Genomic DNA, 144,179 nt, shown 5'->3' with positions numbered 1-144,179 from the left:
TTCCCTTTCTTGGACACCAATGAGTCTTATATTTGGACATTTTATTTTATCCATCATATCCCTGAGGTCCATTTCTATTTTTTCAATTTTTTCCCCATTCCTTCTTTTGTTCTTTCATTTTTCATTCTGTGGTCCTCAAGGTCACTAATTCATTCTTCAGCTTCCTCTAGTCTTGTACTATGAGTATCCAGAATCTTTTTAGTTTGGTCAACAGTTTCTTTTATTTCCATAAGATAATCTATTTTTTTTTATTTACTCTTGCTATTTCTTCTTTATATTCTTCTAGGGTCTTTTTCATGTCCTTTATATCCTGTGTCATGCTCTCATTGTTTGTCTTTAGTTCTTTGGTTGATTGCTCCAAGTACTGTGTCTCCTCTGATCTTTTGATTTGGGTGTTTGGGTTAGGGTTATCCAAATCATTTGGTTTTTTCATATACTTTAAAATTTTCTTTTGTTTTTGGCCTCTTGGCATTTGTTTTACTTGATAGGGTTCTTTTAGGATATGTAGGATTATTCAAAGACTAATCTCTGATTTGTCAGATCTACAACTTGGTGGAGTACACTTTCTCAACTAACTAGCAGGTGGCACCCGTGAGTCACCTATTCCCCTCAAGTCAGTTCTCCCCAACTTTGTCTTTGTGGTGTGTGGGGATCTGATTCTTGTGGGGTCCAATTGGTGCACCAAGTTTGGGTGTGTTGTTGGTGCTGTCTGCCATGAATGCGGGGTGTATGTCTGAGCAGTTAGGTAGGGAGCACAGCTTTAATAATCAAACCTCCCAGGTGTCTCTGGAGATTTAAGGCTGTTGCAAGAGTCTAAATCTCCATTTCATTCTTGCCACAAATTGTCTCTGCTGCTGACTCACAAGTCCTTTGTATGGCGTATGGTCCCTGGGATTTCCAAGTGGGTCCCTCTTCCAAGCTGTGCCCTTCTAGGGCCTCTGCTGAGGGAAGGTTGTGCTACATCACATGTGTGCGCCATCCCTCAGGGGAAGTTCTGGGCCACTGGGCCATGTAGGTGCATTCCCAGCCTGCTGTAAAGATGGGTGTATGGGGCATGTTAACTTCCCTCTTTTTGCACACCTCTGCCTTCCCAGCTCCAGGACAATTAGCTGTGGTGCACGAAGGGCTATTGTCCATGCCAATATTGTGGCATGTGTGCATGTTGCTGGAAACACTTCCTGTCACACTGGGTTTTTTGGCACAGCTCTGGGCTGTAGCACCAGCACCGGGCAGGAGCATTCCCAGCCCACCAGGAAGATGGCTGCAAGGGGCATGGTTATCTTCCCCTTTTGGTTCACCTCTGCCTTTCTTACTCCAAGACAATTAACAGTGGGTGTGCGAAAGACTGTCTTCCATGCCAGATATTGAGGAATTCACACAGCCCATTCCTGCCATGCTTTGCTGTGTGGTTCTCACTGCCTTATCTGCGGCCACTTTTGGGTGTTTTAAAAAAGAACTAGTCTGCCTCCAAACACCAACCCCTGGTTTCCCCACATCGCAGCATGGCTGCCAGATATTCAGCAGGCTTGCTCACTTGTTTCAGAACACAGACTCCCAGTTTCACCAAGTGCACAGTCCCTGTGGATTTAGCAGAACTTGTCTAGTTGGTGCATTGCTGGAACTGGTGTTCTGGGTCACTTTCTGGCTTTTATCTAGTATTTTTCTTGGAGGTGTTTTTTTTGCCCTGTCTTTCCTAGCCACCATCTTAGGTTCTCCCCCCAATCCGTTTTTGAACATTTTCCTTACATCAGAAAGAATCAGAATAAGAATAAAAAATAAAAGTAAAAAAGAACACCCAGATCATCACTCCCATCCCACCCTATTTTTCATTTAGTTTTTGACCCCATTCTTCCACTCATCCATCTATACACTAGACAAGTGGAGTGTGATCCACAAGGTTTTCACAATCACACTGTCACCCCATGTAATCCACATTGTTATACAATCATCTTCAGAAGTCCAGACTACTGGGTTGGAGTTTGATAGTTTCAGGTATTTACGTCTAGCTATTCCAATACATTAAAACCTAAAATGTGTTATCTATATAGTGCATAAGAATGTCCACCAGAGTGACCTCTTGACTCCGTTTGAAATCTCTCAGCCACTGAAACTTTATTTGCATCCCCCTTTTGGTCAAGAAGATATTCTCAATCCCACAATGCCAGGTCCAGATTCATCCCCAGGATATCCTGCATTGCCAGGGAGATTTACACCCCTGGGAGTTGGGTTCCATGTAGCGGGGAGGGCAGTGAGTTCACATGCTGAGGTGGCTTAGTTAGAGAGAGAGGGCCACATCTGAGCAACAAAGAGGTACTCAGGGGGAGACTTTTAGGCACAATTATATGCAGGTTTAGCCTCTCCTTTGGAGAAATAAGCTTCATAAGTTCAAGTCCCATGATAGATGTGACAACATCTGCATCAGTCCAGGTGAAGAAATCTGACACTTCTGCATTTTCCCCCAGCTCCTCAGGGGGGCCCTGTAAATATATTTGCATTCCCTGCCCAAATTACTTTGGGATGTTTCACCTATTTTTTAATTGGATTGTTTGTCTTTTTATTGTTGAGTTGTAGGATATCTTTGTATATTCTGTATATCAAATCCTTATCAGATATGTTTCCCAAATATTTTATCCCATTGATTCAGCTGCCTTTTCATCCTTTTAACAAAATTCTTTGAAGCACAAAAGCATTCAATTTTGAGGAGGTCCCTTTTATCTATTTTTTTTTCTTTTATTGCTTGTGCTTTGAGTATAAGGTCTAGGAAACTACCACCTATCACTAGATCTTGAAGATGTTTCCCTACATTTTCTTCTAGGAGTTTTATAGTACTGATTCACATTTAGGTCTTTGATCCATTTTGAGTTAATTTTTGTATAGGGAGTGAGATAGGGGTCCTCTTTCATTCTTGTATATCCATTTCTCCCAGCACCATTTATTGAAGAGATGTTCTATCCCAGTCAAGGGGACTTGAGAGCCTTGTCAAAAAATCCCAAATTACTTTTGGTTTATGTGTAGGGTAGGAGCCAAGGTTCTTCTTTTCTACATCAATATCCAGTTCTATTTGTTAAAAAGATTTGATATCTTTACTGAATTTCTTTGGAATGCTTGTTTAAAATCATTTGATTTCATATACCCAGGTTGATTTCCAGACTCTGTTCTGTTTCATTAATCTATGCCTTTTCACCAATAGCCCACTGCCTTTTTTATTGATATATACTAAATCTTGCGGTATGGGAGAATGGGTCCTCCAACTTTGTTCTCCTTTCCAAGATAATAATTGCTATCATACTTCTTTTGCATTTCAAAAAAAAAAAAAAAAAGTTTTCAGAGTCTTGAGAATCATTTCTACAAAAAAAAAACCTATTAAAATTTGATTCTATTGACTCTCTAGGTCAAGTTGTGGGGGGGGGGGGAATTGACATCTTAATAATATTAAGTGTTCCAATCCATGAACATGATTTTCTTTCCCATTTATTTTGGTGTTCTTTAATTACTTTCAGAAATAGTTCATGATTTTCATTCTAAAGTTCTCACAAATCTTTTGTAAATAGATCCATAATTATTTTAGTTTTTTTGAGGCTACTGTAAATGCTATTTCTATTAAGTTTCATTTTCCAAATGTTTGATGTTAGTATATGTTCTGGTTTGCTAATGCTGCCGGAACGCAAAATCCCAGAAACGGATTGGCTTTTATAAAAGGGGATTTATTTAGTTAACAGTTACAGTCGTAAGGACATAAAGTGTCCAAAGTAACACATCAACAATAGGGTAACTTCACTGGAGAATGGCCAATGGCATCCAGAAAACCTCTGTTAGCTGGGAAGGTACGTGGCTAGTGTCTGCTCCTGAGTTCTGGTTTCAAAATGGCTTTCTCCCAGAACATTCCCCTCTAGGTTTCAGCTCCTCAGAAATGCCACTCTTAGTTGCTCTTGGGACATTTGTCCTCTCTTAGCTTCTCCAGAGCAAAAGTCTGCTTTCAAAGGCCATCTCTAAAATGTCTCTGTAAGCTGAAGCTCCTCTCTCAGCTCCTGTGCATTTCTCAGTGTCCCTCTTGGCTGCAGCAACACACTCCTTCTGTCTGAGCTTATATAGTGCTCTAGTAAACTAATCAAGGCCCACGCTGAATGGGCAGGGCCACAACTCCATGGAAATTACCCAGAGTTATCACCCACAGTTGGGTGGGGCACATCTCCATGGAAACAATGTAATCCAAATGTTCCAACTTAATCAACACTAATATGTCTGCTCTCACAAGATTGCATCAAAGAGCATGACTTTTCCTGGGGGATATAATGTATACAAACTGATACAGTATATAAAAATATAATTGATTTCTGTATATTTACTTCATATCTTGAAAACTTGCTAAATTCATTTGTTTTCCCAAATATGCATCTAAAGCCATACATTTCCCTCTAAACATTGCTTTAGATGTTTCCCACAAATTTTGATATGTTGTAGTTTCCTTTAACTGACATTTTATAATTTTCTTCATTATCTTTTTTTCTTTAGCCCATGGGCTATTTGGAAGTAAAAGTTGCTTAATTTCTAATTGTTTGGGGATTTTCTGGATATCTTATTGTCATTGTTTTCAAATTTAATACCAGTGGTATTAGAGAAAATACTCTGCATGATTTCATGTTTAGAAATATCTTGAGTCTGTTTGAATGGGCCCAGCATATGTTCAATGTGCTCTTGAAAAGAATGTATAATTTTCTGTTGTCAGATATCGTACTCTACTGATTAGGGCAAGTTTGTTGTTCAAATCTTCTGTGTAATTACTGATTTATATTTGTCTACTTGCTTTATCAATTACTGAGAAAAGGATGTTAAAATCTTTCAGTATGATTGTGTATCTGTGTGTAATTTCTTTATTTTTCTCCCTTTTTTCCATATATTTGGGGGCTTGTCAATTCTTCTTAAGGGATTGACCCTCTTATCAGTTTGAAATCCTTCTCTTTATTTCCAGTAATATTCTTCATCTTGAAGTCTACTTTGTCTGATACTAGTATTGCTTAACATTTACATGGTATATTTTCCTTCGTCTTGTTCATGTCTTCATTTTCAAAGCATGTTTTTTTTTAATAACGTATAGTGTATGTTCCTTTTTTATCTAGTATGATAATTTATCCTTCATTGGGCTCCTTAATCCATTTACATTTAACATAATGATGGGTATGTTGAGATTTATCTTGGTGTTTGATAAGTATTTGTCATATCTGCTCTTTTCCCCCTGTTCCCCTTTTCCTGCCTTTTTGTGTAAATTGTTATTCAATATTCTATCTTACTTCTTCCATTAACTTTTGAATCATGCCTCTTTATGTTATATTCAGTGGTTGCCCTAGAGCAGTGGTTCATAACTGAGAGCAGGTTTTTTTTTTTTTTTTTTTTCACCTCTGTGGACAGTTGGCAATATCTGGAAATATTTTTGATTATAATAACTGGAAAGGTGATCATAATGGCATCAAGCAAGTAGAGGGTAGGGATGCTGCTAAACATCCTATGATGCACAGGATAGTCCCTGCAAACAAAGAATTATCCAGTGCAAAATGTCAATATAGCTAAGGTCGAGAAACCCTCCTCATTTTTAACTTTGCACATTCCACCTAAAATATATTCAATTTGTTTAGGTATAGTGTAAGAAACCTACAATGATATGCTTCCAATCAGAGATCTTGTAACATATTATACTTCTATATGTGCTATAAACCCACATTGCATTGATGTTATTTATTTAAATAGCAAATCATCTTCAGAGAGAGATATAACATATGTTTATATGCATTCATCAATGTATAATGCTGCCTATCATTTACTGACATGTACTCTTTCATGCATTATTCATTTTTTTACTGTAGAACTGTATTTCTATCTGATATCATTTCTCTTCAGGTGAAAGAACTTCTCAAGCAATTAGAGCTTCTGAAGATGAATATTTTCATCTTTTGATACCTATAAGCATCATTATTTCACTTTTGATTTTAAAGGAAATTTTTGCTGGTTACAGAATTCTAAGTTGACAGTTTTATTTTTCCCCTTTATTGTCCCCATATTAAAGATGTGAATACATAGTTTTCTGAGCTTCTGTGTTTCTGATAAGAAATCAGGCATAATTCTTACTGTTCTTCTGTATATAGTGTACTTCTTTCCCTCTGACTGCTTTCAAGGCTTGCTCTTTATGTTTGATTTTCAGCCATTTGTATATAATGTTTCCTGTAGTGTTTTGCTTTGTATTTATTCTGCTTGAGATGTTCAGAGCTCCTTGAATCTGTCATTTTCATCTTTCATCAATTTTGGAAAATTATAGCTATTATTTCTTCAAATACTTCTTCTGTCCAATTTTTTTGTCTTTTCCCATTCTGGGGCTCCAGTTGCACATATGTTTGAAAACTGTATTATTCCATAGATCATTTAGATCTCTTCCATTTTTTACTATTTCTTTCTATTTGTGTGTCATTTAGAAAAATTTTTGTGTTGACTTGCCTTCAAATTTACCGCACCATTCCTCTGCTGTGTGCAGTCTGCTTATAGGCCCATGGAAAAAAGTCTCCATCAATAAATACTATATTTTTAATTGTTAGCATTGCTATTTGACTCTTTTTTGAAAAAAAACATTCACATACCATACAATCATCCACACTGTACAATCAGTTATTCACAGTACCATCATATAGTTGTGCGTTCATCACCACAATCAATTTCTAAACATTTTCATTGCTCCAAAAAAAAGATAAAAATAAGAATAAAAATAAAAGTGTAATAAAAGTAAAAAAGTATAAAAGAACACCAAAACATTCAATCCCCTCCCCCATCTCACCCTATTTTTCATTTAGTTTTTGTCCCCATTTTTCTACTCATCTGTTCATACTTTGGATAAAGGGAATGTGATCCACAAGGTGTTTGCAATTGTAAAGTCACACCATGTAAGCAACATAGTTATACAATCATGTTCAAGAATCAGGGTTACTGCATTGCCGTTCAACAGTTTCAGGTATTTCCTTCTAGCTGTTCTAATACACTAAAGACTAAAAATGGATATCTATATAACACATAAGAATCCCTCCAGAGTGAACTCTCTACTCCATTTGAAGTCTCTCAGCCACTGAAACTTTATTTTGTTTCATTTTACTTCCCCATTTTAGTCGGGAAGATTTTCGCAATCCCACGATGCCAGATTCAGACTCATCCCTGGGAGTATTTGACTCTGTTTTATACTTTCCATCTGTCTGCTGATATTTTCCATCTATTCAAGTGTCCCATTCTCCTTTCTCCTAGATCCTTTAAAATATTAATCACAGTTAATTTAAAGTCTCTATCTAACAATTCTAACATGTGGGCCAACTCTTTATTTGATTCTGTTAATGATTTCCTCTCCAGATAATGGGTCATATTTTTGTCTTTTGTTGTATCCTGTAATTTTTGATTGAATGGCACACTCTGTGTAAAACAAAAGTAAAGATTGATGTAAATAATGTTTACACTAAGAAAAGGACAACTTCTGTCATATTGGCATGGGGAGTTAAGTCCATCTAGTTTGTAGCAGAGCTGCATCTGGGTTTTGTGACATTCAGTCCCAATAGGCTTCAAATTATTTGAGGTTAAGAGTAGACATTTTCCTTTAGCAGGACTGTGTTTTCAGTGCTGGGAAGGTTTGTTTTGGTTCCTCTGCTCTACTCTCAAACTTCAGCAGGCCCTGGGTGTCTTAATCTCAGGAGAATCCCTCTTAAATCTCCTTTTCTCTTGATTCCTTACCCTGAAGTTGTAGAAGGCTGCTGCCTGGGCTCCAGGGTCTGAAGTTCCTGTGGGGTTTTCTCTCAGTTCTCACACTTAGCCTCACCTCTGCACCTGTGTGTATGTGTATGTGTGTGTGTGCGCGTGTGCGCGTGTGTGTGTGTGTGTAGTAGTGGTGGCATTTCTCATATTTTAGTTCATGTTACTTTGAGACCTTAGCTCTTTGACAGGTTTAAAATAACTATGATTTTAAAAATATTATCTGTCTTGGTTTCATTGTATAATTGATCAGTTTCATCAAAATTAAAAATATAATGCAAAGATGGTCTTTTCCATGCATTTTTTTTAACACTAGGGGAAATGTCTACTGGTCCTATATTCTCAAAATATTTAACATAGTGGAAAGTGAAACATTTCTTATAGTCATGAAACCAGCCATTTCTTACCCTAAAAGAAGTTGTTTTTTAGGAGTTTTAGCAGTTTTGTAAGGTAGTTGTATATTGCTAAGCCTTTCTTTTAATTGTTAGGCCACTTATCCTTGATGGCCTCAAAGCATTAACATACTGTGAAAATATCATATGAACCAATATAACTTCTAAGCTGTACTGTCATCATTCCCCTGTTATCAGTGTTGTTTGATCTAATTCACATTAAAATAAACTATGTGCTTTAGCAGAATAGACTGCATTACATGGCTCATCAGTGAATGGTATTTACATAATCACAATAATTAAACCCTAAATATTAATTTACCCCAAAATTATGGTTTTACTATAATGGCATGAGGGAAAAGTGTATGGTGGAAACGAGTAAATGAGAATGCAAAGGTTGTATCTGCAAGAGAATAGTGTCAATAGACAATGTCTGGAATTGAAAAATTAAGAAGAGTAAAACTAAGTATTTAGAAATACAAGGTGAAAAATAGAAGAGTTGCTGTTATTGATAGTGACTGTCATCTGGGAGCAGGACGCTGGTTTTGTTTTAATCATAAGACTGTGTGCTGTACTATGTGACTTGTTAAAAGTTATGTATATGAACTATTTTGATAAAATGAGGTTTACAAGTATTGTGTTTGAGCATTCATGCATGCATAAGTATGTAAATAAATAATAATAAAATAAAAAACAGGGAGAGGACAGGAGGACACATTAATGGCACAAATCACTTTGCATGACAGAGACACAATTTAATAGAAAAGAGTAGTTTAATTTTGGGGTCCTGTAGATAAGTACAAAGTTACCTTTTCTTCATGGTACAATTTATGCCAAAACATAGTTTCTCAATTTTGAATATCAGTGAGATTTTAGTAATTACTTTTTTAAAGGTGGAGGAGGGACAATCTGTGGAAAATACTCCCAGGGATAGGCTGAAATATGCTTTTTATTTTTAATACCACCTCCTAAGTTTAGATAATTACAAACAACATATCTCTCCAAATAAGTGAACCCTCTTTTCTAATATTTTGCACAAGCAAAAACATCATTAAGGGCAACATTAGGGAGGAAAATAAGCCATGATATTAGCTGAAAAGACACATTGAAGACAAAGGGCAGTCCAACCCTCTTTAACTTAGTGAGGAAGAGAATGAAGTGGATTGGAGAGAATGAGAAAAGAAATGAGAAATATTATCCAGTTTGAGATTTTTCATATCCTTTGGTTCTGCCAGCTTGTTACAAACTCCTCTCTTCCTCTTCACTCCAAAGTTTAAGGCCAAAGGAATTCTACCGTGTCTTTGTTCGAATAGCAAATCTTAAAGAAAAAAACAAAATTAACTTTTATTGGATCACAGAGAAAAGTATTTGAGAGAAGACAAATTCCTTTCTGAGCCATTTCTTAGAACTAGATTATCTCAAGAGGAAAAGAAACAGATTTGCAATAAAATGTCCTTTTAGACTGTTTGGTTCAGTTCAGTTAAGTCAAGTCAAGACAAGAGTGAATATGGGATTCCTGTATAAGTGCTGCTAGCTCTGCTGAGAGAAAATCTATTTTAGAGTCATTGTGCTGCTTCTGTGCCTGCAGACCTGACTCTCACTAACACTGACATAAACAAGCTCACAAGAGGATGACAGTTAAAGAGTTACAAGATTTATGGCTGCCAAGGGACCAAATGCATGTATCTTCAGGTCAGCACCTTCTCTCCCTCTTTGCAAGCTAAATAGGATGAGAACAGTTTTATTCAGATATTTGGTTGTTGAGCAGCGAATCAGAGCAAAGGGGGCAAGTGAATTTCAAATGTTTAGTGCTGTACAGGCTCTGAGAGATTGGCACATGTGTCACTGGGATAGGCACATTGCCACCCCTGGTAATGAGCATGTCAAATATGGAGCTAGAATGAGCTTTCCCTGTGTTTGCCTGCCTCTCTGACTCTCCTTTATCTTTGCTCCATTTATGACCAAAGCTCCTTATCACTCCTTTCTAATTATATTAACTCTATCATTATGGCTATATCCCAGTCTTTGCCTCTTTTGAGACTTTGCAAAACATTAAATTCACCATTATGTGCAAGGTAAAACTTTTCTCTTCAAATTTCTTCCCTTCTAATCTTTAATGTTATTTTTCTATGTATTTATTTGTTAGCATTGCTAATGCCAGTAGTATGTGTTTTTTAAAAAAATTTGCTTTGTTTCATTTTTGGTAAATATTTTTCAAGGTTTTATTGCAAACCAAAATTGGTTTATCACACACATACAAAAAATTGGGTGGTGGGGAGGAGGGAAGGATTGTGTATATCACAACCATGTTGATTACAGTACATTAAAATGGTGATTTGCATTACAAATAAGTCTGCAAGTTTAAATATACTAGCATTATAGCCCAATGTACAGAATTTTCTTTATACAATCCGTCTAATTAACAGGAATGCAAAAAAAAATACATTATACCATTTTATAGATGACATTGTAAACAGTGAAAACAACAGTGGCTTTGACTGACAACTGGTATTGGTCCATGTGCCATTTTGGATGTATTATGTCCCCCAAAACCATATTCTTTAATGCAATCTTATAAGGGCAGACATTAATCTTTTGATTGTTTCCATGGAGATGTGACTCAATCAACTGTAGACAACACATTTGATTAAATTGTTTCCATGGAGATATGGATCCTGCCCATTCAGGGTGGGTCTTAATTAAGCTCACAGGCAGAAGAAACTGAGAGCAGCTGAGAGAAACTTTTGGAGAGACATTTGGGAGCTGACAGAGATGCTCTGAGATGCTGTTGTTGCAGACAGAAGGACATTTGGAGATGCAGTGTCGCTGAGAGAGGAGCTGAAACATAACCTGGGACCAGCAGACACTAGCCACATACCTTTCCAGCTGACAGAGGTGTTCCAGACTCCATCGGCCTTTCTTCAATGAAAGTATCCTCTTGTTGATGCCTTAGTTTGGACACTGTTATGGCCATAGAACTGTAAATTTGTAATTTAATAAATCCCCTTTATAAAAGCTAATCCATTTCTGATATTTTGCATAACGGAGGCATTAGCAACCTGGAAAAGTCCACAGAAGGCTTTTCTAAAAATAGAAATATTTGTAGCAGCAATGCTTTCTTTAAACATCTGGATACAAGTCACCAGTAGTATGTTTTTGTTCTGGTCAAATAACAAGACTAACAGGCAGATCAAGGTGGAAAAATAGAGTCCTGAAAGGGATATAAGTATATATGTGGGAAAAGAATCACTTAATAAAATGCAATTGGTTAACTTTTGGGGGAAATGCAATTTGGTTAACTGAGATCCTCTATTTCATACCTCAAGCCAATGTGAAGAGCCAAATTATTTAAAAAACAAAATGAAGCCCAAAATCCTACCTGGAGGAGAAAACACATAGATTTAAGTTTGGATGGAGGCAAACATTTCCAAACAAGATACCAAGGGCTGGAACCATAAAGGAAAAATTGAATAGATTTTCCCACAACTACATGGCCATTAAACATTTTTTCATGTCAGAAACATGACAAATATACTCGAGAATATGCTCTGAGTCCCTTTCATGCCCATAGCCCCTTTTGAAGGCACTAGCCATAGATTATTTTTCAATACTCACCCACCTCTACTATAGTATAGGTTTCACTGATAAGAGACTCCTCTCTTATCAAAAGAAATATCAGAGAAGTAAAGTGCTGGTCCATTTAAGCGTGGCCAGTGCTTAATCTCACCCCTGTGTCCAACCCCCCTTACATAAACACCCCTCATAGGAATAAGTTGAGAACACAGCTAAGGCCAGGAAGCTTAGGTAAGATTTCTTATTTCTACTCCCTTCCCTTTGAGCCTAAGAGTCCACTTACTCATACAACCACAAGACAAGAAGCTGGAGCCAAGAGAGAGAATAATGGCTCCAAACTCACCCACATTCTCAGTCATGATCAGAATAAAGCAAGCTAGGAGCATGCATGGCTGGGCCAAAGAAAGCCAGCCAGATGGCTAGCCTTCTGACGCAGGGCACATGGAAGTATAGGATGGTGGAAACATGAGGCAAGGCAGGAAGCCACAATACTTTTAACTTTTAATTAAATGACCCTAACCACTAAAAGAGAGAGCCCTGTAACTATGCCACCTGCCCAATTAGATTAGCCACTCTCTGCCGCTGTGATGAAGGTTGATAATGGGATGAAAAATGTCAGATGTATCTCTTCCAGCACTTCCCTAAATTATGTAGCTGGGGGCATGTTCCTTCTTTCCTAAGGGCAGAAGCAGAAATGTGAGACGGGGAAAAGGGGCCCACTCAACAGCAGTGTGTCTTTAAAAAGATCCATATCCTTCAAGAGGCATCAATCTCAAAGGAATAATTGTAAGTATGCATAAAGATTTATCTCAAGGATATTCACCAAAAAGATAGTTTGTAACAGTGAAAGAGTATAAATCAACCGATGTCCAGCAACAGAAAAAAAAATAAAGGCTTTTAGTAAGAAATAGACTGTTATATGACAGTAAAATGAAGTTCACAATAAATTATGTGAAAGTAACAATTTATCACATATGACATAATCACACTTTTATATTTAAGAAATGCCTGTACACAAGAATAGGAGGTTGTACCAAAAAAATAAAAAATAAATAAATAAAAATAACACCTTCACAATGATTATCTCTAAGTGGCAGTAATATGTGTGATTTAAATTTTCTTTATTAAAATCAGAATTATCTAATTTTCACAAGGCACGCACATAGGAGTTACATAATTTAACAACAAATTTAATTAAAGAAAAACAGTTGATTGGATCAATAATGATGACTGGCACTGCTATGACTGGAATCAGGGAACAATGTATCTGGTGCATGCAGGAACCACTTCTCAACAATGCAATAATGTGTTCAAAAAGCTTATTTGGGCGTCCTATTAGGAATTGTGGTGGGTCTTTCTAAAATGAATTTCTTCTGAAGTCAATTTTATCTGGTTTTACCTTTTCTTTTTTGAGTCTACATTATTCACTATCACCTTCAAATGAACTACTTTGGAATGTACAGGTCCATTCATCTATCCATCTAGTCACAAACATTTGCAAGTGGAATGAATGCATGATTTGCCAGGTGCCCTGGGAATGCAAAAATGCAAAGGATATTACTCTTGAGAGAAACTTCCTGCAAACTTTATGTCTATTTTGGGAAACAGATCATGCTTGTTTGAAATAACTTGATTATACTTACAAGGTAATATGATAATGTGGCATGATGCAGCAGAGATTTGTACTGAGGGACTGCAAAGAGTGGGACAAATCTGGGTGTTGTGGTAAAAGATTCTTGGAGAAGGTGGGGCGTACTCTGAGCCTAATCAGGTTTGTGAGATTTGGGTCTGCAGAATTAGGTATTCCGGGATGGACCAACTATTGGTGTTAGGAGAGAAGGAGGGAGCTTTAGGGAAACAAAGAGAGATGAGCTTGGAAAACTAAAATGGATTCATTTGATGGAAAGTTTCTGAATCCATATTGAGGAATTTTCATTTATTTCAGAGGCAATAAGAAACGTTTTTGAACTGGTCTCCATAATTCTCCCAGGGCTTCAGGGGAAGGTAATGCAGCTACTTTTCCATTTTACCTCTTCCAGGAAATATCAGGCCCAACCAGCAGGACCTCATGCAGGATCACTGCTGAAGGTTGTGCCAGTTAGGCTCTGATTCCCTCTCCCCAGTCGATGCATAATCATGCTCTGTAAGCTTCAAGACATAGCATGGTCAGGCTCAAAGGTGTTTTGTTTGACCATAGTGCTCCAAATGACTGGAAGGTTTATGTGAGGGAGACAGGATTCGAGGTCTGAGCCAGTGTGGGGCAGAGGGCGGGAAGGGGAGTTCTTTTTGATTCAGCTCTCCAGGAACTCTACTCTTCCGATGGACCTGGATATGACAGCAACCCTATGAGTTCTCGGGATGAGTAGACGGGCTAACTCTCCTCTAAGGATTGTTGGGCTGGTTTGACTCTATTATGTATCCCACAAAAACCATATTCTTTTAATCCAATCTTGTAGGTGCAGATTTACTGCAGGCAGGAACTTTTATTAGGTTGTTTCCATGGAGATGTGACCCACCCAACTGTGGTGGGAACTTTTGATTAGATTATTTCCATGGACATGCGACCCCACCCATTCAAGGTGGGTCTTAATTAGTTTACTGGTGTCTTCTATGAGAGGATAAAAAGCAGAGACATTTTCCAGAGAGGAAAGAGACACTTAGAAGGGATACTGCCGGAGACATCTTGGAGACAGCCGTTGAAACCAGAACCAGGAGATGCTAAGCTAAGAGATTAATCCAGAGTTTGCCCTGAAAAGCTAGGTGAGAATCCATAGATGCTTAAGGAGAAAGCCACTGAAATCAGAAGCTGAAAGCAATGCAACCTGGGAACCAAGAACCAACAGATACCAGCTACGTGGCCTTCCCAGTTGACCCTCGTGCCATCCCAGATGTTCCTGACACCATCGGCCTTTTCCTTAGAGAAGGTATCCACATCTTGATACCTTAATTTGGACATTTTCATGACCTTAGAACTGTAAATTTGTGAACTAATAAACCCCATTGTAAAACCCAATCCATTTCTGGTATTTTGCATTTTGGCAACTTTAGCAAACCAGAACAATTATGGAAATGTTCTGTCCTGAATTTGCTTCTCCTCACTGATGGATATTCTTAATTTCTGGCATGAATCTCAGAACATTGAGATTCAGAGAATGGGCTAACATGGTCAGAGGCAAGAAAATCCATTCTGCCGTCATCAACATAGCTCGCAAAGATTTCATACTGGGACTTAGGGGCCAAAATCAAGACTAGTAATAGCTGATAATATAGGTTCCTCAGTCTGCCTTTGTCTTGTGTACATACATGTTTCTCAGAGACCTCTCTGGGAGAGGTGGCACTGGCAGCTAGGATTGCATGTTCTGAACCCCAGGTTTCCAAGATGGCCCCATAATGCAATATGTAATTTGCATGGTCTTTCAGTGGTTGTTCAGTGAAATAACTACAGGAACCCAGGAGTTAGACAAATGTGAAAAACAGGCAGGTTTTCACATGATGAGAGTGCCTACGTCATCAATGTAAGAAGTACTGGACTAAGCTGAGTATTTTATATCAAGAGAAAGTGACCTGTAGTAGTTATCAAGATTTCTCAGAAATGACTGAAATGTCAAGGACATAAAGGAATTTAAGCCACTTTCAAATGATTACCAGAAAAGCCAGAAGTCTTCCCAGAATGTAACAGCCTCAATCCAAAATAAGCCAGCAGAATTCCCAGGCATACTGTTTAGGACCAATCTCTCTTGGGACCCTGCTTTTATTTCTTTTTTTTCCAAACACCAATCATCACTTTGTTTGATGAATTTGGCTGTGTGTTATTGCTAGGACATTAAAGCAAAATCATCCAGAGTAACAATCTTGTTCTTAAGTTATTTAGGGAAACAGCTGTGCAGAAAAGATCAAATTATTAGTCCTTGAGGAAAGTGATGGTGGGAAGAAAATGATAAATAATTTTGTCTTGTTGCTGAGAGTATACAATCCGTGCAGCACGTTAGGTAAAAAGACCATAAAACCTTTACTTCGACATGAGTCTTCAATGAGAGATGTATGCACTGACAAGGGTATTCCTTTTCTTCCACTCTTCTGTAAGAGAGCAGATAGTTGAGACAGTCACAGAAGTAGGGAGACAGAACTCAAGAGGTGAAAGTGATGAGGGCAAAATGGCAACAGCAACAAAAATTACAGAGGTCAGGGGAGAGGTATTAGGATGTCCTTTTCTGTCCCTTTTGTTGGTAAACTTATACTCATCCTTCAAAATTTTGATGTCATGTCCTTCAAGAGACTTTATTTAACCTTGATCAGACTCCTTTCAAGATTCTGAGCTCCCATAACACTCCCAGGAATATATCTAACAGTGTACTTTCATTTTGTATTCTACTGAGTTTAGAAAAGATCACTTTCTGACTATGCAACTTAGTAACAATTTGATTTTGGAGAATTTACTTAATCATCTTGCATCTCAGCTTCCTTGTCCATTAAGTGAGGATTTTAATAGAACACACCTCAAACAATTTTGTGAATAATAATTAAAACACTCATATGAAGTGGTTAATTGGCTGACACAAAGTAAGCATTCAATAAATATTCATGAATTAATTGGACTACATTGTTTTTCTGTGCCTTTAGTAGCCACATCATTGAAACAAACATCCTCTTAGAATTTACTCCCACTGATAGGATTGTATACCCAAGATTCCATTAAGAGTTATTTTCCAGTGAAGAGTATTACCATCTAGCCCTTCTCAACCTGGGTTCTGCAAGAGAATTAATTCCTACAGAAAATAGTTTGAGTGACTATTAAAAAATTATTTATCTGTTTTACTTGTGGTAGATATATATATAAAACATAAAAATCATTTTAAGTATTTCAAATGGATAATTCATTTCCATTAATTACATTGACAATACTGTGCAACACTATCCATTTCCAGACACTTTTCATCAACCCAAAACAAAACTCATACTCATTAGTAATAATGCCTCACTCCCTCCTCTCCCCACCTCTAGTAACCACTACTCTACTTTCAGTCTGTATGAATTTGCTTATTCGAAGCATTTCATGTAAGAAAAATCATACAATAGTTGTCCTTTTGTGTCTGACTTATTTCACTTAATATGATGTCTTCAAGATTCATCCATGTAGCATGTACCAGCACTTCATTTATTTTTATGGCTGAATAATATTTCATTTTATGGATATACTGCATTTTGTTTATCCATTCATCTGTTAATGGACATTTGGGTTGCTTCCACCTTTTGGCTACTGTGAATAAAGCTGTGATGAACATTTGTGTACAAATATCTGTTTGCATCTCTGCTTTCAGTTCTTTGGGGTGTATACTTAGGAGTGGAATTGCCAGCTCATGTGGTAATTCTATATTTAATTTTCTGAGGAACAGCCAAATATTTTCCCTAGTGAGCTAAATGCAGAAGTAAATCCTTCCTTCTCAGTTATTACCTTAAATGTCAATGGATTAAACTCTGCTATTAAAAGGCAGAGATTAGCAAATGGGATGAAAAGCCATGATCCATCTATATGTTGTCTAAAGGAGACTCACTTTAGGTACAAAGACACAAAGTAGTTGAAAACTGAAGGGCAGTGAAAGATATTCTATGCAAACTGTAATCAAAAGAGAGCTAGAGTGGCTATATTATTGTTAGACAAGGTAGACTTTAAGTCAAAAAAGATTACATCTGAGTCTACCATGTCCCCTCATCCAACAGATGCATCAACCAAGCTGCCCCTTCCTTTGTCTTGTCCCATTTGCTCCTTGTGTTCCCCTTATGGGCCTATGGATGGGTGCCTTCCAACTGCTGAGCCCCTGCCCCTCCCCACCTGCCTCAGTGCAGATGGCTGACTCGGTCCCACCATTTCTACCCCAGAGCAGGACTTTCTGCTGGAAATTTTCTGCTGCTTCCCCCACTGACATCCCAGGGGATAACAAAAGTTACAGGGAAGTCTTCCATTGTAGAAGCCTCTGTTTCATGAATGCCTCCAATGCTGTCAGAGCCCAGGGCTGTCTCATCCATATCCTGCTTCAGGGTGGGACTGTAAAGCCATGTGTCTGTCACCTTTACCCTCGGGGCCGTTATAGCCTCATGGACAGTTTTCCATGGAGTTTTACTTATTGAGATGTCTTCTGCAGTTGGGAATACCACTCTTGTACTCCCAGAAACCCAGACTAAAAGCAGCATGGGTTTGTCTCTATCCCCTATGCTGTTGGTTGTCCTGTTTGATGTGGGCAAAAATGCATTGTAGCAGAGGGTCAGTAGTTAACTTTTCCAGACTGGGTCTCTGAGCCCTAGACATGTGAGTCTGCAATGCCCCCTCATCCAACAGATGTATCAGCCAAGCTGCATGTCTCTCCCTTGACTTCTGCACATATCTATCTTTTAACTTCTGTATTTTGCTCTCAGAAAATGACCTCGTTTTAACAGTTTAGTTATCAGCAATGCCATCGGTAGTTGAGTTGAGTGACAACAGGTCTAACCTGGGGCCAGTAAACACCCCAGACTGGGTAGAGCTCTCTGCACATGGGCTTCAGAATCTCCTCTGGAGTCGTTTTGCAACCTGTGAGACACTGTGGGGTTGACAAGTAGTGGGGGAGTGCACAGGTGGCCAGGAGTCAGTGTATAGTTTCCCTACTCCACCTCCCTCATCTCGTCCTTTATCCATGGCACCAATTCATCCCTGTTAACAGGGAGACTGCTTACATTCCACTTGTCCCCATGTGGCCAGAGGGAGGCCAGTACCTCAGTCAACTCTGCAGCTCCTGGGGAGCCGGCACCACTTGGGATGAATGAACTTACAACATCTTAGCCTCTACCATGCCATGGCATGCTCTTTTGGCGATCCTGCTGACTACACCAAACTTTAGAGACCTAAAGAGAAGTCAACCCACTCCAATACAGGTGTCAAGATTGCCAGCAAAAGCACAACTCACACAGGCTCTCATGGAAAGATGTTTTACTCCCATAAAGAACAGACAGAGCAAGGTCAGCTTCATTAGTGGCTGTCTGTTCCCCATAGCCAGTAGGTCTCAATCCACGGCCAATGCACGGAGATATTCTACATGTGGCTCCCCTTTCTTGTGTTTGTGAGCTATAGTCTAGGGACCCCACTCCCTCTCCACCAGGGGTAGATACACCACTGGGGTATGAGTTGGATGTCATAAAACATGACCACCAGAACCAGAGTGTCTCTGTGAATATTTACATACACTCAGCACAATAGTGGAAGGAAGGTGCCTGCAGTTCCCTTACTTACTAGGTGGCTGTGTTTTATCCTGCCAGGCTGACATACTTGATCCTGAGCACTGGATGTACTTGTGGATCCCAGAGAAAGGTAGCAGGCTGCACTAAGGACTGTTCCCTACCACATAGTCCATTCCAGATGCATGGAAGAGAGCATCTTCAATAAATGCCTCAGGGCATTAGGACTTAACACTCCCTGGAATCCAGACTGGGAAGGCCTAAAGGAGCTATCCTTTCCACTCACTCCAATCTCATTAGACTTAATTAGAATATCCCATCCCTGATATCCAGAGACCATCTTAAAGAGATGTGGACTTCTTTTGATTTTACCCCCAATAAATATTTTTCTACCAATTAAAACTTATCAAAATAAACATCAAGAATATATTTGGAGAGAAAAGTGATTGGAAGAGTGTAATTCATTTATGAATATTTATTAAGAACCTACAAGGAGAACCACAAACAGGAAAAATTTGGTTCCTGTTGTCCTGGAAAAATGCTCCCAATGTCAAGTTGCCTATAAGAGGGTAAATTTACTCTGGGAGTTTGTTGGCCATTAAACAAATTCTATTAGCCATCCTAATAGTTTCCACAAACTTCATTTCCTTCTAGAATCAAAGAATATTCCACTATTCCACTGCCTCAATTTATAGCTAATAAGTAATCATCAAATTCATTCTTGTTATTGGATAGCATGGTCAACATTTATATCCGTTCTCTTTAAATTGTTTGTTTGAAGGTCTATGTGTTAGTTTCCCTGTTTCTAAAACAATGGATTGGCTTCAACAATAGGAATTTATTGGCTCATGATTTTGAGGCTATGGGAAGTCCAAAATCAAGGCATCATCAACGTGATGTTTTCTCCCAGAAGCCTGTGGCATTCTAGGACTGGCTGCCAGTGATCATTAGTCCTTGGCTTTTCTGTCACATGGCAATGCACATGGCAGCACCTTTTGGCTTCTCCCTTCTCTTTGGGTTCCAGTGAGATTCAACTTCTGCCACTCCCTTGATCCACCTCTCTCTCTATGAACTTCTCTGAAAGGCCTTCAATAAGATTAAGACTGACTCAGTTGGGCCATGCTTTAACTGAAGTAACTTCATCAAAATGTCCCATTTATGAGAGTTCATGCCCACAGGAGTGGACTAAGTCTAAGAACATATTTTTCTAGGGTACATAGCTCCATATCACCACAGTCCATCAACGACTTTTACTCTGTTGTACTTTTTTTTGTCTCTAGCTGCCAGTGACCAACCACACGTGCATATTAGGACCAGAAAAGTGTTACAATACTTCTGCAGATTTCTTCAACTACATCTGAGTCATCAAGAATTTGAGAATTTTTTCCACATGAGATAACACTGCTCACTGAAGGTGAGCCCCAGGCCCTGGAGAACATCAAAACAGATTGCAGAAATTGGGTAGATAAGCCAAATCCTCCCTTTTAAATCAGAAACCCTAAAATTGAACAATATTTCCAGCAACCGGAACCATTCTTTTTTTATTTTTCCTGGGTCAGCACCCAGAACCTCCTTCAGGAAGGAGAAGAGATGCACTCTGACAGATGTTTCAGAAGGGAGGCAGTCACCTTGTCTGGATGACATCCATCCAGTAATGGCTGTGGCTTTCAGGGAGAGCTCAGGAGCAATGTACACTTTCACAGATGTACTTGCTAGCTCAGTGGTCCCTGTGGAAAGGGTATTCATTTTATAGCTAATGTAAATTACAGGGCCCATCTTTGTGTTGCAAGGATTTGAAGTGACAGTCTATTAAAGGTGTTTGGGAGATAAACAAGATTAGGTATAGTGGGAGAATTAACAAGAATTATGCTTGACCGGTAACCTTGAGCCTAATACTTTCTAAGAATGGCACAATGGTCTTTCTTTTGCTACAGTTTTTGCATTGATCTATTCATATGAAATGCAACTTCAAGAACTGGAAAAGTAGATTAGTACCTTGGTTTTCCACGCTATTTGTTTACAATCATCTGCTCAAAGACTCGGTCAATGATGAGAATTTGATAGGTAAATTCTATTTTACCTCTAGAATGTAATTTCCATGTTAATCATGACCTTGCTACTTTGCTAATAAAACAAGTAGCCACCAAATTGTCCTGCCTTTGTAGCTTAATGACGAGAACATGAAATCATTCATTAGCAAGGGCGGTGAACTAAAACTTCAAGAAGAGGAAATAACTGTGGCATATTCCAAAGCATTTAAGTCCCCAGCTTCACCTGACACTTGAGAGTTGTAATGCAAGGCAACCTACATAATATTTGATTCTTGAAATCTGAGAAGGACAAAATGAGAAGATGAGTAACCAAGGTCATACACTGAACTAATGATTAATATAAGTAATGTAAACAATTACAATCAGCAAAACAGTATAGTTTTTGTTGAAGTGAGATAGGTGAAATCTAACAAATGGAATAGCTTGAAAATAAGTTGGGGAAAGGGGATAGGAGTTTGGGAGTATTGCTGTATTCACTGTATTTACTGTAAAAGGTGACATTTTACCAATACGACTGCTCCAAATAAGTGTTGGAGTAGGTGCGAGAGGGGAAGTGGTCAGGTTGGCTGAAAAAACAGCATCCCCTCAGGCAACCAGCTGCTAATCCAAAAAAGCACAGCAAATAGCCACTTTGTTTTAGAAGTTTGCAGGTGAAATTTGATGGTCAGGGAAGGCTAGAACTATAATTCTGCTTGAGACCAGGCAGTATAAAAAAAGTGGCAACTTTTCCAAGGGACTTCAGGATAGATATAATATTATACTTGTTTTCCACCTAAGGCTATCAGTTATATTTATTATAACTTCTAAGTGATCATCTCACTAGAATAAAAGCTGGCCAAAAAAGTGCCTCAGGGAGTGGGGTAGAGAAGAAAATTATTTAATACCTACTTGGAACAAAGAATTTATAATTGGTGTGCCAGTTTGGATGCATTATATCCCCCAAAAGGCCATTATCTTTGATGCACTCTTGTGGGGGCAGATGTATTGGTGTTGATTAGGTTGGAACCTTGAGATTGAATATATCCATGGAGATGTGACCCATCCAACTGTGAGTGACCCCTTTGATTAGGGTGTGACCTCTTGATTGTTTCCATGGAGGTGTGGCTCTACCCATTCAGCATGGATCATTACTGGATCACTGGAATACTTTAAAAAGTGCAATACAGGCCCAGACGCTGCTGCAGCCTAGAGAGGAACATCCTGGGAGAAAGCCATTTTGAATCCAGAACTTTGGAGCAGATGCCAGCCATGTGCCTTCCCAGCTAACAGAGGTTTTCCAGACACCATTGACCATCTTCCAGTGAAGGTAACTGATTGCTGATGTGTTACCCTGGACACTTTATGGCTTTAAGACTGTAACTGTATAATGAAACAAACCCCCTTTATAAAAGCCAATCCATTTCCTGGTATTTTGCAAATGACAGCATTAGCAAACTGAAACAGTCGGCATTTTGCATATTATCTAATTTAATTCACAGCAACCCCAGCAGTTAGATAAAATATTGCTGCCTTTTAGAGATAAGAAAATAAGTGGTTTAGCAGCTTGCCCTGGGTTAGATGCCTAAGACTGCCCATCTCAAGCCTCTATAAGTATATTCATTCAGTAATAACCGTGGGTTCCAGGAACAGCTCAGAGGCAAAAGTTCTCTGATGTTAAAATTCATGAGTTTTATACTCTTGTTGCTCAAAGTGTGAACAGTGGACTAGCAGCATCACATCTCCTTGGAATGACTGGGTCAGAATCTGTATCTTAACAAGATCCTGAGATGAATATTTAGTGTGTACAAGTTTTATAAGATAAAACACTGTGTGATACTTCGGCTTAATAGGGAGGATGAGATTCCTAGAAAAGTATTCTCAGGCCCCTTTTGTGATTCATGAATGCTCCAGAATCTGACAAAAACCATGGACCCTCTCCTGGAAAAAAGAAAACACAAAACACACTTATACACAAACTTAGACATACCTTCTGAGGGTTAGAGATGCTCTGAAACTCATGCACAGACCACCTAGTTATCTGTGGTCTCCACATTAAAACTGCCTTCAAGATGTGATTAAGATGACAAGGAGAAATCAAAAGCAGTGTAAAAAGTTTGTAAAGTGAAAAGTCATGTAAAAAAAAAAAAGTGAATTATTTCCCTTAGCATTACAATTATAAAAGTTATACCATAGAAATTGGCGGAATCTTTTCTTTAACTCACTTATATAAACACAATGGATTTTCCTAAAAATTTTCTTTTTCTCCATTTATTTCTCTTTTCAGCTGTTTCTTTCCAATGGAATTTATAAATTTTTTTTTTTTTTGAATTTCAGTCTCAATGTTAGGATCTTTCATATTTTTAAATACATTTTTCTCTAGGATGATGTTTGGGTAACTCATGGTTAGGAACTTTCAGATATAATTTCAGCTATGCTTTCAAGCTAGTTTTAAAGTTGAGCATTGCAGTTTTGTTTCATTATCTGCGAAGATTCTGGCAGAAAGAAAAATAGTAATTTTTTTATTTTGAATAAACTAAATTCTCAACTGTTTTTCACCATTTTGTATTCTAAAAGCATAAAGTCATCAAGTATTGTCTGCCTCTTTTGCCTTTTTCTCCCTTTCCTTGATCTTAAGAGAATGGTCCTTCTTTATTCTGGATAGGTTCACTGTCCTTCTGACAGGTTAACTTCCAAGTCATCTGTGCCGGTTTGAGTGTATTGTGTCCCCCAAATGCCATTATCTTTGTGTTCTTGTGTGGGGCAGAAGTTTTGGTGCTGGTTAGATTTGCTTGGAGTGTGCCCCACCCAGCTGTGAGCGATGATTTTGATGAGATGTTCCCATGGAGGTGTGGCCCCGCCCATTCAGGGTGGGCCTTGATCAGTGGAGCTATATAAATGAGCTGACTCAAACAGAGGGAACGGAGTGCAGCTGGGAGTGATGTTTTGAAGAGGAGCAAGCTTGCTAGAGAGGAATGTCCTGGGAGAAAGCCGTTTTGAGGCCGGAGCTTTGGAGCAGACGCCGGCTGCCTTCCCAGCTAGCAGAGGTTTTCCGGATGCCATTGGCCATCCTCCGGTGAAGGTACCCGATTGCTGAGGTGTTACCTTGGACGCTTTGTGGCCTTAAGACTGTAACTGTGTAGTGAAATAAACCCCCGTTTTATAAAAGCCTATCCATCTCTAGTGTTTTGCATTCTGCAGCATTAGCAAACTAGGACATCATCCAAAACTGATTTTGGATGAGTGGTGTTATCAAAATAGATTAAGGTATCCATCTATTGTCTTGTTTTCATTAAAAAGTCTTGGTCTTAAGACTTGGGAGTTCCTTGGTCTAGTCTTATTTGGTTTTTACTGGGACTTCTCTCTCCTCCATTGTTATATTTATTTTAATCTTGTTAATTTTGAATGTTGCTAATATTCCTTCTCTCTTCCTCTCTATCAGTGCCTATAAAAAATGTAGTTTCATGTTGGTCTGGGTTTCTCACTTAAATTTCTTTGAAATATTCAGAATAATTATGACCCAGTTGCTCCTTTCACTAAAATGCTAGAGATAACTATGAATTTCTCTAAATTCAAGCAGGACAAAAACTCAACATTTAATTGATTTATATCAATCTATATATAACAGTTTAAACTTTGGTCCTTTAGAAACAGTCTGATAAAATAATATTTTATAAAAACAATTGTTCAGTAAATTACATGTAAATTTTAATAAGTGAAACATCTGCAAAATACACAATTTAGACAACTACTAAATTATACCAGATGTAATATTTTTTCTCCATTTTTCTTTAGATATAGATCGAGCAATGAACAATTTTAAGAGAATAAATTTCAGTGTTGAAAATACTATTCAACATTCAGTAAACTATTTCATGAATGAACTAAAATTTGAGCTTACTCTTATACCTCATAGCTTGCTATTTTTTCACTACTTTAAACATAAAATCAAAATTTTCAGTGGCCACACAGAATGGCAAAATTGAAATAAATAAGATTCAGTTTCTTCATCTTCACAATCACTGTGCTATCATGTTCATTTCAATCTGTTTAAATGCAAAATATGCATGACCAGAGAGGTGAAAAAAAGAGCTGTGTGAAAAGACAGTGCAAAGAAGTCTGAACTCCTCAGAAATGATTCTCTACCAAATCCACTTGGTTTGAAGTTCAGCTGTGTAACTGAGGTCTCCAAATTAATTTCCATGTAGAATAGAATGTTTATTAAAGATAAGAAATAAATATGTGCTGATTTGAAGACTACATGTATGGGTATGTGTGTGTGTATTATTAGAACAACTGTAACTTGAGCAATTGTTTAGAACTTAGATCAAAAAAAAATTTTTGGTGTTTTTTTGTTCCAGGAGAAAGTATTTTATCACTGGCATTGTTTAGAATTGGTGGCACATAGCGATCATAAACGTAGACAGATTTTTGGTCAGTTTTTTATTGTTTTTAAATTCTCTAGAGACAATGTACCCCTTAAAGCCTGCACCTGGGCAGACGTCCCACCACCCAGTGCTTGCTTTACCACTGCTTGTAATTATTCACTCCTTTGAGCACATTTTATGTTTGTTGTTGGAAATAAAATAAAGATGACTATGCAATGAAATGAATCCTTCAGGACAAGGTGGCTCTGCTGAGAAACAGTGTGGTGTGGTGGGAGACCAGGCTCAGACAAACAGGGGATGTCTGAAGCCCCAGCCGACTCCTTGGAGCGTTATGAACTGATCCTGATGACAAGGGGCTATGCTTTGTTACCTTGTCTGGCTCAGAGTTTAGAAGGCCTCTCTGTGAGGGAAAAGGGTTCCTCTGCTTTGTGTACATACTCTCCCTTACCAAAGGAAAAATCCCTTCTACAATGGCCATATCATCTATCAAAAAGCCATTTGACTGAAAAGCAGGAAAGAGCAGAATTGTGGCCATTTAGATGAAGCCTGTCTGCCTGTTCACTTCCTGCTCCAGGGACAGCTGCTTTGTTGGGCTCCAGACCCTTAACCTGTGAAGCACTGAAGAGTTGGGGCCAAATGACCAGCAAAGACAATAACTATTTAAAAGAGCACTGCCTTACGTTTGCAATTTTGAATTGAGTGCCTTGTAGAAAGCCTGATTTTTCTTATGCTGCAGTGTGGATAATACATCTGTGGCTTTCACTCTTTAATAAACTGTGGGACACCAAGAGCTTACATTACACTGAAAAGAGTGGATTTATTTTCAGATGTGATGTTTAGAGCAATGCTATTAATAAATGCTGTGTATAACAGCTGCCTTTATTTATTCATAAATACAGCACAAACATCTTACTTGTCAAAAGGAGAGGATTTTCTTTTACTATAAAAAGATAATTAATTCAGGCTGGATAAAGTTAATGGCACATTTACATCTGGGCAAAGCAACAAAACACCAGAATAGATTGTGTGAAGAGAAAACAATCAAAATATGGAATAAAAATACATGCTTAAACTGTGTTTGGATGTTTTGAACAACAAATAATTTTCCACCCCAAGTAGTATGCTCATGCTTATTTGAAAGGAAATACAAAATGCAATAGGGCATAGAAAAAAACACAGCTGAGGGTGGAGAAAAAATTCAGGTGGCTGCTTTTTTTTTTTTTTAACACATTGGTGACATAAAATATTTCAGAGGCTCCGCATTTCTTCCTCTCTATACCTAAGGGGGATAGAAGCTATTACTAAATAACATAATCTAAATAAAAGTGCTCTGTGAACTTTAAAGAACCATGAAAGTATAAGTGAATTATTATTATTACTGTCAGTCTGTTGTGTCCTTAGAGGGCCAAATTCCTAGATATACTGGGGTCTTTTACTTCATTAAATGAACTCAGGAAACCGAAGTTGGCTGATGGTTGTGATCTTTAAAACCCCTGAAGAGATGGTTCTCATCATGGAGAACCATCACTCCACTGATATTCTAGTCTCACTTTCAGACTCGCAGCTAACGCTTACTCAGAAATGTTGCTTCTTTCTTATCGTTTCCTTGAGCGCAAAAGCTTTAGTCTCTTCTAAGCCAAGAAACACCTAACCCTGTGAACCTCAGATTACATGCAGCGTAATTGTGCCTTAAAGGCTTTCTCCACCCAGCGGCACCTACCTTTCCTCTTCCGTTTTCCCCTGTTTTGACTGTGACCTGCCATTCAGTCAGGAGCACACTGTCATCGTGACTTTATGCCTTCCTTATAATAAATATCCCCATTTTCCTTGATGAGAATGATTGGCCTTCCTTTATATCAAATGGTTCTCATTAGAAAGATGTATAGAAAGTTCTCTCAAGAAGCTTTCCCCATGCTAAGGTTTTTGACCATAGAATAATTCTGACTGTCCTCAGAACCCAATACTGGATTTACATGTTAATTGTCATGACTTTAGCCACTCAAATGATGCATAGTGAATATGCTTGTTGTTTTTGACAGACAGTGAATAAATACTTACTTGTGTGAGTTAATCTCCATTAGTGTAAGGAATTCTTTAAATGACTGCAATGTTATAAGGTCCATGTAAGACGATGCTATGATATAAGAAATAATTTTATTATCCTGTGATTTAGTGATAAAAAGATTTTTGACTTCAACTCTTCTCTTGTATTGATTTATACATGCAAGAATGTATAACTGTCAGAATAAGAGTCCCATCTTGGTGGGATACAAAGCAAAATCCTCACCAGAGTCTACAAAAGCATATGTGATCAAGTAGATGCTTATTTCACCAACTTCTTCTTTCAGCCCTTTCCCTCAATCTAGCCACATGGACCATCTATCTGCTCTGTGAACATGCCATGGTCCTTCCTAACTGAAGGTTTTTGCAGGCTGTTTCTCTGTTTGACTCTTCCCACTTCCCCCAAGATAATTTCTAATCATAATTCATAGCTGAGCTCAGATATCACTTTCTTAAAGAAGTTTTCTCTGATAACTTAAAATGAATCTGGTCCTCATTTTAAATTCTTTCATGGTGCCCTGTATTTGTCCTTCATAGAACTGATAACTAAATAAACACTTTAGTGATAAGTTTGATAATATGACTTTCCTGTTAGAATGCAAACTCCACGAGGGCTGAGACTTATTCCGGCTTTGTTATTCTCAGTTGTAATTGCAGCACCTAGCATCATGTTCACAAGCAGCAGGTTTTCAATGAATATGGTTGTGGTATGACTGAAGGAATGAATTGTTAATCAAGGAAAACAGCAATAGCAATGATGAAGATAAACAGCCTGTAGGGTGACATTGGCTTCTCTTCTAACAATATTCTGAATGTGCTGACATAGTTTGTGAAAACTAAATAGACACTAAATAGACACTAAATAGACACACACACACACACACGCACACACACACACATGCAAAAAGACTAAATCATAATTTTTGATTTTAAATCATAATTTTTGATTCTTCTTGCATGTAACAATTTCCTCTCCAAAAACAGTTAACTGATTTTGAAATTCAAGATTGAAGAAGTAAAATACAGGACAAAATCATGACTCCATTGTATTTTACGTCTTTTATGTCTTTTATGTAGCATTAGGTAAATTATAAAATTTGGAGACTTATCAATGAAGTTGAAGTTTACCTTGCATAATAAATTACTTAGTGAGGATAAAACTAAGTCATCAGATACATTCAGAGCCATCAAACAAAAATCTCTATGAAAATGTAGTTTTCTCTGGGCAAAATATTTTTATATGACATGCATATGTTAACAAAGACATGTGACTGCAGAGAGCTGATAACAAGCCTGATATAACACATATTAAGGAGCAAAAATACACTGTCTAATATTTCTGTGGTGGGGAGAGGAGGAAAGGAATGGTCACATTACTTTATATTCATATTGTATATTTTGGTCTACACTGAATTTGATGGCAATAGCAGTAACACATAAAAACATATAAACCCCTCCCACAACAGTAGGAAAACAAAATAAATCTACTGATTCTCTCTTCTAAGGTGAAGAGTGAGAGTATATAAAACTACATTTGTGACTGTTTTTAAAAATTCTCTGGGCTCACAAATTATGGATTAGTTTTGTTTGTATTTCCATGTCCTCTGCCTTCTAATCATTTTTGTTTATTGTCAGGGAGAGTAGAAAGAGAACATTCCTCATATATCGTTTTTCTTTCCTTGAATCTAAGAAAAGGTAAGAATAGAATTCATCAATATGGCTTTGCACTATACACCTGATTTTTATCAATCAGTCTTGGCATTACTATTTGAAGTACTAAGTAAGTATATGGATTTGTGCTCTCTTTATTGTATGTAATATGTGGCAACTACTTTCAGCATTTAAGATTCCCTCATTATCCAACTGGAGGAAAGGAACAATCAAGGCTGGAAACCATAAGAGAACACAGTCTCCTTATGTTCACCTTACAAAAAGAGTTGCAAAAATTGTTCTCCAAAAAGTCAAAGAAAATCAAAGAAGGTAAGACAGAAAGGCAGTGTCCTCGAGGCAAATGACATTGGGCTGATTAATTAAGGACAGATCAAAAAGTGTAGATTTTGAAACATGAACAAAAGAATAATTCTATTTAGAGTAAAAGAAAAATAAAATTTAGATTATTTTATGTGATTAATTTGGTTCTTAAGTTGACTAAAAGTGTTTTCAGATCAAGTTGCAGATTTATGCCTTGTGTTTCCTAAAATCATCTGAAGTGTGATCCATATTAAGTAGCTAACATGGGAAGACTTCGGGATTTTGAGCACTGGAAAATTCCAAAGTTTAATCTCACTCGTATGCTTAGTTAGCCAAAAGGGGTTATTGGTCACTATAAAGATTAGTGGTAATGTGTCTGACATGATGACCAAATAAGATACACATTTCTCTTTCTTGAAAGAAATGCGTAAGCATACTCTGACTAGAGTAATGAGATATATGAATATAGATGGGACCCTGGGTGATAAATGTTTCAACAGGGAACCAGTTGAGAGAGCAATAGTATTAGAAGATCACTTTTCCTACCGAATAGCCTCTCAGTGAAGACCGCTGGAAGTGAATCAGGGTGAAGGAGAAGAGAAAGCCATTGCCAGACTGCAACACTACCTGTAACTGAAATACTGTCTCTATGAGCCAACTGATCTTGAGAAGCCCGACAGTGAAAAGAGACAACAGCACAAAGAAAAGAAAAGAATGGAGTTGGTAAAATGATGCTCACTGTAACAAACCCATGAGTAGACTTTCCAAGCTTTGCTGTCTCTGCTCGTCCCTCATTACACAAGTGGAGAAAAGGAACAACGAAGGCTGGAAACTACAAGAGGATGAAGCCAAAGAAACAGAAAGAGTTGCAAAGATGATTCTCCACAAAGTCAAAGAAAGGGAACTGATTTCTTCTATAAAAAGGATTAACATATTCAATTATTGAAAAAAGATATAGGAGAATAGTGAAGATATAAAGCAGTTAGAGCAGTTAGAGGGAAGAGCTCAAAAAAGAAAGGGAAGAGAACAATCTATGTTAAAATCTGCCAAAATAGAATAGGCAACACTGAAATATGGTAGACTGGCTCAAGAAAATAAAACAAAATGGAATGTAAAAGAGCAGTCATATGAAAATGATTACAGAGAGGATGATTGATACGAAGATGAAAAAGAACATCCAAGAAGTATATACTTGGCATTCCTGAATTAATAACAACCATATAGTATCATTAATAATATAATTAAATCTAGTTATAAATTAAAGTTTAATTTATAATTTACAATGATTTTAAAAAGTTAATGCAAGCTTACTATGTATCAGAACTTCTACTAAGCACTTTGCATAATTAACATATCTGAATTTCATAGCAATGTTATGGGATAGGCACCATTATCATTTCCTTTTTTTACATTGCAGGAACTGTGGTAATAACACTGACAAACCTCACAGTGTCTAACTCACATCTTACAAAATATCATATTGCCAGTAAGAACCAGAAACTAAGATTTGAACCCAGGCAGCTCGCTCCAGAGTCTCTTAACAACTGCTGTACAACAATTAAAAAATAGAATGAGACAAATTCAAATATATATAGGGAGAAAAAGGCCTTCTTGGAATAAATGCTTCAATCTATAGATGTCAGGGTAAAACACATCCCAAGGAAAAAACAGACTAAAATTTAAACAAACATCAATGTTACAAGGATAAAGAAAGAATTGTGTAAGTACTTTTTAAAAGTCATAACAGGAAGAAAAAATTATAATGGCTGTAGACTCTCAATATTATACTCTATTCCAGAATATAATCTATATAATTCTGAGGGAAATAAAGCAAGAGACAAGAATTTTATATCCAGCCACATAGTCTTTTACACCAAAAGGCTAGAAGAATAATTAAAGCCATGAGGAATAGTTAAGTGACTGTGAGTATATGGGTTCCAGAGTCTGGGTTTGAATTTTTCGCTCTGTCCCTTCCAAAGTATGCAGTCTTGAGTAAATTAACTTAATCTCTCTAAATGTCAGTTTCCTTATTGTAAATAAGGAAGTTTAGCAAAACTTTCTTTTTGCTTTTCTTTCAAGTAAAATCAAGTTAAATTAAAATATTTTTATTTAAAAATGTATATAGCATTATCCCATTTTTCTAAAATTCTACCTAATATTTCTCTTTCATCTATCTCTCTATTATCATCTATCAATCTCTATATCTATCTGCCAATCAATCTTATTATAGAAAAATGGTTGGAAAGCAGTTCACCAATTAATGATGGTTATTTATGAACAGCAAGATTTTATTTCATTCTTTTTCTTTCTTCTTTACACTTTTCTATATTGCTTATAATTTTTAAAGACCTTATGTCATTTTTACAAAACACAATAAACCATTACTTGTTTAAAATGTTTCAACTGGACACTATCAAAGAATGTATTTTCCAACTGTCCACATTTACTTTGTAAAGGTAATTGAGTAGACATTAAAACGTGGAGTGTTTAGAAATTGATTCATTTCTTATCTCATTCCTGGCAAGTTGGAAAGGGTAAAATATACATTAAAAAAAAAAGGGGGGGAGTAGGCAGTTGTACAAGTAGACCTGGAAAGTTAGAAAGTAGGAAAAAAATTTCTTTCTTCCTTATACACCAGAAAACCTCAATCTCTGCGAAAGCCTGGTGCATAATATAAACTACCAAAGCAAATGAGGTATTAATGCCTCTACTCATCATTGTTTGAGTGGCAGGAACTTATATAACCTGGAGAGATCTCACTCTGTTACAAAGAGGTCCAAATGAATAAGGAACAGTATTCTCCAGTTTTTTTAATGTAAGGTCAGAAATTCAGATTTTATGTGAACCCTTTTGATTTGTAAATATTAGCTCTGATTTATAAAATGAGAAATAGGCAATTTGTGGGCCAAACTTAGTCAATGGGCCACCAGTATGCAACCTCTTGTTTATCCTGTCCTTCTTACAAATATTATGGTTTATCCTTGAGATCTGTGTAAACTTGTCTGATTCATAGTTTTCCATCAGACAATCCAAAGAACTGCAATTGAACTTGGTGTAAAGGCCTTGGAGGGGGCTGGAACTGCCAGTCTTGCAATGCTTCTGTCCCCACCTCCTCTCTTCCTTCTGGGACTCTTGTGAGGACTTGGAGTACCCAAGGCCACATCTATGCAGTTCTCATGCAAACCCCCAGGGCCTGTCATGGAATGAGTAAACCAGACCTGGAAAAGGCTACTGCTCCAGGAGGAGGCTGAGGAGCAATGGGAAGAGATCTATTACAAACAGACCAGAGAATAAGGAAATAAGGTGGAGAAAATAGGACATGCCTCAGATGGACCAACATGAAGGCTCTAATTTCTTGGTTTCTCTGCTCTTGGCTATTGGAAGAGTGATATTTATTAAAGAGTTTTAAACCTCTCCATCCCCACTCTACTGTAATTCCTTTTTGTTTCTCTGTTCTTTAAGTTTGTTATAAATGCACAGCCTTGTCAGGCAGGGTTGTGGAGACTGAAAAGGCAGGAAATCAGAGTAAGGTATGACAGACCCAGTTCTCTCCTTAGTTGGAGCTTATGAGAATGGAGCAGCATCCTACGAAAAGGCCTGAGTCAGGAGCACAGGCAGTGACACTAGTGAGAACACCAGTGACTGCAGTAGACTTGAAAGTGGCACCAGGCACTAAGCAGCATCTGCCAGGCAGAAAATGGAGGAGAACTGTAAGACAAATACCCTGCTTTTCCACATACACTATGTATCTATGTATATGCACATATACATGCTTGCTATGGAAAACAACTTGCATTTCCACATATACTTTACCTTTGGGTGGGCCAAGTGGGAAATGGGGGCAAAACTCAAGGCTGATAAAACAGAAGCATCACATTAGTTCTACTATCCTTAAAAACTACTCCTAAATTTGTTGCATTCGTGCATATATTATCCTATAGTCATGATGTTTATTATCCAAGAAAGGTATTTTTGGAAAAATCCATCACTGTGCCCAATTCTGGGGTAGACCAGATTATTATAAACTCAAAACTCTAGTATTTCTGCAGGAATGGAATTAAAATTGTGATGATACAAGGGTATTTCATTTTACTCATAGTTCCATTAAAAGAGATCTTGTTGATTTTAGACAGTATATTGTTAAAAACATTACAAAAATTATTTTCTGTTTGATGATGTTGGCTTCAACAAATTAGCGGTTTCCTTATTCTATAAACATGGAAAAAAGAATGTGAAAATAAAATGCCCGTACTTGGGAAAGCATGGAATATAAACATCATTGCAATCATTCATTTTCTACACATAGATCTATGCATCGATAAATGTTTATTATTGCCACCGCTACCCAATATTTACTGATGCACAGTGTTCTAGTTTGCTAATGCTGCTGGAGTGCAGAACACCAGAAATGGATTGGCTTTTATAAAGGGGGTTTATTTGGTTACACAGTTACAGTCTTAAGGCCATAAAGTGTCCACGGTAATGCATCAACAATTGGGTACCTTCACTGGAGGATGGCCAATGGTGTCTGGAAAACTTCTGTTAGCTGGGAAGGCACGTGGCTGGTTTCTGCTCCAAGTTCTGGTTTCAAAATGGCTTTCTTCCAGGACGTTCCTCTCTAGGCCGCAGCTCTTCAAAATATCACTCTTATTTGCTCTTGGGGCATTTTTCTTCTCTTAGCTTCTCCAGAGCAAAAATCTGCTTTCAAAAGCTGTCTCCAAAATGTCCCTCATCTGCAGCTCCTCTCTCAGTTCCTGTGCATTCTTCAAAGTGTCCCTCTTGGCTGTAGCAACTCACTCCTTCTGTCTGAGCTTATATAGTGCTCCAGTGAACTAATCAAGGCCCATGCTGAATGGGTGGGGCCACACCTTCATGGAAATTATCCAGTGAAATACCTCACCCACAGATGAGTGATCACATCTCCATGGAAACATCCAATCAGAAGTCTCCAACCCAATCAACACCAATACATTTCCTGCCCACACAAGACTGCATCAAAGATAATGGCATTTGGGGGGACAATACATCCAAACCAGCACACACAGTACATGCCAATACTTAAAATTTGGTATTTGCTTCATAGCAGGTGCTTTACATATCAATAACTAAATTATAGAGTAAAGCACAGTGTGCACTCATGGTTCTTCCTTTTCTTGTTGAGTCGGTTCTTCCTCCAGATACTACTGGAAAGGTAGATGAGGGCTGGCAGTCAGTGGTTAAACACTAACAGGAACAAACCAGCAAACTGTTTATCCCCAGGAGTGGTGCCGAGCCCCACCAGTTGTTAAATAATTTGGTTATTAACCCTGAACAAATGTCTCATTTTCCTTATAAGAAGTAAAAATCTCAGTGTAATTTAAAATGTTAAAACACGTACATAATTTTATTCAACATTTAATATTATATAACAATATGCACACTTTCAGTAATAAATTAAAAATAAAAGAGCAAAATAAGTCTGAGGACAGTTCATAGTCACCACCATACTCAATGACATTTTTCTGTCTTCTTATCTAAGAGTTCATCTGATCCAAGATCCTAATCATCTTCTTGCTAGAAAATCTTATTTTGGCAGCATGTTTGAAATGCAGAGTGTTTTGTCTCTAAGCAGCAGGAAGACATTTGTTAATAATAGAAATGCTGAAGAGGATCAGTTGTAATCAAGAAGGGTTGATGAACATTTGTACAATATGTACAAAACTCTTTAAAAATTCTTTAATATTTTTTTCCTCCAGTTCCTCACATTCTTTGCATCCAGATTCTGTTATATTCTGCCAAATAATAAGAAAACACGAAATTGATTAGTCTCATATACCTCTTTTCTGGGGATATCACCTCATCTGAACCATATGGAAAGATTTCGAGACATGAAAACTTGGGCTAATTAACATCATAGTAGGAAGAACTAGGGGAGAGGAGAACTGGGAGATTTGATGCAGATTGTTTGTCCTATTATGGATTAAGAACTTTGAAAAAACAATAAAGCCACGTTGATTGGGCCTTGAGCTTCCCTTTAATTGTTTCTCGTCATCTACTCCGAGGAGCAAGTCCACAGCACCAGCAGGGCACATGGGCTTGTTTCTTACTGTTTTTACCTGTCACCACAGCCTCAAACATTAGAAACACTGAGCTCATGCCTTTCCTTTCCATACACATCGTGCTATTAGATGACTCTTTGCTTTTGCTTTTCTCTCTGCCTGCTATAAACTTCCTATTCTAGCAGTTATTCCTGCACTTAGGATTACTCAAGTGCTGTCTCCTTTGGGAAGGCTGCCCTGCACTCCTGAGCTCCCAGGCCTGGGCTATTTAGACCTCTTTCATAGCACTTCAAGTATTATAATGATATTATGCAGTTTTATGCTTTTTATATCACTATTCTCTAAGCTCTTCCAGGAGGGCAGGAACAGATATTTCGATTGCCCAGCATTTAGCATGGGACCGGACACAGAGCAATCACTCCAATCATTATTGGTTGAGCTTAACTATTTAGGTGAATTCCTGAAACTGTATCCAGCTTCAGAGATATCTAGAATATTTTACATGTAGCAATCATAAATAAACCTTTTCATAGATCATGTGAACCACGAGAGCTGCCCCAGCAAAAATCAACATTAGATTTTATATCCATTATGCACTCGAAATTCAGATTCACCAGTGTTTATCAAGCATATACTCTCTTTCTGGCAGTGCTGAATTTCACATAATGCTATCCTGTTTGAGCCTCAAAATAATTATGGCAGAGATGTTAAATGACTCATCAAAGACTGTAAATGACTCATCAAAGACGGTAAATGACCCATCACTGAAATTCTTCACACCCAGATCCTCTGACTGTGAAGTCCTGCCCACCCATTCTACCATGTAGCCCACTCCATGTCATGATGGGGTGACTATGACAATGATCTTGAAAGAGTTTATCACTGCTACTGTCATGAGTTATCTGTTGCATAGCGCCATCTTCCCATTGATAAGATAGAGATAATATATCAAAAATATTTTAAACATTTATGTATACATTTCATAAATATATGGCATAACTAGTATACGCCAGGAACTGTTCTGGGAGTTGGGATATAGCCCCAAACAAAGCAGACAAAAATACCTGCCCCCTTGAAGCTGGCATTTTAGTAGGAAAAACAGATAACACCTGTTAAGTAACATATGTTGTATGTCAGGTGGTGGGTTCTTTGAAACTACAAATGGGTGACACAACTGAGAAGGTGACACAACTGAAACCTAAAGCAGCTTGATAGCCTACGTATTCAACCACACTAGCTCGGGATCTTTGAGCTTTCAATTACTTCTGCCTGGACATACTTCCCCAGGTATCAGCAAAGCACATTCCCTCACCTCTCTGTCAAAAGTCATCTTATTATTAAAATTTGACCATCAAGGTAAATGAGCACCCAGTCCCCCTTACCTGCCCAAGTTTACTCCACTGGACTTAAGAGATAACTAATTCATTATACTGTTGCTTGTTGATTGGTTTATTTATGTTTCCTCCCTCCTTTAGAGCAGGGACTCTGTGCATTTATCCACTAGTGTATATCCAGGGCATACAATGAGACCCAAAAGTTTCTGTGAAATTAACTAATTTAATTTAGTTAATTAAATGGAAGGTGGACTCTTTCCATCTTTCTTCCCATCTTTCATTGGCTGCTGGTGCTTTGCCATGAAAGCCCTAATCCTTTGTACCTCAGGGCCTTTGCACCATCTGATCCCCCATCTTCTGATGGGAATCCCTAGTGGGTGCCCTCCTGGGACCCTATACTGCTTTTGTTGCCTGGCACACAAGCACTCAAACTATTAATATAGTTATAATACCCTTCGATTCATTTGTCCTTTCAGTACATAAGATTACAGACTATGGAGTGAAACTGCTTGGGTATGAGTCGTGGCTCCCCATTTTACTAACTGTATGAGTTTGGGCAAGGTATTCAAACTCTCAGGGCCCCAATTTCTTCAACCCTCAAATAGAAACAAAGATATCTACCTCACAGTGTTGTTGTGGGGATTTAACAAATTATCACTTTAAAGCTTGAAGATCATCTGTCACACATTAAAAACCCTATAAATGTTAGTTACTATTAACTATCTTATAGTTAAATATGTAATTAGATTAATGTCTATCCACTACACCTGACTACAAACACCTTGAGGTTCGTGAACATGTTTGTCTGGCTCACTACTCTAAGTCTAGCAACCAAACACAGTGCCTGGTATTATTCAGCAAATTTTTGTTGAATGAGTAAGTCAATGAGCAGTTTGTGGTTTGTGCACACCAGAGACGTTCCCACTTGTAGATGCCACACTGCTGGAACTGAACTCCCTCTCATAAGTGCCTTTGCAGTAACTGCTTTTCCATTATATCCAGTTAATACTTCTCCCAATCAAGTAAAAAACATCAGATGTAGCTCTGTATGACTATTGGATAACCTACCCCATTAGAAGATAAACTGCTGTTTGCTAGGATGATAAGGTTTTCTACTGTTTCATCGATGTCCATATTTCTGGATTCATGTGAAATAACTCGCAATTCCAGAAGAAAGCATTTCATCGCTGTTACTTTGCAATTTGGCTAAAAGAGAATTCCAAAGAAACATTTTGAAGAAAACTTAAATTATTTTTCCATTATTCATTTTGACATGGATATAATTTTGATTTTTTAAATTAAATTCAAAAATATTATAAAGTAAACCAGTAACCTTACGGAGCTTTACATAGGAAGCAGTTTGACTTTTTTCTTCTGGCTTTGAAACGAAAACCAAAACAAACCATGAAAAAGCAATCAAAATCACAGTGATATTGTACAGAAGAATATAAAGCTAGAAAATGTGGAAATAATAGGCCACTTTTTTCCTCATTGAGTCCAACATTTCTCTCTGCGAAAATGGCCCAATACTCTCAAAACATGGATATGTGTGGTGTATATGTAGAAATTTTTAGAAACAGATTGTATCAGCAATGTTTTAAACAGTAGTTACTACTAATTATGCCATTCCTGTAAGTTCCAAAGTTCCAGAGGCAGAAGGGATTCCAATAAATTCATTAGAACAATTAAAGCATGAGTACTCTCTACTCATAGGCTGAGCAATTCAGAAAGAAGCCTCTTAGACACCATGGAAAACACCATGAAAATACATTTCCCACAACAATTACTTAAAAAGAAAACAAACAAACAAACCCTTCTATACATAAAAGGAAAAAAGAATAGTTAATAGACATTGGGGACTTGACCACGACTTGTTTGACTTTGCGCTCCCAATGCCTTGCACAGTGCCTGGGACCAGCAAAAATTAATAAATGCTTATTGAATGGATGAAGGAAGGAAGGAACACACCCAGGTGCCCGGCACTGATGATACTCCTTTTTCCCCACAGCGGCTGCCCAGGATTGAAAGAGTAAATACTGTCACCACGTTGGCAATAATGAAATTGGGATTCAGATATGTTAAATGACTTCCAAGGTATCACAGGTAGGAAGTGACTGAGTCAATGTTTAAATTTAAATTTCAATCTCAGTCAATTCTTGCAACTCAAGTGTTGCAAGGTAATGTTCTTTCAAAAGAGCAATCTCAGGATGATGACTGTTGGTGGTTAATTGTCTGCTTTCTGCTTTGAGAAAATGCAAAGAAAACTGGAAAGCGTGCTGAAATCAGAGGAGGGAGACAATCTATGTGCAGCAGCAATACCCAAGTATCTGATGAGTAGCACTTCCAGTTTCTAGCTATGGCTTCTTCTCAAAGCTTAGAGTCTTGGGGAAGAGGGGCACAAATCCTTATATTTCAAAGAAGTTCTAATTGAAGAATAATAAAGAGAGACCTGACTGTCCTGAATACACAAAATATAGAGTTTGTTTTCCATGAGGTAAAGAAGTCTGGGATTTGTGTCTTGGCTTTTAGTAACCAATACAGAGGGGGAAGTATTGGCAACATAACTGAAATCATACATGCTGTAAGCAGTGTCTGTATATTGAGGAAAGAAATTTAAGATCATTTTTGAATTCTGCTAAATTTTACGGGTTGTGTTTGTTTCTTTTCTCACACAGAGATTAACTGGTCAGTCATCCTTTTTGACAAATTTAGAGATTCATGAAGCATGTAGAACATGGATCATTTAAGCAATTTGTAGAAAATATGATTTGAGACAGTAATACACTACAAAATAAGTGATATATACTGGATACTTTTAAATTGAATCAGTTAACCCGATTCTTGCATCTTATTGCATAATGATCTAATTTAATCACATACAAAAAAAAGCATGATACATTTTTGATAGTGCTAGAAAAGGCTTTTTTATATTTTGATTTGGGGCCACTGCCAAAATAGATCTATGCCACGCTTTGTCTCCAAGTCCCACCCCCTCAGCATTTACTTATAAAATTAATTGATCACATATTCTAGAAACACATCAAAAGTAAGATATAAAAACTTTATCTATTTTAGTTAATTTGAGAAAATATAGTCTTTATACTTTTGGAAACTGGAAATACAACAATTTGGGAAAAAATTAAACTATACTCACATGAACATCACTTTCAGTGTATAAAGTTGCATCAATATGTATATACTGAAGGGAAACAAAATTAGATAATATGAAATATTATGCCCTGCTTTATATATAGTTAAAACAAATTACTGAAAACATTAAATTAAGTTTTAATTAAACTTTTTATTTTGAGATAATTTTCCATCCATATGCAATTATAAGAGAAACTATAGAGTGATTCTGTGTATCCTTCACCCATTTCCCCCCAGTGGTAATATCTACATAACCAGGGTACAAAATCACAACCAGGAAATTGATACTGATACAATACACTCACCTTATTCAGTTTTTGCATGCGTGCATGCATGCCTGTGAGCAGTTCTATGCAATTTTATCACATTGTAAATTCATGTAACCACAATGAAGTCAAGATACAGAACAGCTCCATCACCACAAGAATCCTCCTGCAACTCTTTTATTGCCACACCCACTTTCCTATCCACCCTATTTTTCTAACCTGAGAAAACCACTTCTTTATTCTCCCATTCTATAATTCTTTTATTTAAAGAAAGTCACTTAATGGATCTCATACGGTATTGTATGCAACCTTGCAAGACTGGTGTGTTTCACACAGCGTAATTCCCTGGCGATCAGAACTGTTGAGAGTATCCACAGATTGTCTGTTCCAAGATATGGATATAATATGGTTTGTTTAACTATTCACCTGTTGAAGAATATTTGAGTAGCTTCCAGTTTCGGGGAAATCATGAGTAAAGCTGCTATTCATCAGCATGTATTTTGTGCAAACATAAGTTTTCCTTTCTCTGGGGTAAATGCCCAAGAGTGCAATTGCTTAGATCATATGACAAACACGTTTTGTTTTATAGAAAACTGCCAAATGATTTTCCAGAGAGGCTGTAACATTTTACATTTTCACCAGCAATTTACAAGTGGTCCAGTTTCTCTGTATCATTCCAGATTTGGTATTACCACTATTTCTTTTTTTTAATTCAGTCATTATTATAGGTGGGTAGGGATAGCTCATTGTGGTTTTAATTTGCATTTCCCTGAATAACATATAACCATTTATTTGTACTTTCTCCCCCAAAGACTTGGGGTGATTCATACTTTTATCCTTTCTAATCTCTATGGCTTTTATTTCTTTTTCTTGCCTCACTGAGCTGGTTAGAACTTCTAGGACCATGTTGAATAAGAGGTTGACAAGGGACATCATTGCCTTGCATTCATTTTTAGGGGGAAAACATTCAGTGTTTCACCATTAAACAACATTAGCTCAAGGTTTTTTGTACATGCTCTGTATCAAGTTGAGAAAGTTCCTCTCTAATCTGAGTTGGCTGAGAGATTTTATCATGAATAGGTGTTGTATATTCTCAGATGCTTTTTCTGTATCAAGTGATATGATCACATGATTTTCTTTTTCAGCCCACTGACATGGTAGATTACATTGATTTTTGAATATCATACCAGTATGACATAACTGGAATAAATCCCACTTGGTCAAGGTCTATAGTTCTTGTTATTCATTGCTGGATTTGATTTGCTAATATTTTATTAAGGATTTTTACATTTAAGTTCATAAGAGAAATTGGTCTGTAGTGTATTTTTTTATACTCTCTTTGTGCAATTTTAGTATCAGGGCACTAATGTAACATCAAATGAGTTGGAAAGTATTCTATCATCTTCTATTTTCTGCAAGAAATTGTATAAAATTGGTGGTAAGTTTTTTTAAATGTTCAGTAGATTGCTCCAGTGAAATCAGCTGGGCCTGGAGATTTCTTTTGGGGGAACTCGTAAATGATGAATTTAAAACATTTAATGACTACAAGACCGTTCAGATTTTCTATTTCATCTTGGTTATGTTTTTGTACTGTGTGGTTTTTGAGGAATTGGTCCATTTCTTCTACGATGTCAAATTTATGAGCATAAAGATGTTCATAGTTTTCCCTTTAATGGTTTCAGGTTCTGCTGTAAAATCTCCAATTTCATTCCTGATATTGATGATTTATATCTGCTTTCCTTTTAATCTGTCTTTATTGCTAGAGGGTTTTCAATTTTATTGACTTTTTTTTCTAATAACCAGCTTTACATTTAAGTGTCTGTTTTCCTGATTTCAATTTCATTAATTTCTTCTCTTCTCTTTAATATTGACTTCTTTCTGCTTACTTTTCATTTATTTTGCTCTTCTTTTTCTCCTTTATGGAGGTAGGAACTTAATATTACTGATTTGAAACCTTTCCTCTTTTCTAATGAGATCATTTTGGGCTAAAATTTTCCCTCTCAGCATTACTTAGTCTGCATCCTATATATATCTTGGCATGTTGCATTTTCATTTTGGTTCAGTTCTATGTAACTTTATTTCCTTTGAGATTTCCTTTTTGACTCATGTATTATTTATAAGTCTACTATTTGCAGATTTTCCTGTTCTACGTTTGTTATTGATTTCTGGTTTGATTTCATTGTGGTCAAGACCATACTCTGCATGGTTTTAGCTCTGATAAATGCATAGAAGGTTGTTTTTGGCCCAGTGTATATGTCTAGCCTTGATGATTATTCCATGTGTGATTGAATAAAAAATGTGTATTCTGCTGTGTTCTGTGTATTTGCCAACTAGATCCTGTTGGTTGATTCTGTTGTCCAGTTCTTCTATGTCCTTTCTGATTTTCTGTCTAGCAGTTCTATCAGTTATTGAGAAGCAGGTGGTGGAATGTGCAACTATAAGTATAGATTTGTCTATTTCTCCTTTCAGCTCTGTTAGTTTTTGCTTCATGTATTTTGAGATTTTGTGTTTTTTTGGTGGTGGTGGTGGTGGTGGCAAATACACATTTAGGGTCATTCTCTCTTCATGGTGGATTGACCTTTTATCATTATATAATGTGCCTCTGTGATGTTAGTAATTTTCTTTTCTATGGAGTCTACTTTATCTGATATTAACATTTTTTAAAAATTAAAATGTACATGATATATCCTTATTCATCCTTTTACTTTCAACCTACCTACTTAAGTAATTGCATAAAGTGAGCTTCTTGTAGACAGCATATACAGTATTTGGGTTATGTTTTGTTATCCACTCTGATAATCTCTATCTTTTACTTGGTGCACCTAGAGCATTTACATATAATGGGAATATTAATATCTTAGGGCTTAAATCTGCCATTTTCTGTTTTTTTCCCTCTGTTTTCCTTTCCTCTGTTTCCCTTTTCTTGCCTTCCTCTGGGTTACATGTAATTTTTTTTAGATTCTATCTTGATTTATTTGTAGCATCTTTGACTATTTCACTTGGTATCATTTTCTTAGTGGTTGCTTTAGGTAGTACAATATATATGCACAAATTATCACAGTCTACTGGTATCAACATTTTACCAGTTTATGTGAAGTAAAGAAACTTTACCTCTCATTACCACTTCCATTTATAATATAATTACTTGCCTTAAATATTTCCTTGATGTACATCAGACAGTGATGGAATTTTAACTTCAATTATCAAATGTAATTTAGAAGGCTCAAGAGAAGGAAAGTCTTACATTTAACCATATTTTTACTCTTTCCATTGTTCTTTCTTCCCTCCTAATGTTTCAAGATTCCTTAGTTTATTATTTCCATTCTATTCAGAGAACTCCTTTTAGCCATTCTATTAGGGTAGATCTGTTAGCAACAAATTCTGTTAATTTTCCTTCATCTGAGAATGTCTTGATTTCCCCTTATTCCTGAAGAATATTTTCTCTGGAAGTAGAATTCTGGGTTGATTGTTCCTTCTTTTCAGCACTTGAAAAATGTGTGTCACTTACTCCCAGACTTCATGGTTTCTGATAAGAAACATGCTGACATTCTAATTGTTTTCACCTATATTAAGGGTCATTTCTTTCTCACTGCTTTCAATTTTTTTTTCTTTGTCTTTCGTTTTCAGGAAATTAATTATGATGTGTTTTAGTGTGCATTTCTGTGGGTTTTTCCTCTTTGGAATTTGCTCAGCTTCTTTAATTTTTAGATTTGTCTTTCACTATTATTTGGGGGGACTTTTAGCCATTATTTATTCAAATACTTTTCTGTCCCCACTCTCTCCTCTCTTTCTCAATTGCAGATGATATGAGCATTGGAACTTTGGTATTGTCACACAGATACCTGAAGTGTTGTTTATTTTTTTAAGGCTATTTTCTCTCTACTATTCTGTCTTCAAGTTCACTATCTTTCCTCTGTTATATTCATTCTGTTACTGGGCCTCTTTCAGTGAGTTTTGTATTTCAGTTATTTTATTTTTCAGTTCTGTGATTTCCATTTGGTTTCTTTTTATGTCTTCTATTTTTTTCTGAGACTTTCTATTTTTTCATTTGTTCCATGGATATTTGTAATTGCAATTGCATTTTTATCATGGCTGCTTTAAAATCCTTGTCAGAAAAGTCCAACATCTGCCCCTTCTTGGTTTTGGAGTCTGTTGTCTTTTCTCATTCAACTTGTGATATTCCTGCATCTTGGTTTAAGGAGCAATTTTCAGTTTTGTCCTGGATATTGTGGCTATTATGTTAGATAACTCTGATCCTGTTTAAATCTTCTATTTTAGCATGCAGTCACCCTGTTTAGGGTTAGCATTAAGGATCTAACCTACTTTTGTGTGCTGTGATTCCAATGACATTTTCATTTTCAGAACCTCTTTAATGCTACTTTCACATGCACGGTTTGTTGAGTGCCACGGGGGCTCCCGCTAATCCCAGTTGGTGTCACCTATAAGGGCAGAAGGCATTTCCCCACACTGGACCCCTTGGTTTCTCTATAGGAGATGGGAACTCTGCCCCCAGGGACAAAGAACCCCTTTCCAGGCCACTGTCCTTGAGGGGTTCCTGCTCTATCTCCCCTGCTGGTTCCACCAGGCCACCTGGAGTCTCTAAGTGGGGAAGGGAGTCTCCAGTCCCCAGGAGGGACAGCACCCCTGGGTCAGGCCACTGGTCACTGGTGAGATTTCTTGTGCAGGTGCCATTCAGCTGCCTGGTTTCTCTAGGTAGGTGTATTTGTTTTCCTAAGGCTACAGTAACAAAGTGCCACAATCATGTGGCTTAAAACAACAGAAATTCATCTTACAGTTCTGAAGGGTAGACATCTGATATCAAGGTGCCAGCAGTGCTATACCCCTCTGAAGCCTGTAGTAGAGAATCCTTCCTTGACTCTTCAGCTTGTGGTGTTTGCCTGCCATCCCTGGCATTCTTTGTTTTCTATCTGCATTACTGTAATTTCTGTTCTGTCTTCACATGGCCTTCTCCCCTGGGTGCCTGTGTCTCTGTCCCTTCTCCCCTTACCATAAGGACACCAGTCGTATTGGGTGAGGGCCACCCTCTTCCAGCACGACTTCACCTTAACCTGACTACACCTGCAAAGACCCTACTTTCAAATGGTCACACTCTCAGGTACCAGGGGTCAGGATTCAACGTATCTGTTTGAGGGACACAATTCAACCTATAATATCAGGAGATGGAAGTCTTCAGCCTGAGTGGGCAGATGGGCTGCTTGTAAATTAAGTTTTAAAGTAAATTGGAATTTGATAACTGTAAGAAACTTTTTCACTTGAAGCTTTATGAGGTTCACACATTTCTACAAAGCTATCATTGCTTAAAGTGAGATTTCATTAAGACTGACAGCAAAACACAGGGCAAGGAATTCTTTATAACAATTTTACCAGATATTTTATGAAAAAATGGGTACTTACTTGAATAAGATCTTCAATTCTTCTCAAATCACTTATTACATCCTGCCAGTTGGCCTCTGTTTTAGGAAGACCTGCACTAATACAGCTGAAAACAAAAACAAAGAGCAAAGCATTTTGAAAGAGCATGTCTGGATGGACACTAAAGGCAAAAGAGCAATCATTTTTTTTTTTATTCTGACTGATGAAAAGGTCAATGTTATCCCTGCCTTTGTACATTCAACAGCCTTGTAGATGAATATAATGGTCAACAAACAGTACAACCTTGACATTTTAGGTTAACCCGAGGACAAACCAATGTGATTAGAGAAAAGACTAATCAGATGATTAATTTACAAATAATGTGATGCAATTTATCACAATGAAATAGAAACAGAGCATTGTGTGTAAACATTCAATAATGTTTTTGCATGAATCACTAATTTTCTCTACATAAAGGTCCCACCAGAAGTTTAAATCGGATAAATAGGTGAAATTCTTAAAATGAGCGATAATCCTTTTCATGCAATGATTGTGGGAGTAATTGTTTTTTACAATGCCCCTTGCATGCTGCTCACACTATCATTATGCTTGAAGATCCTATCTTTGTAAGTTATCACAGACTTCAGCCCACTCTAGGCTGAATGCTCATATACTCATTTTAGTAAAATCTAAATTCAATATCTCGGAAAAAAAACATGAATGACCAAGTCACTATGGAATGATTCTAGAGTTTCTGGAAAAATATTCAGTTCCTGATGGATCCTATACAGAAGCATGACAGCTAACACTAATCTGTACTGCATGGAAGATTTACCTGCACAAATATATTGTTCCCCATACCATGAAGGCATTAGTAGAGTGAAACTGATTATGTAACTATAGGTTGTGTGCTTTGGGCCAGCTGGGTGCAGTGAGTTAGCTAAATTTAACAGAAGAAAAGAGTTAACAGGCAAGGAAAAATATGAAGATTTTCTAGGAGGAAGAACAAAAGGCCTAAAGAAAGAAAGAAATGTTTTAAACAGAACTAGGGCTCAAAGGATAGGAATGGTCAGTGCCAGGAATGAATAAAAAAGTAACATGAAGGAGCCCAAAACACCAACTTTCTATTGCTGTGAAGAGTATGCAGGATATTATATTAAGGGGTAAAATTCCAAGTTTAGTTAGATTACAAGAGGTTGAATTTATTTAGGGGATATAATACAAATTTGAAATATTTCCAGAATATAGACATTTTCACTTGCGTGTTAACTAAGCCTTCTCTAACTCTTCACAATCTGCCCTCTATCATACCCCAAATATTGCATATCAAAAATTTATGCAAACAATTAAGAATACAATTGAATAGAGCAGAAATTATTGAAGGACAGTGATCTTCAGTATTAACAATATGTAATTTATACTTAAAAATTAAATTACCCCAAAATGAAGACATGAATGCCAGCCTCATTTAAAAAATGACTATTAAGAAGTAAACACAAATAACACTGGATGGAAGTACTTCTCAAATATGGTTTCTGAAAAATATAATCAGAGACAAAATGGTTAAAAAATGTTTTCATTTAAAAAGTAAGATGTTAAAATAACACTTTATCTTATTTGAAGGTATAAAAAATGTCAGTTTATCAGTTTCAGAATTATTGCTCCTTATCAGACTTAATGGAACTAGAATTTGCCTTTTATACCTTAGGCCACCTCCAGCTCTCTGTCCCAAATGCAAAATTCTTTAATCCGTATTTCTCCAGATGTATTTTAATGACAAAAATTTAACAGAGTTTACACACTTACAAATTAATATATACACTAGTGTCTCTGCTTAATCTCATTTATCATTCTTAACCTCCCCTTCCTCCTCCTCTCCTTTTTAATAGGCCAACATATTTTATACAGAACAGATTAACAACATATATTACTAGCATTGGTATATTCATTATATATTAATTTTTATGTAACTACATTCAAGTTCAGTATATATTAATATTATTTAGAGAAAGACTGTATAGAAATGGAACCAACTAAAGATACTATATGCCATCCCAAGAGCCATTGTGCAATGATTTTCTTGGTGATTTAATAAAATATTTACCACAGAACTTCCCAGAGTTTTGATACTTTTTCTGCTACTTTCATATTATCAAAGCCTCTATGGGCCTCTTCACAGATTCAGAAAGCAGTGCTTGCTGCCACATTAACCTCTAAGAATCTGTGCTTCATAAGTCTACAAAGGATACACAGAGCTTACCCTCAATGACTACACAAACTTCTGAGTAGATATACATTTAAAGAACAAAATAGAGTGGCATAAGTGAAATATTGTATTTAAAATGACATGAAGAGTATAGTAGGGTTGTTAAAAAATCAATTTTGAGTTAAAAAATCAATTTTGGAGGGCAGAAGAAGATGGCAACATAGAGAGGAGTAGAAGCTAGTCAGTCCCCCTGGAACAGCTGATAAACAACCAGGAACAACTAGTAAATAATCTGGAATAACTACGGGGGGACAAATGTTACCGTTACCGTCCACTCATCATACACAAACCTGAATTGGGAGGAATGACCGAAATCACAGCATAAAATCTATAAGTAAAAACTGCGGATCCAAGCCGGGAGTCCCCTCCCCCCATGGCCCAAACTGCAAAGCCTTGCTGTGATAGAGAGCCACACTCTGAGCAAGTGAATATAGCTCAGCTGAGCTCCAACTGGGGTTTTAATTAGTAAGCATGGACTGCTCTGTATAAACTATGAATCCCCAACAAGCAGACAGAGACTTTTGGTGACGACTGACCTTGGAGAGCTGGAGGACCTCTCTGGGAGGGAAGGGAAGCCCAGAGGACCAGGTGCTGTCTCTAGCCAATGGGGAAAAGTGAGGGGGTCTGCAGACTAACCCTGAAGGGGGGCTTTTTGTCCCTTTTTTGGCTCAGTGGAGAAAGCCTCAGCCATTTCAATTCCCAGCGCTCAGACCCAGACAAGGGCAAAGATAGCAGAGTCAGAGACTATTCAAATGCTAATGACCTCTCCCTAGACCCTAAGAGGAAAGAGGTGGTGCCAAGCTCTACTACCCGCCTTCCATTCAGAACCAGACCCCAGAGCCTAGGGGAAAACAGCCACGCGCCACACCTCCTTTCACCAGTCTGGAGTGACAGGCTTACAGGTGCCACCTGCTGAGCATAAAAGCACAGTGATTTGAGGCCTCACAGGGTGTACTAATCTTCTAAGACATCCTCAGGGAGATGTGATACTATTGCCTCCTTCTAGATCTGAGCCCGTTCTGGTCTGGGAAAACCTGAGTGGGGTAACCAAGGAAACCAAATGCCTAGACAACAGAAAACTACAACCTACACTAACAAAAACAAAGTTATGGCCCAGTCAAAGGAACAAATTTACACTTCAACTGAGATACAGGAATTTAAACAACTAATACTGAATCAATTCAAAAAGTGTAGCGAAGATATGGCAAAAGAGATAAAGCATATAATGAAAACACTGGGCATACATAAGGTAGAAATCGAAAGTTCAAAAAAACAGCTGACAGAATCTATGGAAATGAAAGGTAAAACAAAAGAGATGAAAGACACTATGGAGACATACCACAGCAGATCTCAAGAGGCAGAAGAAAACACTCAGAAACTGGAGAACAAGGCACCTGAAAGCCTACACACAAAAGAACAGATAGAGAAAAGAATGGAAAAATATGAGCAATGTCTCCGGGAACTTAAGGACAAAACAAAATGCAGGAATATATGTGTCATGTTTGTCCCAGAAGGAGAAGAGAAGGAAAAAGGGTCAGAAGCAATAATGGAGGAAATAATCAATGAAAACTTCCCATCTCTATGAAAGACATGAAATAACAGATCTAAGAAGTGCAGCATACCCCAAACAGAATAGATCTGAATAGGCCTACGCCAAGACACTTAATAATTAGATTATCAAATGTCAAAGATAAAGAGAGAATCCTGAAAGCAGCAAGAGAAAAGCGATCTATCACATACAAAGGAAGCTTGATAAGACTATGTGTGGATTTCTCAATAGAAACCATGGAGGCAAGAAGGAAGTGGGGTGATATATTTAAAATACTTAAAGAGAAAAACCACCAACCAAGAATCCTATATCTGGCAAAACTGTCCTTCAAATACAAGGGAGAGTTTACAATATTCCCTGACAGACAATGACAGAGTTTGTGGAAAAGATACCTGGTCTACAGAAACACTAAAGGGAGCACTACAGACAGGAAGAAAAAGACAGGAGTGAGAAGTTTGGAACACAATTTTGGGAGACGTAGCACAGCAATGTAAGTACACTGAACAAAGATGACTGTGAGTACGGTTGAAAGAGGAAGGTTAGGAGCATGTGGGACACCAGAAGGAAAGAGGAAAGATAAAGACTGGGACTGTATAACTCAGTGAAACCTAGGGTGCTCAACAATTGTGATAAAAGGTACAAATATGTTTTTATGTGAGGGAGAACAAATGAATGTGAACATTGCAAGGTCTTAAAAATGGGGTGGGATTGGGGGAAAAATACAATCAATGCAAACTAGAGACTATAGTTAACAAAAAAAAAGATATTCATTTATAAAATTTTGGTTCAGTGGGTAAATTATGATGCCCCACAGAACATGCTATTTCTTCTATTTGTTAATTTATTTGGGTCAGCAGGACTAAATTTAATTTATGGAATATCAAATTGTCTCAAAAAATTAATTTTATTTATTTTCAAAAGAAGCACAATCTGTATGTGAACAAACATCTGTGACATCCCAAAATCTTTAGAGAATAATCGTATGGATTATTAAGAGGTATCTGAGATTCAAGTGACCATTTAAGAAGAGTCTATATCCTCTTTCAATCTAATTTTTCTTACCGAAATTCTCATTACTTAATGCCCGGGTAAATCCTTAAGTACTGAAGAAAAGCTGGCTATGGCAATGGGTTCCCAGCAGCCATCCATCCAGAATACCTCCTACAATGCAATGCAGGGTAAAAAATGATCCATTAAAAACAGAAGTGGACTAGTAAGGGCAAAATAAGGATAAGGAATTAATATTTATTGAGCACTTATATTTTATGGGTACTGCATTTTTCCATTTAATATATGTATCACATTTAATCCTTTGACAAACATATTCAGTAGGGTTAGTGGCATTTGCTAAGCTTCCTGGCCCCACAGCAAAGTACATGGCAGCCAGGATTTGAAATTGGGTATGTCTGATTACAAAGCTCAAACCCTTTGTGCTATATGATGTCACTGAAGCGGGAGATTTCAAAGCCACATAAGTGAAAAGTAGAAGCAAACTAATACCTAGTTTCACAGAAATTATTAATCTAAATTACAACAGCAGTAGCTATCTCTATAGACATGAAATAAATCATGGTTAGTTGAAACCTCATTTGAGAATTTCTTAAGGAACAAAATTCTGCTTTTTCTAATTCAAAGCAGCTGAAGAATGTGAAGATTACACAGTCCCGTATTCAATTCCAGCTCATTAAAGAAAACTTTATCACCAAAATATATAACATATAAAGAATTATTTGTTATCTTTTTTAAATAGTATGCATTTGTTGCTTAAAAAGTTAAAAATCTGCCACCTCTGTTGACATAAGTGTTCATTATAATTAAGTTCCATAAACTCAAATGATTTTATTATTTTACTCTTCAGATGTTTCTGAAATATAAAACTGACTGCTTAAAAATGTATGATATATAACTATTAAAAGGGAAAACTAGCATTATCTAGGGAGTAATCAAGAATAAGGCTATATCAAATAGGAATGCCTTTTTGTCCCACAAGAAAATATTAAATCTAATCTTGTTACGGAAGACCTTATTGGACCATTAACTGTTTAATTTAAAGCAAATTCTCCCTATTGCTTTCATTCCATAAACATTCTTTTCATTTATATTATTTCAGTGCTTCAAACATTTTAGAAAATTTCAGAATTATTTTTGTGGTCCATCTAGAGCCTCCTAAATTCTCTACATCCCTTTTAGTTGTAGTGATTTCAAACTCCAGATCATTCAAAATACAGTATTGACTAACTCAGGGAACTTTAGTAAACAATGAAGATTTCACTCCTAGACTTTTTTTTTTTAACGCAATTTTATTGAGATATATTAACATACCATACAATCATCCAAAGTGTACAATCGATTGTTCACAGTATCATATAGTTGTGCATTCATTGCAACAATCAATTTTTGAACATTTTTCAGTTCTCCAAAAAATAAAAATAAAAATAAAAAAGAATACCCCAAAAAATCTCATATTCCTCCCCCTCCCTATTATTCATTTACTTTTTGTCCCCATTTTTCTACTCATCTGTCCATACACCAGATAAAAGGAGTGTAAATCGCAAGGTTTTCACAATTACAACAGTCACACAGTAAAAGCTACATAGTTACACAATCATCTTCAAGAATCAAGGCTACTGGGTTACATACAGTTCAAGTTTCAGGTATTTCCTTCTAGCTATTCCAATACACTAAAAACTAAAAAGGGATATCTATATAATGCATAAGAATAACCTCCAGAGCGACCTCTTGACTCTATTTGAAATGTCTCAGCCACTAAAACCTTATTTTGTTTCATTTCTCATCCTCCTTTTGGTCAGGAAGGCCTTCCCAATCCCAGGATGCCGGGTCCGGGCTCATCCCCTGGAGTCACGTCCCACCTTGCCAGGGAGACCCACCCCCTTGGGTCACTCCTGAACTTTTGCAGCAGTGAGTTAACTCCTCTCCAAGCCAGAGGTATGTTAAATGCTTATCAGTGTCACAATTTACTTTCACTGCCCTGCCCGGCTACCCCCTGCTGATATAAGTAAAAGAAGACAAAGGACTTTAGTCAGAATTCTCCATAATAGAATATGTTCCCCAAATGTGGAGGAATGCATTCAAATGTCCTCAAAACTCTCTAACAAAATAATGAAATTTTTTAGCTTTGATTTTTTTTTTGGCAAAAGAACTTGCATGATTCTCTGAGCTGACAGCAAGGAATCTGGCTCTTCTTAGCAGGTTTCAATGCATCAAATCTGCCCTTTATTGTAGCTCTGTACACCAATAATTTCACCAGAAATATATATCTATATACATACATAGACACACACATATATATTTAATGCACAAATATATATAAAATATTAAATATATTTGTGTGTGTGTGTATGTGTATGTGTTTAAAATCCATAAGGACCAAAAAGGTCTGCAAAGTAAAATACACCATTCCTTTCTCTATGGCCAGAACTCAATGCTAACTATGGATATTATTAGTATTAATAGTTGTACTGTTAATTAAAATAATTAAGGATTATGTAATTGTTTCATGTACATTTTCACATTTAATCCTGACAATATCCTTACGTAAATAGAGATCTTATTCTTATTTTACCGATGGGAAGAAACTGAGGCCCTGAAAGCTAACTTGCCTCAAGTGCATGCCATATATACAGCTAATGAAATTTTTACTCACAATCGGGGCGGGGGGAGGGCGGGGGGAGGGGGTACAGGAAATTTCACAAACAGGAAGGCATCTAATCCACCTGAACTGAGTGATCAGCCACTGCATACTGATCACTTAAAAACAGGTCTCTCAAACTCTTCTGATGTGCAACAGAGCTTGAGAACTCTTGCATACATTCTCTCATTTGACTCTCACATAATCCCTTTTAGAGCAGAGTGGCTCAACCTAGGCTAATTACTTTCCGAGAAGGCAAATACAGAGATGAAATTAATTTTTCACTTCCTTTTATGCACATTTCTGGAGCACCACAGAGTGGCAAAGATTTTAACCCTGGGGTAGGAAATCCATGTTTGTGAAATGCTCTTGCCACCAGCACCTTTGGCCTGTCCTTCACTCACCTGGGTGTCTGGAACTGGGGACAAAAAAAGACTTACATCCTAGCCCTACCCTTAAGGAGCTCACAGAGGGTAAGCTGGCATTTGCTGGAATCTCATGATTGGGTCTCACTGCAGGATCACTTGACAGCACTGCCGTCCTAGCGGGACACCCGTTCTGTGGCAATAACAGCCTCAGAAGTGGAAATGCCAACACATCTGGGCAGTTATTACCTCTTTAATTCTGGAGTGGGGGAAAGTCTTGTGAAAATAATTGTAAGCATGTTACATTCTACTCAAATTTTGTAGTTATTCTCAATGAGGAAATATAATCCAAATACTTGATGTTGTTGGGTTTTTTTCCCAATTATTTACTTGCTAAATCTCACATTAAAATTTCATTTAATTACTTAACAACAAAAGAAGAATTGTAAGTAGTGGTTTATTTGGTAAACACATTCATCCATTCACTCAGGAAACTACATAAAAGGAAGGCAAACCAAAGTTGAGTGTTTCTGGGGAACATAAAGAATACAAAACAGCATCCATGCCTTTACTTCATTTAGTAAATATTTATTAAGCATCTACTATGTGGTAGGCATGGATAATTTTGAGATACATCAGTGAACACAGAAGACATAGAACTTTTATTTCACTGGAAAAGACAGACCATAAATAATATACATGAAAGTATTAGAGAGTGACAAAAGCTATAGAAAAAAAAAACACAGAACAAGATAAGGAAGATGGGATTGCAATTTAAAGGAGGGTGGTTAGGGTGGGGTTCAGAGAGAAAGCAATATCATATCAAAGATGAAAGGCAATGAGGCTGTTAACCCCACAAATAACTGAGCAAAGAGCATTCTAGGCCGAGAGAACAGGTGGAGCAAAAGCCCAAAGACAGATGCGTGCCTATGAGATTGAGAAACAGAAAAGAGCCCAGTGGAGTGAGCAGGGGAAAGGGTAGTCTGAGCTGAAGTCAGAAAGGCAGAGGGGAAGGCTAGATCAGTTAGGGCCTTTTAAGTCACTGTAAGAATGTGAAAACCACTGCAGCATTTTCAGCAAACAATGACATAATCTGAATAACCTTTTCAAGAATCCCTCTGGTTCTTGTGAGGATTGGGCACAGATGGAAGTAGAGTTCTGTTAGGGGAGACTACAGTGATCCAGGTGACAGATGGTGACAGCTGCAACCAGGGGGATGGGCTCTGGAAATATTCTGATGGAAGAACCAGTAGGATATCCTGACAGACTAGATGTGGAGTACAAGAGAAAGAGAAAGATCAAGAATTACTTCAATTTTTTTTTACCCTGAGTCACTGAGAGGATGAAACTGCCATCAACTGAGACAGGGGAGGCTATGGGTGGAGAAGGTTTTTTGAAGGGAGGGAGCAGATAAGGAGTTTGGTTTTGGACATATGAGTTTGAGAGGTCTACTTGATATCCATGTGGAAATGACAAATAGGCAGCTGGATACACAAATCTTGAGTTCAGGAAAGCAGCCTGAGCTGGAGACAGATATGGGTTTCATGAGACTGGTTGAGATCACTAACAGACTGGTGGAGGTAGAGAAGAGGACCAAAGACTAAGCCTTCGAGTAATTAGTTATGGAGCAAAAAGAAGAACCAATGAAGGAAAACCAAAAGGCATGACCAGTGAAGAAGGCAAAAGGAAGCCTGTGGTGTTCCAGAAGTCAAGTTAGGAAAGTATATCCAAGAAGAGGGATTGATGAACAGGCCAAAGGTGCTGACAGGTCAAGTAAGATGCAACTTGAGCAGTGACCACTTGCTTTAATAAAATAGAGGTCATTAGTGACTCTGACAAGGGCATATCAGGGGAGTGATGGAGGTTAAGGCCTGACTCAGATGGGTTTAGGAGAAAGTGGAAAGAAAGGATTTGTCAATTGCTAATTGTTAATGATTGAATCATGTCCCCTAAAAGACAATGTGCAAGACTTAACCTGGCCCTGTGCATGTGAACCCATTTGTAAACATGATCTTATAAGATGTTATTAGTGAAGACGAGGCCAAACCAAAGCAGGATAGGCCTTAACTTAGTATGACTAAAGTCTTTATAAGCAAAGGAAATTGGACACAGAAGTTGAAACCAGAGGATGAGAAGAAAGAGACAGATCACCACGTGATGGAGGCAGAGACTAAGCCACCATCAGAGTATAACAGACTTTGGAGGAAACATGGCCTACCAATACCTCAATGCTGAACTTTCAGTCTTGGAAACTGTGAGACAATAAATTCCTGTTGTTTAGGCCAATCCATTCTGTGCTATTTGTCATAGCAGCCCTGGCAAACTAAGACACGAGTGAAACAATGTTTTGAAGACTACTCTCCAACAAGGAGAAACCAAAGGAGGTGGTAACAGTTCTTAGAAGATGGAAAAAATAACAGGATGTTTTTATGTTGTTAAGACCAAAGGAATAGAGGGGAGGAAATGAAAGATAATAGAGAGCGGTGAAGAAAGGTCAGAGTTACGTTTTTGAATAGGTAAGAGATGATGAGGACAGCATCTCGTGCAAATGGGATGTTGGGGCTAAGTCATCTGTTGTCACAACAAGGAAGGCTGAGTACAAGGGTGCAAAAGCTGGTGGATAAGTAGATGTGACAGTATCAGTTCTCTAGTGTTACTGCAATTCTCTCAGTGTATTAGGACAGAAAGTCATTGGCAGAGGGTGAAGATGGAGGAGCGGTGTCAGGGATTTGATAACAGAAGAAAACACATGAAGTGCCCATCAAGGTAAGATGTGAGAGAATGAAGAGACATAACTACAGAGCTTGGCCTATTTGAAGTTTATGGTTATGAATGGTCATAGAGTGAAATCAGTTATTATGTTTTTGTGTTTTTTCTCTAGCCATATTAATATGCAGAGATACAGTCCTAGAAAAAGTGGAGAGCTGGAAATAAACATGGTTGTATGTACCAAGTAAGTACAAGCAAGAGAAGGGGAAGGAATTTTAGAATATATGTAAGACAGTGATCTTCCCTGAGAATTTAATTTAATTATTTTTATTTTTAATAGCTCTTCATGGAGGAAGTGTTATTTGAATCACGCCTTGAAGAATGGATAGATTTTGGACATGAGTAAAAGAAGAGAAACAGCATTCTAGGTGGAAGAAAGAGAATGAGCAAGGGCATATGCAGACAAGTATGTTGTGTATTCAGAGAACAGTGAGTCATTTTGATTAAAGTGGAAATAGTGGTAGGTAGAGGTAAATGAAAGAGAATAAAATTGTCACCATTGTATTAAGAGGAATTGTAAACTTTTTCCTGTAGAGGCCTAGATAGTAAATATTTTGGGATGTACAAGCCATGCAGTTTGTGTGGCAACCACTTAACTCTGCCATTAAAATTTGGAAGTAGCCACAGACAATACATAAATGAATGGATGTGACTGAGTCCCAATAAAACTTTGTTTATAAAAACAGGCAGTTGGCAGATTTGGACCACTGGCTATAGTTTGCTAACCCCTGGGCCCTATGGATCTCTTAATGAGTTCTAATTTGAGTATAGCTGAGAAAGTGATATTTTTAAATGTCTCAAATCTTCCTGTCATTAATGTTACTGTCATTTTTTCAATAGTTATTTTCAAGCTGTTTTCAATTGACTCAAATATAACAAATTTCCTTAAATACAATCTATGTTCAATAATAAGGCTAAAAATTCAATATGAACAATGTTACCATAGGTTACTATTATGCTTTTTTTAAAATTAACTTATATAAACATAAGGCCTACAGTTGACATTTCATTCTCTCATAAGGCTACACAAAATGCTAACAAAGCCCGTAAATTTCACACTTCAGCAAAACAACAAACATAAATGATTAAGATGTTTTTTTGTTTTAAAAATACTCTTTCATACAGAGGCTTATAAAATACCTTTTTAAATGAAACAAGTTTTATGTTCTTAGGAATACTTGAAACAAGATGAATTGCTTAATGATAAATTCTTCCAAAGTAAACCATAATCCATTTAAATATTATCTGAATTGCCAAAGATAAAGGCAGCTATATGATTTGCACACTTCAGTTATCATCAATATCCCCAAAGCATTAATTAAACAGATGATGTTATATAAAATGACTATAAGAAAACCTCAGGTATCTTACCATCTAAGAGAAAAAAGATACATATATACATACATATATGTATATATATATGTATGCATGTATCTAGAGATCATATAAGGTATATGCCCTTAACACTCTCTGATCATAGTTCTATGCAGGCTTTAGATGAAATGCTCTTACAAGATGTTTTGTGAAAATGTTCTTGAAAATGTTAGCTTGTACAATTCTCTAGGGTGGGTAGAATGGACAGATTCTCCAGAGCAACACAGCTAAAATACTTACCATACTACCCAACAATAATCTATGAGATCTGTTCCTCTTGCCCATTTCTAAAAACATTTCATTGAAAACCCTTAGAAGAGATTCTCCCAAACCATAGTACAAAAGGATAAAGAGTTGGAAATTATGAGATAGACCTAGACATTCCAACATAGTATCTAATAGGAGTTCCAGAAAGAATGATCAATGAGAATGGGGAGAAGGAAATAATCACAAAAAATGACAAAAGACAATTTTACAGAATAATAGAAAAACACAAGCTTTCATACTGAAGTGGCCTAAAAAAAAAAGGATAAATGAAATACACAGCAATTTTAAGTTAAATTTTCTAATTCCAAGGATAAAGAAAAACATGTCAATTTTGCCCATGGAGCAAAAACAGGTTGTTTAAGAAAGACAAGAATCAGACTGAATCTGATTCGGGTTCTTAGAAGACAATCTTCAAAAATGCTAAGAGAAAATGAGTTGGAACCTAGAAAGCTATTAGTAATTGAGAAAAAAGGCAAAGAACACTATTTTTAATTACAAACTTTATTTGTAAAGTAGTTCTATGTTTACAGAAAACTTGCACAGGAAGTACAGAGTTCCCATATTCTCCCACACATATAGTTTCCCCTTTTTAACATTTGACATCGATGTTGTATATTTGTTAGAATTGATGAACCAATATTGAAAGAATATTAGTTAACTATGGCCCCTTTACATTAGGGTTCACTATTTGTGTATACAGTTCTATGGGTTTTGGTAAATACATAATGTTAAATGTTACGTGTCAACCATTATCATATCATACAGAAGAGTTTCACTGTCCAAAAAATGTCCTGTGCTTTCATACCAAAACTTAGAAAACATAAGACTCACAATTTATGAAATAATTATGTGAAAATGTATTTCAAGAAAATAAGAAGGCTATCAAAAAATATGTGGGATATAAAAGAATGAAGCATCAAACAAGTAAAACTTATACTTGGATCCAAATAACTGATGGCAAATAATTGTTTTAAAGGTACTTGGTTTATCTCATTCATTCATTCATTTTATTAAAATATGAGATTCTTATGGCTATAAACCTTACCTTGTTCATTACTGTATCTCCAGCACCTAGAAACAGGATTAGTACATAATAAGCACACACTACATGTTTGTTGGATTTGATTTTTCATTTGGTTATAATTGCATTGTCCCATTTCTCATATCTATGTGCCTTTCAAGCTGCACTTGCCTCTCTACCCAGCAGGTGTCCCAGTCAGTCATTTTAATACTATCCTAAACAGCGTCTTTCTGCTACATTCATTTCGCCAGTTTCAAATTCTAAGCCAAGTATTGCCTGAAAACAATAGTGCCATTATAATTTCATGAGACGTAATCTGTAATGGACTTTCTCTGCATCCTGCTATGATTTCTTGCTCTCTGACATTCCCTTCACACTTTTAAAATCAATTGTTTTGAAGTATAAGTTCAAAGTAAGATGCACTCTTTTTAAGTATATAGTACAAGGAATTTTCACAAACATATATACCCATGAAATCACCACCACTAATACTAAAATTTCCCTCCTGCCCCTTTTCTGTTAGTCCGCCCCTCAACCCCAACCATGGGCAATCACTGATCAAAATGTGTACTTTTTCAAAAGAGAAATTTGGAAGAAGCTCACGGATAATCTCCATGTTGGGAAATGATGTGGGAAAAGAAAAGAGGAAGCAAACCCATGCTAAGATTTTTATTTTACTTGGGGGATTTGAACCATTACAAGTAATAAATAATAATAGTGATAAAGATACCAGAAAAGTCAGAATTTAGGTGAAAAGTATTAAACAATAAAAAAGATAATGGCTATGGATAAAAGTTATAATCTTCTAAGAAGATATAAAAATGATGATCCTTTAGGTACCTAACAATATAGATCCAAATTATAAGAAGGAAAATTAATAGAAATACAAAGAGTTAAGATTTTAACTTATTTTTCAGAAATTTACACATAGAACAAACAAAAATGGGTAGGGCTATGGTCATTGGTGTGCTGATAAACCACCCCTTCAAAAAAAGCCCTATTTGTGGCATTTGCTGATTTCCATGGTGTAAATACTCCCATTAAACTGATTTCAAGCCACCAGTGGTTTAACACTTGGCTAACAAATTTCCTGAATATTTAACCACTGGCTCTCCTGAGCTGGTTAGAGCAGTTCCAGCATACCACAGGTTATGGTAAATTTTAATAACACAATGAACAACTTTTGAGGTGGTACATATGTATATTAGGTTAAATAGTTATATAGATATATAAATAACATTTTATCCTACAGAGATAACACATTAAAAAGTAAATGCATAGAACATTTATAAAAGGTTGTCTATATATGTATTAGGCCTACAATAAAATTCCAAAATCATACAGGCCACTTTATGTGATCAAATAAGAAATACTGATTTACAATAATGAAAATAAGTCTTATCTACTTGTAAATGAAAAATTATCCTTTCAAATAATCCAAGAATAAAAGTGGAAGTCAATATGGAAATTAAACTTCACTTAGAATGTCCATGGGATATAGCAGAATCATAATCATAGGGAATTTTATAGCCTATCATCCAAATACATTAGATTGAAAATATTTTTATTATGCATTAATTTTGAGGAACTTTAAAAATAATTAAAATAAACACAAAAAGAAGGGAATGAAAAATCAATAAAGATAAAAACAGAAGATAATGAGATAGAAAAACAAATCTGAAAAGCAAATCTGAGCCAAATTAAAAAGGAAGGAAAGTATCAAAAATGCAGAAGAGGACTTTTTAAGTATAATTTTTATAAATTATATGTTAATGCAAATCAATTTGAATATCAACTCTCTAAGAAAATGTATATGATCAAAATGGACTCTAAGAAGATGAAGGAAACCTCCTTAAAATAAAACCACAGAAGAAATTAAAGGACTGGCCAAAATATATGTAATAAAAAAACTCAATGCATTTACGAAGGTTCTGTGGAATGAGGTGCTACAACTGTATGTCGTGGGAACACAGGATTAGTGCACAACAAAAACTTTCAGCAAATGATCTCTTTATTACTTGCAGAGTAAAAAGTGTCCAGAAAGGGCAAATAATCTCCTTGTCACTTACATGGCACAGAGTCCAAAAGATCAGGGAAAGAAGTCCCATCATGGCCAGTGTCCCGGGAGTGTGGTTTTTATCCACCTTGGGGGGCAGGGGGCTGTCACTGAGAATTCCTGATCTGATAAGCATCTGGGGCTGCTTGCTCCTGGTTTCCAGGTTTAAAGCCTGACTGGGTCTTTTCATTAGACTTGAAATCTCCCCCAGGTTATAGAATGCCACATAATAGAAAAGGAGGTGGGGAGAGCAGAAGGCCAGAAGACGGCCCTTTAGTGTGTGTGTCTTCTCCAGAGATGGAGGTGGGGGTAGGTGAGGTCTGGGTGATGGATGCTTAACAGGTGTCTGTGATTTCCCTAACAGGTTCTATAAAAGATTCAAAGAACTTATAAATCCCTCTTACAAAACCACACTCCCGGGACACTGGCCATGATGGGACTTCTTTCCCTGATCTTTTGGACTCTGTGCCATGAAAGTGACAAGGAGATTATTTGCCCTTTCTGGACACTTTTTACTGTGCAAGTATAAAAGATTATATTAATTCCTAGGCACCAAAATCTGATAGAAAAACTGCATAATGATAACCCAGAAAACTATAATGTATTGTCTTATATGAATACAAATGCAAAATTTCAAAATAAAATACTAGCACATTTCATCAAGCAGTGTGTTAAGAGAACAATACCAAATGACTAAATAGGTTTTATCCTAGGAACCAAAGACTGTGCAACATCAGGAAATCTATTAGTGTAATACAATAAATTAATAGACTAAAAGAGAAAAGCCATATAATGGCCTTTATAAATAAATATTTGACTAAATCCAGCTCAAATTCCTGATTGAAAAAAAAAAAAAACAAAAAACAGTGGGGATATTCTCCAACTGAGATTTCTACAGGAATCTTGTCTGGGGTCTTTTTCACTGACTACAGGCACAGAATGTGGAGGGCTGCCAATCAACATTTATATGAGGTTACAGCAACATGGGTTTAAATCTCGGATCTGTCATTTTACTATGGACATGAATTCAAGAAATGTGTATATGCTTTAGTTGGTTTAGTTTTGTTTTCAAATAAGTGAAATGGGTATGATCATAGAGCATATCTCATATGATTATTGTGATGAGTAAATGAACTTTTACATGCAAAGCACTTTATATAGCATATGAGGCATAGTAAGTCCTCATATTATCATTTATTAGTATCAGAACATTGGCACCTCATCACAAACCTTTGAGAAAACTATGGTAGGTAACATTATCATATGCCCCATTTTATAAACAAAGAAAGAATACTCAAAGACATTAAGTAATTTGTCCAACATACATACTAAGGAGAAACGTGATACAACTTTTGTTCTGGTTCATTGATTCAGTCACTCTTCTGCTCCTAGGGGCACAGCATTGAAAAAAACCAGGAAGAGAGAAAACAAACTAACGAGTATATAAATAAAAGTATGATCCATGATATTGTGCAGTACTGTGAAGAACAATAAAGTAACCAAGAAAGTAACGTTTATTTCACATAGAATGGGAAAGGAAAACCCCACTAATAGTGTGACATTGAATTTGAGTTGAGACCTGAAGGAAAATAGCAAGCAGTATCTGAAGAAACAGTTTTTCAGGAAGGAAAAATATGAAGACTTTGAAGGGAAAGGATGCTAGGAGAGCAAGGGGGCTAATTCAGCCTTAAGAATGGCAGGACAAGAGGTCAGGGTTAAGTAGGCTATCAGGTGAGGACTCCGAATTTAATTGGAAACCCATTTGAATAAATTTTGGGCACAGGAAAGACATGAACTGGCTTAGCTTTTAAAAGGCACACTGGTTAATGTCATGGGAAAGACTTTGGTAGACAAGCTTGGGTGTAGAGGGACCAAGGTGGTAGTAGTGGTGGAGATATAGAGAGGTGTATCTCTTGAAGACACAGGATTTGCTAATGAATTGGATGCCAGGTACAAGAGAAAAAGAGGTATCAAGGATGACTTTGAGGTTTTTGGCCTGAGAAACAGCAAGAGCAGGGTTTTCATTTATTAAAACCAGGGATATTTTGAGAAAGGCAGGTCTGAGGGGAAAAATCAGTTCAGTTTTGAAAATATTAGGTTTCATGCGTATTAGACATCCAATTATATTGAAATGTTGGGAAAGGAGCTGGATTTCAGGAGGGAGGTCCAGGCTGGAGAAGTAAATTTGGGAGGGAGGTGCATATTGTTGACACGTGAGGCGAGGAAGGCTGGATGAGCTCACCTAGGGAGGAAAGGAAGCGGGAGGGCAGGTCTGAGGGCTGAGCCCTGGGGAGCCGCAATTCTTCCAACTGCAGCCCTTCTGTCTTTAATCTCAAATCTTAAAGACGAGCTTCCCATTCTCCGACCATTACCTCCTGTCTCATCATCACACTCCTTCCAGTGGCCCTACATCAACTGTTTTTTGACCCCATTAAGAACTACAGCCCAGTGATGCTCCCACTTTTTCAGTTACTCTGCCCCTACATGTCCTCACTTCTTTCCACGCCTAGTTTCAGCTACAGTCTCCCTCATTTTGTTACCTCTCTTGCAAATATATAAAATAGCCCTGCCTCTTCTTCCCTTTATTAAAATTGTTTGATAAAATCGCAGTCCTGCCAAATCCATCTCTCTACCTGCTGTGACCCAACCCCTGCAGCAGAACATGGGTGCAGAAATACAACCTTACTGAATAGTGAAGCTCACTTTAAATTCATGACCTTCAACCTCAAAAGAACCAGCCCTTAGTGATACTGGGAAATTTTTATTACATTTTAGTAGTCTCTTAATTTTACGAGGTGGCCACTGTCCTTTTTCCTTTCCCCTCAAACCAGCACTTTCTCCATCCTCAGGCATACATGATTACTTGCTTCTTATTTCACTTAGAAAATAGGACCCATCAGAGGGCTATACCCATATGCTCTCCTTCCCTTTTTATAACCATAGATAAGTTGTGCACTTATCTAAGGTCAGGCCATCCGCCTATGCATTAGCTTTCTCACTTTCTTAAGGCCGTTACTCCAGCTATTGAACCCGTCCTCTCCCATATGAATTTTTTGGACTCAGCTGGGCCATTCACATCAGTCATACCTGCATGCTCTTATGGCTCTCATCTTTATATAAAAAACTCATGGCCTCACCTCTTCCTTCAGCTACTGCCTAAATGTTCTGTCCTCCTTTTATGAAAATACTGTGAAAAAATGGTCTGTATATGCTGCCTCCATTCCCTCTTCTCCCAGAATACTGCCTGGTACACAGTAGATGCTCACTACATTTTTGGTGAATGACTTCTGAAATCGTATTATTTTTCCTGCAGAGAAAACATGTATCTAAATAATTTAGTATTAATTTTGTATTCTCACTATTAAGAGTTATCTTTCACATAAATTGGTACTCAATAAAATTTAATGAATGAATTATAAATTCACTGATTTTTCCCAGAAAGCATCATGGAATGTTGGTAATATACAAAATAAGCAATGACACAGTAAATGCAAAGGTGATCCAGGAATCTATTGATCTTGATTACTCAGTTCTGCTCAGCAGACATTTACTGAGTATTCCCCATATGCTTGGCACTAGGGTTACAAAGGTGAATAAGCACAGTTCCCATTCTTTAGGAAATTATGGAAATACAACACATGCTTTTATTGTAATATCCTAAATGCTAAGGCAGTTTGGGTACCACAGATTTTTAGGTTGAAGAAAAACACCCTAATAGTGATTATAAACATAAATTACCTTAGAGGATGATTAAAGTTAGCCGATCTAAGAAAGAAGTAAAGGTCTTTCTAGTCAGAGGGGAAATAATGAGCAAAGACACAAAGTATGAAACAATATTAAGCATACAGGTAAACTTCATGTAGCTCAATTTTACTAACACGTAAATTTGGAGAAAGAGAGTGGTAGTAGTATGGTAACTGTTAAATGGGGCTAAATCATGGAGAGCCTTGCTTGAGTTCAAGAGTGCAATGGCTTGGCCAAATTTGCATTTGTTATACATCATCATGGCCACTGCACAAAGGGTGTATTTAAGGAAAGCAAGACTGAAGGTAGGGGAATGGCTCAATTATTATTGTAATAGTCCACAGAAGGACCTAAACTGGGAAATTAGGAACAGGAATTAAAGAAAGGAGACTGATAGAGTAATACTTCCCAGGGAAATTGGCAGTTCTTATTGACTTAAGGGATATGTTGGATGAAGGAGAAGGAAGACTCTAGGATGACTAACAGGCTTTATGGGTTGGGACATCAGGGTTCTGGGGTCACTGATTGAGACTGTAAACAAGACAGAGCTGGTTTGAGGAGAAGATGATTCACTCAGGGTTGAACATGTTAAGTTTGGATTGCCAGTGGAGCTGTCAACGAAAATGTTTCTGGCAGATGGATGAATATGCAAATCAGACACTCAAGCGATGGCAGGGCTGACGATATAATGCGTTGGCCGAAAACCATGAGTTCAGACGAGATCAAGTCAAGAGAGAATGTAAAGAGAAATTTGCAGTGAGAAAAGGAAAGAACAATAGCCTGAATCTTTAACCTTCCTTCAGATAATGGCTTCTGTGAGAAAAGCTTCTACTTGCTTCAATTTATTGGTCACAGCAATACATCAAGCAATTACAGCACCCCCATGATAGCACATTTCCTTGAGTGCATGAAGCACATTTTTTTTTGTTTGGTTTTCAATTTTAACATTTCTGAAATTGGGTCACAGCTTATAAATGATCCCCACCTTCTTCCCCAGAAAATCTGTTATTAAAAGATTGTGCTTCCTAAAAAATTGATGGTGTTTCAGGAAAGGTTCTCTGGAAAGGAGCCTCTGAAGCAGAGAAAAAAATGTGCAGGACATGCATTGAAATGTTTTGAGAATGAATACCTATGGAGGAAGGGAGCAAAGCTGGATTGGGCAGCGCTCAAGTAGAACCATGGTGCAGCCACTACAGCAGGCTTCAGTGGGACCTTGTGTTGCTCTGAAACTGGGATGGACCCTCTGAGTTGTACTGGGTTGACGGAAAGGAGCCAGAGTCTTGATAATGCAACAGGGAACACTGAATGCAACTGCCCTTGGGGAGTGAGCGTGAACTTGTGTAAGGAGGACTTTCAGCTGAGGACGGTGCTAGGATAACAAGTTCTTCATTCCTGAAGGGGAATCTGGCCACAGCACAATGTCCACTACAAATGGAACTTTAGGAATGAAGGAAGGAGGGTATTTGGATCTCAGTATGATTTGGTCTCAAAAGGATCATAAAATATTATATGTGAATTTTTTCTGGTACAGCTCATTTTGAAGTTAATTTTAGTAAAAGGTTGTATCAACTGTGTTCCTACCCTGTTTGGGATAAAGGGGAGAATTAAAACTATTCCTGAAATAATAAAAATTCTATAAGATCAAGAAATACATTCACTGCAAAATTCGTAGGGATTTACTAAAAAGCTATTTGGTAATGAAAAGAGTAAAATAATAATGACAAATGCTCACTTACTGAGCACTTAAAATCAGAGGCAGATTTACAATGAAATTAGTGGAGTTTAAGCATCATCTGTAGTAAGGAAGCACCAACCCCAGCCATGTGGTGGAGGCAAAGGGTGCAGCTCCAGACTGGTGCTTACTTTCTATTTTCAAAATCATCCTGGGTTTGCAGCAGGCTACAGTAGTTCCACAATCTATTTGGGCTCCAGCAACAATCCAACCCCAGTCCAGACCTTATCTATGATCCTAAGGATATGAATATGATGCTTGCAGACCCTAGGACCCAGGTTCTTAGCTACTTTATTCCCCGTGACCCCACCTGGTACAGCTGGATCTGTCCGCAGCGGGGAGAGTCAGGAGGGAGCAGAAGGGACCTGGTCAGGCTAATCCAGCTGCTGTCTGAGACCATTCCAAGTGAGACCCAAGAGCTGGACTTCTCCAAAGCTGGCAAGATGGCCTCCTGAGCAAGAAGCTGTGGAGTTAGCAATGTGGCATTTCCAGTAATGGATTACAAATGCAAAGGAATGCTTTCTAAACCATCAGCAATAAAAACAAATTTTAATCCACTTTGCCAGAGAAAAGAAAGAATTTCTATTCTCTTTAGAGAAAACATTAAAAATCATTATCATATGAAAGAGGAAATCTAGGTATAAGTAGCTAAAATTTTGTAGGAAATAAAGTATTATAAAAATGAGTTAAGAAGTTAATTAGTGATGATAATATATTGTGATGTTTATGTTTTTATGCAGTTTTTTTTAAATTGGTAATTTGTGATTTCTTTCCCCACTCTAACAAATACCTAACAAGTGTTCTCACTGGCTAATTCTGTATTAGTAGTTTTATATATATATATATATATATATATATATATATATTTTTTTTTTTTTTTTTTTTTTTTTTTCTTAAAGAAAGAGTTAGTCATTAAGTAAGTTAAGGCCCCAAAACTTATGCTTACGATGTGCAAGCCACTCTCCTAAACAATTAATTTAATCCTTACAATAACTATGAGGTAAACACTGTTATTATTCCCAATTTATAGATAAGGAAGCTAAGGACAAAGAACTAAGGAACTTGCCAAGGGTGACTCATGGCAGTGGCAGGATTTGAACTTGCAGTCTCTCTCCCAAGCCCAAGTTCTTTATAAACTCTGTGCTATCCTGAAGTAGGCAACTTGTAGGTTGTTTTTGATGCACTTTGATATGCAGCCTTTCTTTTATTCCTCACCATTTACTGAACTCCTTTTGGTGTAAGGGAATGTGCTAGGGGATAGATAATATCAAGTAGGTTTCAGATAGTTCCTATTCCCACAAAGAATACTGGGTAACAAATAGAAAGCATAACAAAATGCAGAGGTATTTATAAGGCTGTGAATGAATAAATGACAAATAATGAATTAAACATTTTGATATGCCAAGTGAAAGAGTGTGAGCAATGAAATATAAATATCTGATAAATCCTCCTTTCATTCATGGAACATTAAGAAGCTAATGCTATAATAGTCTAAAATTTCAACTCAAGATAATGGATATATTTTGGGGAAAACACATTTGTAAGGCTTCATTTCAGGATTTACCAATTAGCAGATATTTTCTGAGCACCTAAAATGTGACGGGCATTTTAATAGGCACTTGGGGAATTGAATTGAGAAACAACACATTTTATAACTGGAACGAATGACAGAGATCCTATAATTCAACCTCTTTTTCCATAAATTGAGGCCAAAAGATACATGACATGTATTCTCAAGACTTGACTCCTTTAGGAAGACTGTCTAAATGAACAGTCAGATATCATTTTATCTATTTCTAAACCTTGCTTAGGATATTGTTGCTCTTCCATGGTCTTATGCTTTAGCTATGTATTTCTTTTATACATGTTCTAGATCATGAGCTTTCTAATCTTTTTTTTTTTTTAAATCGTCAACAACACTTTTAACCATATCTAAAAGTTATGCTCTCTCTCCCCGGAAAAATGCACATAAGCACATATTCAACATTTTAGCTAAAATCTTCTGAACCTAAAACTTTAGCCCTTTAGGGGTCTCAGGACCCCAGGTTAAAGATCTCTCTTCTAGATTGTTGGCTTTTAAAATGGTTTATCTAGGTAGCTCCTGTACTGTAATGAACATGGTAGAAGCTCAATAAAGGCCCATTGATTTGAATTACCTAAGGACTAAGCAGTAGTCAAGAGAAGACAGAGAACCAGGTCTGCTGTCTCCCTGGCCTGGTCATGTCTGACCCTATTTCATAATCTCTCTCTCAAAAAAAAAAAAAAAAAAAAAAGACATAAATACTGCCCTTGTGGGTTCAGTTTTATAGTAGAGATAACCTTAAACTACAAACTCAGTATAACTGTTTGGTTATGGCAATACATGCAAGAACAATTCATGTTTAGGAGAGGGCAGAACCAGGAACAAAGAAGGCATTCAGTGAATATTTGTTGAATGGTGATGAATACATGAATAATAAATAATAATGAATAAATGAATAAACACTGCGGCAAATGGAGGAGGCTTTTGGATGGGATGGCAATTGAGGTTGATCTTGAAGGTTGGATAAAATTTGAAAAGGAAGGAGTATATTCCAAGCTAACAGAGACCAAACATAAGTACTGGCATCAGAGTATGAGAAAATCTAAGAGATTCCAGTACCGAAAATTATTAGTATTTTTGGAAGCCAAAGGAAACACATTTGAATCGGCAAATCGGCACCTGATTGGGTGGGACCTTCAAAGCCAAGGAGAAGAATCTGATTTGATTTTCTTGGCAATGGGATATCACTTTAGATTCTTGGAAAATGATGTTAATTGACCACTGTACTTGATAGGGATTAGTCTGCTAGGAAAATTCACAACTAAAGAGAAAAAATCTAGACGTTAAGGTAAAACTTATAAAACCACATTTTGTTTTTCTATCAACAAGTGTAAAAACTCAGACCAGTCATTTACCCAGTAAACAAACTATTCTCTTAATCTGAGAAATAGTCCTACTTGAAGAAATTAATTTATCATCATCATTGGACATCAATATTCATCTTTTTTCAGGAAAGGAGACACTGCTCGCTATTCAAGAGTGAGCATTTATGGTTGATTGCATGCTGAGTTCACGTGTCAATTATTAGCTAGATAGGCACAGAATTAGGTCATAATTAGTTGAGATCTTAGCATGAAATATCCCAGCCTTCCCAACACATATGCCCAACATGAGCCTCCATCTGAACTGTGGAACTCTGTGTAGCTTTCTAATAAAATCTTTTTTAAAGAATCTGTTTTATCAAGTATTCATATTGTTTTGGCAGTTTTAGCTTGCCTACTAAAGCTAGTCACTATTCAATCTCTCTACAAATTCATTCACAGTAGGTTCAGATTATAGCCACCTTAAAATTCTAGCTGCAGATAAAAGTGGAAACTAGGCAATGTTTTTTGCTCCAGAAAATTTTTACCATATCCTCACCTACCTAAAACTCTCTTCTGTTCCTTCAACATTGCTTTCTCTACCTTCAAACAACTATTATTCTGTGGACTGAAAATGAAGGGAAACTTGTTAATGTCATCCTATTTTACAGATTAGACAAAAGTGAGCCAAAAGTTGTTAAGTGGCTTGTTCTAGGTTCCCACAGTGGAATTAGAATGATCAAGAGATGACACCAAGTCAACCACTGTGCCCATTACCACACTGTCTCTCACTTTTTCCTAACTGCCCAGAGAAACTTTCTAATGTTGGCTTCCTACTGTGTGAGTACTGTGCATGGTAGGGTGTGTGGAGGTGGGAGTGGTGGAGGTGGTGGGAGGTGCTGTGTATATGTGCATATTTATATCTATTTGCCATTGCAGTGAAGAAAATAGAAAATAGAAAAAAATCCCTGTTCTTATTGAGCTTATATATTTGTATGTGTCTGTTATATATGTGTGCTATGGATATGGGGAGAAAAATGGCAGTGACTTTTGGACAGAAATATTCTAGATAGAACCTTATACCTTAAATTGTTTTGATCAAAAGCTTGAGGAGGAAAAATTTTTAACTCTTGAAAATATTAATTTTTCTGTGAAATTCAATTATCGATATTTTCCAAGATTAGACTTGGTAAAGATATTTCAGTATTAACCATCAAGTAAAGTTTTCCTACTGTTCACATTTCCTTTAACAAAGTGAGATCTTAGTGCAAGAAGAGGGAGTTATATATGATGAGAACAAAGCTGGATATTAGAGTATCATTCATATGGGAAGATAATAGTTAAACTTGTCTTTGATGTTAACTCTGTACAAATGTTCAGAAAAACCACAATTCAGCAGAAACTATTTCTGAAGGGGAAAGGTACACTGAAAGAACAGTGTTACATTAATAATCTCTATAGGATTTTACCAGTTCAAATGTTGTATCTAATGTTGACTCAATCAAAAAACTAACAATTGTCAAGAAGAATTACTTCTCAGCGAAATTACTACAACCTCAGATATAAATTTGTGAATTAAATTGAAATCCACAATCTGTATGGTGCCAAAGAACATAATGATTCTTTGGCCTCAGGAACAACAAAATGGATCACTTAATGTCTGGGAGTTACATACAACCAACAGAGAGAATAAGCTTTCTGCACTAACAGCCCCTTAGTCAAGCCAATTAATGACTTGAATACTTGAGATTCTGTGCGCTGTCATCTGAAAAGAAAGAAAGCTCTATAATAAGGTTAAAATAAATAAATAAATAAATAAAGACCATGTAGAATAATTACCTTGGGGGAAAAAACTGTTTTTTTAGTTTCTAGTAGAACTATACAAAACACCAATTATATGGGAATGGAAAACATAGTAAGAATCCTGCTCCATTTTGATTCCCTCAGGCACCCATTATCATGTGAGAACTGAATATTTTTATCAAGTAAACAACATTAGCAGAAAACAAGAAGAAAGAAAATTATTTACCCATTTACAGTATCCCAGAACCTGGGCTACTGAGGGCTGTTAAAACACAGCTAAATAGCCTGTCTGGACTGCCATACTCATATATTTATTTATATTTAAAATGTGAAGAAATATCTTATAGTTTAGACTCCTTTTGGACACTAAGCAACCTGTTTCCAGGCAAAGCAGAAAATTACTATAACCTCTACTACACTTTTAAAAAATTTCTTCTCCCTTTTACTCCAATTAAACAGACATGCCAACTCATAAGAAAAAAAGAAAGGAAAGAAGTCATGTTTCACAGGGTATCCCATGTAAGAGCTTGGAGCAAGAATAAAAAGGAATTCTGTCAAAAAAAGGAAAATGTACAATAATGGAAGACAGGTACTCTTTCAGGCTCTGCTTAATTAAGGTAAAACAGGACCATGCTGGTAGCTAATAAGTCACAGGATTACAGGGAGAATATAGGTGCTGACCAACTGAGCTGAATATCACAGATATCAGCTAATAAGGTTACAAAGCCAAGATGCCATGGCCACAAAATGGAGGTAGAGAACAAAAACTTTTAATAAGGAAGAATTGGCATAAAAGCATAATCACTTAAATAAAAACCTTCCCCAAATGTTCAATTAATATTCATGGAGGCTTCCCTGTGTGAAACACTTTTAGCAGCTACACCTGGAAGTAATAAGAGAGGTGAAATGTTGAACATGGATGACATTTGGTCCTTGGCATCGCAAATATCCAAGGAAGACACCTTAAGAGCATGGTTCTAAGGACCAGCAAAGATGGGCTGTACAAGACTATATGAGCCCCTGAAGGAAGGCTGGCAGGAGAGCTGCTCTGTAGAAAGACTTTGGTAAGGCAAGGATGTGGCCCAAGACAAAGGCCAAACACAGCTCTGAGTTAAAAGTAACACTTAGGTTCTGAGCTTTTAATAGCACACAGGATGACAACCCATAAAGGCAATTTCTGATCAAATTTTATGGAACTTTACTTTATATCCAAGTCATAAAGCCATCTTCATCCAGGAAGCTTCGCAACAACTATTTCCATTGAGTATTTGACAGGAACAAAAACCATCTCTGATATTCAAACACACACACACACAAATGAAAACAGTAATACAATATTCATTCAGTAGAATGCAGCACATAAAACACAGGATAGCTCACTCTGGACACGATATTGGTGGCATTAGCTTCCCTGCATCTAAAACTCATAGTCACATTCTCCCTCCAGCTGTAATAAAATATTGCTATTGAGCTAGAAAATCAACACATTGGCTTCCAAAGCACATGGACTCAGTAGTTTTCCTATCAGAATCCTACAGCTTTATGAAGCCACGTACTGACAGAATGGCAATGTAAAAAGAAAATAAAACCAAAAGAAAAACAGATAAACAGCTGTTCCGTTGCACTGACAAAGGCATCATTGCAAATATATAGTGGTACAGGTTCTTGCAAAGTGAAAAACCTTTTTGTTCTCTACATACTGAATGTTAACAGGAAGAGTTTTGTTCTGTTTTGGTTGCTATTTTCCAAATGTTATTACCAGAAATATCATTCCCCGTGTGCATGTTGCCCATAACACTTTCTGCTCCAGGGAGAGAAGTTATAGCTCAGCCCCCCTTTCTAATTTAACTGTTCATTTAATTTTCTTTAATACTTTTATACCTCATGTGGAGGCTTTAACTTGTTACAATGGGGCCATCAGTTTTGGGGAGACTCCATCAAATGATGACACCAGTGTTTCATACAACATATTTCACAAAGAAAGGCAAAACTGACTTTGCCAAGACTGTAACCACACTGACCCTCGGTCTGCAATGTTTATGAGTGTCTTTTTTTTAAAATATTTTGAAAATGTATCCTAGATAGAAGAAATATCTGTCTCATTTAAAGTAAGCACAAATATACATAAATTGCTGCACATATTTCAAAATAAGAGATATTTCAGGTTAAGTAGGAGAAATGGAAAAAAAGTGAAACAACTATTTGAGAAGAGCAGAGTGTACAAACAATTGGAACCCAAGCATGAGTTTTATGGTGTGCAGAAAGAAAAAAAATATCCTATAACATGATTTAGTATGATGAGCCCCATGCACATAACAATTTCCAAATAATATTTACACACATTCAACTGTAGAATATTTTCACATCTTTATCAGATCCAGCAAACAATTTTCTTAGCAGTCAAACCAAAATAAATGAAATATTATCAGCAATTCAGACACTGATTAAAGAACACCATAGCATGTATCCATTAAAATAGTAGAATTTGGAACTGTTCATTTTATAAGTAGGGACAAGGTGGTCCAGAAATGTTTAGTGACTTGTACCAAATTACTTGATTATCGAGTAAACTAGGATTGGACTAAGTTTCTTCTAACTCTCAGGATCCACTGCTCCCAATACAATTGAACTAGTCATAGTTTGTGACACTCTGCCTGACCTGGTAAATCACGGCAAAACACAAAACCCTATTATTGTCTTAATGGGGGAAAACAAAGAAGATTCAAGACCTGTCAACAAAGAAATCTGTTTCTTTCTCTCAAAAAAATGTTACACCGAACAGCCTAAGAAATACATGCCATGTATGTGCTTATGTTATTTAAAGTCAACCCAATAACATTTAACCTTTTTTTTTCATTGTGCACACCAGATCAAGTATTCGTTTGATAAATATCCAGGTGATCTTTAGTTAAATGGTAGTAGCTTTGTATGTTCAAGGATGTGATTTTTCTTGATCGACTTTTACCTTTTGTAGGTTCCTTAGTATAAATCAGTTACCTTTGAAAAGGATACAAATAAGGAGAGAAACTCTGGTTGTGCTTAAATTTTCCTAGCACAGACCCCCCAAAAGAAATTGCAATGCACATGACTCTTAGTTAATCAAGTTTTTAAAGTGTGTTCATAAATTAGCAAAGGGGAGACAGGGTACAAAATAAAGATGAAAGCTTGAAGTAAAATAGGGCAGACTAGAACAACAAACATAAGTGCATAATAACAGAAATAGGTAGAGCACAACATAACCTAATTTATGTGATCTCTAACCATCTGTATCTACTATTTCATGGGACTGGTGTACATGGAAAGCTTGCATTGGAATCTTCTGAGGCAGTGCTTTTATAGGGGTATGTGGTACCAACACAGTTTGGCTATGTAGCAATGAGACTGATTTCTATAATGCCTGTGGATAAAATCAGGCCCTCTGCTGAAAGTGGTATAAGGGCAAGGCTCTGGAGTGCAAACAAATCTAATCTTGACTCCCAACTCTGCCAACTGCTGGCTTTGAGACATAGGGTGTGGTAGGCAGAACTATGACATCTCACCCAAATCCCCTGAACTTTTGAATATGATGAGATACCACTCTTACAATTGTGTTATAATATATGGCACAGTTGACCTTAAGATAGGGAGATTTTTGGTGCTGGTGGGAATGGAGGGAGGAGGGAAGAGGCTGACCTAATCATATGAGCCCTGAAGAGCAGCTGATTTTTTTCTCATTTGTGGCAGAAGAGGAAGTCAGAGAGAGCCAAATCATCAGATGGACTTGACATGCCATTGCTGGTTTAAATATGGAGGGTACCATGTGAGAAGGAATATGGGTAGCTTCGAAAGCTGCAGAGAGCGCCCCCTGGCAGATAGTCAGCAAGTAAACAGGAACCTCACTCCTATAATCAGCAAGGAATTGAATTCTTCCAACATGAATAAGGAAGTGGATTCTTCACACAACCTCCAGATAAGAGCCCGGCCTGGCCAACACCTTGATTTCCATCTTGTGAGACCCTAAGTAAAGAATCCAGCCCCTTTAAATCCCTTGAACAGACTAACAGGTTTGTGTAAATCAATGAAGTTTCATATGAGATACTACAATAAAATCATCGGATTACTCCACAAGGCATATGTGAAAAATCAGTCTGGCTATTTATATTTGAATCCTATACATGCTGCACTTCAGGTAAGAAAAACAAAAACAAAAACAAAAACAAACAAACAAAAAAAACAACTAGAAATCCATAAAAAGGACTGAGATCTTGTAACTAACCAAAAGTCATGAGTGCTCTAGGTTTAGTTCTGCTATTACAATAAAGGACAACTGTAGAATTATCTGAAACCTCTACAAATCTAATGTCAACATCAGCTAAACTTTCTAAATTTCAGAAGCCAGTTAGGAAAGATCAAACTCTGTGAATGTTCGATTTACTTACAGTGTTCAACTGATACAAATAATTCATAATTATGAAAATACAAATGTGGACTGAGAAAAGGGCAGATCATTAATTATGTTGGAATATTAGGAATGGGAAAAGAAAGTAGAACTTTGTTTGGGAGGAGGTAAACCATAAAATAGATTTAAAAGACAGTGAAATTTATGATACTGCATTTTATACATATCAGATAACCTGGACAAAATTAGGAAAATGTGGAAAACAGAATGGAAATTGAAACATATTGTGACATGGAAATAATCACATCATCTCTTATGTGTGTTGCAAGAGGCAGATATGGTAAAAGACAATATTGGAGAGTTCTGAGAATAGGGGGGCAATAAGTTTACTATTGTTCCAGAGCGTGAAAGGAAGCCATCAGAAAGAATATAAGCAGCAAAAACACATGGCCAAAGTAGGAAGTACAGTGATGAGGTGAGATGTTAAAGGCCAGGGGGCCAAAGAGATAACAATAAGCTCCATGTAGCCTTTGCCAGAGCCCAGAGAAGAAATTCCACTGGGATTTCAGGCAATGTGGTGGGAAAAGTAAGGACTAGGCTGGTTTGTTGACAAAACATGGATGGGGAAATGAGAGCCTCATTAGAGTGTCCTGGTTTTGACTGCAATTTAAGTAAGGCTAATGATGATAGGGACATTCAACAATGCCCAAAGTCATATTTGACAGCCTTCCTGAATTCCTCAAAAAAATTCTAAGTTCCTTTTTGAGGGATAGAGTCAAGAAGAAATTAGCATAAGAACATACACAAATAGACTCAAAAAGACTTTTTTTCTCAGCTATGATCCATGGAAATTTGAGTTTTCCACTGGGGAACTTTAAAAGGGTTTAGAGATACACGTATATGTAAAATCACTGTCCTCATTAATCTGTTTCTTTTCTCTTCATTATTAAAATTTTCCTCAGTTCTCTAGCCTGTAGCCATGAAATTGTGCCCAAGGATAATTATCAGCCATGCCAGAAAAAATGCATTGCAATCACTGCCAATTAATGGTGTAACATTTGTTCTAGCAGTCACTTTCTTAATCAGCTTCCACTCAGTTAAGCTGTAGGATTAGCCACCATCCTCCATCGTTCTACAAGACACTCATTGATGCTCAAGACACACACAGTCAGTAGGCAACTGTCAATGGCAGCAGTGAACCACTCCTCCCACTGAGGTCCATACTTACCAAGAGTCACTTGGGTTTGTTCCCAAGTATGTTTATACTAATTCATTTCTTGTTATAATTAAATTAAATTAAATTATATAGTACATAAGTTAATTAAATCTGAATACACAAAGAGAGTTAGTTCTCCAATAAAGACCTGATATAGAAAAGGCACATATCTGAAACTGTTGAAATGCAATACAGAATCCTTGATTCTTGAAGACAAGTGTATAAACTATATAGCTTATATGGTGTGACTGTGTGATTGTGATAACCTTATGGCTCACACTCTGTTTACCCAGTGTATGGACACATGAGTAGAAAAATGGGGACAAAAAGTAAATAAATAACAGGAGGAAGAAGAGGTATGGGATGTTTTGTGTGATCTTTTTACTTTTATTTTTATTCTTATTTTTATTTTTTGGAGTAATGAAAATGTTCAAAAATTGATTGTGGTGATGAATATGATGATACTGTGAGCAACTTTTTTACACTTTGGATGACTGTATGGTATGTGAATATATTTCAATAAAATTTAAAAAAAGAAAAGGTATATACAGACATACACACATATTATACATATTAGAGTGAGTAGATATACATAAAATATTAGAATGAGTAAATATATATTATTAGAATGAGTATATAAGTTCTCACTATATTCTAAACAAAACTGGAAATAATAGGCAACAAGGCAATCTACACTATGGGTAAGTTTTGTTAAGATAAGATGCTTATTCAAAAGGACTTAACCTTACATTAAAAAATCAACAAAGAATGCACATTTATATATTTTAAGTGAAACAGAAATGAGTTATTTTATTTGAGTGAGCATAATTCCCACAGCAAAGTGCTAAGGGAACTGTAAAAGACACAAAGTCAATGAAGAAAAATCATATTTTTCTTCATAAAAGGCTACCTTTTATGGAGAGATGGTTTGGACGCTTAGGAAGCAGAATATTTGATTTGGTACACACAATGCAAGAACAGATCGTTGTATGCTTTTCCTCTTTTCCAATGTCAAATGATTATGGGTCCTGTTTAAGAAATGAGAGTTTCTACTGTAGTTTTATTTGGATGAATAATACAAAAAGAAAGGAGGGAAATCTTATTACCCTCTACTCCAAATGGATTCATGGAACAAATATCAATCGTCCACTAAAACACTGTGTTGTGCTAGGAATTGATGATGCAACCATGAACAAAGTCAACATCATACTGCTCTCATTGGGCTTATGTTGAGGGAAGAAGACAAACAAGCCCATGGCAATTAGATAATATGAGGAAGTAGCAGGGTAGGGGAGGGTGCTATGAAAACGTGCAAGAGTGGTGCCTAGCCTGGGGAAGAATTTCTGGAGGAAGTGGCAAAGAAGCTGGGCCCTTAGGGCAAAAAGACATTCACTAAGTGAAAAGGGAGTGAAGAGTGTTCCAGGCTAAGGGAACACCATATCTAAAGACTAGAAGTCAAGAAACTGTGCTGTCATTTTCAAGAAACTGAAAGACATTTCCTACAGCTAGAGACTATCATCAACATGCAAAATTGACTATAAAATGGTGTAATTTTACATTCCATTTATGTATTTAAAATCAACTGCCCAATCTAGATATCAAGAATATTTTTCAGTGTAAAATTCCAAAATGTTTGAAATCCTGTTTTCAGTAAAATAGCCAAGTTTGTATCTTCTGTTTTTTCATATATGCCCTCAAGAAATTGTGCTATATAAATTAGAAAGTCACTAACCCTACAAAACAACAAAGATAAATCGAAGCAACAAAATAGATTTTCTCAAAGGTACACACAAATCCTCTATTCATAATGTGCTATATTCTTCATGTGTTATATTCATAACACATTAGAAGTTGCTTCAATATTTCTTTATAAATAACAATTACTAAACTACATCATTTTGCATACTATTGTTTGGTAGTAATGATTACTGAAATACAAAAAAAACATGAATACAATGTTTAGCCATTGTACATGAAGAATTAAACCCTTTACAATTGACAAAAAAGCAAATTAAAATCCGTTGTCTGTGTATGTGAGTGTGAGTGTGTGTGTGTTAGATTGTTTCCAACAATGGCCACAAAAATCGCTCCCAATCCACAGGCCATTTGGCAATGTGACTTTGCCATTCCTTCCATGAAGAAGAGCCTATTTCCCCTCCCCTGTATTTGAGCCGGCCTTGGCCCCCTGACTTGCTTGAACAAGGGGATATAGCAGAAATTATGTTGTGTGACTTCCAAGGCTGGCTTTTGCCACTCTGTTTTCTCCATCTTTGACAGTTTCTGCTGTCACATTAGGAAATCCAGCTAGACTACTGCGGAGAAACTCCATGGAGAAAACCCATCCCATAGTCAGCACCAAGGGCCCTGACATGTGAATGAGTTGACCTCAAATGAACCCAGATGAGACTCGGAGATTAGCCACCCATTCAACCAACTGAATCAAGAGAAATAATAAAGCATGGGTTTAAGCCACTAAACTTTGGATGATTCACTACATAGTAACAATAGAAAAGTGATTCAGTACCTATCAATTTTTAAATCACAAGATTAGTGAATGTGAGTAGTGATCTGTCAAGAAATCAATCTATAATCCTATAATCATGAAGTTATCTAACCTCCTATAGCACATTACAGTACTTTTCACAATCTCATTTCATCCTAGCCATAAACTTATAAGCTAGTTATTTTTATCGTCCAGATTTACAGAGGAGGAAAATAAAGGCTGATAAGTTGACCTAGCTAATAAGTGTACTCACAAAATCATGAGTGTCCTCATTAGTTGATGAGCTTCTTTAGGTATGGTCCATCTTACTCATTTTGCATTTCTTAGCACATGTATGTGACTAACATATATAAGGATATTTTTAAAAGGTTGGACGGATGGATGGATGGATGGATGGGTGAATGAATCTGCTGCTCCCTCTGATATTTTAAATATTTAAGACAGCTATGAATACACATAGCCACTCCCATGCCCAATTCCACCAAATTCTTTCTTCTCCATGCTAGTTGCTTCAGCCATTTTTCAATTCAGTTAGGAACTACATATTTACCCTCCTGATTGTCTTCTTTTGGGTAAAATCCAATATGCCACTGTTTTCCTCAAAACTTCCTGAAACTGGATGTAATACTGAATACCTAAAACTACTTTCTGTAATATGAATTTGGCACCTATATGAAAGTAATAGTCCTTTGTAGATTTCAAAAGTTTACCTAATGATTGGACTTTCAACTAAACTAATCATGCTGGGGTGGCTAAGTGGCAGCCAGTGGCCAAATTTAGCAAGGAGTTTTCTTTGGCTAACAGGTGTTTTTCTTTGAAAGATGTATTATGCAATATTTAAGAAGTACAAAATAGTATAAGTATAATACATCTAGTACTTACCACCAACTTAAAATATTTTTCCCACATTTAAAATCTCTTCTGTTTACCTCACTCTGGTAACCTTCTGATCACTCAACTCTTCCTCCTGCCAGAGGTAATCACTGTTTGAATTTGGTGTTTCTCATTCTCATGCTTTCTTTTTTTAAAACAAACAAACAAAAAACTATTTTCATTTACATATGTATTCCTAATATAACTCTGTTATATTATGCATTATGTCGATTTATTTTAATGTTTTAAAACAATATAAGTGGTAATATACTACATGTATTCTGTGAGTTTCCCTTGCTCAATTTTCCAGCACATTATTTAAAAATAAAACTAAACTTGAATTTTAAAAAAAATTCACTTAAATTAAGGTATCATCTTAAATAAAAGAAATAAAATAATTTTTAGGCTGTATCAGGAAAAAATTGAAAATTTCTTTCTAGAAATCTGTTTGTAGGAAGGATAAATTTGCAACCAATAAAATTTAGTGAAGAAAATATACTCACACTCCAATAATCTACCTGAATTGAGGGAATAAATGGACTCATTGATTATGGCTAGTTTAAGACGGTTTTTTAAATTGTACTATTGATTTTGGTTAATTTAGACAGAATTAAAGAACTCAAATTGTCTTTTTTATTCTTTCTAAAATGCATTTATTTGGTCAATTTTAAATTACTATAAACCCCCTTCAATCCCACAGTTGCAGCATAAATAATCCAAATTTATTGACATCACATGCAGCTGGCTATAATTCTTGCATCCTTTTTCATGCTATCATATATCATGTTCTCATAATCCAAAGAAAAAAGCTTTTTGTCTCTGTGACACCCAGTAAGTCAAACATTATTGTGCATTATTTTTCACAGATTTATGGAATTAAGAATTTTCTGAACCTATAATGTGAAATTCTGACATTTAAAAAATACATATCTATATTAACTTTATTGAACTTCTATATCTAGTCTTTAGAAAGCAGCTTTACAGAGCTCTCAAGAAACAGGAAATAATTTTATAAAATCTGTTTCCTGACAAAAACTTAATTTAAATATTTACATAATTTTTTCACAATAATATTAATTTTAATTAGACTACTAATAGTCATGTTCACTCATGATTTTTCAAATTACATGTATGCTAAATATTAAGAAACTTACATTTCTAACACAGCATTTCAGCCAAGGTTCTGTTCTTTTGCAGTAGACTATAGCAGGGGATGGCAAACTATGGCTTTACCAGTCAAATCAAATTGCAGCTTTATTTGTTCCACACTTTTACTTTTTAACTGTTCAACATATTTAAAGAATTGTGTTAAAAAAATCAAAGAAGAATATATGACAGAGACTGTATTGGGCCTGCAAAGAATAAAATATTTACTATCAGGCCTTTTACAAAACAAAGTTTTTTAAATCTCTGGCTTATAGTATATTTCTACTTGAACAGTCTATAGTATCTCAAACACAATAAATGTAAATTCAGAATTTTCTGCCCAGATACCAGCACCTTCTTCCAACTCTCCATTTTGGTTAAATTCAACACAATTCAACTATTATCCTTGGTTCAGAAACACTCTTGGCCAGTGCCTGTCTGTGACCATTGACATATATGATTTCCTTTGTCACCAAAGTTTTTTTGCAAAAATTTTTTTTGACCCCTCATCACCTTAAAGCTAAATTGACACTAGTATCTCAGTCTCACTCTCTGATTCTATTGCATATGCTCCTAATGGGTTAATTAAAAACAACAACATGACTTTCATCATACAATCACTCAAATTCTATCAAGCTTTCCTATTGCTTATTAGTGTATGTATAAATTCTATGGTGGTTTCAAAGTTATACTTAATCAGGCACTTGCATTTTCAACTGGATTTTCTATTTTGTCTCACAACAGCAAATCATTTCTTTAGCTCCAGTTAGGTCAATCACTTTACCATATTCCACGTCTGTACTATGCCCTCAAGTAAAAAAAGAAGGCTAATTTTGATTATTAATAGTAATATTAAAAGATAATAGCTAACTAATACCGAGTGCCAACTCCTTAGTCACTTTTCTAAGCTATTTCATGTTAACTAATATTTTTGCTACAACAATCTTTTAAGGAAGGTACAATTATTATCATTTTTAAAATGAGAAATCTGAGGAGCAAAGAAATTTTGTAACTTTTCCAAAGTTACACAGCTGGCAAGAGACAGGGCAGAAAGTTTGCTTGCATGCTTTTACCACTATACTATTCCTCTCAGAATTAAAGCATTGTTACCTCCTGTCTGAAAAATCCCTAGTGCCTAGCCTTTCTGAGGCTCCCACCATAGAAAATGAAACGTAGTCTGAATAAAGTTTTTTCTGTAGTACAGCATGGAAACACCATCTGTGAAAATTAGTCATGAGGTTACCCTCAGAAAGAAGAATATGCAGGGAGGTCTTTCAACCAGGAGGGTGAGAAGGCTGAGAAACGGGTAAAAGCAGCCACATGTGGGTTGATTTCCTCATGCAGGACTGGTATCCCTGAGGAAGTGGGCTGAAAGTGCAATAGCTGGGGGTCTTAATCCTGCCCCACCTTCGGAATCCCTGATTCCAACCTGAAGGTTAGCCTCACTTGAAAAGCAGCCAAATGTGACAGAATAACAAATGTGAGGATTAGGTAGGCAGAAAAAAGGACTAGTTACCACACCCAAGTCTCCGTTCTGGAAGGAGTCCAGAAGTTTCTGCCAAATCCACGGGGAACATAAAAGATGGTTGAGGAGAGAGCCAGAGACTTGCATGGGAGGGGAAGTGACCAGGTGCCATAAACGAAGCCAAAGCTACCACAGCGGAGAGCTTAAAAGTATGGCCCAGTGCAGTAGGCAGATAGCTGAGGCTCAGGGATATGTAGTCTTTCTCAAAAGGCCTTCCATTCTAAAGAAAGTCTCCCTGAACAAGGCCATCCATATATTTTCCGGTACTTGCTATCTCTATCACAAAATCAATCATTTTAACAAGTTTTAACAAAACTGCAGAGTGATTTAACCACAGTTATAATATATGTATTAATAAAAGGTAGTAATGTATCCTGTATGGTTTTTTAATGCAAAAATTACATTTCTGTAAAGTAAGCTTTACTAAAACTGTCAGTAGACAAAGCTTAATTTTCCATAAAAATGTTTAAAATGTCAAGTTTAGTTTCCACAGAATATTAAATAACCTATTATGCCAGAAAATTAGAATAAGATAGAGTATTAAATAAATAAGCTTACCAATGGTAGATGATGTAGTGAGGTTTGGGCTTGCGTGTCTATGCATATTTGACTAACACCCAGAGTGTTTTGATAACCTTCTAAGTATTATGTGCATTAGGCTACAATGATATTTCAAGAAAAAAAAACACATCCCACATTAGCACCTATTACAAAAGAATTAAGAGAAACAAAAAGTTTCAAAAATCAGAGTTTGATTTATCTCCACCCTTCCTTCTTAAAACTGAATAAACAAAGCCTCTTAGTCTTTGCGAAAGCTCTGGAAAGTAGAAGGCAAATTTGTTTCTTATTCTTGCTGACTGGACAAAGCAAACACACTGTTTTAAAAAGGTGAGTGGCATAGAGTGAAAAAACAGGGTGTGAGTTAAATCACAGGTGCTCAAACACAGGGTGGACAGATGTGTGCTCTTTATACATGAACCTCTGCTCTCTGAGACACCAATCAACTTGCTCTGCTCTAATTCTTCCATCTTGCCATATGATCATCTCAACAGGATGATAATAATAATTACTTATTGAGCACCTACCATATTACAAGAACCATGAATAGCATGCAAGAAGACTGTAGCTCAGATGCCACAGACAGATCCCTTACAAGGCAGATATGATTACTATCTGCATATCACAAATAATGAAGCTGAGAACATAAGAAGCTAGGCCGAGGTTACAATGCAATGCTACCACTAAGTAGTAGAGGTGGGCTTCAAATTCCGAGTCTGACTCCAGTCCAAGCTCTTAAGTACTGCACCAATAGTGCTTTAACAAGGCATTTACCAAAGAAAAAAAAAAAAAAATCACCCATTCCTTTATAAAAATAATAAATTATTAGTAAAAAGTATAAATTATAAATTCTTAATATAATCAACCCTTTCTCAAACTTATTTTTATATAAGTTTGTTATATAATTAACAAAGCTAAGCAAATCTACCTGAGACATCACAAGAGTTAAAAGACCAAGTTCTATGAGATGGTTGGGGGCAAAAAAATGATAAATAATGAAAAATGAATATGAAATTTCAAATTCATCATTTCATAGCTCAGAAATATGTAGGGGAAATTATCTAATCCACACTAGCAACAAAATTATACAATATCTGGGAATGACTACATGAGGAATATGCGAGAACTATATAAAGGAATAAATGAAGCTACACTGAAAAGAAAAAGGACAATTCAATAATAGAGGAAGCATACTTTATAGAGATATCGAATTTTCCAAATTATTTCACAGGATGCTGTCCTGGTCAAAATCCTCAATGTGTATTATGTGAAACTGACAACTGATCCTTAAGATCATCTGGAAAAATTCACAAGTGAATATAGCAAAAATAATTCTGAAATAGAAAAGTGACAAAGAAGAACTAGACCTAGATGTTCAAATTTGCTACAAACTGACAAGTTTGGCACTGAAATATTGATAGATGACTCAATGAAACACAGTAATTGTTTTGGTTTGCTAACGCTGAGGAAATGCAATGTATCAGAAATGGACTGGCTTTTAACAATGAGTATTTACTAGCTTAGAAGTTTACAGTTCTAAGGCTGTAAAAATGTCTGAATTAAGGCATCAACAGGGCAACACCTATCTGTAGACAGGCTGCCAGCATCTGGGACACCTCTGTCACATGGGAAGGCACATGGCTGGCATCTGCTGGTCCTTCTCTCCAGGATTTCATTGTTTCTAGCTTCTGGCTTCAGAGTCTTCCTCTCTTAGACTCTGTGGGTGTGTCCTTGTCTCTCAGCTTCTCTGAGATCTTTTCTGTGAGCGTCTCTCTATTTCATCTCTTTGCTTCCCTAGATTTCATCTCTCTGCTTTCTGGGCTTTTTCTGAGTGTCCTTCATCCTCTTATAAAGGACTCCAGTAAGGGGATTAATACCCACCTTGAATGGAGTTGGTTGCATCTCATTTGAAATAACCTAATCAAAAGGTCCCACCCACAACAGGTCTACAACCATGGGTATTGATTAACTGAAGAACATACTGTTCTGGGGTCCACACAGCCTCCAAACCATCACAGTAATGCTGCATCTGAAGCAGCAGGTAAGGAAAGAGTTATTTTTTAATAAAGATTTTGAGAGGCATTCTCAACTTACATCATACGCCAAATAAATTCCAGCTGAAAAACAAAAGATATTTAGAAAAAATATATATAGGTAAATATTTATCTGATTTCTGGATGGATTTTAATAGAAACAAACCAACAGAGAAAGATTGACAGATTTGACAAAATAAAAATTATTAAGTTCTATAGCTTAATGTATACTAAAGAAAATGATAGGATGAAGAGACTAAAAAAAGTAAAATAAATATGTTAAAATGTCCTGGTTTCTTAGTATATTGAAAGGATTATACAATTTGGTAAGAAAAACAAAATTATCTGTAAATACAAAGAACTTGAACAGATCATTTCAAAGAATGAAAATGCAAATAGCAAATGAATACTTTAAAGAATTCAACTTCTATAGTAACCAAAAATGCAAAGTAAAATGAGATGCAATTTCTCACTTTACATATTTGCAAAAAAATATTTATGGTATTTTTTTCTGAAAAGGTAATATATTCACATGGTTCAAAACAAAAGAATAGGAAAAGGCTTTCACTTGTAAATCCTGTCCCTACCTACCCCATTCTCCCTCCACCATGATCTCTTTAGGTAACCATTTTTTATTAGTTCCTGTGACTCCTTGAACATTTCCTTATGAAATGCAAGCAAACTTAGAATTATATTTTTATATTCCCTCATTTCTTAAATAAAATTAAATAACAAATCATACTATATGTGGTACTGAATATCCTTTCATGCGTTGAAGTGTTATTTGTATTTCTTTTTATGCAAACAGTTCATTCAAATCCTTTGCCCATTCTTCTATTGCTTTGTCCCTTGCTTCATACTTGCAATTTCTAAAGGCTCTTCACATATTAGAAAGAGAGTCCTTAGTGACTGAGAGACAAATATTTTTCCCAGTTTATCATTCCCCTTTTGAGTTTCCTTATGGTGTTTTTACCAACCAGCAGAATTTTTTTTTTTTTTTTTTTTTTTTTAATGAGTCAGAGTTATCCCCATCCTTCACAGTGGATGCTGAAATTGAATCATGGTTAGAAATTTTTCAGTTGATTTTTTGGGGTTTTCTAAGTATTAAGTCATCAAAACTTAGTGGTTTTACTTCTAAATTTGTAAATTTTAGACCTCATATTTCTTTCTCTTTTCTAGTTTGGTCATTTAATAGCTGTCAGAAAATATGTGCAAATTCACACCTTCATCTCCGTGTGAGTCTTGGTGACAGTGCATTCTTACCAATGCTGAGATTTAACAGTTTTAAAACAATCCTTCCTGGATCTGTGAGAAACATGGCGGTAGTTTACGTCAAATTTTATTTTCTTCTTGTAAACTATACATGGGATTGGTGGGAGAACCACAAACTAAGTCTACGGCAAAACCCGAGACAGGAAAGCCCACAAAATCTAAAAAATGTGAGTGCAGGCAAAAGTCACTGAGGCCAGCAGAATCTGTGCAGGATGTCTTGCTTGGGTGGGAGTAAGGTGGGGGCCCAGTGATGGCAGACATCAACAAAAACCACAGCCACATATCCCAAGAAGAAAAGAACCCTGTTTTGAGCAGAAATGCCTCTACCCTTTTACCATGGTGCTATTTTGGGGCTGAGGTGTGTGTATGTGTGTGTGTGGGGGGGGGGGTGCATACACAAAACTGTGTACCACCAAAATGTTTATAATTTTAGAAATTTAAGTTCCCCTCCAAGGAAATTTTCCTAAAGAAATTGTCAGAAATATGGACAGAGATTTATTCAAAAACACATTCACTGCTTGGTAGATAAAGAGTATTTGCAAATAAAAACCAATTTCAAAAATATATTCACTGTGTATTATTTTTAATAACCATAAATTGGGAGAAATTAATGACAGATTGTGATACTTTTTTAATTGGAGAATTATATATATATTAAAATAAAATTTGCTTTACTTATATAATGTGCTAAGGAAATGTCACATTTTGCTCTTCAACAAACAAAAGCACAATGCAAAATTTCAATCTTTTTCATTTCAACCATGTAGAAAAAATAACCCTAGAAAGGACCATGTAATAAGCTGCCTCTTAGTAAATAGATGACTGGTAAGTTTTTCCTGGTTTACATTCTTCTGTAGTTTTTATTTTTGCTACAATGAGCTCATATTATGTTGATAATCCAGAAAAACCGGAAGAAGAAACAAAATTAAATGCTTGGACAAAATTGAGTTGAAAATGATTCAAAGCCATCCAGGCCTTCAGGCCTGGCTAACATAAAAGGGGATGAGCCCTTGAGTGAAAGCATGCACAGATAAAATTAACCTACTACACAACCAAATTCAGCTTCCCAGAATATAAAAAAAAAAACACAAACACACACACAAAAGATCATGATAAACACTACAAAAGAGAAGCCTTTAGCATAAATGCCATCACACCAAGGATTCTTTATCATCCAGCCTATTATGCTTCTCAAGGGATAATCCAAAATAAAAGCAACCTTCAAGGAATCATTCTATACAAATAGTGCTTTTCTGGGTCTTTGTTACAGTAACAGCAGTACTCAGGGAGGAACATCTTACACTTGATGGCAAGCTTTTACTATGCAAATTGGGAAGAGATATGTAAGGTTTAAATTCTGCCTCAATTCTTTTCAGCCCTACCTCACATTAGACTTGAAGAGATACCACTGGCCATCCCCAAATAACCATATCAAAATGTCTCTTTTTTTAAGTTTCCCAACTAAAGCTGAAACTAAAAGTCTAGGAATCAAGGAGAATCCAGACAAAATAAAACAGAAAGCATTTAACACTTTCCTCATGACTTCAAAACACTCAGTAACTGCTGAGAGACAAGGATGAGGATGAGGGGACATTCCTGTTTAATTTACTGCATATTTAGAGTATGATTTCATTTAAAGAAAATCCCCCCTGTCATGGTTTGTTTGCCCCAGATTTGATCATAAGGAAAGTTTTAAAAACAATGTTTATTCATTTTCATAACTATCTCATGATGACAACACAATTCAGAGCTATATTGCTAATGTTTTGAAATGTCCAAAATTCTGTCACTCAGCTTTAAAAAATTCCCTCCTGCTGCTTCTTTGCCCACTCCAGTGGTAGCAATCATAATATATGCATATCCACAAGATCCTCAGCAAGTTCTTTCTTGAGTTTGCTAGGAACAAAGTAGTTTCAAGGAAGCATATAAAGTTAAAGGGTAAGTTTTACTTTGTAGATAATTATTACCAAAGGACATGTTTTAGTTTGCTAGGCTGCTGAAAGCAAATACTATAAAATGGGTTGTTTTTAACAATGGAATTTATTAGCTTACAAGCTTACAGTTTTGAGGCAGTGAGAATGTCCAAATCAAGGCATCATCAAGGCAATGCTTTGTTCCTGAAGACGGGCTGCCAGCGATCCTCGGCTCCTCTGCCACATGGCCAGGCACATGGTGGTGTCTGCTGGTCTCGCCCTTCTCTTCCAGCTTTCATTGCTTTCAGCTTCTTGCTTCTGTAGTGTCTGTCTCTTTGTCTGGATTTCATTCTCTTATACAGGGCTGGAAGCAGGATTTAAGACCCATCCTGAATGAGCTGGGTCATATCTTAACTGAAGTCCCCTCATAAATAAATCCTACTTACAATGGGTCCACACCCACAGGAAAGGATCAACTTTAAGAACATACTTTCCTGGGGAGTACACATAGTTTCAAACCACCACAGGGCAGATCCTTCATACTTTTTTCTTTCTCTTTATATTTTCTTTGTCTTTTTCTGATGCCAGAAATGATTGAGCAAAGGAGGAAATTACCTTTTTCCTCTTAGGATTCTTGTAAAGGGTTTCAGTTCCTACAAAACCATTTATATATTCCACATTTTTCTTGATCTATGTATGTACTACAGGATTTTGTTTAAAGGACTTAAATATAAATTATAACTGAAAGGAAAAAGAGGTTACTTGGATTTCCATTTCTGTGGCTTTATTTTGTTTAGTTCTTGAGACAGTACTTGATCTTACATTGCTCTCAAATATTTTTCAAAAATTTCAATTAGTCTTTTAAAAATCTCATCTACATTACTCTTTCACTTCATCACATTAGTAATCTAGTTGAGAACTTCCATAGTTGGATTCCATCTATTTTTGAATTTAAGAGTGTAGTTCCTTTAAAATTAACCTAGTAATATGGTAGAAAGTGAGATACAGAATTTCTTCATCTTACATTCCCAGGGTTGGCAAACTATTAAGGCAAACTATGGCAAATCCTGCCCACTTGAATTGTAAATAAAGTTTTATTGGGTCATAGCCATGCCCATCCATGTTGATGGCTGCTTTCAAGCTATGAGGGCAGAGTTGAGTGGTTGTGACAGAGATAATTTCCTCATAAAGCCTAAAATATTTCTTATCTGGCTCTTTACAGAAAAAGCTTGCCCACTTCTGTTAAATGCAATATATCTGCCCCCTAAAAGAGTTTTAATCATTTTATGACAAATGGTATTTCCTTTTCTTTCAAGATGCTCACTTTAAAAATTCTGAGCATATATGAGTCAACCTGGTTTGCCACATCTTCATTATTATTCATCGCATTATTAAATAAAAGTTTCTATACTGTGGGATATAACCTTTAAAACTTTACATACACAACCTCATGTAGGCTGGCTATATGCTACCACTGACTTCTGGGCTCCCTATGACATCACCAGCACAGTGCACGATGGGACATTGCTTCAAAGAGCCAAATGGCCATAGGTAGGAATGCATTCTGTAGGAGTCAAAGGTAGAGATAAAAATATTTCAAGTTAGTATTGATAATCTTCCCTTCTTCAGATTTATGAATACCTACACACCTGATTATGATAGAAAAGACAGGAAGACTCATAGAGAAGGCTTCAGAAGCCAATACTGAATTTCTAGGATTAGTCTTTCCTAAAATCTTCCAAGTTCCTAATAATGGAACTCACATCCATGTTGACTAGAGCCACTTCATTTTGGAATGCCAATAATCATGTCATTTTAAATAAAACATAATGACTCATACAGCTCTCTAGTAAAATGTTTTTCATTTTTCCACACAATAGCACAAAGCTAATGTGATGTCAAATATACTAATGAGCTTCATGTCAAATTCTCAAGTCTAAAGATGTTGAAAATAAATTGTAAACATCTATTCTATGAGTGAAGTGGCAAAATTTCCACTAAGACACTCAGTAGTAACACACAAGATTACAATGTCATATTTTCAAGTATATGTGATTTTGAAGGGGTTTGAATATGCCAACAGATTATACCATTAGAAAACATTTAAGTATATAACTCCTGTTTAAAAAAATTAGTCCAACTTATTACACCATTCAAAAAAGTAAAGCAATATAACTTCTATTTTATCAAATAAATAGGAACCATATGTTAACCAAATTTTGGTATAGCCCATGATATAAAGGAAATTTATATTAACAATAATAATAATTATAATAAATTTATCACATATAATTTTTTACCTACTATTACTTAGTTAGTAAAAGTAGTTGTTCTGTTTAATACAAGTCCCAAAGTTGTACCATTCTATAATGCATCTGCTAACTGGCATCTTTCTGAATTGTTTATTAAAAATATTTAAACAAAACTTGCGGTATGTAAGTACTTATGCAAGATGTTTAAGAACTCCACAGCCAATAGAAAAGGAAAACTCTAAACATCTAACTAATGCTGTGAGAATTGTAACAGAAAAATGAAGAAAGCCCCATGTAAAAAACAGAGTATGAGACACCTAATTCTATGGCAATGTGGAAAATGAAAGTCTTAGAAACACTTCAGTAAGAGGATGACATTTGAGTTGGCTTTGAGGAATAAGTAATGTTAGCCTAACAAAATTCTGCTTGCAGAGGCTCAGATTGCAAGAGGGTGGGTGAGGAACAGTATTTTAATAGGATTTTGAACATGGCTTTCATCTTGCTCTGGAATTGGTGACTAGAATCCTCCAATGTTGGGGATAAAGAAGCATGAAGTTACCCCACATTCTAAAGAGAGTCTTGGGGCTGGGGCCAGTTGCCTGCTCCAGGGATTACTCAGAGACCAGCAAACCTCTAGTACTTCCATCACCTCCAACCACCAACCTCACCCCAAGTCTCCATCCCCAGTCCACATACAGAAGACTAAAAGACTAGGGAGGGGAGAGAGAGGCAATGGTTGGAATCACCGGTCAGGACCTGATGATAAGTATATAGGAGTGTACACAAAGAGAGACAGGCATCTCATTCTCTAGCTGGACATTTCCTTGGCTAGTGGGATTCTTGATCTGCCCCGAAACCTGCCTGAGCAAAGAAAACATAATGGGGAGAAGTGGCAGGCTTTATTTCTGGTGGTTGGCCCAGAAAAGCTGTATATACTTCCCTTGTGTCAAGGCTGGCCTGCCAGTGAGGGGACTCACAGCCAGAGCTGGTGGGCTGTACCTCCAGGAGAGGTGGCTAAAGGGGAGGAAGACATCAAGATAATCCCCCACAGAGGGGCAGTGTGGAGGCCTCTGAAGGTGTGTAGAAGAACTCTCACACTTGTAGTATTGGAGAGCCGAATGTTGGAATCCTCCCACACAGAGGGATCGGTGGGCTAGTCATTGCTAGCCAGGGAGAGGAGCAATAACCAACAGAAGACGACCTAGATGAGCCAGGAGATATTTGTCCATTTCACCCAAGTCACCCTTCCTGTCACCACCTTCCAGCAGTCAAAACCAGAAGAAGGCTAGATGGCATAGAAAAGTGGACCACACCCTCTTGCCCTTACTGATCCCACAGGTCTAACTTGAGGTGAGGAACATATGGAAACGAGACTGGCATTTAAATGGACTAGATGCATTAATTACTGAAAGTGACCAGAAAGTTATAGGATCTGCCTCAGGAGAGGGCAGTGGTTTTGAAAATGGATTACGAAGGGGTGGATTCCAGCAATGATTCAGAGTTAGGTCTTAGATACGCTTGTTATGGAGGAAAGGGGAGAGTCAATGACTGCTCAAAAGAGATTAATTCATTTTGGATCTGCATAAAGCAAATTCCTGTTCCATTGTTTTCTCTCACTCCCACCGTACATTTTCTAGTTTATTCCATTTCAAATCTCCTTTTAATATCCTGTTACCTGATCCGTTACTATACAATAATAAGAATATAAGAATCCTTATGATGCTGTGTGTTGAAGGAAAAGAATAAGTTTTTGAGAACAATTTTTGTTGTATTTTTGTTGCATTTTTAAATTTACCTTAGACACAAAGAGCCATCAGTCTTTGAATTGTTTTTGTTATGTTTTGTTTGCTTTTTTGCTTTCTCCTCTGCATCATGTTCTTATAATAGCTAACCCCTTAATCCTGATTTTACTCACACTTCATTCTCTCCTCCTTTATCTCATTAGAACTTTTCCTTTTCCTTTCAGGTTTTTCTTGGATATTTTTTTCCATCCTCTCAACAAACCGTCATCAACTCTGTTAGGCACACCAAACTATTCTTTGGTCCCTTTTCCCTATCTAACAAGGAAATAAGCTTCCATTTATACCCAACATAATTGACAAATTCTGCAGAAGGCACAGGAATAAAATTAGCAAGTACCCTAAAAGGCACAGGAAGAGTACATAGTCCCATCTGATTCTTAAATGGAAGGTCCTTGAGAAACTGCTGTGGCTTTCTGGCTACATCTGTTTATCCCATGGGCTTCTAAAGGGAAAAAGAATAAGAGCTACTAGAATTGAGCTATAAAGCCAGTTGGACTTCTCCCTTTTGTACTCCAACCAGTCTAATCTTTTAATTACTGGCAATATGGGCTAATGCTCCTAGAAATATAGAAGGTTAGCTTTCTTCAGCAAACACCCAACAAGAGATAACCAAAATATTAAAAATAAACAAACACAGAAACTCAAACTCAACTGATGCCATTTTTTTCCCAAGAGTCTGCCCCAAATTAAATTTGAAAGAACTATGACAATGCACATTCTTTACAAATGCAAAGCAATAATAATAGAAGATTATTAAGGCTAACCCATCCACATTGTTGGCCTCTATGTGGCTAAATATGTATTTGGGAAAAACTTGTCTTTGGTCTTGGAATTTAATTAACAGATATGTAGATTGAACTAAAGACAATTAAAGTTATATTCTCCAAAGAACTTTCTGCTTGATATCCATATTTCATAGAGAATGAAACTGAGCCCAAAGGGATCAAATGACTTGTTCTGACCAACTATGCTATGTAGGGATTGCTAAGCATTTCCTTTAAAGCTGCTAGAGTTGTAGTAAACACTGAGGCTTTCATTCCCCCAGGTGAGAGTTCATAGCTGTGTCCCTTTGCAGAAATGCCGTCAACAGAAGAGGACTGCTTAGTGCAAGTCCTTGCTTCCTTCCCTTGAGCTGGAATACCTCCAAACAGTCATCCCAACTCTCTCGTGGGATCGGCTGAGGACTGTTAAGCCACATCACAGTTCAACTTCTCCCTCTGTCCACCCTTCTTTGATCATCCTGTACAGGCAATATTCCTGAGAACATGCCCCAGTAAGCCTCCTGCATGTACATTTCCCAGAGAACCCAAGCTTCAGTAGTGTAATCTATTAGTTGAGAAAATGTAAGCTTGGGAAACTCTTTTCAACTGAAACAGATCATTATGGGACATCTTTAATTTGACAGCATGCACTAGATGAACCTCCACTGAATACCCAGAGTTACCTACACTTATCTCGTCAGAGAACCCTTTTTTATTGTGAACATCTCATGAGACTTGTGTTCCATGGAATGAGCTCTGAGGAACATGAAAGCAGTCCATTCTAGCTCGCATCAGAATATAAATGCTAAAGTTACTCATGTTGACATTTCCTTTAATAACCAAGGATGGGAAACAACCTAAATATCCATCAAAAGGGAACTTGCCGAATAAATTATGATACGTCTATACCATGGAATATTATGCAGCTGTAGAAAAATATGGGGACTTCTTCTAATACTAATATGGAAAAGTATCCAAGGTATATTTTGAAGTTAAAAAACCCAAGGTTACTCTACAGTGTATATTTACTTTTCAAAAGAAGGATTGAATATACATGTATTTTCTTGTTTGTGCACAAAATATTTCTAAAAGTATACACTAGAAAATGGTAGCTTTGGTTGCATCTATGAAGGGAATTAGAAAGCACTTTGAATCCTTTGAATTTTAATGAGAATATGCTACCTATCCTATATTCTGTGGGAACATATTATCTATTTAAAATTAAAACATTAATAATTAAAAGTAAAACTCTGCAAAATATTAGAAGAAATTTAAAACTTGTCTTATCATATATGAAGAGACTATCTGGAAAAACTCTGTAACATCCTTTACACATCTACAAAGTTATTTAGACTAAGAGCCCCTGAAGAGAGGCACCATATCTTATTCATCTTGAATGCCCAAAGCTGGGTACAGTGCCTGAACCAGAGGAAGCAGTCATTTTTTTTAAATGAATCCTGTTGCTTTCTTTTATTCTATTTCTTTCTCTTTTTGTTTCTTTCACTCTTTCATTCATTCTTTTTTAAAAATGGAATCCAGGGAACTCTAGAGAGGGAGAAAGAATAGCACCTACTATAAATGCATTTTCCTGTTTTGCTTTTCTGGTTCTTAATCTATAGTGAGCAATATTTAAAAAAAGTATCTGGAATTGTGCTGTTCAATACAGGAGCCACTAGCCGCATATAGCTATATAGATTAAAATATAAACTAACTAAAATTAAATGAAACTCAGTTCTTCAGTTGTTCCAGCCACATTTCAAGTGCTCAAAAGCTACATGAGGGTAGTGGCTATCATACTGGACACAACAGATACAGAATATTTCTATCACTGAAGAATTTCTATTTGACAGCTCTAATAAAGAGCATAGTGCCAGATTTGGTTTCAGACAGATGTGGGATTGAGTTCCTACTCAGTCACTAACAGTGAGATCTGGAGCAAGTTAATTAATCTCTCAGGGCATCAGTTTCTTCATATGAAGCATGGATGACCTCATAGGGTCATTGTGAGATTTAAGTAAACTCATTCAAGCAAACAGCTTGGCCTTGATACACAATGAGCACTCAAAAATATTAGTTCTTGCTATTATCCACTGGGGATGTGAACTAAACGTGCCTTAATGGTGTGGTGATTTGTATCCTGGTGCAAGCTCTTTATTGTGTCTAAAACTGATAACAAACATTTTCATACTTTGGATTATACTGGTTTGATTGGGACGTCTTACCCTTTCGACACATGATTTTAAAATTCTCACAAAGAAGAAAGCAGTCAAACTATGCCATGAAAAGGGCAAAAGCTTAGTATAGTGGAATTGAAGGGACAGAGATAAGATGTGTGAGGATCGTTTGAGTTATAATTTGAGTTATATTTTGCAGAACAAAAAAAAAACATTGGGGAAGGGAGATGTGTGGAGAATAATGACAAAGGTATAATACTATAAGAAAGGAAAGAGGAAGAAGATAGAGAAGCTTTGTAGCATTAGCCCTTCAAGAACAAAGAAATATTTTCTTTTTATCCCATAGGCCAAGCCATTTCTCATTTACTTGTGGTTTCTAATAACTGAAAAGTAGACAGGCCCGAATTTGGTAGTGACTAGTTTCATTCTCTTTAGCCTTATTGCAAGCATCTTCATATCATAAAAATACTTAAAAAAAAAAGTAATACTCATTTTAAACTCTAAAAATAGATATGGAAAGCTAACTTGGTGACTTTGTGACACTTAAAAACATTTGCAGTTAAATATAAATGATCGGAAAAAAAAAAAAAGAAAAAAGTTCCAAAGTATGTGTTTAAAATGAAGGTTCTTCTTTTGAATTCTTCAGGTATTTATATAAAAAGATCTATACAAAATTATTATTCGCCATAAAAATCAGCCAATCATTACTAAACAATTTTCCAGTACTGCCGCTATAGATAATTGTAAAACTATTAAAGTGTATATTGTGATTTATTACAGCCATAATGGCACCAATCTCCACGTGATTGCTCAGTGCTGCCACAGAAGACATACCTCATCTGTTGCAGCATGAAATACTGCATGGCAATTTGTAATGATGCACATTTCTTATTACCTGCTGATAATAACCTATCAGGAAAAATGACAGCTTAATTATATAGCACATCTCCTGCTGGCAAATAACTAGATTTAAATATTTCTATTGCTTTTCAATAATCCTTTTACAGAAGCAAAGAGGTGCAACTGCCACACTCCTCAGGATTAACATTTAGAATTAAGTTTAAAAAAAAAATTAAGGTAAAACTGATCTTTTATTAAACACAGCTCAACTTTAGTCCACATAATCCCTCAGTACCTTGTCTCCAGACAGTTTCACTAAAGCTGGTTGTCATTCTTCCAGGGTTTTATTATTCTTGCTGATTAGGTCTCTGGCATCTCCCATTCCAAATATTTGGCTCTCTGTGAATTTTTTCAAGTGATTTACTCTAAGCGTTGGCTCTTTGAATCAACATCGTTGCCACAAATTTGCTGTAGCAGTCCCAAACATATTGCTTCTAAAGTACTGCTTGCTGGGCAATTTCCTGACAAGTAAACTAAACTTCTCCAGTTTATATATAGCAAAGCAGTAGTGCTTATTAAACTGCCAAGAGGCAGAATGCCTCTATTAATAAGCCTATCGGCAATGAGCAGTGTTTGGACTCTTGAGCTCTCTCATGGTCCATGTGGCTTCTGGCCTTCTTTTCCCTGGATTGTGCAGCAGAGATAATCTACCTTTTGTAGCATGGTTTGTTCTTTCTCTTCCAACAGGGCTGTATGTAATTATATCGAATACAGATGACAGAGTGTCTGACCTCGGGATGAGAAATTTAGTCACTGTTTGTTCTTTCCCTCTTTCATTGGTCTCATTAAATATTCTACTTACCAAAACAATACTACAAATAGATTGTCATTCCTTTCATCTTCTAACCTTTGCTTTTCATTTTTCTCTACTTTCTATCACTTCTGGCATGTTCCTCAGCTTTTGTGCAAAGAAACTGGGCTTTTATAGACATCATCACACACTTCAAGTGCCTCATTCCTTCTGTGGGATTGTACATTTGTAATGATCTTTATGATTTTAAACCTTTCTGCTCAGTGTACTTGTTGCAGGATGCCAGAAGTGGCTTCACTGGAAGGCCCTTTCCAGTGCCTAAGTTTCATGACATCTATAATAATGTCAAAGCTGGGCTAACACAGCCAGGAACATATTCATCTGTGTTATGCTAATTCTTAGAAACACTGGATTTGACACCTGAGGGAATTTCCCTGGGCTAGCAATCCTAAGTTTCCAGAACAGGAAGCAACTACAGAGAAATTAAATGTACTGTCCAGCTTCACACAGAGGTAAAAATAAGGTTTAACATGGAAAAGGGGGTGGAGAGATACAGGAGGTAAAAGTGGGTAGCTGCTTCTTATACCAGAGTCATCCTTAAATACCTGAGGCTGCACAGTTAACCCAAGAGGTCAAATTATGAATGGGAAGATTCTTTGACAAACATGGAATGAGAGAAAAAGAAATCAGGGTGAGGAGCAGAATTTCGTCTTTCCTCTAGAGCAGCTGGCAATTACCCAAGAACTATCTGAAACAGTGTTTTCGGCGTCTCCAGTAACCAGTCACACATTGGACACAAGTTTGGAATTGCAGGAAAAGCTGAGATCACAGTGAACATTGTAAGTTTCCCGGACCAGGGGTCTGGTGCCCCTCCCCACCCAGACCTCACAGACTGTCTTGCTGCCGGCTCCCTGAAAGGGGGAAAAAAAAAACCAAAAAACAGCAATCTGCTGAGGGCAAGAAGGGAGGCTCAACCCAGCCTCAACTGCAGAATTAATTAACAAATTAATTAACTAACTTTGGGAGCTGGGGTGCTAAAGAAGGGCTGGACTCCGAGAAGTGGGGGCACGTAAAAGCGGGCACCCATTCCCAGACTCCAAAAAAAAACATTTTTTTTTCCCCTACATTTTGTCCCTTCTGGCCTCTCACTGATCCCTTATCTTTTTGCATTTCAATAGCCCCCGGGAGGGGTGGAACTGAAGCGGTTGGAGAGTAATTATCAGACAATAGCCCAAAGCTTATCTTTAAATGCTCTATTCTGACACTGACAAAACTTCCAGGCTGGGAAAAGACTTTCAAAAGAGACTTTTTTTTTTTTTTTCCTTTTTTCTTTTTCTTGATTTCTTTTCTACTTTTTTTTTTTTTTTTAAATCTAAAAGTAATATATGTGGTTATTTTCTATCGGAAAGCCCAGGTTGAGGGACTAGGCTGGGCTTGGGGGAGACAGAGTACCCACAGTGTCTTTGAATTCCATATTCACTATTGAAGGCCTCCAGCCCCATCTTTAATTAGCAACTCAGGCTGACCAAGGAATCTACCTGGAGAGGCCCCAAAGAGGAGAGAGGAGAAGGGAATAGTGCCCCTGAGAAACAACTGGAGTTCTAAGGATTGGGAGAGTAGAGGGAGGTCCAGCTCAACTGGCGGTCCTCCTTCTGGGAACTCAGAACCCAGGGGCTGGAATTCAGATTCCTGCTTCAGTCAGCCACGCCCCTGACAGGATCCGAGTCACCAGGAGGACTAAAGTCTCCACACCTCCTTACACTGGTGGGGGAGCTGCGGGCTGGCCAGCACCACCTGCTGGACAGGAGAGGAAAAGCACCAATTCTAAAGGCCTCATAGGAGGGTCTCATTCTCAGGAAAACTCCATACACTCCCAATGAGACCTGGGCCTCACTAGACTGGGAAAATCTGACTAAGGTCGACCATATCTGAGGAGACCCACTCACAAAAAGGTTACATAGAGGCAGAGCAAGAAACAGAAAAACAAGAGGGGAAAAATTCTGATCAACTAAATAGAACCTAAGTTAGAGGTCTAGAATAAGTTGAACTGAATAACAGGCCAGAGAACAAAGCCAACCGAGAAGAAAACCACTAGGTAAAAGACAGAAAACAAGCTCCAAAATAAACTAATCAAGAAAATCAGATGCCTAGACAACTTAAGATAACAAGCCATACCAGGAAACACGAAAACATGGACGAGCCAAAGGAACAAACTAATAGCTCAGCTGAGACACAGGAGTGGAGGCAACTAATGCTAAATAAATGTGATGAAATGAAGGAAGATATAGCAAAAGAGCTGAAGGATGTAAAGAAGACACTGGCTGACCATAAAGAAGAATTCATAAACTTAAAAAAACAAATGGCAGAACTCATGGGAATGAAGGCCACAATGGAGGAGATGAAAAACACAATGGAGGGACACAACAGTAGATTTTAACAGGCAGAAGAAAGGATCAGTGAACTGAAAGACAGGTCATTCGAATTCATACACACAAAATAACAGATGGTGAAAAAATGGAAAAATATGAGCAGGGTCTTAGGGAGCTGAGTGACAACATGAAACGCACAAATATACGTGTTATGGGTATCCCAGAAGGAGAAGAGAGGGGAAAAGGGGCAGAAAGAGTAATAGAAGACATATTCACTGAAAATTTCCCAACTCTTATAAAAGACAGAAAATTAGAGATTCAAGAAGTACAACGTACCCCAAATAGAATAGATCCCAATAGACCTACTCCAAGACACTTACTGGTCAGATTGTCCAATGTCAAAGACAAAGAGAGGATTCTGAAAGCAGCAAGAGAAAAGCAATCCATCACATACAATGAAAGGTCAATAAGACTATGTAAAGATTTCTCTGCAGAAACCATGGAGGCAAGAAGACAGTGGCATGATATATTTAAGATACTGAAAGAGAAAAACTGCCAACCAAGAATTCTATATCCAGCAAAACTTTCCTTCAAAACTAAGGGAGAGATTAAAACAATTTCAGACAAACAGACACTGAGAGAGTTTGTGAGTAAGAGACCAGCACTCCAAGAAATACTAAAGGGAGTGCTACAGGCTGATAGGAAAAGACAGGAGAGAGAGAGTTGGAGAAGAGTGCAGAAATGAAGATTATCAGGAAAGGTAAAAGGAGAGGAAAAAATAAGATATGACATATAAATTCCAAAAAACAAAATGGTAGTAGAAAGTACTGCCCTTACAGTAATAACACTAAATGTAAATGGATTAAACTCCCCAATAAAAAGACACAGACTGGCAGAATGGATTAAAAAACAGGACCCATCTATATGCTGTCTACAAGAAACTCACTTTAGACACAAGGACAAACAGAGACTGAAAGTGAAAGGTTGGAAAAAGATATTTCATGCAAACAACAACCAGAAAAAAGCGGGAGTAGCTATATTAATATCAGACAAGTTAGACTTCAAAAGCAAAACAATTAAAAGAGACAAAGAAGGACACTATATATTAATAAAAGGGTCAATTCATCAAGAAAACATAACAGTCATAAATATTTATGCACCAAACCAGAATGCCCCAAAATTCATGAGGCAAACACTGCGATCACTGAAAGGAGAAATAGATACCTCTACAATAATAGTTGGAGACTTCAATACACCACTCTCATCAATGGATAGAACATCTAGACAGAGGATCACTAAAGAAACAGAGATGTTGAATTGTATGATAAATGAACTAGACTTGACAGACATTTATAGAACACTACATCCAACAACAGCAGGATACACGTTTTTCTCAAGTGCTCATGGAACATTCTCTAGGATAGACCACATGTTGGGTCACAAAGCAAGTCTCAACAAATTTAAAAATATTGATATTATACAAAACACTTTCTCAGACCACAATGGAATGAAGTTGGAAATAAATAAAAGGCAGAAGGTCATAAAATTCACAAACATAAGGAGGCTAAACAACACCCTCTTAGAAAACCAGTGGGTAAAGGAAGAAATTACAAGAGAAATTAGTAAATACCTCGAGGCAAATGACAATGAAAACACAACTTATCAAAACTTATGGGATGCAGCAAAGGTGGTGCTGAGAGGGAAATTTATTGCCCTAAATGCCTATATTAAAAGAGAAGAGAGAGAAAAAATTGAAGAGTTAACTGCTCACCTGGAGGAATTAGAGAAAGAACAGCAAACTAACCCCAAAGCAAGCAGAAGGGAAGAAATAACAAAGATTAGAGCAGAAATAAATGCAATTGAAAACAGGAAAACAACAGAGAAAATCAACAAAACCAGAAGTTGGTTCTTTGAGAAAATCAATAAAATCAATGGACCACTGGCTAAGCTAAGAAAAAAAAAGAGAGAGCAGATGCAAATAAATGCAATCAGAAATGGGAAAGGAAATATAACTACCGACCCTGCAGAAATTAAGGAGATAATGAGAAGATACTATGAGCAACTATATGCTAATAAACTAGACAACTTAGATGAAATGGACAACTTCCTAGAAAAGCATAAACAACCAACATTAACTCAAGAAGAAACAGATGACCTCAACAAACCAATCACAAGTAAAGAGATTGAGTCAGCCATCAAAAAGCTCCCAAAAAGGAAAAGCCCAGGACCAGATGGTTTCACATGTGAATTCTACCAAGCATTCAAGAACAAATTAGTACCAATCCTGCTCAATCTCTTCAAAAAAATTGAAGAAGAGGGAAAGCTACCTAACTCTTTCTATGAAGCCATCATCTCCCTAATACCAAAACCAGGCAAAGATACTACCAAAAAAAAAAAGAAAATTATAGACCAATTTATTTAATGAATATAGACGCAAAAATCCTCAACAAAATACTCGCAAATCAAATCCAGCAGCACATTAAAAGAATTATACACCATGACCAGGTGGGATTTATTCCAGGTATGCAAGGCTGGTTCAACACAAGAAAATCAATTAATGTAATACACCACATCAATAAATCAAAGCAGAAGAACCACATGATCATCTCGATTGATGCAGAAAAGGCATTTGACAAAATTCAACATCCTTTCCTGATGAAAACACTTCAAAGGATAGGAATAGAAGGGAACTTTTTCAATATGATAAAGGCAATATATGAAAAACCCACAGCTAACATCACACTCAATGGGGAGAGACTGAAAGCTTTTCCTCTAAGATCAGGAACAAGACAGGGATGCCCACTATCACCATTGTTATTCAACATTGTGCTGGAAGTTCTAGCTAGAGCAATTAGGCAAGAAAAAGAAATAAAAGGCATCCAAATTGGAGAGGAAGAAGTAAAACTTTCACTCTTTGCAGATGACATGATTCTATATGTAGGAAATCCAGAAAAATCTACAGCAAAGCTGCTAGAACTAGTCAATGAATACAGCAAAGTAGCAGGCTACAAGATCAACACGCAAAAATCTGTAGTGTTCCTATACACAAGTAATGTGCAACAAGAGGAGGAAATCAAGAAAAAATCCCATTTACAATAGCAAGCAAAAGAATCAAGTATTTAGGAATAAACTTAAACAAGGACACAAAAGACCTTTACATAGAAAACTATAAGAAACTGCTAAAAGAAATTGAACAAGACCTGAAAAAAATGGAAGAACATACCATGTTCATGGATTGGAAGACTAAATATACTTAAGATGGCAATTTTACCTAAACTGATTTACAGATTCAATGCAATACCAATTCAAATCCCAACAACTTATTTTACAGAAATAGAAAAACCAATAACTAAATTTATTTGGAAGGGTAAGTTGCCCGGAATAGCCAAAAATGTCTTGAGAAAGAGGAATGAAGTGGGAGGTCTCACACTACCTGACTTTGAAGCATATTACAAAGCTACAGTGCTCAAAACAGCATAGTACTGGCATAAGGACAGATACATTGATCAATGGAATCGAATTGAGTGTTCAGAAGTAGACCCTTACATCTATGGACAACTGATCTTTGATAAGGCAGTGAAGCCGAAGCAACTGAGAAAGAGCAGCCTGTTCAATAAATGGTGTTTGGAGAATTGGATATCCATTTCCAAAAGAATGAAAGAGGATGTCCATCTCACACCTTATACCAAAATTAACTCAAAGTGGATCAAAGACCTAAACATTAGCACCAAGACCATAAAACTCTTAGAAGAAAATGTAGGACAATATCTTAAAGATCTTGTGAAAGGAGGTGGTTTCTTAGACCTCACACCCAAGGCACGAGCAACCAAAGAACAAATAGACAAATGGGATCTCCTCAAAATTAAACACTTTTGTACATCAAAGAACTTTGTCAGAAAAGTCAAAAGGCAACCTACACAATGGGAGATGATATTTGGAAACCACATATCAGATAAGGGTTTAATATCCCAAATATATAAAGGAATCCTGCATCTCAATAACAGAAAGACAAACAATCCAATTAAAAAATGGGCAAAAGACATGAACAGACATTTTTCTGAAGAGGAAATACAAATGGCTCAAAAGCATATGAAAAAATGCTCAACTTCACTGGCTATTAAGGAAATGCAAATCAAAACCACAATGAGATACCATCTCACACCTACCAGAATGGCCATTATCCAAAAAATAGAAAATGACAAGTGCTGGAGAGGATGTGGAGAAAGAGGCACACTTATTCATTGTTGGTGGGAATGTAGAATGGTGCAACCACTCTGGAAGACAGTATGGAGGTTCCTCAGGAAGCTAAATATAGATTTGCCATATGACCCAGCTATTCCATTGCTGGGTATATACTCAGAGGAACAGAAACTTAAGACACAAACAGACATTTATAAACCAATGTTTATTGCAGCATTATTCACAATTGCCAAGAGATGGAAACAGCCCAAATGTCCATCAAAGGACGAGTGGATAAACAAACTGTGGTATATACACATGATGGAATATTATGCAGCTGTAAGACAGAACAAAGACATGGATCATGTAATAATGTGGATGAACCTTGAGGACATTATGTTGAGTGAAGTTAGCCAGAAACAAAAGGACAGATTCTGTATGGTCTCACTAATATGAACAGACATTAAAGAACAAACTTTGGGAGTTAAAAGCTGACAACACAGGCAACCAGGAGATAGTAAGAGGGCAGAGATCAGCCATTTGATGCTGAAGGACTACAGAATGTTTAGGATTGATTGCATAGATCCAGAAATAGATAGCATAATACTGTGTGATGGTAGCACGGTATTGTAAGTACACTGAACAAAGATGTCTGTGAGTAAAGCTGAAAGAGGTAGGATAGGAGAATGTATGACACCAGAGGTAAAGATAGATGATAAAGACTGGGACTGTATAACGTGGCAAAAACTGGAGTGGCCAATGACTGTTACTAAATATTCAAATATAAAAATGTTTTTGCATGTGGGAAAGCAAATGAATGTCAACCATGTAGAAATTTGAAAAAGGGATGGTATTCAGGAAAAAACATAATCAAAGCAAACTGGAGTCTATGGTCAACAGTAACATTGTAATATACCTACATTAAATGTAACAAAGGCAATATGCCAATGCTAAATGTATATGAGAGGGGGATATAGGGGAGTAATATGGGATTCTTGGTAGTGGTGTTATTTGCTGTCCTTAGTAGTATATTGTATTGTATGACATGTTATTTTTCTTTTTATCATTTCTTCTTATTGCTAAAAAAAAAAAAAAAAACAATTTTTCTTGTAGTAATCAGTATGTTCAAGTGCTGATTGCGGTGATAAATGTACAACTTTGTGATGATACCATGAACAACTGATTGTACACTGTGGATAAATGTATGGTATGTGAATATAACTCTATAAAATTGTAGGAAAATATATATATAGGGGTAAAAGTGTTGGAGAAAACATGGTGAGAGGGATGATGCCTCACCAATATGGACTAACTACAATGTGTAAACTCAGAATTGAATCTTAGAACATAGCCTAACGTGGACACAATAATTGTAATAGTCCCTAGATTGTAAGCTCTTGCAGCAGTTAACTCTATCCCTGAATTGTAAGGCCTGTCTCTAAACTTTGAGATGCTGATCCCCTAGCGTATACCTGATTGGTCTCTGGAACAATGCATATCTCTGAGACACCTGAAACTCAGAGCTAGAGCTCGGCAGATATGAATGTTAGTATTAGAGCATACAGCCACTGTCAAAAAAAAAAAAAAACAAAAAGCTGAAAAAGAGCCCAGATTTCAATTAGTGATATGAATGAAGCAGGTCTGGCTAAGACCAGGGCAAGCCAGGCCAAAGGATAAAGGTTGAAACTGATTGTGTTTTAAAACTTCAACTTTCATATGAGACCAAGGGAATAGATATCTATTTGGTACAGGATCTAAATTTTCTAAACAGTACAACTCTACAGTTGATTTGTTCAAACACCACAATTGCATGGAACTTTGAATAGGAAGTGAGATACGGTAGGTTAGTATAGGCTGGAGTGAAATAATGACACAACCCAGAGTAATTTGCGCAGATAATAAAAAATATATTTACAGCCTCCCCCTCCCCAGCCCTGAGGATCTGGGGGAAGGTATGGATGTGTTGGACATCATCACCTGGACTGGTGTTGATGTTATCGCAAACATTGGGACTGGCGGTTTGATGTGCTGAGCCCTCGAGCATGGGACTTGCCCTTATGAAGCTCATTACCACAAAGGAGAGTCTAAAGTTGTATGTAATGGTGCCTAAGAGTCTCCCCCTGAGTACCCCTTTGTTGCTCAGATGTGGCCCTCTCTCTCTCTAACTGAGCCATCTTGACAGGTGAACTCGCTGCCCTCCCCTCTACGTGGGACCCGACTCCCAGGGGTGTAAGTCTCCCTGGCAACGCAGAGTATGACTCCCGGGGATGAATGTGGACCTGGCATCATGGGACCGAGAGTATCTTCTTGACCAAAAGGGGGATGCAAAATGAGACAAAATAGTTTCAGTGGCTGAGAGATTCCAAATGGAGTCGAGAGGTCACTCTGGTGGACATTCTTATGCACTATATAGATAACACCTCTTAGGCTTTAATGTATTGGAATAGCTAGAAGTAAATACCTGAAACTACCAAACTCCAACCCAGCAGTCTGGACTCCTGAAGACAATTATATAATAATGCAGATTACAAGGGGTGACAGTGTGATTGTGAAGACCTTGTGGATCACACCCCCTTTATCTAGTGTATGGATGAATGGAGGAATAGGGATAAAAACTAAAGGACAAACGGGGTGGGATGGGGGGATGATTTGGGTGTTCTTTTTTCACTTTTATTTTTTATTCTTGTTCTGGTTCTTTCTGATGTAAGGAAAATGTTCAGAGATAGATTGTGGTGATGAATGCATAACTATGTTATCATACTGTGGACAGTGGATTGTATATCATGGATGATTGTATGGTGTGTGAATGTATTTCAATAAAACTGAATTTAATAAAAAAAAAGAAATCAGAAAGTCTTATAATATATATCATCTAGGTTAGAATATGACATAGAAAATTATCTCCATTGAGTTACAGAACACACCCTTCTTAGCAACTAGCATTAACTGGGTTGCTACCAGATACTAGGATCACAGGCACTGATTTCTACAGAGACTTCTTCTCTTCGGACGTGTTGTATAAACAATGGTGGTGACCAACAGCTTTTCTTTTTACTAGACTCCGTGCAGAGTACTATCATCCCATTCTATTCATCATTAGAACATTATAATTTTCAAAACTGTAGTTCAGGTAAAATTGAGATTGAAGGTTCATTGCTGAAATCTGGGAGTCTCCCCAATCACATTACATCCATGGAATGGTTAAAAACTCACTGGTTTGGAAGTCTAGAGACTTGGGCTTTGGTCCTGGTCTTATCTTTAGACAGCTATGTGACCTTGGCAAGGCACTTCTTGTTTCGAAACCTTAGTTTTTCTTACCTTTAACACAAGGAAAATAGACAGGAGATGCTTATGCTCCATTCCAGTGCCTGAGTTCCATTCCTTCCATAAAATGCCACAGGCTAGGCTATCACAGAACCTGATCAAATTCTTCCATGTCATGCTAATTCCCAGAACCACCAGATTTGACACTTGCGGGAATTTCTCTGCTCTAACCATCTTAATTTTCCAGAACAGGATACAAATGCAGAGAAATTAAATGTGCAACTTCACACAAAGAGGTAACTTTAGGGTTTAACATGTGTCTTTGATTCTTAGTTTAGTTGTCCACTAAGAGTTCATTCAGTTAATATTTAGGGAGCACAAACTATGCACAAATCAATGTGATGCCTCTTCATATTAGCATCAATCACAAAAGAGGTCCTTCTTACCTTAACCCTAAAATTGGGGGTTATAATATATGTGCTGGTGTGAGTCTATTATGATCCCCACAAAAGCCATGCTCTTTAAAGCAACCTTGTGGGGGCAGACTTATTAGTCTTTGATTAGGGTGGGATGTTTGATTAGGGTTGTTTCCATGGAGGTGTGACCCCACCCATTCTGGGTGGGTCTTAATTAGATCACTGGGGTCCTTTAAGAGAGCTCATGGACAGAAAGAACTCAGAGAAGCTGAGAGAGACATTTTGGAGAGAAGCTAAAATATGTAATTCAGAGTTTGCCCCCTGGAGAAGCTAAGAGTTGACACAGGCGCAGACACTTGGAGATACTTGGAGATGCAGACAGAAAGATGTTTGGAGATACTAAGCTAAGAGATAAAGCCCAGAGTTTGCCCTGGAGAAGCTAAGAGAGGACCCCCAGATGCTTAGAAAGAAACACCCTAGGAGAACAAGCATGGATGCACAGGAGCTGAGAGAGAGAAGCTAAGAGAGACATAAACCCAGAGACATTTTGGAGTAAGGCATTTTGAAACCAGAACCCAGGAGGAAAGGTCCAGCAGATGCCAGCCACATGCCTTCCTAGCTGACAGAGGTGTTCCTGAAGCCATCGACCTTTCTTCAGTGAAGGCATCCTCTTATTGATGCCTTAGTTTGGACACTTTTATGGCCTTAGAACTGTGAACTTGTAACCTAATAAATCCCCATTTATAAAAGCCAATCCATTTCTGTATTTTGTATAATGGCAGCTCTAACAAACTGGAACAATATGTTTGACACTTACAGCTCCATGTGTACTGACTAGATCTAAAAAGCAATTATTAGAAGATTTTAAATTTTCTCATTTCATACCTTACATCTAACTATTCCCTCCCCCACCAAATGCTACTACAGTGCAATTTACTCCACTCCACTTATTTCCAAATAGCTACTTTTTGGGTTAGAGCAATGTAAACACATCACCTACAACTGCACTGAAAGAACCGCTGCTTCATCCTGTAACCCAATTATCACTCTTCTACCTAGGAGGGATAGGAATATAGACGTTTCACAATCTTCTTTACACCATGGCTAAGCCACAACACTCCTGTTTTTGCAATGGGAACTTTGTCCAATCTGGTCTGATGATAATAATGACAAAAATAATAATATATTTACGTATCTATTGTTTCTTGAATGAATGAATTGGGGAGGGACAAGAGCAGTGGTGAGGACAGTAAATCATGAGCTGTTCCTAGTAGATATAGAACCAGTAGGGGTGGCTGCCTTCCAATTTGGAAATCCACCCAGTAGATTTCAGAGAAATAAGTGGTTTGTGAAATAGCAAGCCATACTCAGATACTGGTCCCAAACCTATGAAAATCTGGTGGGAAAGAGAAGGAGATTCTATCTCATTTTGGCAACTGAAAGCTGGACAGAGTGAGGAGCCAAAGTGGAGGATGAGCTGGGGGGCAGGGGGGTGAAGAGTTCTCTCCTCATTTTTTTCCTCATTTTCCCTGGAAGATAGGATCGGGAGATGTCTGCATCACTACACATGATAACCTTGACTAGTATTTGTTTGCTGGGCCTCGATTATGGGGTGCTCAGAACTTGAAAAATTGGCAGCACAACTGCATAAGCCCATAACTTAGTTCCAAGTAATTGTTCATCCCAGCAGGCAGAGTGGTACCTAGAGCAAGAGACCAGGAAGGATCCTTGGGGGACAAGGTATTAGTAGAGTGGGGAATCATGGAGTGGTTGAACCCAGAAAGCAACAGCATGTATTCTTCAACCTGAAGCTTTACTTCACACTAAGACATTTGGAGAAGCATAAGCTAGGGCTCAACATTTGCCTTTTGGCTGATAACACAGCCAAGAATGATCTCAATAGAAAAAATAGGAGGGTCTAGGGAAGAATATATAGTGAGAGTTCTATAAAAGAGAGAAAACAACTGGGAAAACAATTGCTAGAGCAGGGGTTGGAAGAGACCTAATGGAAGAGATAAAACAAGAATTTAAAAGGAGAAAAATATTTTAGAACAGAAAGAAGGATTTTGGAAACATGAACCAGGAACAAACAGTTATGAAGAAATAATTGGTTATATCAGATATAAAATATTTTAAAAATGAGAAAATGAAGAACTAAGTAGGTGGACTGAATGCCAGAATGGATACTGCTTAAGAGTAAATTAATGAACTGGAAAATTAGATTGAAAAATATCCTGGAAGGCACTAGGAACTAACAAAGAGAAGGGGAGGGCAGGTATGAAGGAAGAGTTATATGGAGGATAAAAGTAGAGATTTCAACATTTGTCTACCTGTGAGCTGAGGGGGTGCGGGGAGAATAAAGGGAGGAACTTCCAGGGAAAATGGCAGAGTAGAAAGCACCAGAAATCACTTGAAATCACTTGTCCTCCAAAAACAGCTACTGGACAGGCAGAAACTGTCTGAAACAATTGTTCTTGGGCTCTAGAGACTAGGAGAGCACCGTCCAGCATCCAGGAAAGAGTAGGATGAAGAGGCTGAGAAACTGAGGTAAAGGACTGTGAGCAACTCACTCCATGGCATCAGCCAGTGTCCATCAACCCTCTCAAGGTGAGCAGCTGTGGGTCTGGTCCCTGGCTGGCTGCCGCAGATGGAGGGGGATGTGGAAGCCCTGTTCCCCAAGAACAGGGGGGAGGGCACAGCTAAGTACTGATCACAGCTTTTGATTGGAGAATTTACATTGCTGGGTCCCAGCTCTGAACCACTGTTTCAGCTGCCCCAGACAGGGACTAAAGAGGTTGTTATTGCAACCCTGCCTTGACAGGGGTGAAGGTGAAGGAGCTTTAAAGATGCAGGGCCTCTTTAGGGCTGCGGGGAACAGATTGCTGAAGAGTGCAATGTGCTGAGCAAGCCAGGAAAGTGCACCTTTGGGGAGCCTCAAAAAGGCTTCTTAGTGTCTTTCCTTCTCCCCAGAGCTCTTTAGTATTTGTTCTGTGCCCCCTTCATGGGTCTCTGGCTGGGAAATATGGACTAGGTAAGTCCTCTGAGGGTAACCCTCCTCCAAGAATTTGCCTTCCAGGCCAAAGCAGTGAGAGGCAATGAAATGAGTGAAATGAAAAAAAAGAAAAAAAAAAAGGAATGAAAAATGAAAAAACAAAAACTACAGAGGCAATACAAAAACAGAACAGATCAAGATTTCTAGAGAAGGAACAGAGGAAAGGAAGCTTTCTCTTGGGGGTGAAACAATTGTATAAACAGTGCAGTTTTTAAAATTGTACCACATATCCAGGGCAAGAATCAGATGAAAAAGAGCTGAAAAATCTGATCAAACATGGGCAATTCTAAAGGTCTAGAGTAAGTTGAATCAAGTGTCAAAGAAGAGCTGTAACACAAAGCCAATCAACAATAAAATCCTGGGCAAAAGAGAGAAAGTGACCTTCAGAATAAACTCATCAAGATAACAGGATGCCTAGATTTCAGCAAAAAATTACAAGCCATACTAAGAAACAGAAAGACCTGGCCCAGTCAAAGGAACAAATTAAAACTTCAGAGGAGACAAAATTTGGAACAACTAATCAAAGATGATCAAACCAATCTCCTAAATCAATTCAAGGAGACAAAGAATAATATGGAATAGTAAGAAGACACTGGGTGAGCATAAAGAAGAATTTGAAAGCATGTGAAGCAAAATAACAGGACTTAAGGGAATGAAAGGCACAAAACAAGAGATTAAAAATACATGAGAAGCATACAATAGCAGATTTGAACAAGGAGTGAACTAGAAGATAGGACAATCAAAATGTTACAGACAGAAGAGCAGACAGAAAATAATGGGAAAAATTAAGCAAGGTCTCAGGGAATTGGATGATATCACAAAGCATGCAAATATATGCATCATGGGTATCCCAGGAAGAAAAAAGAAGGGGAAAGGAGCAGAAAGAATATTTGAGGACATAATCACTAAAAATTTCTCAGCTTTTATGAAAGACAAAAATGTGCATGTCCAAGAAGTACAACTTATTCCAAACAGAATAAATCCTATAGACTTACTCCAAGACACATACTTGTCAAATGCCAAAGACAAAGAGAGAAAAGTAAAAGAGAAAAGCAATTCATCAAATACAGGAGTAATGCAATAAGACCAAGTGCCAATTTTTCATCAGAATCCATGGAGGTAAGAAGGCAGAGGTATGATATATTTAAAGTATGGAAAGAGAAAAACTGGTAGCCAAGAATTCTTTATCCAACAAGACCATCCTTAAAAAATGAGGGAGAATTTAAAATATTCACAGATAAACAGAAACTGAAAGAGTTCATCAACAAGAGATCTGCCCTAAAAGAAATACTAAATGAAGTCCTGTAGGCTGAAAGGAAAAGACTGAGAAAGAGGCTTGGAGGACAGCATAGAAATGAAAATTATCAGTAAGGGTAACTAAAAGAGTAAAAAGAGTAACAAAAATAAGATATGACATATAAAAACCAAAGGACAAAATGGCTGAAGTAAGTACTGCCTTTACAGTAATAACATTAAATGTTAATGGATTACACTCCCCAATCAAAAGACATAGCTTGGCAGAGTGGATAAAAATGTATACTCCATCTATATGTTGTCTACAAGAGACCCATCTTAGATCCAAGGACATAAATAGGTTGAAAGTAAAAAGCTGGAAGAAGATATTCCACACAAATAGTAACCAAAAATGAGCTGGGTTAGCTATACTAACATGGGAGAAAATAGACTTTAAATGCAAAAATGTTAGACAAAAATGTTATAAGAGACTACATATTAATAAATGGGGCAATTCACCAAGAAGAAATAACAATCTTAAATATTTAAGGGTGTCCTAAAATACATGAGGCAAACACTGGCAAAACTGAAGGAAGCAAAGACAGCTTCACAATAATATTTGGAGACTTCAATACACCACTCTCATCAATACATAGAACATCCAGACAGATGATCAATAAGGAAACAGAGAACTTGAATAATATGGTAAATGAACTAGACCTAACAGACAGACACAGAACATTACATCCCCAAACAGCAGGATATACATTCTCCTTGAGTGCTCCTGGATCATTTTCCAGGACAGACCACATGTTGGGTCACAAAACAAGTCTCAATAAATTTAAAAAGACTGAAATTATACAAAGCACTTTTTCTGACAATAATGGAATTAAGCTGGAAATCAATAAGAGGTGGAGAACTGGAAAATTCACAAATATATGGAAGTTAAGCAATGCACTCAAACTATCAGTGGATCAAAGGAGAAACTGCAAGAAAAATCAGTAAATATCTCTAGATGAATGAAAATGAGAACACACCGTATCAATACTTATGGGGTGCAGTGAAGGTAGAGTTGATAGGGAAATGTATAGCCCTTAAACATCTGCATTAAAAAAGAAGGACATAAAATCAAAGACCTAACTGTACACCTGGAGGACCTAGAAAAATAACAGTATACTTATCCCAAAGCAAGAAGAAGGAAAGAAATAGCAAAGATTAGAGCACACAGATTACCAGGAGGTAGACTGGGGGCAGAAAATGGGAACTAATGCTTAATTTGAGCAGAATTCCTACTTAGGTTGACTGTAAATATTTGGAAATGGATGATGGTTATGCTAGCACATTACTGTGAGTGTAATTAGCAGCACTGAATTATGTGTGTGAATGTGGCTGAAAGGGGAATTTGGGGGCTTGTATGTTACTAGAAGGAAAATTAGAGGATAAAACATGGGATGGTATAACACAGTGAACACTGTTGTGAATAATGATTGTGGTTAATAGTGCAATATAAGAATGTTCTTTCATGAATTACAACAAATGTATGTCACTATTACAAGGTGTTAGTAATAGGGTGGTATATGGGGAAAAACACACCTAATGCAAATTATGGACTATAGTTAACAGTAATATTTAAATATTCTTTCATCAGTTGCAACAAAGGTACCACGTCAATGCAAAGTGTCAACGACAGGGAAGTATATGGGATTGTTGTATTTTTTACATGACTTTTTGGAAACCTAGAACTTCTCTAATGAAAAAAATAACAATAATTACTAAAAAACAAAACAAAACAAAAAACATTGTGTGAAGTGAAAGAAACCAGATACCGCTGGTTTAAAAAGAATAAAGAAAAAATGAAATAACTGAGAAAATAATAAGATTTTTCTAAAATTGTAAACATAAAACCTGAAAATAAATGGGATAATAGAGGGAAAAGAAGACAAGTTAAGACCAAACACATACTCACACTCAGGCATACATCAGTGGCATTAAAGAGCATTCACACCAAAGAGAAATTTCAAAAATACTCATGGGAGTAAAAGCAGACAAATGTCAGACTTTTCATCAAGATTCTCAAAAGAAACACTGGACACAAAAAGGTAATGGAGTACCAGCCTCACGATGTTGAAGAAAAATAACTTTGTACATAGAGTTAAATATCCAGCCAAAGTATTATTTGAATGCACACACAAAATGAATATATTCACGGGCATATGAGGTCTCAGAAAAATTTACCATTCATAGGTCTTGTATGAAATAATTTTGGTAGAAGCAAAGAGATATCAGACGCAAATACATGTAAAGAGCTTAATAAAGTTTGTTGTTTAAATAAGCAATATACATAAAGCACTTAGAATACTGCTCAGCACACAGTAAGTAATCAATAAAGATGAACTATTATTATCGTGTTTGTCCTCAGTATTCTATTGAATAGCTGCACCTATAATTGGCAGCCTCATATTGTCCCAAAATTAAAGAAAATGTTTTTCAAAGTTTTGTGTTACATATGAGGTTTACTAGATATTTTTCAATAGATATACCTTTTATCTGATTTTGAAGATCCAATCTTTTTTCTTTCTCTGAGAGTTTGAGATTAACTTTTTCTGCATCCACTAAGATTACATTGATAGATTTTTCTGATAGCAGGCCATCCCTATAATCCTCAAGTAAATCTGGTTGACTATGAAGTGAAGGCGTTCCTGCTGGGGTGGTTCTGTTGGTTGTTTCACTATTGTGTTATGTAATTGGTCTTTTATTTTGCATTGAAAAATGCTTTTTTTTTTTTTTTTTTGGTCATCTTTCTGCCTGACAACCTTGTTGAACACTCTTACTAGTTTTGGTTGATCTGTATGGCTTTCATCTATAAATAATGATATTTCTCCCAATTAATTTTTCTGGTGAGGTAGCACCCTGTAGGTTAAGTGGACAGGGTCTGGATTAAAAATCCAGTTAAATGACTTCATAACTGTGGACCATGGCAAGTGGGTGCTTCAGTTTACTCATCTGAAATGTGGGGAGAACTCATGGAGTCTGGGAAGATTTAATAAGTTAAAAGTGCTTGTCACAATGGCTGGCAATAAATGGTAACTATTGAAATATTTACTGAATAAAATTAAGAATGAGGGATGCCAAACCCTGTCTTGGAGATTTAGGGAAAAATTCCCAGAGAAAGCAATGACCAAACTGAGACCTCTGGACCAGGTAAGTCAGTTAGGAAAATGGGGCAAGGAAGAGATATTGTATGATAAATGTGTTCCCAAAGAGAGGAGCACAAGTCCAAAAGTCAAGCTAGGAAAGAATATATAGCATATTTAGAGAACTAACAGTAGTTCAGTGCACTGTATTACATACAAATATTAATTGCTACACTAGATGATAAGTTCCATGTTTGATTCATCTTTTTCCCTCTCAGCACTTGGTTGAATGCCATACCCAGAGGTAGTGCTCAATAAATATATGATATTTTTTAGAAATTCTGGTCCATTGTTAGCCTACCTGGATTAAAAATCTGAACCTGAAAGCCAATGCTTTATAAATTTCAGAGGCTTTGAGTGATGTGCCTTAAATTAAGAAAGGTCAAGGTTTAGAAGAGAAACATCTCAACTTTCAATGAGAGTCATCAGCAAAATCACCTGAGGTTTTAGAGGATCTTTGCAAAACAATGGGAACTAGGATCTTGCTTTCCAGGAGTAGAGTCTAAACATATAAAATACAGACTTCTTTCAAATGACATTTGGGGTTACTGGAAATTTTTAAATGATATTACCAGAAATGTTGTCAGGATTCTATATTTATTCCCAGGAGAAGAGACACTAAATAAATCAAATACCAACAATACTACCATTTTTACAAAATTTCCCTCATCTTTTTGTTCTACTGAAATAACTTTTTTCAAAATACTTTTTTGGCAAATAGACTTAATAAAACTAAACAGAGAAGCAGGAAAGATGGCAGCATAGAAAGAAGTGGAAGACTTAGTCTCCCCCAGAACGATTCATAAATGAACAAAAAAACAGTAAATAACCTGGAATAACAGTGGGGAGACAAACGTGACTGTCCACTCAACATCCACCGACATGAATTGGGAGGAATGCCCGAGATCACAGCATAAAATCTGTAAGTAAAACTGTGGACCCGCGCTGAGAGCTGAGAACCTAGAGCCGAGAGCCCCTCCCTCACGGAAGCCACACCGTGCACTTTCTCAGCCTAGCTCCAAGTGAGGTTTTAATATTAACTGCTCAATACAGACAGCGAATCTTCAATAAGCAGACAGAGGCTTTTGGGACAACTGACCTTGGGAGAATCGGGGGACATATCTGTCTCAGGATAGGGAGCACAGAGAATCGGGTGCTATCTCTGGCTGACGGGTGAACCTGGGAGTTTTTCTGTCCCTCGCTCTCTCTCTCTGTGGAGAAAACCTCAGCTGTTCTCAGCCCTCAAGGCGTTGCAGTAAAGACAGCCTCAGACATTCTGCATTCTGAAATGAGCTGAGAGCCCCGAGGCACAGCCCAGCAGCCCAGGGCTTCCCTTGAGGGACGGCACACACTGGTGATGTAGCATGGCATTCCCTCGGCTGAGCTCCTGGAGGATTGTGGCTAGGAGGGGGGACCTGCTTGGAGAACCCAGGGGCTCTACACCAAGTCTGGTGGTTTGTGGGACAGCGAGAGAGAGGGTCTGGGGCTGAACTGAAATGAAGGCTTAGACTCTTGAGGCGGCCTTGAATCTCCTGGAACCTGGGAGATTTGAACAGTAGAACTGCCCTTCCTCCCTGGCCACCCGTACACACACCCCACATTCAGGGCGGACAGCTCCAGCAACACACCCAAACTGAGTTCTCCAACTGAACCCACAAGAATCATTTCCCCACACACTGCGGAAAAAAGGTTGAGAACTGATTTGAGGGATATAGGTGACTCACAGATGCCATCTGCTGGTTAGTTAGAGAAAGTGTATGTCACCAAACTGTGTCTCTGAAAAATTAGATCGATATCCTTTTTTTGTTACAACTTGAAAGAACCCTATCAAGCAAAACAAATGCCAAGAGGCCAAAAACAACAGAAAATCTTAATGCATATGATAAAACGAGATGATATGGAGAATCCAGCTCCAAACACACAAATCAAGATTTCGGAAGAAACATTATACCTCGCACAATTAATCAAAGAACTACAATTGAAGAATGAAAACATGGCAAAGGATTTAAAGGACATCGAGAGGACCATGGCCCAGGATATAAGTGCCATAAAGAAGACCCTAGAAGAGCATAAAGAAGATATTGCAAGAGTAAATAAAAAAAATAGAAGATCTTATGGAAATAAAAGAAATTGTTGGCCAAATTAAAAAGACTCTGGATATTCACAATACAAGACTAGAGGAAGCTGAACAACATCTCAGTGTCCTAGAAATCCACAGAACAGAAAATGAAAGAACAAAAGAAAGAATGGAGAAAAAAATCGAAAAAATCGAAATGGATCTCAGGGATACAATAGATAAAATAAAACGTCTGAACTTAAGACTCATTGGTGTCCCAGAAGGGGAAGAGAAGGGTAAAGGTTTAGAAAGAGTATTCACAGAAATTGTTGGGGAAAACTTCCCCAACCTTCTACACAATATAAACACACAAAGCATAAATGCCCAGCGAACTCCAAATAGAATAAATCCAAATAAACCCACCCCAAGACATATTCTGATCAGACTGTCAAATACTGAAGAGAAGGAGCAAGTTCTGAAAGCAGCAAGAGAAAAGCAATTCACCACATACAAAGGAAACAACATAAGACTAAGTAATGACTACTCAGTGGCCACTATGGAGGCAAGAAGGCAGTGGCATGACATATTTAAAATTCTGAGAAAAACTTCCAGCCAAGAATACTTTATCCAGCAAAACTCTCCTTCAAATTTGAGGGAGAGCTTAAAGTTTTCACAGACAAACAAATGCTGAGAGACTTTGCCAATAAAAGACCTGCCCTACTTCAGATTCTAAAGGAAGCCCTAACAACAGAGAAACAAAGAAAGGAGAAAAAGATATAGAGAATTTTAATAGACATATATAGTACCTTACATCCCAAATCACCAGGACACTCATTTTTCTCTAGTGATCACGGATCTTTCTCCAGAAGGGACCATAAGCTGGGACATAAAACAAACCTCAAGAAATTAAAAAAAAAAAAAAAAAAAAAATTGAATATACTCAAAGAACTGTCTCCAACCACAATGGAATACAAATAGAAGTCAATAATTTTTTAACTATAACTCCACTATTTACTTCCTACATGATAAAAAATACACAAACTCTAAGGACAAATCAATGGTTTTGAACTCAATGTAAAATATGTAATTTTAGACAACTATATAAAGGTGGGGGAATGAAGGAGTATAGGAACATAGTTTATGTGCCTTACTGAAGTGAAGGTGATATCAAAGAAAAACAAGACTGATAGGGATTTAAGAGGTTAATTTTAAGCCCCACAGTAAACACAAAGAAATTATCAGAGAATATAACCATAGAGATGAAAAGTAGAGTTTGGGTTAAGAGAAATGGGGGAAGGGGCAATGGGGAGTTAAGAAAGGAGTGTAGGGTTGCTGTTTGAGATGAAGGGAAATTTCTAGTAATGGATGGTGGGAAAGAGCATAACATCATTCTAAACATGATTAATCCCACTAATGGAAGGCTAGGGAGGGGGTGGAATGGGAAGATTTAGGCTGTATATATGTTTCCACAACTGAAAAAAGAAAAAAAAAAAAAAAGACAGTCTAACTAGACGACAATTGAATGCTAAGGATGAACTTGGATGGGATTGGAGGGTGGAGGACAGGTGGCTCAAAGGGACACAGTTGAGACATAAGGAAAAGGAAATATAGAATGTAAGCATTGTATCATTGTTGAATCTCATACTTCTTAGCTGCGCTTAATGGAATTATGTAAAAGAACGTTCTTGTTCATGGGAAGTACATATGTGAATTATAGTGTATGTTCAAGGATGTGTGCAGCTAACTCTCATATGTTCAGAAGACAGAGCAATAGATGATGGATGATAGATAGGGAGGGAAAGAAATAGCGATGTGACAGCATGTTAAAGTTGGTGGATTGAGCTATCGGGGGAGGGGGGTCAGGGTATGATGGAATTCTGTGTATGGGGCTAGTATTGTTTTTGCAACTATTCATGTAACTTTGAATTTATTTCAAAATTAAAAAAAGAAACTAAACAAATTGTGACTGAAGGAATTTAGAGAATAGAGTGTGCCTTGTTTCAATTTCCTTTCATTAACTGATGAATTTACTTTGTGATTTATAAAATAATCCCCTAAATTATAAAATTTGCACAAACTATTAAAGTGTCCTATTTTTTAAAAATCCCAAAATTCATGCTGTTTAACATAAAGCTTATACTTTTAATAATGAATATGAAGCTCCTATCTGCATCCTGGCCCGGACTAGGCCTTCAGGAGATGCCATTTCCTTCCTGACCCTGACAATAAGGAATATGCTCAGAATGTTTTCCCAACAGCCTTATGAGCAAAAGTCACCGGGACTTACTTCAAGTCAAATCTACTCAAACTCCTTTTCTCATAACATTGTCCTAGTTGACCCCTCAGCAACAGGAAATAGACTATTGGAAACGAAAATAACATTCCTGAGGGTGTATTATGTGCATTCTTCCTATTTCCAAAGTTGAGATCATCCATTCCCCCACCTCATCCCATGTTTTAGTTATACCCCATATTATCTCATGCCATGTGTTTTTTCTGGCCTTCCATGCTAAAATCTTGAAGTCACCTTTGACTCCTCCCTGTGCTTTGCCCCTCTTAATGAAAAAAGGCCAAATACCTAGATGAGCGCCTGGCCTTTATAGGCACTCAAAAGTAGTTGTTGCTAAATGAAATAATTCAATTCAATGAATTACTAAAATGTACAAATAAATTAAATCATCCTTGAAAATAGCTCCTCTTTCTATTCCTTGTTACTTTTAACACTACTCTTTAGCATCCAACCATTCAGCAAATATTTATTGAGAACTGCCATATGCTAGGAACTTATAGATGTTGTGGCTATAGCAATGAATGAAAAATATGTACCTCATAGTTAATGGGGGAGTTAATAATCAAATTATTAAATAAAACACATAAAAGTCCATTATCCTATAGCTGAAAGTCTATAATCAAAAAAGCTTTAAAAACCATAAGTTTTTGCTTAATTCATTAGTTAGCAAAAACTCAAGTGAACTGTTTATGGCTATTTATAATTTGTATTTATTTCAATTAGCAAGACTATTTGTTTTGGGGAGTTACCTGAACCAGCTTGGTTGTTACAAATATATAGTAAGGGCACTATATCACCTCTCCAAAATCTTAAAATATCTTAATTCTGAAACACATCTGACTCTAAGAATTTTGGATAAAGTACTATAAACCTGGTAGTATGTCAGATAAGTGACAGGTGCTATGGAAAAAAGTTTAAGCAGGAAGTGCTGATGGGAAGACAATCTGAAGTACTCCAATAAGGGACAGCCTCACTGAAAAGGACATATTTGAGCCAAGTCCTGAAAGAGGTAAGGAGATGGACCGTATCTGTGAGAAGAGCATTCTAGACAGAGGGAAGAGTGAGTGCAAAGACCCTTAGACAAGAATATCCCTGTGTAACTGATGGATCAAAAGGCTGTCAGCATGACCAAATGAGTGATCTAAGGAAAAAGTAGTAGATGAGATAATATGGGTACACATCACTGAGGGCCTTGCTGACCATTGTAATGGAATTTGGATTTTATTGGAATGAGATGAGAAGGCAATGGAGGGTTCTGAAGAGAGGAGTGACATGATCTGATTAATGTTTTAACAAAATCATGATGTATGGCAGATAAATCTCCAAAAATGGCTTCCATCAATCAGTGCCATCCCTCTATGAACATGCATGCTAATCTGCCCAAAAGGAAGTAGAATGTATGTCCTCACCTCTTGAACATGGGATGGCGTTGTGACTTGCTTTTCCGAACAGAATGAGACAATAGTGTCAATCTGGTAATTTCATTCCCAGACCTTATGTGTGCAGTTCCCACTTCTCTCTCAGAAGCTGAGCACTCTGCGAGATTCTAACAACCCTGAGACCATCATACTGTGGAGAAAGTCCAATCAAGCCACGTAGAAAGTCCAAGTGGCAGAGAACCAAAAAACCCAACTGACAGCCAGAACTGAGGCCCCATATATATGACCCAAGTTGAGCCATCTCAGACAGCCCTCAGCCATTTGAGTCATACCAGCTGAGGCTGCAGATATTGTGGAACAGAGGCAAGTCGTCACCATTGTGCCCTGTCCAAGTTTCTAATCTCAGGATCTTGAGCAAATAAAATGGTTGCTATTTTAGCCACCAAGTCAATTAATAATGGAGACTGAAATTGATAAGAAACCAGGCAGTGAATAGACATCTGAAAAGCAGCAAAGAAACTGTCAGTGAAGGCAAGCAAGGCAGTGATGAAATTGCTACTGGAAGCTAGAGAGAAGGCAACTCATGTTATGTAGTGGCAGGATGTCTGACAACACTGCCGCCTGCAATAATGTGGAAGAAAGAAAATGTACCTAATGAACTTGCGGATCTGGCTAAGAAGATTTTTGAAAGTGATACTTGGCTTCAATAGCTGCCTATGAAAAAGTACAGCAAGAGAAAAATGAACTAAAGAAGTGTTCAAGCAGAATTTAAAGGAAATACTTCAACCCAAGACTTGCTAGGTTGGGAAAGAAAACTATTTCTCTTTCTCATCTTTCCAGGCAGCAGAAGATTCTCAAAGAAAGAAATGGTCTAAGGGCAAAGACAAAATCCAGGGGCTGCTAGTACAACATGGTCTTAGGTTAAAGATCAAATGAAGGGTGTGGCTGGAAGACCCCTCATTAAGACCTCTGAAAAATTTAAAGTGATGCTTCATAGATCCTCTCAGCTAGAAAAAAAAGGGCTTCTAAAAACTTAAAAGGGTTTCTCTTACAGCATCCTAACTTGTCGTCTAAGTAAAGAGGATTCTAGTCTTAAGAGTTTTGTGGTTGTGGCTTTTATCTAATGGAGTGAATCACAATAAAAGTCATAGGAAGCCCCCAAAGTTTTTAAGAGAATTGTACTTAAAAACAGCACCACCAGCTACATAAAAGGGAGTACACAAGAGGTCTCTGGGTCTCTAACTCTCTATGAACAGGAAGCGGACTGTTGACTGCAAACATGGTGAATATGTTATGGAAAAGGAAGAATGTATCAGAGAAGGAGCCCAAAGGGTGAAGATAAAGCCACAGAGAATATTCTCAGGGAATAAATTTGAACCTTAATCAGGAACACTCCTTGCTTCCAGAGTAAGAAGAACTGGCAACATATGCCTGATTGATTTTAGAATTGCTATGGACTAATGACTGTTATGCCCTCCATTTTCCTGTTTTTAAATGGTATTGTCTGCTGCAATCGCCCTGTCTCTGTCTTACCACTGTACATTAGGGTAGGGAAAGGTGACAAGTAAGAAGACTTTTTAATTTAGGTCACAGGTCTCTGCACTCAAGAAACTGCACATGAGAAATCTCATCCATATCTTGCTCTAATTTAGAGAATGATGTTCTGGACTTAAACATCAAGTCTGAGCTTGAAGCTATAATCAGATGAGCTATTGGGAGTCTCTGAAGGTAGCCACGGTGTAATAAGTCCAAATACCTTGAGACCAACATGCTGTAAAGAAGCATAGGCTAGCCATATGGAGAGACCACAAAGAGCGAGACAGGTGCTTGGATAGTCTCTCGCTTTCCAGACATCCCAGCTGAGGTCCCAGAAATGTGAATGAAGAAGCCTTCTTGGATGTTTCATCCCCAGCACTCCTAAGAGCAGCCCACAAGCTGAATGTACACCAGTTTGCAAAATCATGACAAACAACAAATTATTGTTTTTTAAGCAACTGAGTCTGAGTTTTGTTTGTCTGTTTGTTTGTTATTCAAGAACAGATAACTGAAACATTCTGGCTGCAGTGTTCTGTTGAGAACAGACCGGATGGAGGAAGAAGGTAAGTGTAGCAGCAGGGAGACTAACTTTTGCAGTAATACAGCTGAAAGATGATAGTGATGGTTTGGACCCAGATGGTAAGAGTGAAGGTGGTAAGAAGAGAGGTTGGGTGTGTGAAGGCATAGCTAAATGATTTGGTGGCAGATTCCATGTAAGGTGTGAGCAAAACAGAAGTCGAGGACAACACCAAGATTTATTGATTTATTTACTGATTGTTAATTTAACTCAAAGAATGGAATTGTCATCTGGTAAGCTGGGAAGACTATGGAAGAAGCAATTTTAGGAGTAAAGTCAAGGAATCCAATGAGTTTTAGACATCTAATCAGAGATGCTGAATATGCTGTTGGATATACGACTGGAGTTCAGGAGAGAAGTCATGGCTGGAGATAAAAATTTATCAATCATCAGCATAAACACAGCATGAAAAGCCATGAGACTAAATGAGATCACCAAGGAGTGAATGTAGATAGAGAAAAGGCCTAAGGACTGAGTCCTCAGGCCTTCCTATTTTTAAGGTTGGGGAAATAAGAAGCAACCAGCAAAAGAGAGTGAAATAGTTGCCAATGAGGTAAAGGGAAAATCAAGAGAAAACGGTGGCCTGGGAACCAAGCAAATAACTGTTATATCCTCCTGAAAGGGCACATAAGGAAAGAACTCAAAACCAACCACTGGATTTAACAGCACAGGAGTTCATGGTACCTTTTTCAAGTTCATTTTCAGTGGAGTTATGGGGATGATAGCTTGACTGGGATCAGACAGAAATCGGAGACAGAATATAGTTAATTTTCAAAGTTTTCCCGGAAAGGAAAGCAGAAAAATCAAGTGGTAGCTGGAGAAAACACAAGGTCAAGAGAGTTTCCATTTTTTTTTCTTGTTTGTTGTTTTAGAATAATTACAGCATGGTTGCATGTTGATGGGAAAAACTCACTACAGAGAGGAAATTACTAGAAATTACTGGAAAGAGGAATAATTACTAGAATTATGTCCTTGGATGATATCTCACACCTGAATCACCTCAATGGCTCTCTAGCTCATTTCCTTATCTCTAATTTCTCTTCTTTGATAGATTCCACCCCCAGACTAATTTTCCTAAAATACTGCTTTTGCTATATCACTCCAACATTGTTTTTACTATATTACTTATGTTTCCTACCTCCTTTAGCTTCCTATGCTTGGCTGTCAAAGTACTGAATGATCTGATGGACTCTTATAGAAGTCAGTACAAACCAATTATATGCCCAATACTCTGCTAGGCACAATGAGCATATTGTCCTTTCTTTATTCAAAATGTTATTATATAAAATGGATTTACAGAGATAAAAGTTAATATAGAGAAATGTATACAATGCCAAATGAAATCATGTAACTTAGAAAATAATTCTGCCTGGGCATTAGAAGGGGACAGCAAAAGCTATAGAGGGTGGACATTTTTGAACAGCATCCGTGAAGATTACTCAGGAATAGCAGGGAATGGGAGGCTGGAGCCCAGAGAAAGCACGACTGGAGCTGGGGCTGGAAGAGGACATTCAGCTGTGAAGACCATCCAAGCCCCACTAGAACCTGTGTCCCACTACTCCCGAGAGGGAAGCTTCCCCAGTACCCAGTCTGGGTTCTTTACTCGTCCCACCCCTCCCCCATACCTTATTTTAAGCACAGTAAACCCCAGTAATCAAGAAACCATGGGTAGAGAGTGGAGAGCAAGGTGGAACTAGATGAGAGATTTTCCAGCTGAAGAGTATGTCTCCCTGGGGTACCCTAAGAGCACAGAGAGTTTTAATAGAACCAATTTCCAGATCGACTACTTCCATAGGAATCACTTTTTGTAAATAGTATGCCTGAATTGTGACAGAGGCAAGTAGTTTTCTAGCAAGTTCTCATTTCCCACTTCCTCTTTCATAACTACCCTTCTCTGCTTTACAAAAGAAAGGCATACGTCTCCCCCATCCAAAATCTTACCATGTGCCTTGTCTTAAGGTATTAACATCACCAGGGTGCCAAATGGAGGGGCGATTTGAAAAACTGGTATCAGTGAAAACTTCTTGAATCCTAATTATTGATATCAGCACTACGCATATCTACTTCTATGATGTACAATTCCAACATAATTTTATTTTATACCTCATAATTACTAATAAATGTTAAGATGTTATTTTGGTTAATTTTTAAAAATTAAATTTCAATTTACTTTTTTTTTTTTTTTGCACAGGAGTGAGAAGAGCAGAGAAATTAGGAAAAGATATCAAAATTCCTAAGTACAGAATATTCAGTTAAAGAATAATTATTTGAAAATTTTAGGGTTGGTGCTAACAGGGTGCAAGGGGGATTTAGTTTCTCAAATTTCTATTAGAAATATATATGAGCAAAATGCCCAGCAAGGAGACATATAATTCAGTGCTCTCTGGCCTTCTCTGGACTCCTTTCACATGTCATAATGATAAATAGAGCTTCCCCTTCACCAACCTTACAATCATCAGTTTTTCTTCTTCTAGAGCCATTTTCAGTTTCAATTCCTTCATTTGACAAATTAATTTCTGTCACTCTCTGATCTTCCCTGCATTATGTCAGCACTTGGAGGGACCATTGGCATTTGGAGAAGAAATGACTTATTAGAAAATAATTGGCTAAAAGGCATTCAGATTCGTTTATCCACTTACGGTATACAGACAATCTGCTGCCCTTGATAAACCACCCACAAGGCACCACTAGATTTACAGTAGGACAAAACTCTGCAAAATAAATGCGTACAAATATCCTGTCTCCAGATGTAAAATGTGGATAAATAATGTTGAACTGAACTGAAATACATGCTTATTTCCTATTTCTGATTCAAGCAATGAATAACATTTCTTTCTTTTAAAAAAAGAATAACATGCTTATTTATAAAGTGAAGTATTAAATAGCATTAGATCACCTCAAATGATGGCCAGCCTCTATTTTAAGGCAAGGATATGGGCTTTTGCTTTCCCTTATAGTAAACACCCAACTTTTCCTGTAAGAGAACCACATGATAGGGAGAGGAAAAAAAGAGAGAGAGCACTTGAACATTGGAATCAAGATAAAGCAAGATAAATCTCAGCCAAGTGTCTTACAAGCTGTGTACCAGCCCAAGTGAAACTCTTTATTTATAAAGTTAGTTTCAATGCCAGTGTCTTCCTTTGTTAAATATGGATGAAAATACTATGGTTATTAGAAATAAATAAGGTCATGCAGGTAAAAGTGCTAGCATAGGCCTGGAACATAGTGGTGGCTTCCTTTATGTAACTTTCAAATTCACATTAGATTTAGACTGGAGTGATGCTGTTAATTTGTAATTTGTTAATCTGTAATTTGTACAGTCTCTCTGTCAAGATTTCTTGGCTACTCTTCTTTTCCCATACAGTAGGGTCTGGAATCATAATAAAAATAGCCCTTATGTCTGTCCATAGCTTGTCAAGTGGTACAGAACTCTGGAATTACTATGTAGGATATATTATCATACATCTATAATTTATGTATGTGTATATGCATACAGATAATTGATAATAGTTAATGAGTAAGATTCATCATTTAATAGTTAATAGTAAACACATTCCAGTATGAGTAACACCACAAATGTTCTCTCTACTCCCCTATGGAATTTTTCTATCCAGCTCATTCAAATAGGATAGCAACAAGCACCTGAGCAGTGGTCAATATCAATAGTCTCATGCAGTCAATGTAATCGCTGAGTAAATAAAGAACTAATACTGAGACAAAGGAAAAAGTTGACTTCTTGCTAACCCTCACAACATAAAGCCTTCAAAGAAGGTGACTTTCCAAATAGTTGACTATACTGCTTTGAGCTGTGATATAATGGGACAGTCTTCTTCCTTGAGTTCTCCATCAATCCCAACCTTCTACTTGCATAGATGGATGGAAAGACTGGCAGACAGACAGACAGACAGAGCAATCCACACTTGTCTAATATTTGTCAAGCTCTATAAACAAAAACTTATGCAAATTAGACAAATGTTTTCATTCAGGGACCATAAGAGAAAGTTCACTAAAGAACTGAGAAAAATAGATACTAATGTAGCTACTGTTTGATTATAAAGATAATTTTTAAATAAATAATTAATAATAACCCAAGTACCATATAAACATTAATTCAAAACATTATATAATACTCTGCATCAAAATGAAATAACGACTGACTGTTACTGTCAAAATGTGGGAAATACTTCAATAGAAACCTCATCCTTTAGATAATACCAACAATCTTGAGCTAGACTGGGTTCACATCTCAGCTCTACTTCTTGTCTCTATAATCTAGGGAAAGCTATTTGATTACTCTGTTTCAATTTCCTTAACTATAAAATATAGCCCATACCACATAAGTTTATTCTGATGATTACTTAATAAATACTTAGGACAATGATTGGTACATAATAATTCACTAAGTGCTAGCTATTATTAGTGTGACCTCCCATTATTCAAATTGTTGGCCTGGAGAAAGTACTCTGTACCTTCAATATTTAGATATTAAGCAAAACTTAACAGTAAACTGTAGGAGAGACTGGGAAGAAAAAGTCAGTCTTCTAAGTCTTAAAAACTATTTGGGGTCACAGACCTATTTAAAAAGCTGATCAGGAAAAAATCCACATATACAAAAATTTCAGCCTACTTGAATTCCACCCAGCGCAAGCAAACCTGAGATTGAGAACTGCCTGGGGTTTATAATCCTTCAATTATCAAAATGTATGTCAATAAACTTTAAACTATTGTTTTCCCCCATTTGTCCCCACAAAGATGCTTAGAAACACGTATTTCATTGACACACATTATACCTTGCCATACAGCTGTTCACATTTACCATATTAATTTCATTGTTTAAAAATTTTAAGAAGCATCATACTGTTTTTCTTAAACCCACCAGTACTCTGCAGGAAAATTCCAACCAAAACTTTGGCTTCAAATCAGGTCCTGGAGTTCCCACTCCAAGTCAGCAGAGAGCAGTGAAACCAAAAGTACGGGAACATCCTGCCTAGCAGAGGTTCCAGACCTGCATCACCACAATCCCTCTCTCACTCTGCAGCAGATCAGATGGCACTGCAGAAGCCCTTCTGAGTATGACTAAAATATTCAGGGGAGAAAACAGAGGGAGAAATTTAAGGAAGTGACATTAACACAGTATCATAGCACTAAAACACAATCATTGCAGACTTGAAGGACTTTCTGTGACTTAACTTCATTAAGTAAAGCCAGCTTTTCCTTACTTTTAAAATCTAAAATCTTCCTTTTCAGTCCTTTCGTTTATATATATTTATATTCTTTCCTTTGTACCTTCTCCCTCTGTATACCATGCCTACCACACTGCTTTTTAAGAAAAAGACAAGAATTTAAAATGCAGAGTTTATTGCTCCCTGATGCTTTCAATAGAATAGTTTGCCTGGCAGTCTCTGCTTTGCAGGACACAGTAACCAACCCGATCTGTTTGTTTTGTTGTTCTAGTGTAAGAATTCAGTCAAGTCATAAGGCCTCTTTCCGCACATTGACGAGAAAAGGATGTCTACCAGTTATGGGTAGCAGCCGTTATCAGTAACACAACATTAGAAAGTAGCTTAAAAAAAACATAGTGGACAACTGTTAGCAGGCAACAATCACTTTACTTCCAGTTTCTGACATGTAAGAATGTCAGAAGCATCATTTAAGAATAACCTTGCTTTATACATAATTTCAAGCTAATATACTTTTAAATGCAAAGAATTACTTGTGTTAAAACACAAATGAACATGCAAAACATTCAGTGTCAATAACACTTGAAAAAGTTAGCTTGATTTTCATTTAAAGTCACCTTGAATAAGGACTTTATTTCAATACAAGTCGGCTGCATTTCTTCCAAGTTGTTCTGACATTTCAAATCATGCTTTTCTAATAGATAAAGTGGCCTGTATAGAGTTGAAACTAATAATAGAGACACGGATCTGATTGCCAATCAGTGACCATTCCTGCAAAACTCCTCTCTTTAGGGAGACAAGTGTTCCGATTAAAGAGGAGAGAAGAGGGGATAGTTCGATTTTGCAAGCAAAGACAGGCGCGCGCGCGCGCGCACGGACACATAGGTTCACGCGGGTCCACGGGGAGTTTGGGATAAAACCCGGAGGAAACCCCGGGCTGCGGTACCTTTCTTAAGCTTTCTGGGCTCCTTTCGGTGCAGAACGCTAGGCTCTGTGCCGCCGGACTGTGTCTTCTCAGAAACCTGCAGCTAGGCCGGGGCAGCCCAGCGTACTTCCCTCTACCCTCCGCCTCCCGCCGCGAAATCAGTGGAGCGCTCTGCTCAGGGCGCTGCCTCCCGCTGCCACGGACCGGGAACACCGCAAGATTGGAGCGCACCGCCCAGCTCCGTCGGGGAATCTGCGCTTGAAGGCCCAAATGGACTAGGAGAGGCGAACCCGCGAGAGTAATAAAGGGTCAGAAGGGGAAAAACCTTTGCACTTATCGCAACCGAAAATTGAAGTCGCGGTCAAGTGCTCCCCTTAGAAGGGCGGGGCCGCGGGACCAGCAGCTGGTCGGGGGAGACTGGTGGGTCAGTCCAGAACTGGGAAGGGCCCCGAGGCGTGGGCTTTCGGGGAAAATTCTAACGCCCTTTCAACCACACAGCCTCCCTTCACAAAGCGAAGAAGCGGAGTGCTACCTCCATCGAATCCGGGCTGCAGGGTGGGGGGCGGCAGTTGGAGCAGCGGGGAGGACTTGGCCACCCGGCTGCCTTCCAGCGGTGTCGGGCTTAGATGGCTGCAAGCGAATCAGTTGGGGTTCCCTGAGTTGGACTCCCAACCCCCAACGAAAAGAAAAGTGAAAGGAAAAGTAGGGAGCAGAAACGAAGATAAACACTGGCGGAGACTGGGGGAGGTGCGGGAAGACAGCGGGCTCCTGGACGGCTGTTCCAGGTGTCGCGGCTTCCTTGTCCCTGGGCTGGGGCGCTCGTCACCTTTCCTCCTCTGTCGGGGCCCCTGGGCCAAAACCCAGATGGTGAGCTGGAGGAGATCCCGCCTCGCAGGGACTCCGGCCACCGGACTTGGCCGGTACCTCCTGGGGCACCGCAGAGAAGGCTCAAGAAGACGGCCAGGAGCCCACCTGCTGCATCCACAGCCCTGGCACCGGCGGGAGGCTTTCTCCGCCGCAAAGCTTGGAAACCCGGCGCGTCCAAGTTGTCCAGAGGTAATGAAAAGAACGTCAGACCGGCAAGGGAGGCTCCTACAGATCATCCCTTTGGGAATGCCCGGTGACCATCCAACAGGCTGAAAGAAGGAAGACTCTGAAGTCTTACTAGAGAAAACATTGGCTGAAGACCTGTGGCTGGTCTGTCCCAGGCAGCTGGCAGGAAGGGTGAATTTGCAGGAATTAGCCTCTCTGTAGATCACTTTTCCAGTCTAGTGTGTGTAGTCGAGTGCAAAACACATTTGTGGTCCCGTCTGATGGGACCATGAAATGTTACATTTTACAGATAAAGGAAGGGACCAAGTTTCTTTGAGGCTGAGTTATCTTTACGCCCCAGGCATTCAGTAGCAAAGGTCTACTAGTGCCCAGTTTTGAAAACACTTTGGTGAACCTTGCCCTCAAGTGAATCATGAAATGCCCTAATGGACCATGCTTCCCAAAATTTTTCACAGTCATGGCACAGAGAAAATAAGGTTCCCTGAAACGTAGTAAGAGTTTAACTACATTTTATGTGTATTACATAATTATGAAAGAAATTATGTGGAAAAATATTAGAAGTGATTAAATAGTAAATGTGCATTAAATCCCACATAAAATAATTTCAAAATTTTTAATGAGAAATTTGGGTTTGCTTCTATAAACATAACTTTCTTTTGTCAGGTTTTATGCTTAAAATGATAATTGCTGAAATTTTTTATGACATTTGCTTCAGGCTCTGAATAGTCATTATCAGTAAGAACAAGTAAGATATGAAAAATGTAAAAAAATTTTGCCACCATTGAAAATTTTACCATAGTTGGAAATTATGTTTGAAGAAATGAAGCAATCTTTCTTTTCTGCTCATGACAATATAATGTTGAATTTTCTTGTGATAATGCCAGTGGATTTCAAATCCAGTCAGACTTTTTCATAGCAATGTGTTGAAGCTCTAATTTGGAGAATGATCATGCCTTGTCTGATCAGGCCTGCAGCTGGCTTGGATTCCATCCATAGCAGCCATAGAAGGACTGAAGTGTGCATACGCTAAGAGATTAGAGATGGACAACTGAAACTATACTGCCAGCCTCAGTTGGGAATGCTGCAAAGCCTCTTGGATTCTGGCAACATCAACTCCTCCTGCACCTCCTGCATTTTGCTCTGCAGCTGTGAACTTTTGCAGTTGGTGGTTGCAGCGTGTCCAGATGGTAAGGGACTTCATTGGCCACATTCAACACTGCTTAGCAGAGCCAGATACTGCCGCTAACCAAAGGCACACCATCACATACTAGATCCTGCTCCGCTTTTTAGTGGGAGCTTATTGTCCTGTGGGCTCTAGAACCTTGTTGGCTGACCCTAGGGCTGAAGAGTTCCAATGACTGACGGCACGGTTTTTTTGTCTTGAGTTTTAAATAGTTGTTTTTTTTTTTTTTTTTTTACTTAGAGAAGTTATGGGTTTGCAAAACAATCATACATACAATCCTTCCATTGCTGTGGTACATTTGTTACAATGGATGAAAGCACATTTTTGTAATTGTACTATTGACTATGGTCCATGATTTAACTTAGAGTTCACCATGTTTTGTGAATCTAGACTTTTAAACAATTGTATTCTAGTAGCATATATATAGCCTAATAGTTCCCCCTTTTAGCCACATTCAGATATGTGTTTCAGTGCTTATTTATTTTCACTGTTGTACTACCATCACCAACATCCATTACCAAAATACTTCTGATGTTCCAAATAGAAACCCTGTACACTTTAAGCCTAACTTTCCATTCCTTATCCCCACCACTTTCCCTGGTAACCTATATTCTAGATTTTTACTTTATGAGTTTGCTTTTCCTGATTAGTTCATATCAGTGAGATCATACATTTGTTCTTTTGTGTCTGGCTTATTCCACTCAGCATGATGTCCTCAAGGTTCATCCATGTTGCTGCACATATCAGAACTTCATTCCTTTTTACAGCTGAATAATATTCCATTGAATGTATATACCACATTTGTTGATCCATTCATTGGTTGATGTACTCTTAGATTGCTTCCATCTTTTGGCAATTGTGAATAATGCCACTATGAACAGTGGTATCCAAATGTCTGTTCAAGTCCTGCTTTCAGTTATTTTGGGAATATACTTAGTAGTGGGATTGCTGGGTCATATGGTAATTCTATATATGCTGAGGAATCACCAAACTCTTTTCCACAGTGGCTTACATTCCACCAGCAATGAATGAGTGTTCCTATTCCTCCACATCCTCTCCAACACTTACAATTTTCTGCTGTTTTTTTTAAGTAGTCTTTTTGTGGGTGTGAAATGGTATTTCATTGTGCTTTTGATTTGCATTTCCCTGATGTCTAATGATGTTGAACATCTTTTCATGTACTTTTAGGCCATTTGTATATCTTCATTGAAGAGATGTCTATCACATCTCTTGTCCATGTTTTAATTGGGTTGTTTGCCTTTCTTTTAAGCTAAAGAATTTTTTTGTATGTTTTGGATACCAAGCCTTTGTTGGATATACAGTTTCCAAATATTTTTTCCCATTGTACAGGTAGTAGGTTTACTTTTAGGATAGAATCCTTTGAGGTACAAAAGTTTTTTGTTTTGTTTTGTTTTGTTTTGTTTTTAATTTTGATGAGGTCCCATTTATCTATTTTTCATTTTGTTGCTTGTGCTTTGGGTTTATAGCCTAAGAAACCAAGGCCTACCACAAGGTCCTGAAGGTATTTCCCCACTTTACTTCAAGGAGTTTGATAGTTCTGCCTCTTATATTTAGGTCTTTAACCCACTTTTAGTTGATTCTTATATAAGGTATGAGATAGAGTTCCTCCATTTTGCAAATACAGATCCAGTTTTTCCAGCACAATTTTTTAAAGAGACTATTCTTTCCCAACTGACTGGTTTTTGCATCCTCATCAAATATCACTTGGCCTTAAATATGAGGGTTGATTTCTGAGCTCTCAATTCAATTCCATTGGTCTATGTATCTGTCCGTGTGCCAGTACCATGCTGTTTTGATTACTATGGATTTGTAGTAAGTTTTAAGATCAGGAAATCTGAGTCCTCCAACTTGATTTTTCTTTTCAAGATGCCTTTAACTATTGCGAACCCTTATCCTTCCATATAAATTTGATGATTGACTTTTCAGTTTCTTCAAAGAAGGTTGTTGGAATTTTGGTTGGGATTGCATTGAATCTGTAAATTGCTTTGGGTAGATTTGACATCTTAACATAGTCTTCCAATCCATGAACATTTATTTATTTAGGTCTTCTTTGATTTCTTTTAGCAGTGTTTTGTACTGCTAAAAGTTTTCTGAGTACAAGTCCTTAACATCCTTGGTTAGAGTTGTTCCTAGGTATGTGATTATTTTAGTTGCTATTGTGAAAGGAAGTTTTTCTTGAGTTCTTCCAATTGTTCATTGCTTCTGTATAGAAACACTAATAACTTTGGGGTGTTATATTGTATTCCATCACTTCACTGAACAAAGATCTAACAGCTTTGTTGTAGTTTTTCAGGACTTTCTAAATATAGGACCATGTCATCTGCAAATAGTGAAAGTTTTACGTTTCCCTTCCAATTTGGATGCCTTTTATTTCTTTTTCTTGCCTAGTTGTTCTAGCTTGAACTTCTAGCAAAATGTTGAATAACAGTGGTGACAGTAGGCATCCTTTACTTGTTGTAGATCTGAAAGAGAAAAGTTTCAATCTCTCACCATTGAGTATGATGTTAGCTGTGGGTTTTTCATATATGCGCTTTTTCATTCAAGGAAGTTTCCTTCTATTCCAATCTTTAAAAGTGCTTTTATCAAGAAAGGGTGCTGGATTTTGTCAAATGTCTTTTCTGTACCAATTGTGATGATCATGTAGTTTTTTCCTTCAGTTTTTTAATGTGATATATTACATTAATTGATTTTCTTGTGTTGAACCACCCTTGCATACCAGGGGTAAATCCCACTTAATCATGGTGGATAATTATTTTAATGTGCTATTGGATTAGGTTTGCTAGTATTTTGTTGAAGGTTTTGGCATCAAATTCATAAGTGATATTGATCTGTAATTTTCTTTTTTTTCCCTTGCTGTGTCTTTATCTGGCTTTGGTATGATTATGATGTTGGCCTTGTAGAATTAATTAGGTAATGTTCCCTCCTCTTCAGGTTTTTGACTTTCAGCAGAACTGGAGTTAAATTTTATTGTAATGTTGGTAAAATTCCCCTTTGAAGCCATCTGGCCCTGGGCTTTTCTTTTTTGGGAGGTTTTTGATTACAAATTAAATCTCTTTATTATTCGTTTGTTGAGATAGTTTCTTCTTGAGGTAGTGTGAGTAGTTTGTGTGTTTCTAGGAATTTGTCCATTTCATCTAGATTATCTAATTTGTTGGTTCACAGGTTTTCATAGTATCCTCTTATAATCCTTTCATATCTGTGGGGTCAGTAGTAATTTCTCCCTTTTCATTTCTGATGTTAGCTATTTGTGGCTTTCTTTTTTTTTCATCAGTCTAGATAAAGTTTTCTCCATTTTACTGAGGTTTTCAGAGAATCAGTTTTTGGTTTTGTTGATTCTGTTGTTTTTTTATTGTTCTCAATTTCATTTATCTTCACTCTAATCTTTGTTATTTCCTTCTGTTATATTTTGATAAAGTTGCTGGGATGCAGTATACCAGAAATGGATTGGATTTTACCATGGGGATTTATTGCTTACAACTTTACAGTTCTAAGACTATGAAAATGTACAAATTAAGACATTAACAGGATGATCCTTTCTCTGAAGAAAGGTTGCCGGCATCTGGGGCATCTCTGTCACATGGGAAGGCACAGAGCCAGTTTCTGCAGGTCCTCTGCTCCCAGGTTTCATTGCTTTCAGCTTCTGATTCCAGTGGGTCCTCTCTTGGCTTCTCTGGGGATTTTCTCTATGAGCTTCTCTTAATTTCATCTCTTATAAAGGATTCCAATGAGAGGATTAAGACCCACTTTGAACAGAATGGGTCACATCTCATTTAAAAATACTGATCAAAAGGTCCTATCCACAATAGATTGAACATACGAGAATGGATTAAAAGAACGTGGTCTTTTCTGGGGTACATAACAGCTTCAAACCAACACACCTTCCTTCTGCTTGCTTTGGGTTTACTTTGCCCTTCTTTTCCTAGTTCTTCCAGTTTTGAGGTATGTCTCTGATTTGAAATGTTTCTTCTTTTTTTCAATATAAGCTTTTAGAGTCATAAATTTCCCTCTCAGCATTGTCTTTGCTTCATCTGATAATCATTGGTGTGTTGTATTTTCATTTATTTCCTAATTTCCCTTGTGGTTTCCTCTTTAACCCATCAGTTGTTTAACAGTATATTGCTTAATTTCCACATATTCATGAATTTTCCATGGTTAGAGAAGATACAGTGCATGATTTATATATTTTTTAACATATTGAGACTTGTTTTGTGACCTAAGATATGATCTATCCTGGAGAGTAATTCACACTTTCAAGAAGAATGTGTATTCTGTTGTTGTTGGGTGAAATGTTCTGTACATATCTGTTAGGTCTAGTTGGTTAGAGTACTGTTCAAGTCTTGTATTTTCTTATTGGTCTTCTGTCTAGATGTTCTATATGTAATTAAAAGTGGTATATTAAAATTTCCTAGTACTTATGTAGAACTGTCAGTTTCTCCCTTCAAATCTATCATATTTTGGGGGGTCTGCTATAGGTGCATATATATTTATAATTGTTATACCTTCTTGTTGAATTGATCCCTTTTTCATGACTTAATGACTGTCTTTGTCCTTGGTAACTGCAATTGCTTTTGACTTAAAGTCTGTTTTATCTGATACTAGTATAGTTACCCCAGCTTTCTTGGTTACTACTTGCATGGTATATATATATTTTCCATCCTTTTACTTTCAGCCTAATAATGTCTTTGAATTTAAGATGAGTGTCTTGCAGTCAGCACATAGTTGGGTCATATATGTATTTATCCATTCAGCCAATCTTTGCCTTTTGGCTGGAGAGTTTAATGCATTTACATGTGTGCTGGTTTGAAGCTGTTATGTACCCCAGAAAAGGCCATGTTCTTTTAATCATTCCTGTGGGTGCAGACCTATTGTGGATGGCACCTTTTGTTTACATTATTTCTGTTGAGAAGTGACCCATCCCATTCAAGGTGGGTCTTAATCCTTTTACTGGAAGAGAATAAAAGAAAAAAGTTGAGAGAGCTCAGAGAGAAGCAACTAGAGAGCTTGGAGAGAAAAACCCTAGAGGTACCAAGAGAGGACCCACAGAAGCTCAGATAGGAGGTCACTGGAACCAGAAACTGAAAGACCCAGGAGGGAGGGAGAAGCAGTCACCGGCCATGTGCCTTGCCACTGACAGAGGAACCCTGGATGCCAGCAGCTTGTCTTCACGGAGTCCAGGTATCATCCTGTTGATGCCTCAATTGGGACGTTTTCATGGACTTAAAGAACCATAAGCTCGTAAGCTAATAAATCCTCATTGTAAAAGCCAACCTATGTGTGGTATATTGCATTCCAGCAGCCTTAACAAACTGAAACAACACGTAAAGTGACTACTGATAATGCAGGACTTTTGTGTGCCATTTTACTGTTTAGTCTTGTAAATCTTATTTTTTGTCCCTCAAATCTTTCATTAATGCCTACTTCTATATTTATTTGATTTTTTTGTGTTGTACCATATTGACTCCTTTCACATTTCTATCTGGATGTATTTTTCATATATTTTCCTTGTGGTTAATATGTGGTTAAAATTTAATATATAAGTCATATTTGCTTTGATACCAACTAGACTTCAGTAGCGCACACATACACTTTTCCTGTACACTTCTGTTCCCCCACCTTTTTTTTGTACCTGTTACCACTTAAATCTTTATACATTGTATGCCAAAGCCATAGATTTATCATTGCTTTTTATACATTTGCTTTTTAGTGCTTATAGGAAGTGAAGTTACATATCAAAAACTACAATAGCACAAGCATTTATAATTAACCAGATTGTTACCTTTACTGGAGGTCTTTACTTCTTCATGCCTCTTTAAGCCACTGTCTAGTGTCCTTTCCTTTCAGTCTGAATAATTCCCTTTATCATTGCTTATACGGCAGGGGCTAGTGGTGATGAACATTTGTAGATCTTGGAATGTCTTAATCTCCCTTTCATTTTTTAAACAGTCTTGCCAGATATCAAACTCTTGCTTGGCAGTTTCTCTTGCAGCACTTTAGTATTTCAACCCACTGCCTTCTTGCCTCCATGGTTTCTGATTAGAAATCAGGCACTCAGTGAACATAACACATTGCTTTTCTTTTGCAGCATTTGGAACTCTCCCTTTGTCCTTTGAATTTGACAGTTTGATCAATACATGACAGGTGTATTTTTCTTCTTGTTTATTCTGTTTGGTATTTTTTGGGCTTCTTGGTTGGACACATTTACTAAGTTTGGGGAGTTCTCTGTCATTATTTCTTTGAATATTTCTTTTGTCCCTTTCTCTCTTTCTTGTCTTTCTGGGACTTCCATAATGTATGTATTGGTACACTTGGTTGTCCCAGAGGTCTCTTAGGCTATTTTAACTTTATGTGTGTGTGTGTGTGTGTGTGTGTGTGTGTGTGTGTGTGTGTGTATTTTTTTTTTTCTTTTACTCATTAGCCTGACTTATTTCAATTTTCTTGTCTTTAATTTTGCTGATTCTTTCTTCTGCCAGTTCCTATTTGCTGTTGAAGCCCTGCTGGGCATTTTTCATTTCAGTTATTGTGGTCTTCAACTACACTATTTCTGTTTGCTTTCTTTAAAATTTCTATCTCTTTATTAATATTCTCATAGTGCTCATTCATTGTTTTCCTGATATCCTTTAGTTCTTTCTCTGTGTTTTCCTTCATCTCCTTGACCACTTTAAACATTTTTTATTCATTTTTTTATTAAAGAAGGTGTGAGTTTGCAGATCAATCATACATAACATACAGAATTCCCTCATCCTTCCCATATTACTAACACTTTACATTGATATGGTACATTATTATAATTAATAAGAGCACATTTTTATAATTGTACTATTAACCATAGTTCATAGTTTAACTTAGAGTTCACTGTGTAGTTCAGCTTCATGGATTTTTAAAAAAATCTTTTTTCTACTATATAACTACCATTTCTCCTTTTAACCATATTCATATATATATTTCAGTGCTGTTAATTACATTCACAGTGTTGCCACCATGCATTACCAAAACATTCTATTGTTCCAAATAGGTAGATTTCAAGACTTAACTCCCTATTCCCTATTCCCACCCCATCCCTTAGTAACCGATATTTTAGATTCTGATTCTGAGTTTGCTTATTCTAATTATTTCATGGCAGTGGAATCAATCAACCAATGTGTGGATAAACAAAATGTGGTATATACATACAATGAAATAGTATCTTTGAGCATTTTTAATTCAATTTTATTGAGATACATTCACAAAACATGCGGTCATCACAATGTACAATCAGTTGTTCACAGTACCATTATATAGTTGTGCACTCATCACCGCAATCAATTTTTGGACATTTTCATCACCACACAAAAAAGAATAAGCATAAAAAGTAAAGCAAAAAAACACCCAAAACATCTCATACCCCCTAACCCTCCCTATTATTCACTTACGTTTTGTCCTCATTTTCCTACTCATCTGTCCGAATACTGGATAAAGGGAGTGGGATCCACAAGGTTTTCACAATCACATGGTCACACAGTGTAAGCTATATAGTTATAAAATTGTCTTCAAGAATCAAAGCTACTGGGTTGCAGATCAACAGTCTCAGGTATTTCCTTCTTGCTATTCCAATATACCAAAAACTAAAAAGAGATATCTATATAATGTTTAATAATAACCTTCAGAATGACCCCTCAACTCTATTTGAAATCTCTCAGCCACTGAAACTTTATTTTGTTTCATTTCTCTTCCCCCTTATGGTCCAAGAAGACTTTCTCAATTACATGATGCCAGAGCCAAGCTCATCCCCACAAATCATGTCCCACATTGCCAGGGAAATTTACACCCCTGGGAGACGTGCCTCAGGTAGGGGGGAGGACAGTGAGTTTAACTGCAGAGTTGGCTTAGAGAAATAGGACACATCTGAGCAACAAAAGAGTTTCTCTGGGGCTGATTCTTAGGCACAATTTTAAGTAGGCTTAGCCTCTCCTTTGTAGTAGCAAACTTCATAAGGGCAAGCCTCCAGATGAGGGCTTGAACTTCTAAATTGGTAGTCCCCAATACTTGTGAGAATATCAGTAATTCCTCAGGTGGAGAAGTTGAATATTTCCACATTTTCCGGCAGTCCCTCAAGGGGGCTTTGCAAATACATTTTTATTCTCTTTCCAAATTGTTGGAAAATTCCACTCTAAATATGGGCCATCACAGACAGCATATTAGGCAAGCCATTTTGGAACATTCTGCAGCCACTGCATCCTGTTAAAACCTCCCTTATTCAGTTGGTGACACATTGGTGACATAATGTGGCCACTGTATCCTACACATTAAAACCTCCCTTCCCCAGTTGTCTGCATTCCAAATCCTTAAAAGGACAAAAAATCCACAATTCGCTTCTCCATAGGCTCAATGCCACTCCTCCTCAATTGCCCACCCTAGCCATCCCTCAGGACCAATCACCATTTGACTCATCAGCTAAACCCTCTGTCCATCCTTGCCAACTCCCACCCCTGGGAGCATGGGTTAAATACAGTGCTCCCTTTCCCTTGGGTGGACTGAAGCTTTACTTCAGACCACCATCATGCTGATGCACAAATAAACTTTCCTGCCTGAAGTTGACTGGTCTCTGTGCCCTCTGTGACTGAGTGCTGAAATTCCTAACACAAATTACTCTAGGATGTATCAGGGCTTCACACTAACCTGTACAAACCAACAGGATTTCACTCACTATTCAAAGTTCAGACATGTAGTTATGGTATTTGAAAAAAACTGACCATACAAGTGAAATTATATAGTGTGCTACAAAAATATATAGATTTTGCACCAAATCAACATCTTGTCCTTTGGTATCACACAGAAGTTGAAGTTTTAAAACACCATCAGTATCATCCTTTACTCTCTAGTCTGATTTACCTTAGACATTACCAAGTCCATGTCATTCATATCTCTAACTGAAGTCTGATCTCTTTCTCAGACTCTTTAATATTTGCTGTATGGGGTAATGCTGACATTCATAGCTGCCAGATTCTAACTGTGAGTCTTAGATGTTACACAGATACCCAAAGTCCCAGGGACCAACCAGGTTATACACAAACAGCTCAGCATCTCAGAATTCAGAAATAGCCATTTAAATTCAGGAATAGATGTAACTGCTGTAAGAGCTTACAGTCTAGGAACCTTTGCAATAAGCCTTCCCCTGATAACCTACGCTCTCAGATTCAATTCTCAGATTTTGCACATTATAGTTAGTCCATATTAGTGAGGGATTATAAAGTTTTTCTTTTCATTTGCAGTTTATTTCACTCAACATACTGTCTTTAATGTCCATTCACCTAGTTGCATACCTCACAACTTCACTCATTTTGTAGCAGCTCATTATTCCATTGTATAGTATACACCACAGTTCACCATTCCATTCATCAGTTGATGTACCTACCCTTAGGCTACCTTCATCCACTGCAAATTGCAAATACTGTCACCATAAACCCCACTGTGCAAATGTCCCAATTATGTCCCTCTTTTCAGTTCTTTCAAGTATATACCCAATAACAGGGCTGCAGGACTATATAGCAGCCTTGTGCTTAACTTCCTGTGGAACCACCACACTGCCTTCCAGATGGGCTGCACCATTCTACTTCCCCAACAGTGGTTAGGAACATCCCTCTCTCTACATTTTCTCCAGCATTTGTATCCCTCTGTTTACTGTTTAGATGTTTTTATTCATGCACTATACATTCCATCCTAAGTAAACAATCAGTGATTCCTTGTATAATCACAGTTATGTATTCACCAACACTATATGAGGACATTTCCATTTCTTCCACAAAAAATAGAGGAAGAGGAAAGAAAGAAAAGAAGGAAGGAAGGAAGGAAGGAAGGAAGGAAGGACAACTAAAAAGCAAGAAAATAAAAAAATTAAAATAAAATACAATGAAAAGGTCAGATGCCACCAGTGCCACCAATGCCAAGAATCTCATACCCATCCCTTATATCCCCCTCTTACTGACATTTAGTCTTGGTATATTGACTGTTACAATTAATGGAACCATAGTACAATGTTACTGTTAACCATAGACTCTAGTTTGCATTCATTGTGTTTTTTTCCCCAATATCATTCCATTTTCAACACCTTGGAAAATGGACATTCACTTGTTCTCTGTCATGTAAAAACATTCTTATATTTGTACATTTAATCACAGTTATTGGCCACTCTAGATTTCACTAAGTTATATAGTCCCAGTCTTTACCTTCTATCTTTCCTTCTGGTGTAATACATAGCCCTAACCTTCCTCTTTCAACTGCACTCATAGTCATCTTTGTACTTACAATATGGTGCTACCATCACCCAGTATTGTGCTATCCATTTCTTTACCTATACAATCAATCCTGTTGAACATTGTGTACTCCTTCAGCATCAAATGCCCAATCTTTACCCTCTTTCTATCTCCTGGTATCTTCATTTCTACACTCTTCTCCAAACCTCTCTGTCCTGTCTTTTCCTATCTGTCTGTAGCACTCCCATTAATATTTCTTGTAGAGGAGGTCTCCTGTCTACAAACCCTCTCAGTGTCTGTTTAACTATAAATATTTTAAACTCTCCATTTTTGAAGGACCATTTTGTCCGATATAGGATTCTTGGTTGGCAGTTTTTCTCTTTCAGTGTCTTGAATATATCATATCACTGCTTCTCACCTCCATGGTTTTTACTGAGAAATCTGCACTTAGTCTTATTGAGCTTCCATTTTATGTGATGAATTGTTTTTCTCTTGCCACTTTTAGAGTTCTCTTTTTGTTTTTGATGTTTGACAATCTGATTACTAAGTTTCTTGGAGTAGGTCTATTTGCATCAATTCTGTTTGGAGTATGCTGCACTTCTTGGACCTGTAATTTTATGTCCTTCATATGAGTTGGGAAATTCTCATTATTTCCTCTATTATTCTTTCTGTCCCTTTTCCCTTCTCTTCTCCTTCTGGGACACCTATAACATGTATATTCATGTGCTTCATGTGGTCATTCAATTCCCCGAACCTCTGCTCATTTTTTTGCCATTCTTTTCCTATCTGTTCTTTTGTGTGTAGGATTTCAGATGTTTTGTCCTCTAGTTCAGTAATCCTTTCTTCTGCCTCTCCAAGTCTGTTGCATGTCTCTACTGTGTTTTTCATCTCTTTAATTGTGCCTTTCATCCCTATAAGTTCTGCCATTTGTTTTCTCAAGCTTACAAATTCTTCCTTATTGTCATCCAGTGTCTTCTTTATATGCTTCATCTCTTTTGTCACATTTTATTTCAACTCACTGATTTGATTTAGAAGATGTGTTTGAACATCTTTAATTAGTTGTTTCAACTCTTGAATCTCAGTTGAGGTGTTAGTTTGTTCCTTTGACTGGTATGGCTTTGTTTCCTGGTATGGCTCATGATTTTTTGCTGTCCATGCATCTGGTTTTCTTGATTAGTTTATTCTGGAGGTTGTTTCTCTCTTTTGCCTTGGGTTTTCTTGTTGATTTTCTTTGATCCCTATATTTCTTTGTTTCTCTCACTGGCCAGTTGTCAGGTTGGCTCTGCCTCCCAATCTTTCCCCAAATCAGGCCCCCCACCATGGCCTCTCATGGAGACGAGAGGTAGGCATTGGGCACCACAGCGGGTTCACTGTGTGTGGTAATATACATCTGCTGGCTTCCAGTGGTGCTCTGTTTTTTGCCATTCAAAGAGACCTAGGTTTATTTCAGAATCCCTGCTTTGACAGTTGGGTTGTCTGTATTTCTCAGTCAAAACCAGACTGGGTTTCTATGCAGGACACATAGACCAGTTCCTGTGGTCCTAATAAAGGATCTGGAGACTCTTTTCAAGTGTTATCTCCCTTGCACCTTCCAGACTGTCCAGCAGATAGTGCTCTTTGGTAACTTAATTATCCTCAGAAGCTGCTTTGCCTCTCAGGCTGCATCTACACAGATGAGCTGAAACTATGGGATTCCTACTCCCTCACTTTGCTGGCCCAAATTTGGCTCAATGTAGTGCTACACCTGTGGCAGAGTACCTCTCAGCTGACCCAGTATTCCAGCTATCCCCAAGACAAGGAAAATTTTCTGGCTGCTGCTTCCCTCAAGGGTTGGGGGAAAGGTTTCAGATCCGGGGCTGGAAATGCTGTCTCTGCTCATGTTTTCTCAGTCTCTTTGTCCCTCACTGACCTGGGGCTTGACGTGTCCTCCTCTGTCCTCTGGGTCTTCAAATGGTATCTGCTGTGAGAGATTTTAAAATCTATGTCCCTGTCAAGAGGGTTCCTATCTGCTGATTCTGTGACTTTCCCACACTGAGATCAAATGAGGGGGAGGGGAGAGGACAGGCTGGTCTGGGATGGAAGATTCCTACCTAATATTTCTTCTCTTTTTTCAGTTCAGCATCTGCAGGGTCCTTCTCCAGTCTATTCCTTCCTCCAGGTTTCAAAGTTTCAAAGAATTCAGAATTGTCTTTTTTTTTTTTTTTTCATTGAATCTCTGGAGAGTTTTCAGTAGCTGTTTACATCACTATATGGTTGACATCTGAGCATTTTTTAGATTTTTTTTCGTTTTTATTTATTTATTTTTTAGGTATATATTATAAATTTAAAAAGAAAGTTGCAAAAAAATTTAATAACATTCCTGCAATGATTATTTCTGAGATATATAAGACTTTAAACATAATTATAAAAGGCTAAAAACTGAAGGCTGAATCCCTCCATTTTCCTTTTTCTAAAAACCCAGATGGCTTGTCACATCAAGAAAGTTCAGCAAGTTACCATGGCTGCAGCCTTAGTCATCCTCAGTCTTGCTGCCTCTCCTGGTGGAGACTGAACACTGCACTGAGGACGGAAATGTGAATTCAATTGTTTCTTAGGGTTTTCCTCCAGGTCTGTCTTGATGGCTCCAGACTCTGACAATTTCCACTCAAGCTTATCTCTTGTCAGGTTCATGCCACCAAACACTAAAGGACCAATAAATTGAGCCCTGATATCACCTTCAAGGTACACAAATATTGTGGGCAGATTCCTATCAGGATAATTGGGTATGCAGGACATTGAAATGGCTTTGATAAATTTGACATCAGGAAACTTCCTTGCAAGTTCACTGCATTGTTGATTTATCAGGGTGCAGAGGGGAATCCCTTGTTTGTAAAGGTGCAAGATTACCCATTGTCCCTCATCAGCTTTGGTAACTTCTTGGACACAATCCTTTCCTGAGATCTCTAGAACTTCTCCAAAT

At 37.2% G+C, this 144,179-nt stretch overlaps 1 protein-coding gene and 1 pseudogene across 2 annotated transcripts; both read right to left on the bottom strand.

Annotated features, from left to right (window-relative positions):
- Positions 1–34,357: 34,357 nt before the first annotated feature.
- On the bottom strand, positions 34,358–129,973 carry IL15 (interleukin 15). Of its 2 annotated transcripts, none has more exons than XM_037830715.1 (7): positions 129,267–129,973; positions 50,427–50,525; positions 46,987–47,084; positions 45,592–45,676; positions 39,915–39,959; positions 37,829–37,966; positions 34,358–35,159 (listed from the first exon to the last, which is right to left on the bottom strand). In XM_037830715.1, the coding sequence occupies exons 2-7, from the start codon at positions 50,436–50,438 to the stop codon at positions 35,049–35,051; spliced, it is 489 nt and encodes a 162-aa protein (XP_037686643.1). In that variant the 5' UTR covers positions 50,439–50,525; positions 129,267–129,973; the 3' UTR covers positions 34,358–35,048. The 2 variants fall into 2 exon arrangements, with proteins under 2 accessions (XP_037686643.1, XP_037686644.1); XM_037830716.1 differs by lacking the exon at positions 129,267–129,973 and adding an exon at positions 128,756–128,849.
- A 13,756-nt stretch (positions 129,974–143,729) lies between these two features.
- LOC119528856 overlaps positions 143,730–144,179 on the bottom strand; it is a 719-nt pseudogene continuing 269 nt past the window's right edge.

The sequence above is a fragment of the Choloepus didactylus genome, chromosome 3 (assembly GCF_015220235.1).
Source record: "Choloepus didactylus isolate mChoDid1 chromosome 3, mChoDid1.pri, whole genome shotgun sequence".
NCBI classification, from domain to species: Eukaryota; Metazoa; Chordata; class Mammalia; order Pilosa; family Megalonychidae; genus Choloepus; species Choloepus didactylus.
This window is presented reverse-complemented; position numbering and strand designations above follow the sequence as displayed.

Bases quoted from the DNA above. Each gene is read 5' to 3' on its own strand.
- IL15 (XM_037830715.1), bottom strand. The intron at 39,960-45,591 runs GTAAGTACCCAT...GTTTCCCTTCAG, and splicing joins GAATTGAAGATCTTATTCAA to TATATACATATTGATGCAAC. The intron at 35,160-37,828 runs GTAGGTTATCCA...ATTATTTGGCAG, and splicing joins GCAGTTTATCTTCTAATGGG to AATATAACAGAATCTGGATG.